Raw genomic sequence first — 144,179 nt, forward strand, 5'->3', positions numbered from 1 at the left:
AGCAGGAGACGCTCAACCTGGAAATCAGTGACCTGAAATCCTAGCTCTGCTCCAACAAGGCCCTCCATGATTTGAAGGTTGAGTCTCTTAACCAAGAGCTAAAAGAGGCCAAAGCGTCCTACCTTAAAATCACACAGGAGCCAAAAGAACAAAATTCCACTGATGCAAATGAATTGCAAACATCTGAGCCTCTGAAAGAAAAAGTAACTGGAGAACAGATGAAGATGGAAAAAGAGGACTCGCTGCCATCCACTGCAATGTCTCTGCAGGAGCCTCTGAAAGAAAAAGACACCAGGCAACAAGAAAAAGAAGAAAAAGAGGAGCCGCCTGCATTGTCTGTGCAGGAATCTTTGCAAAGTCTACGAGACAAACAGAAAATGCTCACTGTGAAGGTGGCTGAACTCGAAACTGAGGTTAAGAGCCTGCCAGAGATTCCGCCAAGTAAGAAGAAGAAGAAGAAGAAGAAGAAGCGGAACTGGCTGCTTCGGCTTTTCAACTAATCGGTCTCAACATCATGTTGATGTTTCCGGAGGAGGGACACTACTTTTTCCTCACTTGAACTTACTTTGTGTTCCTCCACCTCGGTTCCATCTTAATCCTCTCCTCTCCCCCATCTCCCTCTCTTTAACTCCTAACACCTCTCCCATATCGCTCCCCTCTCTCCTTCTCTCTCTCTCTTTTTCAGCCTCACCCCCCAACCAGTCCCGGCAGTTAACTGCTTCCTCTTTAGCCTGGTTCTGCCATAGGTTTCTTCCTTTAAAGGGAGTTTCTCCTATCCCAGAGGAGATTGTTAGGGTTTTCTCTCCTCTATCTCTTTCCTCCTTTCCATCCCCCTTTTACCTATTTTTTCTTCTTCTTTACCCCTTTCTTTACAACCACCATTTCCTCCATCATCTCCCTAACCTGAACACAGGTTAAGCAGATGGGGTGGAACAATAAATAAAATTGGCTACATTTTACATGTGACAGATCGGTGTCTTCATTCAAGAAAAAGTTGTCTTAAGTATAAAAAGAAGAAATGGGTAATAGCTGCATGTGTGTTTGTGTGTGTGCATAATCTGTAAAAAAAAAACCCAATTCTTTGATCTTCGGGCTGAAGGAAGAACAACACTCTGTGTTTAATGCTCAATCAACTATCACTTTAATCAATACAATTTTCTTTATTCCATACAACACTTTGAGCATTACAAACGTCCGGACGGGACACAAACTCTTTATAGCCTCGGCCCCCACAAAAGTCACAAACATTCACATTCTTCAGGCTTCCTGTTTTTTCTCCTCCTGTGTGAAATGAGGCAGTATGTTCTTTTCTCTTTACAATCAGAAAAGCAAGGCCATGATTCTATGCAAACAGTATTTCTTTATAAATCAGCAATACAAGGTATCATAAAACATAAAACAGTGTAATTCATTCGCAATAATAAATCAGCAGTATAGTGTAATACAAATCAGTGTGCTAATTTCACAACTTCTAAATCAGAAGTATAATGCAAGATGCTTGGAGAAGGGAGATCCAAGAGGACATAGATGAAAATGACTGGAACCAGGCTTGCTTAAAATCACAAAAACAAACAATAAACACACGCTTTAAACTACTGCAATATAAATGGCTCATGAGAACCTATATAACACCTGTCAAGCTTCATCATATGTCCGATGATTTTCCAGACATCTGTACTAAATGTTTAGTTGAAAAAGAAACTCTTCTTCATTGTCTGGAATGTCCTAAAATCCAGGAATTTTGGAAAGACATGATCAAATGTCTGTCTGAAGTGTTTAAGGTAAAAATCCCTTTAAAAGGTCAACTCTGTGTACTTGGAATATACCCAAGGGAATTTAAGCAATCGGAAAAAAGAAAATTACTGGACTATGGATTACTTCAAGCCAGAAGAGCCATTGCGCTATGTTGGAAGAGTATGGATGCTCCCTCCATGGGACTCTGGAAGAAGGAAATTGCAGACTTTCTAGGCCAGGAAAGACTAACATATATTGCCAAGGGCAAACAATGGGACTTTGTGAATATGTGGAAGCCATATATGGATATTTTAGGGAGTGGAGGTGAAGGACGTTTATGAAAAAGAAGGAAAAGAAGAAGGGAAGGAAGGGAGAATCTTGTTTATCCTAATTCCTTGTATTTTTGTATTACTGTGAAAACTATGCCAATTTCTACATTTGAATATGATGTAGGCAGGTTTGATGTATGGATGGGTGTGTGAATGTGAGGGTGTTCAAATATTTGTTTGTAAATGGCCTGCATTTGTATAGCGCTTTTCTAGTCCATAGGACCCCAAAGCGCTTTACACTACATTCAGTCATTCACCCATTCACACACACATTCACACACTGGCAATGGCAAGCTACATTGTAGCCACAGCCACCCTGGGGCGCACTGACAGAGGCTAATACAGACCCTGTATTGTATAACAGAAAATTTCAGTAAAAATATATTGGGGGGGGGGGGGAAGAAGTATAATGCAACATAAAACAGGGTAATGACTCTACAACACAGAGATCAACAACCACTGTCTCTCAAAACTAGGTGCCTGCTGATCCCTCTCTATCCCCAGCCTCCCTATTTCAAGTCCTTGCTGCCCACTTCTTCACACTCTGTGTTCTCCTTGAAGGAATTCAATAAAAAAAAGAAGAGAAACAAAAACAAAACAAAAACTTTATTTCTCTCCCTTCCCAGGTCAGGAATCAGGATGAGGAAGAAATTAGGCCAGATCAGTGCAGGTTTCCGCACTGCTCACATAAATAAATATATATATGTATTATATATATATATATATAAAAAAAAAACACCCAGCGCGCCCCTGCGGGCGGTTTATCCTTCAAGCTCGGGTCCTCTACCAGAGGCCTGGGAGCTTGAGGGTCCTGCGCAGTATCTTAGCTGTTCCCAGGACTGCGCTCTTCTGGACAGAGATCTCCGATGTTGTTCCCGGGATCTGCTGGAGCCACTCGCCTAGCTTGGGAGTCACCGCACCTAGTGCTCCGATTACCACGGGGACCACCGTTACCTTCACCCTCCACATCCTCTCGAGCTCTTCTCTGAGCCCTTGGTATTTCTCCAGCTTCTCGTGTTCCTTCTTCCTGATATTGCTGTCATTCGGAACCGCTACATCGATCACTACGGCCGTCTTCTTCTGTTTGTCTACCACCACTATGTCCGGTTGGTTAGCCACCACCATTTTGTCCGTCTGTATCTGGAAGTCCCACAGGATCTTAGCTCGGTCATTCTCCACCACCCTTGGGGGCATCTCCCATTTTGACCTCGGGACTTCTAGGTTATACTCGGCACAGATGTTCCTGTACACTATGCCACTTGGTTATGGCGTTCCATGTATGCCTTGCCTGCTAGCATCTTGCACCCTGCTGTTATGTGCTGGATTGTCTCTGGGGCATCTTTACACAGCCTGCACCTGGGGTCTTGCCTGGTGTGATAGACCCCAGCCTCTATGGATCTTGTACTCAGAGCTTGTTCTTGTGCTGCCATGATTAGTGCCTCTGTGCTGTCTTTCAGTCCAGCTTTGTCCAGCCACTGGTAGGATTTCTGGATATCAGCCACCTCCTCTATCTGCCGGTGGTACATACCGTGCAGGGGCCTGTCCTTCCATGATGGTTCCTCGTCTCCCTCCTCTTTCTTGGGTTTCTGCTGCCTGAGGTATTCACTGAGCACTCGGTCAGTTGGGGCCATCTTCCCAATGTATTCTTGGATGTTCCTTGTCTCATCCTGGACTGTGGTGCTGACACTCACCAGTCCCCGGCCCCCTTCCTTCCGCTTAGCGTACAGCCTCAGGGTGCTGGACTTGGGGTGAAACCCTCCATGCATGGTAAGGAGCTTTCTTGTCTTTATGTCAGTGGCTTCTATCTCCTCCTTTGGCCAGCCTATTACCCCAGCAGGGTACCTGATCACGGGCAGGGCGTACGTGTTGATGGCCCGGATCTTGTTCTTACCATTCAGCTGACTCCTCAGGACTTGCCTGACCCTCTGCAGGTACTTGGTGGTTGCAGCCTTTCTAGCGGCCTCTTCATGGTTCCCATTTGCCTGCGGGATCCCCAGGTACTTGTAACTGTCCTCTATGTCTGCAATGTTGCCTTCTGGTAGTTCAATCCCCTCAGTTCTGACTACCTTCCCTCTCTTTGTTACCATCCGACTACACTTCTCCAGTCCGAACGACATTCCAATGTCATTGCTGTATAGCCTGGTAGTGTGGATCAGTGAATCGATGTCTCGTTCACTCTTGGCATACAGCTTGATGTCATCCATGTACAGGAGGTGGCTGACAACTGCTCCGTTCCGTAGTCGGTATCCGTAGCCAGTCTTGTTAATGATCTCACTGAGGGGGTTCAGGCCTATGCAGAACAGCAGTGGGGACAGAGCATCTCCTTGGTAGATCCCGCACTTGATGGTAACTTGTGCTATGGGCTTGGAGTTGGCCTCTAGTGTTGTACGCCACATCCCCATTGAGTTCCTGATGAAGGCTCTTAGGGTCCCATTGATCTTGTACAATTCTAGGCATTCCAGTATCCAGCTGTGGGGCATAGAGTCATAGGCCTTCTTGTAATCAATCCAGGCAGTGCACAGGTTGGTCAGTCTGGTCTTGCAGTCTCGGCTGATTGTTCTGTCTACCAGTAGCTGGTGTTTTGCACCTCTGGTATTCTTGCCAATTCCTTTCTGTGTCCCGCTCATGTATTGACCCATGTGCCTGTTCATCTTAGCCGATATGATGCCTGACAGGAGCTTCCATGTAGTACTGAGGCAGGTTATTGGTCGGTAGTTGGAGGGGACCGGTCCCTTCTTGGGGTCCTTGGGGATCAGGACCGTCCGGCCTTCAGTTAGCCATTCCGGGTGTCTCTCGTTAACTAGCAGCTGGTTCATTTGTGCTGCCAGACGCTCGTGGAGTGCAGTCAGCTTCTTCAGCCAGTAGGCGTGAACCATGTCGGGCCCTGGTGCTGTCCAACTCTTCATACTGGAGACCCTTTCTTGGATGTCTGCCACTGTGATGGTTACTGGACCCTGTTCAGGGAGGTCGCTGTGGTCTGCCCTCAGATCCTCTAGCCACTGAGCATTGCCGTTATGGGTTGCATCCTTCTCCCATATGCTCTTCCAGTATTGCTCCGTCTCCAGCCTTGGTGGTGCTGTTCTCTTATTGTTCCCTTGCCACTGAGAGTACACCTTTGCTGGTTCTGTGGAGAACAGCTGGTTTATTCTCCTGCCTTCTATCTCTCTGGTGTACCTCCTCAAGCGGCTGGCCAAGGCTGTGAGTCTTTGCTTGGCAGTTTCCAAGGCCTCAGGTATGGACAGCTTGCTGTATTTCTTAGGCACCTTATTTGTCGCACCTTTCTGCAACTCCGTTAGTTGGCTAACCTCCCTCCGTGCTACTTTGATCTTGCCCTCTAGCCTCCTTCTCCATGGAGGGTACTGCCCCTTGTGGCTGTTCAATCATCTCACTGATCACTGCTGCCGTATTGTAGATCAGCTTGTTAGTGTCGGTAATCGTGGTTGTAGGTATTGCCCGTAGTGCTGCATTAACATCATCTAGCAGACCTTCTGAGGGTACTTCACGTAATCTTGGTAACCGGCTACGGGGGATCCAGGTTTCAAGCTTGGCCATGATCCTATTTTTCAGGTCAGCTCCTCTCGCACTCAACGATCCTTCTCCTATCGCACTTGGGGCTATGTACCCAATCTCGGGTGGGGGTGATGATATCTCCCCCCTGACCTGGCGTCCTGACTCCTCCTTGCCGTAGCATTTGTGTTGTACCTCGTCAATCTCTAGCTGTGAGAGCAGTCCCTTCTTTCGAATGTTGGAACACTGAGCTACTAGTTGTTTCGCCGTCATTGTGGATGTTGGGTATCGAAGAATCCATAGGTCCCTCATCCTATTCATGTAGCCCCTTCCGCCGGGGTTACTTGCGTAGTAGCATTCCAACAACGCCCTGTTTTCGTCCCTTGCCCACCGATGCCTTCTTGTTCCAGTAGCCCACTTTTCGTCAGGGTGCCCTGGTTCCTCAACACCTGACGCGGACCTTGTTGATCCGGGCGACGTCCGAGCCGGCATGCCTTCATATTTATCTGTCTCGCTCATGTCTGCGGTAGGCTTGCTTAGCATAGGGGGTCTAGCCTTAGGACCCTTACTGGATACAGACGCCCCAGGCAGGAATCGAACTTGCGATCCTCTGTTCCAAAGGCGTGTAGTTTAACCACTACGCTATCCAGCTGCTATTTATATATATATATATATATATATATATAAAGATGCAACATATGAATTCAGCTAACTGCAATAATTTCATGAGTAAAGCTGCTGAGATGATTTAATTGCACTTTTAGTAAGTGTTGAACTTTCTTTGCAATTTCTGTTTTTAGAATCAATAGCCCACATTCTGATTTATTTATTATTATTTTTGCAAGTTGCTGATTTCACACAGATCCACTGCTGAAATGTGCCTTTGAGTTTTTCATCATTTAACAAGAACAGTCTCAGGCAATAATTAGGCTTAATGTATGCGACAGTACATAAATGCAAGCGACAGCACAAAATGACATTCATGTATCTAAATCCAACCCGTTCTCACTCCCGACGCGTAAAATACTGACGATTTGTCACGTCCCTTAACTTCCCATGCTGACGGTAAAGCTACCCTTCCACGTTTCTATGAGACGCTGTGGGTTGTCAATTCATTCCAATATGAACCCGCTCATGGCGATAGGAGATGCTTCGAGCAGAGGCTCCAGCCATCCATTTACTCCAATAATAACCCCGTCAACGCGAAACATGACGCTGTGAAGTACAATCTAACTGGAGAACCGGGTACCCTCTCCCCCGACGTGTTTTTCTCCCTAATTTAAAGCTTTCTTTTAATGACATCGTTAACATTTCTCAACAAAAACATGAAAGTATCACTGATAATTCAACAATAAAATCGCTTCATGTTGTGGCCATCACACAGTGTTTTCCAAAGTGATTCACAATCTGAAAGTGCGCAGATTTAACGTACATAATCCTTTGTTAGGTTTATTATTTTTATTTCATAGTTTTATTCACCACTCCTGTTAGTTTTGGATGCGCTCAGCTCTAACCAATCAGACGCAACATGTGTAAGCAAAGGATGATGGGAGAACAGAGAGACCCATTTATATGTCGTGTCCAAATTCATGGGCTGCATCCTCCTGAGGATGTAGACCGATTACGTCACAGCGACGCGCCGAAGGCTGTCTCCTCCGAATGCAGCCGACAAATGCGTCCTCCTTTTCCCCGAATTTGAAGGATGGGTCGGGTGTGTCCTTCGTGGCCTACCATATCCCAGAATTCATAGCGCGGCCCAGCCAGATGTCGTGTCCAAATTCATGGGCTGCATCCTCCTGAGGACCCAGCCTTCGCGGTCTACGTGGGCCGGGTCCTCAGAAGGTCGGGTAGGCCGGAAGGCTGAGGAAATTGGACGGTCTAGCCTTCTGATTAGCGTCACCGCTGTCTCGGTGGAGTTTAATAAACTCGGCCGTCTGCTCCTTGCTGTCTAAAATATAACCAGACACTGGCGTAAATTCTCGACCGTCTCACACTTCTGTTTAATAAGTTTTCTGTTTGATGTTTAGTCAGCTGTGTAAAAACCAAGGAGGAACCCACCCCGGGGATTAATAAAGTTTTATTTTATCTAATGTAATAATTTTAAACTCAGCCAAACCGATTTACTCACGAACAAACAAAACACTGAAAAAAGCCCAACAATAACATTTTTAGGTTGTCTAAGTGACTTATATATTACGTTTAACCCGAGTAACGAAAGTTAGTAACGGCCGCCACTGTTGGAAACTGGAGTTTGGCTGGGCTGCGCTATGAATTCTGGGATATGGTAGGCCATGAAGGACACACCTGACCCATCCTTCAAATTCGGGGAAAAGGAGGACGCATTTGTCGGCTGCATTCGGAGGAGTCTACGAATTTGGACAGCCTTCGGCGCGTCGCTGTGAAGTAATCGGTCTACAAATGCGGCCTCAGGAGGAAACTCCAGTTTCCAATAATGACGGCCGCTACTAAGTTTTAAAATTACTCTTACTAATCTTTCTGGTTCACAAAATAAACTTTTAACATATTTTCATCAAACATCAAATAGCTGCTCGGTTTATCAAGATATCGCATATTTGCAAAAGTGCTTCGACGTTTTCGGAGACGTCTGCTACCCACCAGCTCGACAGCTAGCCGGGAGCTCGAGGGTCACTGAAGCCGCCGAGAACGGCACAACTCCCGGTACATCATTTTCAGATCACCGCGGACTTTTGCTTTGAGTTGACGTGACGGCGTAATGCATTGTTGGAGCGCGGCGCCATTTTCGGGGTCTATAAATCAAAACAAACACAGTGTTGGAACGACGACTACAAGAAAGATGCTTAAAAGCAGCTCAAAAGAGAATGGACTGTATTGCGTTCAGAGGCGAAGCAGCGGTACTTGCAGAAATAGCGTGCATTGGAAATGTGGACCCGTATGACATACGGCCGTGGAGTAGAAACCCCGAACACCTAGCGCTATTGACGTAGCCTGACATATTTTCGTACCTTGTCTGTGGAGTCAGCGCGTACAAGTTGTCATTCAAACAAAGGCAAGTCAGCTCGGGTACTGCGAGTGAAATGCGTTTGATTTCCCTCCAAACATTCAGATTAGTGCAGCATAAATTCATTCATGAGGGGAAATTACAGTGAGAACATGTGGAGGCTGTTAGAGAGATAACAGTGAGTTCAGTGCATTGATGTGACATTGCCTGAAGGATTTAGTTATTCTTTATGGTTAAAGAAATTGCAATAATTTATTCAGATTTATTATAAATAATTCTAATTATACATCTTGCTTCAATATTTGTATCTTGTGTCACTACCAATACATTTTATTTTAATTGTATATGTAACCCAACCAGTGCAGGGGCCTCCCTACACCCCGGACTCTGCGTTGTGTAAGTTTGTGTTGGATTGGGGTGCACAGTAGAGAGAGCAGTCGGACACAGGCGTTCAATTTGTGGCTCGGACCGTGCCGTTTATTCAGATGCTGGGGCAAACACCACTCCAACTCTGCTGCTGGCCCTTTTCAAATCACAGTAAACACTGAACCAAGATGGCGCCCGCGCGAACGAGAAATCTGAACTACGGTGTCCTGCAGAGGACAAATAGTCAAAATTGCTTAGATCTACCATACATATGCAGCTCAACAGTGACACCTTGTGACTTATTCCAGTCACTGCCTTACATATACATTGATTAATGACCTGCAGAATCTCCTTATCATATTAAGTGATTCATAATGGTCACTTTATGCTTTCTCCATTTTGAAAGTGAAGACATCCTTGCATTACATACTTTAGGTTTATTTTCTGCAGGCAGGTTTCTGAGAGAGAACAGGCAGATTTACACTATAACATGCAGCGTTCTATAGATGGATGCATAATAAAATGAAAAATTACATGTATGTACATTTATGATAAAGTAGATAAAACACATTTGTGTCGGCCTTGGCTCATTAGTTCTTGTCTTTAAATGAAGTTTGTGTGTGTTTCAGGTGCTGCACTCTCAAAGACTGAATGAACCAGCATTGCAGCCATGGGTCACTGTGAGCATCACAGGGAAGGTTGAAGCCGCCCACTGCAGCTGCATGGCCGGAGTCGCAGAGACCTGCACCCACGTCGCTGCTCTTCTGTTTAATGTAGAAGCAACAGTGTTGATCTGTGGCACAAGGACTGTTACAGATGAACCTGCATACTGGGTTTTGCTGGGTAATATGACCAAGATACAGCCAGAGGTTGGCCATAAGACAGACTTCTCCTCTTCAGCTGCCCAAAAAAAGGCTCTTGATCAAAACATAAACAGACCATCTGTAGTGACAGGTAAAAGGAGCCGTCCTCAAAAAAGAAACCTCCCACCTGCTACTGTGGAGGAGTTGTCACTGCTATAATGCCATCATGTTTTATCTATAGGGGTCTAGATTTATGCCTGTAGTGCACTGCCGTGTAAATAATTTGCATTTACTGAATATGTACTGACTGAGTCCCACTGTTCAAAAGTTGAATAAAGAAACAAACTAATTTTTGCCTCTTTTTTATTTTATTAAAACCACTTTATAGAACATCACATCAGTAACAGTGTAGAATCCATGTCATTTATAGTTTACAAATGACAAAATGTTTACACCAAATCATGACAGTGTTTACATGATATCACCCACTACTAACATTACTTATTTACTGTATCTTTTGGGGGAAAAAATACAGCTATTTATACAGCAAAAGACTTAAGAATATTTAACAGGAGCAAGTTTAATTTTTCCCTGGTGTTACTACCACACTGTTCAACAAACCTTCACCATCTTATCCAGAAGGGTCACCTCTTCACCCTCACATGGAAGAAGTAATCTGATTGGCATGGTGGTTTGTTTGAAGCAGGTCCCTTGTGTAGCGCTGGAACTCAGCCACGATTTCATCCATTTCATAGGCTGGTTTTCTGCAATAATGCCAAATAATTAGCAACTCTAGAAATAGAAGGTAGTTCTGCAAAATCACTCAGTAGGATGTTTGTTCTAATTTGCTATGACCTCGGAGTGCATCGAACATGAAACTAATAGGCTATAAAGAGTGATATGAACTAGAGCAGGGAGATATGGCCAAAAATATTTATCACGATATATATTTGAAAATTTGCGATAACGATATAACTGACGATATAATTGATGCGAGACAAAATACAACTCCACAACTTTACTAGCGCAAAAAAACACCATCCATTTATTTTCACTTAAGCAAGAAGCTGGTTTTATGGGGGAGGCTAGTGGATGAACAGAGGTTGGTGAGTCTAAGGCTGGCGGATCTACGGGCAGAGCTAAAGATGGTGACAACGCTGCAGCCTGGGCTAGTAAAGCTGGTGCCTGAGCAGGGGACAGGTCAGCTAGCCTAACTAGGGATAGTCCTAGTGCATGAAAGGCAGGATCAGGAGGTGGATGAAGTGGTGGAGTGACAGGTGGAGAGGCTAGCTCTTCCGAGCCTCTAGCGAGGTCAGGCTGGGTTCCGGCTGCCCTCAGCCTGGGCGCTGGGACAGGCACGGGAGGTGGCTGGACACCAGTCACCCCCACCCGAGAAACAGGAACAGGTGTGGAGACAGACTGGGTCACAGCTGCTCTCGTCCTGGGAGCTGGCACAGGTTGGGGTGTTACACGGACAGGCTGAGCCTTAGCTGCCTTCACCTGAGAAGGTGAAACAGGTGAAGGGGAAGGCCGAATCTGGGCCACCGTGCTGGCAGGAAATGGCTGAGCGATGGGTGAGGAAATAATGAGGGAATGGGAGAAACTATCAGGTTTAGCGGGGATAATGCCTTTAGCAGTGGCTTGTGATGGTGGAATAGTCTCTTTGGAGGCAGGATGGTGAGTATTAATTGGGTAGTCCAGAATATAATCATAGTACACAGTCTTTGGCTTAGGTGGATGGTGAACAGTCTCTGGATTATGGCGAGGTGAAAGAAAAAAGTCAGTTTCGCTCACCACCGGATGCTGCTGCTCCGAACAGGAAACGTGGTGGCGGCGTGAACCTCGCCTACTCTTAGATGTAGTAGCAGGCGCGGCGAGCGACAGAGCCTCCATCGAGGCGAGATGGGAGGCAGATTTGCGGCGCCCTGGCGACGTGGAAAGTGCGATGAATGGGGCAGGCGGTGGGTGAGCGAGGAGCGGAGTGGCGAGAGAGGGAGCGGCCGAAGCGTGGCGAGAGACACCCACTCTCTGAGGCGAATACTCCGGTGCAGGTGAGGCAGCAGATGGGAAAACGCCATTTGAACTGAAGAAGCTTCTCGGATGAGAGGTGAAACGTCTTCAATAACTTAAAGAAGTCCAGACGCTTTTCTTTGCAAGCTCGTTTGAATAATCTGACTAATGACACAAGCTGACATTAATGTAGATGGGCTCAGCAGGTAACACAGCCCTTTGTGTGGTATAGATGGCTTCAGAGAAAGGACAGGCCCTGGTGTGCTTTAGATGGCTTAGTCAGAAGCACAGGCCTTGGTGAAATGTACATGGCCTCATCCGGCAGCATGGGCCCTGGTGTAACGTTGGTGGCCTCCGTCAGCAGGACAGACCCTGGTGTCGTGAAGATGGCCTCACCCAGCAGCACAGACCCTGGTGAGGCTCTGTTTACTATTTGCTGGAAGCCCAGGTCCTGGTGTAATTAAAATGGCCTCAGCAAGCAGGAAAGTCCCTGGTGTAATGTAGATAACCTCAACCAGGAGCACAGACAGTGGTTAGCTTTAGATGACTTCATCCAGCAGCACAGGCCCTGGTTAAATGTGGATGGCCTCATCCAGCGTGCAGTAAAGGCTCTGGTGTGGTGTAGATTGCCTCAGCCAGCAGCCCAGGTCCTGGTGTACTGAAGATGGCCTAAGCATGCAGCACAAGCCCCCTTGTAAAGTAGCCCCCATCACTGGCTGGTGATGTTGCTGACATCACCAGCCAGTGTGGAGGAGAGGAGGCTTGACGACATCACCAGCCAGGGCAGAGGAGAGTGGTTTCCTGACATCAGGGTAAAGGAAAATTCGCTTGCTGAACTCATCAGCCAGGCCAGAACCGAAATCACCAGCCAGGGCAGAGGAGAGTAAATTACTGACATCACAAGCCACGACAGAGGAGAGTTGATGGCTTACATCTCTAACCAGGGCAGAGAGGAGGAGGCCTGCTGACATCACCAAATAGGGCAGAAGAGAGTGGCTTGCTGACCAGTCAGGAGGAACTGAAAACATCAGAAAGGGCAGAGGAAAGTGGCTTGCTTACATTACCTGTGAGACTAGCGCTGAAATCACCGGCTAAACATGCCTCTACTGCTCTGATTGCGTAGGGGCTCAGAGAAAACTATAGATGGTAACAGATGACTAATATGTGACATCGTCTACCAGCATCACTTTGCAGTCATCCTATAGACTACCATTTTAGTAGCTTAGAGACATTCCCTCGTACCACCATTCTGCAATTCAGTTCAGTTTAGTTCAGTTCAATTTTATTTCTATTTCGCCATATCACTACCGCAGTTGCCTCGAGACTCTTTATTTTGTAAGGTAAAGACTACAACAATCTGCAGGCTCCTCTTTACTTCACATTCCACCTCTATAGGACTACGAACGTGTGTAAATGTTGGATAGATAGCACTTACTTAGAAAAAAACATTTTTAAAAAGTGCTTGGGCAGATTGTATAAAGTGCTTTGTGAAGAGAAAAGGGTTTACAAGAGCCAGTACATTAATCACCTGAGTGCACAGTGAATCTACCTCCGGTGCTCCTGGCCTTACTTCTCTTCAACCTGGCTTCATCCACATACATTATATCTACCTTCCTTCTCTCCTTCATATCAACCAGCTCTCATAGTCTCCACTTTTAAAATCCCTAGTCTCACCTCCAAAGTCCATGTCTCATTGCTTCTGAACCACCTTTCCCTTCTTTGTTTTATTTTGGCGAGCAGTAGCACAGTTTCCTCCAGGACATTTTTGGCCAGCAGCACTGGAGGGCAGCCATTGTTAACCCATGCCCTGAACTATCTGCTATGGACATGTCATTCTAGATAATTCATGTTTAATATAGCAAAGATTTTATGCCAGATACTCTTCCTGATGCAACACCCGTGGCTTGGTTAAATGTGAATCAGAAATTGCATACACCTAATGATAATCAAATGTGCATCACAAATACTAAAAATCTGCTCATTCGAGTTTCAAGCAAATATTTATCCAAGCCTTTTTATGTTTTATAATCAAAACCACACGCAGGTGTGCTTGTTTGAAACTATTTACTCACACTCATAGTAGCATTGTGTGGGCCACACCTTATTTTGCCTGCAGTCCTTTAAATGCAGTACACTGACTAGCACAGTGTTTGTATGTCTTAGGTTGTATGAACTTAGAACTAAGTAACCGTATTGTTTGTTTATCCAGTTTATATTCTCGCTAAGAAAAAGTGAAACTGGAAATATGTTTCTGAGGATCTCTCATCGGACTGCTTTTTAATTTATAGTGGGATGCAACCAAGTTACTTTGAAACATATTTCAGCAGTTGACTCTGATTTGTACGGATATGAATTTCCTAAAGCTGTCAGGTAAGAGACATTGCTTTCCAAATACATGTTTATTAGATATGTTGGACTTTAAGATTTTTGTTTTTGAAATATGCAGTTTCACTTGAAGAGTTTGTCATGTTAGCTGCAGAGATATACACTCTGTTCAGAAAGTATTTTTAGTGAAAATACCATGTGTAGCTGTCATATACATATGTCTCTCTCTCTCTCTCTCTCTCTATATATATATATATATATATATATATATGTATATATATATATATATATACATATGTGTGTATATATATATATGTATATATATATATATATGTATTAGGGGTGCAACAATACACAAAATTCATGTTTCAGTTCGGTTCGATACTTTGGTGTCACGGTTTGATATTCTTTCAATACAAAAAAAAGTTCATGCCATTTATTAAAATTATAAATATATATTTTAACTCAGAAGTACAGTTTTTAAATTTAATGTTGCTGAAACAACAAAATAATAAATCTAAGATCGAGGAATCACTCATCTTTGGAAAAGAGAGTTTATTACAGAGAAATGTCTCTTTCCAAAATAAAAGCTATACTATCCGCTTCTTCTGGGCTATATTCTCAGCAGCATATTAAACATATCAGGTCCCCACAAGGAGAATCCTGTGCTAACGGCTGTCTAAATGACTCGGGTAAAGTTTGTAACATGCGTGCTTGTTGTTTTTGTCTGCTTCCACTTGTCTTTGCACCAGGATGATGTCGGAGTAAATGTGCAGTCATATTCGTTGTGTTCCCACTAGTGCTGTCATCGTTAATCTCGTTAAAATGACATTAATGCCATAACGCGGCAAATCTCCGTTAACGAGTTACCGCGGATCGCCCCGTGTGTGGGGCTGGACGGCGTCAACACGTTAACGAGCTAACTGCGCTAACGCACTAGTTCCCACCAATTGAGCATTGCGTGGCACATCCAACATACTGTTTTACTTTTGTCCATGATGCGCTTACCTTCAGGGTCATACTTCACATGAAAACCAAAATAGTTCCAAACGCCAGATCTGAATGAGGGTGGGGGAGGTTCAGTTTCGGGTAGCGTTGAGGCAGTAGCCATGTTGCAACGAGCTTAGCTTCTGTCTTGCTAGCTTGCGCTGCGCTCAGTGGATCTGCGCTCAACGGTGCAGCCTAGGCGGAGTAGTCGAACGCAGATCCACTGAGCGCTCAACACAAAATTTTGTATTGTTCGATACATATATGTACCGAACCGAAAGCACTGTATCGAACGGTTCAATATCGATACGAGTATTGTTGCACCCCTAATAAATATATATATATATCTATATCTACACACACACACACACACACACACACACACACACACACACACACACACACACACACACACACACAGTTTCAGTCAGTTATAAGGAAAGTCCTCCAGGGATCATCTTCCATATTGTGATTTCAGACAGGGACTTTGGTGAAACAGCTAGCACGGACAAACCAAAGCGGAGCTCAGAATTTAGTGAAAGAAAACTGGCACCAGCTGACTTCAGTGGCATCTACAGCAATGGTGAGAACACAGATTCGTACAGGTCTGGTTTTTATCATCACAGGAAGAGCAAGTGAAGATTCCAGTTAGCAACATTTTAATAAATAAATGATGGGTGGTGCTGTCACTTGGTGTTGGCTCTCTCTGCTGTACAGTCTCATTTACTCTTTCTGTTACATCTCACAGTGGTGTAGCCCATTTAATAAAAATGTTTAGATAATGTCCTATTACACAAATCTGGCCAAATTTATTAAATCCCCTGCAAAATAATTGTCCATGGTTGAGACCAGAAGGCAGAGTTGCAGTCTTACACGCCTCTCTGCAGCTTCTCTCCTCCTGTTATACTCCCAAAACCCCATTCCTATAAAGACTGTGTTTGACCACTTAAAAACAAACCAAATATCATCAAACGTTTATTTCAACATTAAAGAAATAACAAAGAAAGTAGAATATGATTTAATAATTCATCAATATATTGATTTATTCTGCCTTACAGAAACCTGGTTACAGCAGAAGGATTATATTATTTGACATGAATCAACACCCCAAGTCATACTAACTGTTAGAATCCTCGAAGCGCAGGCAGAGGAGGAAAAGTGTAAACAACTTTATTAATCAATCATAAAGACCCAGACATATGGAGAGAAATTTACCTCAAAAGTGTTATGAATTCATACAATATGAACATAAACAAAGATTTATCAATCTGTACTGTGATTTGTGTGTAATTTTTGAGGACTCGCATATGCATGCTCAAATCCACGCACAAATACACAGATATGTGACAACGTGTTTGACCACAACTATAATAAATAGTGATCATTTACACACAAATGATTAAGTTCTGCTTTACTTCAGGAGGCCCAGATACCCCAGGTTTACACTGGGACAGGAACACGGCCTACATTTGTGTATCTGTGTGAAGTTGACAGTGTGATATTTCTCTCAAAACCCCACATGGACATTCAATGTGATCTGTGTGTTCTGTGAAGTTTTTATTTATCATTCACCTGGTCCTTATACAGAGTTTCTGTCTAATTTCTCAAACTTATATTGTACTGATGTAGTGGATTCAGTGATTTAGTACATCTATGTAGATACTGAAAATGACATCCTCAACATGGCATTTAATCTATTACTACTCAACTGGCTCTCTTAAAATGTTAAAGAACCCACTTACTACTTTAATCATACTCTGGATCTTATTCTCACATATGGCATAGAAAGTGAACATTTCTAAGTATTTACTGAAACCCCGTTTTGTCTGATGATTTCTTTGGTTTTCATTGGAAGGTTGGTGGTTTGATCTTTGGCTGGTGCAGTCATCATGCCAAATATCCTTGGGCAATATACTAACCCAAGTTGCATCCACCAAAGTGTGAATGTGTGTTAATGTTAGATAGAAAACACTTAAAAGCATAGAAAAATGTGTTTGAATGAATAGGTGAGTGAGGCCAGTTATGTAAAGCAAATTGTGTAAAGTAGGTAAAATACTCGATTTAACACAGTGCAGAGCAGCTACCTGAACACTGCTCGGACAGAGGCCAATTATCTTTTTTAACAGTATTAGATCTTCACATCATACAACTCTGGATACTGTGGCTCCTCTGATAAAGAAAGCATCAATTCAGATGCTTTCTTCCCTGGTAAAACTCTCAAATGCACATGCAGTCTGTTAGTAAGATGGCACCAGTGGGGATGGCTGCCATCACTCGATGTTCTCCTCAGTTTTGCATTTTTCTCGTGTAGCGCTATTTTTTTAGCATGCAATGCACTGGTCACCTATGACAGATACTCTTTTAGATGTCCTCAAATATTCACAATCAGGAACCACACCAATTGACTGTACGTGGGTATGGAAAAACCGCCGGAGGAAAGGGTTGAAAAGACCTCGAGTCCTGGTCAAACTGAGGAACAGACAACACCGTTCCCCACTTCCCAGCATTCTTCTAGCTAATGCCAAGCTAGACGAACTACGTCCTGTTAAGGACTGTAATGTCTTTCATTTTACAGAGACATGGGTGGATCCCATTGACCATTGTTCCAATGGACCTTTCTGTTCTTTCAATAACCGTTAGGACTGTACAAAGTTGGGTAAGTGCAGGGGAATTGATGTGTGCATAAAACAGTGGTGTGTGGATGTACAAGCAGTTTCATAAGGGTTCTCTCCTGATCATGAACACCTCGTCTCACCGTTTTATCTGCCCAGAGAGTTTACAGCGGTGTTCTGCACCACTGCTTGCATTGCCCCTCCACACCATGATACCATGCTGCTGACGTAGTGGCAGATGTCTTCACAGACATCTTTAACCTCTCCCTGCTGGTGTCTGTAGTCCCCTCATGCTTCAAGAATAACATTATCATCCCTGTTCTGAAGAAACCCAGTGTGAGCTCCCTCAATCATGATTGCCCAGTAGCACTCACCTCCATGGTTATAAGCATACAGTCAAAGCTCATATCACATATTCACTGCCTGCTACCCTTGACCCTTTTTAGGTTGCCTACAGGCCAGATAGATCCACAGATTATACAACAGTGCTGGCTCTGCACACCATTTCCTACCTGGACCATAAGAACAGTGGACTCATCTCTGTGCTTGTCCTGCTAGACCTCAGCGCAGCGTTCGATACTGTCGACCATAATATCCTATTAGAGCGATTAGAACATGCTGTAGGTATTACAGGTACTGCACTGCAGTGGTTTGTATCATATCTATCTAATAGACTCCAGTTTGTGCATGTAAATGGAGAGTCCTCTTCACACACTAAGATTAATGGTTGGACCAGTTCTGTTTAATGCTCGTTTTGCACTAGAGGTGTCAAACTAATTTTACATCACAGGCCACATACTGCCCACTTTGATCTTTAGTGGCCTGAACCAGTGAAACTCCTCTTTCTGTCAGTGTAAAGAAGTTACATTTGAACTGTTTTTCTGCATAATAAAAAAAAAGTTGCTGTGACAAAGAAGAAATCTGTCAGCAAGACTTTGAACTTCAATAAATAAATCTGTAAAATTACAGAAAAGTTTCTGGTAGCTCATTGCCCAGACTGCCCTTTTCTTAACTGTAGTCATAAAAAAAGGAAATTTCTATAATAGTAAGTGAAACCTTTCTGCCATTTCATTGTTTATGGCTTAGTTACTTAGTGTTTTATGAACGGCCATAAGGGAGGTTTTTATCATTAGGAAAAGCTGTAAAACTTGTAAAAATACAGTCAAAAGTCCAAAGTTTCTGTTGGTGCTTATTTGTGGTGAGCAGCAGATCAAACAAGTTAACAATTATAAACGGCTTCAAACACACATTCAGGCCTGTGAGACTCATTTAGACACTCAGACAATGAGCCATGGCTCAGTCTGAAACCTGAAGCCTTTTGTCCTCCACGGTGGAAAATGGCTGAAGATAAAAATGGGTATCACTTTAGCCAGCTCCTAATTTGATAAATTCTGCACTTAGGTTTGCAGTCTCCAACGTCATTGAAATTCGTTTCTTTACTTTTTCCCAACACGCTTCCATTTAAATCTGACTCCCCCGTCTCTCTGTGTAGCTGTCTTCAAAATGTCTGCCCCCCTTTCTTTTACATAATGGTATGATCCCATCTATATTTGTATTGGCCACATGGTGTGCCCATCAAAATAAAGTCCGGCTCCTGTCTGCATGAATATGGCTCCCAAATACCAATAAAAATCATATTTTGCATGTGTTGGGTTGTATGGAAGCCCCAAACGCAATTTCATTGTTCTTGACAATGACAATAAAATAAATACTATATAATTGTGGAAATTTTTCCATTTAAATAAAGCCTGCAGACGAGCGGTGAGCGGTAGCTAACATTCTTTGATCCAAACACACAAAGAACAGACAACCAAGCTTGATGAAGTCCCTGCATGACCGCGGGACAGACGGTCAGCAGAGTCTCACTGAGCCCAGCGTGGCTCTCAGTTAAATACCTTCTCCAGGAACAAAAGGCAGCACACAGCTGTTTCACACCTTAAGGTTCACACTCCCTTGCTACCTACCAGAGTCCTCAAAGAGACAAAAGACTGGTCCTCTGGAGTTCCTGTTTCCCCCAACATCCTTACTACACCCCCTACCATTTGTCTTACGTATGAGTGTCAGACATGTTAAAATCCAGTGGCACCAAGGCATTACAATAACATGATTAATACATAAGTGAAAGAAATTCCTATACAATCGGTTGGTTACAAGTATAGCGCTTCAACATGCAACAAGAAGAAATGGGAGTGAGACAAAATATTTTCTGAGCATGTAATTTATTGAAAACAACATTTATACTTAAACTACAGCTTTTTGTTTATGATTTGTTGTTCAGTTATTAACTCATGTGCTGTAACAGTCTACGCTACCTTCGACTGCACCGGCTACAGGGCCTGTCTAGCTACAGATATTTCAAGGGCACGCAGCTGGGTCTCCAATTCAGTGATCCTGGCCTCCAGAGCTGCCATCTTGTCTCAGAGTGATGCTAAAAAAATATTTTGTGCATTTATTATGTCTAAGCTGGAAGATTGTAATTCATTATCAGCATGTCCTAGTAACTCCCTGAAAAAAGTCTTCAATTTAACCAAACTGCTTCAGCGAGAGTACTGACAGGGACTAGAAGGAGGAAGCATATATTATTTCCATATTAACTTTACAAGGTATTGAATAATCAAACCCCATATCGCCCTAATAGAGCACTTGCTTTTTAGACAGCTGGTTTACTTGTTGTTCCTAGGATATTTAAAAGTGTAATGGGAGGCAGATCCTCCGGCTTTCAAGCCCCACTTCTGTGGAATCAGTTCCTAATTTGGATTCGTGAGACAGACACCCTCTCTACTTTAAGATTAGGATTAAAAACTTTCCTTTTTCAGGCGGCCCTGAGCCAGCACTTAGTTATGCTGGGATAGGCCTAATATACTGGGGGCTTCCCACAACTTGTCCACAAAGATGGACTGTTGTTGTGATTGGGAATTATATAAATAAAATTGAATTAAACTGAATTTAATTGATGTCTGACTATTTTGTATAGAATATTTAATCAATTTCTTTTTCTAATGACCCACATTCCATTAACCAAGACTTTTCATACCTATAGTGGTGCTAAGGCATCACATTGTTTGATTGGAAACACTGGCTTTGGTGCATGCTTCATCTTACAAGTAACAAATAGTATTTAGGCACCTGACATTTATGAAAGGATTGTGTGTGTGTGTGTGTGTGTGTGTGTGTGTGTGTGTGTGTGTATGACTGTGTGTGTGTGTGTGCGTATGACTGTGTGTGTGTGTGTGTGTGTGTCTGTGCGCAGACCTGCTCCCAGCTTCAGGCGGTGAGGAGATGACCAGAGGATTTCTGCAGGAACTGGTTGGCATCTTGTTGGGTTTTATATGCAAGTCCAATCAGAGGAGCTCTAAGGTACTGTTTCTATTATTACTTTAAACAGTTGTACTTTGATCAAAGTAGCTTTCTCTGTACGTGATTCAGAATACAGCAGTACCCCTATTCACAAGTGCTTGCCAGATCAGGCACATGATTAATTTGCCAAACTTTTTTTTGTTTCTTTTGTCAAATACTCTTCCTGGTGCAACCCTAAAGGGATTGTGTCTTCTCCTGGAATACAACTCGTGATCTTTCCCTTGATAGACTAATATGTAAACTAGGGCCGAACAGTTTTAGAAATGATCTAATTATGATTTCAATTCAATTCATGATATTCTTCAAATTAAGCTTCAGCACAAAATTCACAATGTACAGTAAGATTTACAAACAAGATTTACAAACATCACAGAAGATGACATCATACCATCAGAGCATTAAAAGCTATTAATATGATGTAAGGATGAAAACTAAAGGTAAGAAGTGCTTTCAAATGTATTTATTAACAAGAAACATGCATGTGCATTCTTACTCTACATTTTTCAGCTCTGTTACTACTTTTTCTTTACACTCTGCATATAGCTGTGGGATGGCAACCTGGCTGAAGTAGATGCGGGAGGGTATCACATATCTTCTGTCCAACATGCAAAGGAGGTTTTTAAATCTGTATTTAGTGACCGTGTTAACAAACACCATGTCCCTGACAATGTAATATGTTATGGCATTTGTTATGGCCTGATATCTTTTGCTGCTCTCATCAAACAGAGTTCAGCTGTCAAAAGATGCAGTAATTATAGACTGTTTGCTACAATGAACCTGAGCGCCACTTTCACTAGACTTTTCAGCAGACTTTTTTGTCATGCACTCCTCATGCAAATGCCTGTGGTGATTTTTCAAGTGTCAGTATAAGTTGGTTATGTTTCCGCTACATGTTGCAACTTTAATGCAACAGGTGTTGCACAGTACCTGTTTCTGGTGCACATCTGCAGCCTCAAACGCGCAATACTCCCAAATGACCAACATCCTGGTTTTTGAGAGGCCAAACGGACTGTAACTTAAAAAAAACACCAGCAATAAGAAAAACGCTGAAAAAGCACACAGAACACAATGGAAATGGGAAAAATTACAACAGAAATAAGAAAAAACTGATTTCCAAAAGCACAAGGGAAGTGTTTCTGGGAGATAATAACCTGATGGACCTGTTCCAGGAACCCAAAACATGATAGGTGTGTTTTATCATGATTCATATAATACTGATGACCAAAATATGCTAAGAATTGCGATGGGAGACACTTAAGAGAAGTGGAGGATCTATCGGTTTTGTGAGGAAAGAAAAGATGAGAGGTAAGTGTGTTAGCCTAACTATTAGCCTAAAAATCTGTCATTAGTATTATATGAATCATTATAAAGCACACCTACCGTGTTTTGGGTTCCTGCAACTGGTCCGCCGGGTTATTGTCTCCCAGAAACACTTCCCTTGTGCTTTTGGAAATCTGTTTTTTCCTATTCCTATTTCCGTTGTCGTTTTTCCTATTTCCATTGTGTTCTGTGTGCTTTTGCAGCGTTTTTCTTATTGCTGGTGTTTTCTTAAGTTGCAGTCCGTTTGGCCTCTCAGGGCCACCGTAGAAATCTCCTAACTGCGCTTCTGGTTCGGCTGAAGCCATCATCACATGTTCAGATTTCAAAGCGTAAGGGGCCAGCTAGTTTTGATTGGTTAGCGTGACCTGTCCAGTAGCATGCCACTTCTGATTGGTGAGCTTGGCAGGATGGTAGAGAGATGACATGTGTGTGTTAAAAAAAAAACATAAAAAACCTACAGATCCTGGGTCAGTTAGGAGTGCTACAAAAAACGCAGCTTTGGTGATCACGTGATAACTTTGTCTGAAATCGCAATTTTGATCAGAAAACGATAAATCGTTCAGCCTTAGTGTAAACCATTAGTGTCCTAATATTCTTCTTAGTAGTGTAATGCCAGTCTGGAGTCCACTGTGACAACTTTCCAGCAGTGTGTTTGACTGTAAAACATGGACTTTCTGTTTTGCACACTCCTGTTGTCACCAAGTCTGTGAGGAGGTGGAGTCAGGAAGCCAGCAAGGCTCTGCATAACTCCTGACTGGGACACGCTCTGTGATCCAAATGGTGAATATGTCAACAGCATCACAGACTGCATAATTAACCTATATGCATTTCTGTGGGGATCTTCCCAACTAGAACTGTACACTGTTTTCCCAGTAACAAGCACTGGATCAACATTACTTAATTGCCTTTTTCTCACCATTTTTGTAGCAACACACTACAACTACACTACACACTACAACAAACCTGTAGGAATTAGTAGAACCAGCTTTCAAGGCTTAATCAACCTCCACTACTGCAGAACAGCTTTAAATTGTTGACTCACGTTGTTTTCACTGAAAAAGGCCTTTTTGTATAATTCTGAAATGTACATTCTTTTTTGGTTTTGGGTAACCTTACCTTTTTTTTAAACCTCTGGCAGTTCATCACTTACCTTTGTACCATTTCAAGCTATTCATTGGACTTGAACGACTTGAATTGCAATAAATAACTCAAAAAATTGGGGTGTTCTAAAAACCTTTGGCCAGTAGTGTATATACAGTAGTTTTACAGGTTATTCTGTGTTTATAGAATTACTTTAATATCTAAAAAACTAAAATAATAGTCATTAATTTCAAATTACTTTGTCTATTTGTAATATATGTAAAGCACATGTATGCTGTTAATCCTGTTTTTCACTTTTCACTTCTACCTACTGGCAAAAAATGTAATTCTTAATAAAATGATAGAGGAATGAGTCCCCATATTAAAATCCCAGCGAAACTGACATGATTGAAAATGTTTTTATGTATGTGTAGGATTTAAAATGTGTATGATTTTAAAATGTAAAAAATAGTATCTACCATGTAGGTGCTGGACTTCCATCATCCTCATCAGCTAAAGGAGGGACTGGAGGGCTTCAGTCTTGACCTGCCAGTACAACCAGAAACTCTGGAGCAGTTACTAGTGGACTGTAGAGACACCCTCAAATATGGTGTTAGTACAGGTATGGGAAGTACTAAAATATGTTTATTGTGTCAGGTCTGAGTTCTTACCTACAGATGTGTGTTTCTTTTGCAACTTAAAAAACAAAGAAGTTCTGTTCCACTCAACAATGGAGGATTTGTCTCTATGCAAATTACGTTACCTGGATCACTTGAGATTCAGATGTGCTCAGTGTGCCATGCAATCTGCTGAAGTGCTTCTGCAGGTCCTTGTTATTAATACTTAATTGTTTATGTATTTATTTTGAAAAATATAATTGGTTTTTAGCACACTAAACAGCAGTGAATAAGCCTAGTTTTGTCCAAGTGCTCCAGCGAATGTAGAACCAAGTCAGGTTTTGAGTCACAATGTAGAACCATAACTTCTTTATGCAGTCTACATTTTCCTAATGAACCTTGGCTGCAAATATTTGCTTTCCCCACTGATTAGTACAAAGAACCTTTTCTAAAACATTTGATGGCAGGAAGTGCGTTGGAAAATATATTACTTGTACTTTCTGACCTTGTTCTCTGTCATTTGTGGAAAATGCAAGGAACAATTTGTTTTTCAGTGTCTTATGGAGTAGTTTGTGGCATAGCAGCATTATAAATTAACCACAAGCTAAAAGAAAAAACATTTATAAAAAAAACTTTCATATTTTCCAACACTGCCCTTACCTTTAATATCTCAGCTGCCATCACTTTATCAGTGTAAACAGAAGGAGTAATAAAATACTTAATAATATTCACCACTGATGCTGCTTCTATGGCTAAGGAAAATTTCACCATGAGATTTCCTCTTCCAATCAGCACCGTTATCCTCAGTCCTGTGTATGATAGTGACATTGAGTTTTTAAGATCTCACCAGACTAGACTGAAAATGTTTTTGCTTGATTGAAACTCTCTTTATTAGCGAAGCATTCCTGGTCCAAGTTCTCCCGTGTTTTTCGTATACAGCAGATAAAGTAATTATTGAGCATGTCACAAGTTTTCTAAGAAAATATATTCCCACTGCCTCGAAATTCTGACCAGATGTGGGTAACGAGCCAGGGGGGCAGGTTCGTCAACAACAAAGTCGTCAATCCTAAATTTGAAATCCAGGTTCAATTTTTCTTCTAATGGAGATGATATGTTTTAACTGAAGAGACTTGCAAGGAGACATGAGTGGAGAAGGTCCAGTAAAAGAAAATTGTGTCTGTAACCCTTGGATCAAAAATGGTCCCTAGGTGAATGGCAAACAAGCATATGGGAATCCCGAGGACACCACTACACCACTCTAATCAACCTTATGCATTTTATCTATGCTGTCTAAAAAATTGCCACTGCATTATTCATCGGGAAACTGAATTTACTTTACCCAACCCACTCACCAAGAGCCAAACATTTAAAAGTCAGAGGCACCTTCGTGGGATGCTGGCAAGTCAGCCACTCCAAACCCAATGCACTCAAGCACACATGCACGCACGCGCACACCCAAGCACAGCTGCCGAAATACTGTAAAATGATGCATGCACCAAAGTTACTCTTTTTATGCCAGTGTTTCCAAACAAACAATCTGATGCCTTAAGAGCACCACTATAGGTATAAAAAGTATTGGTTAACAGAATGTGGGTTGTTAGAAAGAAATTGATTAAATATTCTTTAGACAATAGTCAGACATCAAATACATTCAGTTTCATTCAGTTTTATTTATATAGCCCCAAATCACAACAACACTTGCCTCAAGGTGCGTTATACTGTAAGGTGAAGAGCCTAAAAGAATACAGGGAAAACCTCAACAATCATGTGACCCCTCTGAGCACGTCCTTTGGTGACAGTGGGAAGGAAAAAACCCTTTTAACCGGAACTGCTGGTGGAACAAGGCTTCCCTGTTACAGGGAATAATGAAGGACATTTCTGTTACTGTACATCTTTAATCACATTCTTTGTTGTCTTTATTTTATTGGAGATGTATAAATGCACACAAGAAATGTCAAACCTTAGTAGTAAAGTATTATGTATTATTTTATAACACACACACACATGCACTCATAAGCATAAAAACACATATATAAACCCCAAACAGAAAAAACCCACACTATAAAACTATATATACACTAATTCTTCTTTACTTATGTTTTTCAGGTCATCCACGTTTTTTCAATCAGCTCTCTTCAGGTTTGGATGTGATTGGTGTGGCTGGCGAGTGGTTGACCTCAACAGCCAACACGAACATGTAAGATCTCAAAAAAGTCACATTATACAAAAGTTATACATTGATTTGCATGTCATTGAGAAAAAATATTGAGGGAAATAAGTATTTGATCTCCAATCAAAACATTACTTAGTACTTGGTGGAGAAACCCTTGTTGGGAAGCACAGTAGAATACATCTCAGAAAATCCTTTAGGCTTCTTGGCTGCCTAATGGACAGATTTTCTATCCGGTCGTTAAGTCTGACGTCACTAGCCGTGTCGGGGCCTAAACTCCGCTGCAGGTCCATATATCAAACGATCACTATGGCATTACTGAGAGTTGAAAAACTGTCTAAAGTCTTTCATCTTTAATAAAATGATCAGCGTTCTGCTCTACCAGGTGTAACAATTGAGTTTAACATCCAGGCATCCATGAAAACGGAATTTATGACATTTAACGGAGTTAGAAGTTAGCAGGAAGTTAGCTCGCTAGCTTCCATCTAAATACAATATAGCATGTCCTGACTGCGGGGTTTTGGAAACAAATTCAAACGTACAGCTCTGTTATCACTTCCAGCATAAATGAAGACAGAAAACTAAACAGCAGTGACGTTTGTAGGGTTACTGAAGTTGAGCTACCTGGTATATAATGATGTGCTACGTGACCGCTAGCGACACAGCTATGTTAGCATAATATAAACAAGCTAACTTTTTTCCACTCGATAAAAGTTAACGTGAGTGTTCTAGGTGGTCAGGAACAAATGTAATCGCATAGCAGGATGCTGTAAAAGGACCAAACTTCAGCCAGGAGAACAACTGAGATAATCCATCCACAATACGAGGTTAGTCATTCATATACTGCTGCATGGGCTGGGCTGTAGTTACATCCTAAGGTTTTAAAAACTGAGCTTAAATAAATGATTAGCGGTAATAAAAGCTGAGGGAGGTCAACAGTGATCACTGACTGTTTTACTAATAATACTAAGAATAATACTAAGTGCAATAATCCTTTCAGTCATCGCTGTATTTTTACTCAGTTGTATATAGTATTTGTATTCTATTTTTATCTTATTGTATATTTATTTTATTTTATTCTACTGTATATAGTATTTTATTTTATTCTATTCTGTACAGTTGTGTACTGTATTTATTCTTATTGTATTCTAATTTTTGCCTCATAACTTTTGCACTGTCCACTTCCTGCTGTGACAAAACAAATTTCCCACGTGTGGGACTAATAAAGGTTTTCTTATCTTATCTTTTAGGGGCTTTTGGAGATTAAATAGAAGAAAATACAAAACATTAAACATGTTAACAACACAAAAGCCATATTAAACGCAGACTACTTTAGGCCCGGAAGTAGGATTCGTCGCGTCATCACTTAACGACCGGATAGAACTAAGGTGTGTTGTGCGAGTGTTTTAGTGTGAGTGGGTTTATCTATTGCTTTGTTCTTGTACAACGCTTTGGGAAAACTTTTTAAAGTTTTTAAATGTGCTATATAAATAAATTGGATTTGGATTTGGAACTTGTTAAATGTAGAAAGCTGTCTATAAAATCAGTTTGTTCCATTCCAACCTGGGCAATTCTAAAAAATTGTGAAGGAACATCAGTGACAAGCTTATAAACCTGCACAAGGCTGGAATTTGTTATAAGACCATCAGTGAAAAGCTTGGTGAGAAGGTGGAAATGGAGGAAATATAAAATTACCTTTGACCTTTGCTTGTTAATGATCTGAAGGCAGCTGGAACCACGCTCACCAAGAACACTATTGGTGACACACTAAGCTGTAATGGATTGAAATCTTGCTGCAACTGCAAGGTCCTCCTGCTCTTGAATAATCAAGACCCTTCTTATCTTAAAGACCTCATAGTGCGACGAATCCTACTTCCGGGTCTAAAGTAGTCTGCGTTTAATATGGCTTTTGTGTTGTTAACATGTTTAATGTTATGTATTTTCTTCTATTTGATCTCAAAAAGCTCCTAAAACAGTCAGTGATCACTGTTGACCTCCCTCGGCTTTTATTACCGCTAATCATTTATTTAAGCTCAGTTTTTAAAACCTTAGGATGTAACTACAGCCCAGCCCATGCAGCAGTATATGAACGACTAACCTCGTATTGTGGATGGATTATCTCAGTTGTTCTCCTGGCTGAAGTTTGGTCCTTTTACAGCATCCTGCCATGCGATTACATTTGTTCCTGACCACCGAGAACACTCACGGTAACTTTTATCCAGTGGAAAAAAAGTTAGCTTGTTTATATTATGCTAACATAGCTGTGTCGCTAGCGGTCACGTAGCACATCATTATATACCAGCTAGCCCAACTTCAGTAACCCTACAAACGTCACTGCTGTTTAGTTTTCTGTCTTCATTTATGCTGGAAGTGATAACAGAGCTGTACGTTTTAATTTGTTTCCAAAACCCCGCAGTCAGGACATGCTATATTGTATTTAGATGGAAGCTAGCGAGCTAACTCCCTGCTAACTTCTAACTCCGTTAAATGTCATAAATTCCGTTTTCATGGATGCCTGAATGTTAAACTCAATTGTTACACCTGGTAGAGCAGAACGCTGATCATTTTATTAAAGATGAAAGACTTTAGACAGTTTTTCAACTCTCAGTAATGCCATAGTGATCGTTTGATATATGGACCTGCAGCGGAGTTTAGGCCCAGACACGGCTAGTGACGTCAGACTGAACAACCGGATAGGAGCCAGAGCCTCCAGCTTTCAGGCCCCTCCTCTGTGATTTTAATTTTTAATTCATTAAATAAATATGGACAATCATTTCAACCAGGAAAAAGAACTGTTTAAAGAAATAATTGAAATTACCATTACACCGATGCCGATGAGTGTGTGTAAACCAGGGGTAGGCAACCTTTCTGATGACGAGTGCCATTTAGAATTTCTTCAGAAGTCAGTGTGCCATATGATTGCATTAGCAATCAATTTTAGAACGCTCTATATTAACAGTTACAAACTATATAGAAAAACTTTATAGAATTATATTTGTTCACAGATGTTGGCAGCTATCAGCGAATAGTTATCAGCTATTTTGAAACAAAAAAGACTTTTTATCCATAACAGCAAATGAACTGTACAACAGAAAATGCAAATGCTATTTACGGTCTCCTCACAACAATAATATGAAAAATAAACTGGGCCAATATGGCATGGTTGTTAATACAGAGACACACATGTTAATGTGATCTCTGGTCTCCCACTCAGAGACACAGGTCTCCGAGTGTCCAGCATTCAGAGGCTACCTGAGGACTCATGTGAGAGAAAATCTGCTCACACAGATATGTAGAGCCAAATACTGTCAATAAGGCCTCTGCAATGTTCTGAAGACAGTAAACTTTGTCAGGTAGTGATGTCCAGCAGGTGAAAATGCAGCTCCATGAACACACACAGCTATGGATTCCAGCTGCATGCTTCAATGTTATATGTATGATTTCTATACATTTTACGTCAGATAAAAACTTTGGTTGTAAGCTTCAGATAATTATTTAATAAAAGCGAGACATTTTAAATGAGAATAAGAAAGTGTTTCTTTGTGCCCCCCTTTTCCTGTTAATGCCCTACATGGACCCCTGGCAAAACTTTGCTAGGCCCGCCCCTGCACAGTTACCAGCTGTCAGCTGCTTAGAAAAGGATCCTGGTGTTATTTGTCTCTCAGAAACAGTTCATAACTTCAACTCATCCATGTCACCTAAAAGGTAAACCTGTTTCTCCATCACCTGTTCAGCTCTGATGATTCAGTAAGGACATCTCCTGGTTTCATCTTCATGTTTCCCTCTCACCACATATCCAAACCGACATCATGACCAGCAGCTTTACAGCTGTGGCTCCAGCAAACATCAGCTGATACTAGAAATTAATATTAAATAAATTCTAACAACAGCTGATCAAGCTTAAACGTGCTGCTGTTGTTTAGCGCGACATCCACTGGTTTCCTCTTTCTGGCACAAAGTGGGCGATAAACAAAGAAGAGAGAAAAGCCGATCAGCTGATCATTGATCAGTTTCATGATTAAAGTAGCAACAGGAGAGAGAGGGGGAGAGAATGAGAGAAGAAGAGGAAGCTGTGCAGCATAAACACAGAGTAACTCCAGCTTTGTGTCTTTTTCCATTCTAGCTGAAGTTCGGGACAAACTGTTCTTTTTCAGCTCAACATGAAACGCGTAATATTTTCGCTCAATACGAGACGATTCCGTCTTTTTACGGGACGGTTGGCAACTCTACTAGCTGACCTTATGAATAAAATAAATTTCACTATCAGTAACATCATAGCACCCACCCAGCTGTATAGAAACTCCGTCATGCTAGCTAGCACGCAGCACGAGTTATTGTAACTGACTGTAAAAAGTCAGCACAACGAAAATAAACTCCACCTAAACTTGGTTTATATCTGACCCAGATAGACTGCAGGTCATAACTTCTTACCTGAAGTTCAGTTCACCTGACACTCGGACCTGCAGCTGCCTCGGGGCTCTCCTCCTGCCTCCCCTTTCTCTCATCCACCTGCTGGCCTCCACCACTTGCTAATGTTACTGAATCTGAGGAAGCACCGCCATAGCCACCACCAAACAACTGAGTTATTTTTACACACTGACCAGCATCTGGCCAATCCACCACCTTTCATTGTTTATACCGTTACAAAGAAAAAAAAAAGTCACCGGGCCACCGAGCAAATGCCCAGTATGCCCGATGGCCAGTCCAGCTATGGTCGTGCCATCAGTTAACCCTTCGCGTGCCAGCTGTGGCATGCGTGCCTAGGGTTGCCGACCCCTGGTGTAAACTTACATATTAATGTATGTATAGTCCAAAAAAATGGATGAACACTTTGAAAATGCATACTCTTGCCACAGAAGGCATATGAGGCATTGTTGTGCACCATGAGGAACCCAGGACCCACTGCACCAGCGTAGGCTCTGACAATCCAAGGATTTCTTTCTGATACCTAATGGCAGTCAGGGTGCTGTTGTATTCATGTATCCACCTTGAGGAATCACCAGTAAAACACTTCTTTCTTCAATTATTATTTATTAAGACATAGACATAGAATGATTAAATATTATCATGTGCATGAATCTCTTTTGTTCAGAAAACCACAGGCTGTAAACCAGTTAGCGGAGTTCACAGAGTTTTATATGAGAATGTGCAACTATCTAAAACTGGCTGGGAGATGCTGCTTGTTTTACAGGCTTTATTTGTAATAGAATTACATTTCTATGTAATTCTAGAATGTACATTTCTTTACCAGGTTCACATATGAAGTTTCGCCTGTTTTCCTCCTCATTGAGGAGGCTCTGCTGAAAAAAATGCGAAGCATTGTGGGGTGGGCTGATGATGAGGGTGACGGACTCTTCTGTCCAGGTAAAAAAAAGATATGACAAAAATCTGCTTCAAGTAGTTAAAAGTAAACACCTTTAGATATGGATAACTGACTAATTAAAAAAAAAACCTGAACCTTTGACCTCTATGAATGATAAAGCTATTTTTTTTATATATTATGGTCATTTTATGCACTAAGGGGAATTTTTACTGCCATGGATTTTGTCAAAATGCATGCACACCATGATTTACACTCTTTACAAATCAGTACAAAATTGATTTGACTTTGAGTTTAGATTGAGTAAATTGAGTTTAGAGTATCAGTAGTTAAAGAAAGGTATACAATGGACTAACTTTCTACTTGCATTCTATTTTCTATAGGAGGCACGATATCCAATCTGTACAGCATCCTCTTGGCCAGGTATCACTTCTACCCAGAGGTGAAGACCAGAGGGATGGGAGCTCTGCCTCGGCTGGCCATGTTCACGTCAGAACATGTAATCATAACTCGCACACTCTTTCAATCTATGGGCGTAAGCCCTGCAGCTCCACATGAAAGTGGCATTATTTTGACTTCTTGCATTGTTTCTGGTCTAACATGTCTGATGTACATTTTTGTGTTTAATAAGACCTTCAAAAGAAGTTACAGTACTTCAGTCCAATTACAATCCAAGTTTCAAGCCACCCCCACCCCCCATTTCTTTGTATTTTGCTAGGAAAGTTGTAAATAGGTTCAGTGAAGCATGTGCAAACATAAAGGGAAATATATATGTAAAATGATATAAGAAAAACCAGAGTTTCTACAATTCTAAAAACTAAAAAAGAATATCACTATTTTTTACGAGTACCTTTATTCTTCAGCACAGCCTGAACAGGAAGGCATTCTTCAGATGTCTTTAAGTAGTCTTCAGAAATCCATTCAAAGGTCTACTTTTAATATTCTCCATCTTTTGTTCTGTTCTCTGTCAAGATGATCCCAAACTGCTTCAAAAATAAGATCAGGGTTATTGGGAAGCCTGCTCATCACTGATAGTCTTCCCATTGTGTGTTTCCAGATATGCTGTTATCATTTGAGATTATTGTTATGTTAAACATGCAGACTGGCTGTCAAGAAGGTGGCTTCTTGGTTCATCTGCTGAACTAGGTGCCCTGTTTGGGCTTGAATGGTACATATGCCAGCATCAAGTAGTGTGATGAACTAACTAAAACTTTGAAAAACTCTCAGAAAGCTGAGCTGCTCAAGATGAGCTCTTTTAAGAATTTCAGGAAAGTTTGGTTCTTTGGAAGCAAAGTGAAAATACATAACTAGGCCAATGAAAAAGAAGGGTGGCACTGGCTCAAAACCTTTGCACTGTGCTGTTTATGGTTGGCTGTTTTTGTCAGTGCAATATCCTAAAATGGCTTGTGTGCAGCACGAGTGAAACACAATTACAGAATAATAAATATAAACGAGCACCTGCAAATGCCTTAATGGAATCACTATGAGCACTTCTTTCAGTTGAATCAAAGGGTTAAGTCTTTTTCTTGATATTGAAGTGAGACAAATACAGATGAAAGGCTTTCTCTCCTTCTATTCAGAGTCATTATTCAATAAAGAAATCTGCAGCTGTGCTGGGCATAGGCACTGAGAATGTGGTTGTGGTGAAATGTGATGAAAGGTGAGTAAGGTGCATGCTAACCACACCTGACATTAACCCGGCCTAATCAAACATGTTTGCTCACCTGTCCCAGTTTGTCTGTATTCATTTATGTTTTGCTAAAATTGTTCCAATAGGAGAAGATATTTGATATTATGTTTCATAGATATTAAAAAACAAAAGACAATAAAAATATTTTTATAGTGATGTGTGTCATACATTATATTACATAATTTCCTCTGATTCTGATCCACTATATTACAATATATTGCATATATTTGGCATAAATAGATTTGATTTTCATGTGTTATAGATTAATGAAAGGGAATAGCACATTTCTATTTACTGAACATGTATACACTTTTTGTTTAAGAGGGAAAATTATTCCTGCAGCACTTGAGACTTCCATTGCCACAGCTAAAGAAAAGGTATGAATGAAAGGTTTTTTAAAAAATACATCAGTAAAAACAATCCTTGTCAGTACAAATCCCTGCCTCTCTCTAGGGTTTGGTTCCTTTCTATGTGAACGCCACAGCAGGAACTACTGTGTATGGAGCCTTTGATCCCCTTAATGCCATTGCAGACATCTGCGACACACACACACTCTGGATGCACGTTGATGTAAGTGCTCTCTACACCTCTCCCTGCTTTCACACAGAGGACATTATTTACAGTGTAACCTTTGACCTACACCAAAATGTTTTCCTAAAATCAAATGGATTACAGTGCGCATACTTGCTTTCTGTTTTCAGTATCATGTTTGGACTATGTAAATAATTTATGCACCTACTTCAGGAGTAATACAATATACACTCAAACCAGTCTCTCTTTGTGCATAATTGCATATTATTACATTTGAGTTGAGTCTTTCATGCACCAGTTTTATTTTCCGTTTTGTGTGTTTGAGAAAAGAGAATCTGAAATCTAAAATCAGGAAGTACAGATTGCCGAGTGTTGTGTGCACACCACTAGCATCATGCAAATAAATTTGATGTTGTGCAAGTTTTCAAATTACTGCTACTTATAACATTTAAAGTACTTTTTGAGACAGTTTAATTAAATTTTATTTACATAGCCCCAATTCACAACAACATTTATCTGATAAAGCATCCAAATGCGACTTAGAGTCATATTTGACTCATATTCATCTTGCCATAACCAATTTTGTAAGGAAGACTGAATCAATATGTTGATCATTTACTAACAAGGACCTAATATTTGGTAGTCCACAGTCCTGTAATTTACTCTTCCTGCTCCCAAATCTAAATAGTCAATTTTTAAGGGGTGTGTAATAAATTCTAGAAACACATTTGTAGAAACATAGATGGTCTATCTAAAGTGCCTGTGTTCTTTGATTCTGTCCCTCCAGGCAGCTTGGGGTGGAGGCCTGCTGATGTCAGACAGACACAGAATGAAATTGGAGGGCATTGAACGGTAACTATCCAAATATTCCCAGTCAGTTCACACAGCATATTTCCACTGGAACAGCACTATTAAGAGCCAACAAGCAATTTGAGAGCCAGCTCAACAATAAAGCAAAGCAAGGTTTCAAATGACACTGAACATAATGATTAGTTGAACTGAAAAGAAAATAACATACCCACCATCCAGCTTGACCACAGGAAGCATTTATGTTATATTGCATCGTGTTAGTACAGAACGTTTAAAGTGCATCATTTTTTTTATTATCTAACACACAATGAAACCCCTCCTTTATTAAATGTCCTGCCAGATGGAAAAGCCATCTGTGTTTATCACTGAGCCTCTCTTTGAGGCCCTCCCAAAATTTAATTGAAGGTAAACTCAGTGTGTGTGCATTGCACAAACTGAGAAAAGAAATTTACTGGTAAAGGTAATGTTGTGTATCTAATGTCAAACTTCAAAATAAAAAAAAGATATTAGCAGATTCAACAAGCTTGTGACAATTTACATCCTATTGCAAGATCTTCTTCATATGTTTTTCACATGTATCCACAAGCAAACACATCTTTTCCAATGCCTCCCAGGGCCAGGGGTGAAAGGGAGAACATCTGGTTTAATTGGCTGTACCACCAAATCTGTTATTTAAATATAGACATGTGTGGTATCCATAGAAACGTCAGAATCTCTGTGCAGGAAGTGTACTTCGATACCAGTTTACAAAATATCTTTATTTTCTCTCTCTATTGTAAGGTCGACCCACTATTCTGCCTTTTTTGTTTGCTTATTACACACCAGTCTACCGTTGTGTATAGTATTTTTGGCCACTTGTTTTCTTTTTCCCCCAAAAAATGACCTCTGACAAGAAAGCCTAATTTTTGCTATTGAATACCAGATTGCTTCACCGCAGCAGCATTGATCTTTGCACAGGTAATGTCCATATGTTGATTCATTGTTTTCTTCAGTTTTTGATCTACAGTAGCATATTTTCAAGGGAGCTATATGCTATAAAAAGACCAGGCCAAGAAAAATTCCTATATATTTTTCTGTTTTATCCAGTGGCATCTGCTCTGATGCGCACACCTCTGGTTAAGTCTCACAAGTACCAAGATGGTTTTGGCACCAAGATGGTTTACACACAGTTTGTAATTGAAGAGAACTAGTCAATTATTTTTGGGCAGTTGCAGCTGTGGGGAAAAGATCTCAGAAGAAAAAACAACAACAAACAAACAAAAACAACATCAAATTACAGTAACAACAACCTTGAGTAGAGGCCTATTCCAAGAGACATTCACAACACAAACACAAACTCTAAGTTGATTAACTCATAGATCGGCAACTCTGAGATTTCTGTTCCAGAAGACCTGATCAGAACTCAGTCAACTCATTGAATTAGTTCACTGAGTTTGTCCATGCAGAGCACATGTGCGAATACACAAAGAAAGCCATCATCAGTGGAGCTCACATACCATGGGTATGGGACAAATAAGCCATTCTAAATGGATCCAGAACAGATCTGGATTGGATGATGGAATGAAATGACAGAGTTGAATTAGAGTCAGCTTAGCCTCATCCAGAATCGATTTTAGATCTGTCCTGTTGTGCAAGTGGACCCAGACACAGACCCAGTTTGCTGATCCATTATGGAGTCTGATACGTTCGGGTAGTTCTGGTCCTGAGTTACTGGTACCTGGGTAGATTCACTGAAACTGCTTTACGTTACCTCATTTACTGGTTAAGTTAACCATTTTTCTGGAACAGAAAACCAGTTGTTAGTTTAACCTGCTTGGAATACAGCTCAGGTTGGTTGGGCCACTAAGTCCTGATCAAGAATGCACACCTCCACCTGCTGCATAGTACATGGGAACAGACATGACGGAGAGGAAAAATAAAAATATGAATATGATATGAACCATACACATTGCAGTATAATACTAAAAATTACTACCCTTGTGAGTTTTATATCTACCACAACTATGTGCCGCATATTTTTGTTTTCTTTTGTGTTTGTTTTTTGTTTCATTTTCAGAGCATGTTCAGTGACATGGAATCCACACAAGATGATGGGTGTCCCTCTGCAGTGCTCTGCCATACTGGTCAAGAAAAGAGTAAGAGATTTGCTTTAATCTGGAGTCAAGACTGCTATTGTCAGTCTGTATTTTCCTCTGTTTACCACTTTAATGAAGCAGATGTGTGGGCTTCAGTTTTTCTGAGACAGTTTGATTAATTGCTATAAAATGTTGTTAGAACATTAAGAAATAGGTATGTTTGTGGTGTTTTATACAATTTTTAGTTTTTTGTTAACTACTGTAGTAAGTAGCATATTGTAAATAATTTTTGAAACTATTTGAAAACTGTTTCAAAATAAATTATGCATCAGATTAAGTACACACACATGATTTATGTGCATGGTTATGTAAAATTAGGTGTCCACTTTCCGTTTTTGAGCTTTTGACGATTTTTCCCTAACCTTAAAATTTGAGGAGGTTCAAAACTTTGAGTTTTTGCTGCAACACTATACTTGTCTTGTTAATTGTCTTATAACAAGTGCACATGACATGGGCTATAATATATTGGATTGTGACTCAAGAACAAAGAACCGCTCTGCTGTTAATATCTTTGAGCCTACAGGGGCCTATTAGATTTCTAACCCTGCCCACCTAGAATGCCGAGTATATTCCTAAACTTTGAATAACATGGCGAATTCCCTGGTCCTCCAGGCAGGTCAAAAATCTGGCCACTTGTAGACTGAAAAATTGTTTCAGTAGATGTAGGTACATTTGATAACAGGTGCAGCTCAGGTTCACAGTAAAACAGAGCTACACTAGAGCATAAACTCAGCTTCAGGACCAATATCTCTTCCTTTGTGTATAAGGAGGAACAGAAATACACTGCCAGAGTCCCACAAAATGACTTCCAGCAGGCTTTTTATGCATGTTTCTAAACAAACTGTCAGACTTCACGAGGGTGTGGGCCCAAAAACTTGGGCAGTACACTAAGGAAAACAATGGTTGAGGATGTTTGGGCAAGACCAAAATCATTGTGACTGTGTGCAATCAACTTGCAATCTCTTCATCCATGCTCAATCATACAGGAAATTACTAAAAAGTTGATTCTGTTCATCTGGAAGTTGCATTTTCAGTGGGAGAAATTTTATTTTTTTTATCCAAGAGAGCACTTAATGCACAGCTAACTGCAGTTTTTCCTAACCTTATAAATAGTACATTTGTACAGAGAGTGCAGAATTATTAGGCAAATGAGTATTTTGTCCACATCATCCTCTTCATGCATGTCGTCTTGCTCCAAGCTGTATAGGCTCGAAAGCCTACTACCAATTAAGCATATTAGGTGATGTGCATCTCTGTAATGAGAAGGGGTGTGGTCTAATGACATCAACACCCTATATCAGGTGTGCATAATTATTAGGCAACGTCCTTTCCTTTGGCAAAATGGGTCAAAAGAAGGACTTGACAGGCTCAGAAAAGTCAAAAATAGTGAGATATCTTGCAGAGGGATGCAGCAGTCTCCAAATTGCAAAGCTTCTGAAGCGTGATCATCGAACAATCAAGCGTTTCATTCAAAATAGTCAACAGGGTCGCAAGAAGCGTGTGGAAAAACCAAGGCGCAAAATAACTGCCCATGAACTGAGAAAAGTCAAGCGTGCAGCTGCCAAGATGCCACTTGCCACCAGTTTGGCCATATTTCAGAGCTGCAACATCACTGGAGTGCCCAAAAGCACAAGGTGTGCAATACTCAGAGACATGGCCAAGGTAAGAAAGGCTGAAAGACGACCACCACTGAACAAGACACACAAGCTGAAACGTCAAGACTGGGCCAAGAAATATCTCAAGACTGGTTTTTCTAAGGTTTCATGGACTGATGAAATGAGAGTGAGTCTTGATGGGCCAGATGGATGGGCCCGTGGCTGGATTGGTAAAGGGCAGAGAGCTCCAGTCCGACTCAGACGCCAGCAAGGTGGAGGTGGGGTACTGGTTTGGGCTGGTATCATCAAAGATGAGCTTGTGGGGCCTTTTCGGGTTGAGGATGGAGTCAAGCTCAACTCCCAGTCCTACTGCCAGTTCCTGGAAGACACCTTCTTCAAGCAGTGGTACAGGAAGAAGTCTGCATCCTTCAAGAAAAACATGATTTCCATGCAGGACAATGCTCCATCACACGCGTCCAAGTACTCCACAGCGTGGCTGGCAAGAAAGGGTATAAAAGAAGAAAAACTAATGACATGGCCACCTTGTTCACCTGATCTGAACCCCATTGAGAACCTGTGGTCCATCATCAAATGTGAGATTTACAAGGAGGGAAAACAGTACACCTCTCTGAACAGTGTCTGGGAGGCTGTGGTTGCTGCTGCACACAATGTTGATGGTGAACAGATCAAAACACTGACAGAATCCATGGATGGCAGGCTTTTGAGTGTCCTTGCAAAGAAAGGTGGCTATATTGGTCGCTGATTTGTTTTTGTTTTGTTTTTGAATGTCAGAAATGTGTATTTGTGAATGTGGAGATGTTATATTGGTTTCACTGGTAAAAATAAATAATTGAAATGGGTATATATTTGTTTTTGTTAAGTTGCCTAATAATTATGCACAGTAATAGTCACCTGCACACACAGACATCCCCCTAAAATAGCTAAAACTAAAAACAAACTAAAAACTACTTCCAAAAACATTCAGCTTTGATATTAATGAGTTTTTTGGGTTCATTGAGAACATGGTTGTTGTTCAATAATAAAATTATTCCTCAAAAATACAACTTGCCTAATAATTCTGCACTCCCTGTATTCCTTACTGTTGGGGTGAAGGGAGCACCATGTATCGCAAAGGCCAAAGTCACTCATATACTCCTTTGATTATATTTGCGGACTGCCAATTACGCTGAGTTCCTGTTGTGTTGAGCCTATCCATTTCTTCATTTAGTCCAAGGCTGAGGTCGCCTCCAAGAACCAGTGTGGCATCTAAGTGTTCAGAGAGTGCTCTGAAAAAACCGTGAAAGAATGAGGGATCATCAACATTTGGACCATATACACTTGCAATACATAGCTTTTTATCACGTATAGATAGTTTAATGATTAAGAATCTGCCCTCTGGATCTATAACTGTATCGAGTACTGTGAAATTAATATTTTTATGTATTAAAATTGCTGCTCCCCTTTGTCTAGAATTATAACAAGCTGAGAACACGTTAGGAAACTCAAGTGTTTTAAGTTCTTTTAAACCTCTAAGAGGTCTGTGGGTCTCTTGTAAAAGGACAACATCTGCCTGTAGTTTTTTAAATATTTTTAACCTCTTTTCTCTGGAGCCAGCTCCATTTAGATTCCATGTAACATACCTTAGCGCGCCCATAGATGTCTGTGTATAACTAGGGGTGTGTCGCTTAGACAGGTGGAGAGAATACATCACTTGTTCGTAAATAAAGAGAAGAAGAGAGAGAAAGAATGTGTGGCGAGATGCTCCCTGAGTCTGACTATGTGTGTGCATATTTACTAATATGAGTAGGCTTGGCTTAAGTGTGTGTATCCTATACGACTGTGTGCGCTGTCTGACTGATGTAAATGTGCTGCTGTTGAGCGCATGATTGTGCATGATCGTGCTGTGCGTATGTGTCAAAATAAAGGATGTTGTTTGTGGATGTGTGTGGAAGTGTGGAAGCAGGTGATCGAAGCAGTGAAAGAAATTAAGAAAGAAACCAAGGACAAGGGTGAGCAGCATAAAAACAAGAGGGGGAAAAAACGAGAAAAAAAAATTCTGCTATGATATCACACTTAAGATGCAATTTGATATTGGTAAGTTAAACAGATGTTAATGCAAGTTTGTGTGAGTGGATAGGAGAAGAGTGTAGCGGATTCTTATCTGGTGTGAAGTTAATACACAGGATCTCTTTGGGGAACTGGTCGTTTACGCTGAAGTCCGTTCTTTTTAATTCCCTGCCGCGACTTTTCACCTGTTCCTTTTGTTTGAAGTGGCTGAATTTGGCCACAATAGGACGTGGTCTCCCGGCCGCTGACCGCATGGGGCCGATGCGATGCACTCCATCAAATACAATATTCTTTACGGTGTCCTCTGGCAGCTTCAGGTGGGTTTTGATTAAGCTTTTTACTGTAGTCTCCGAGTCTTCTCCAGCAGCTTCTGGAATACCAGAAAATACCAGATTATCACGCATGCTACGAGCTTGTAGATCAATAACTGTTTCTTTTATTTTTTTTATTTTCTCTATTTGGCTGAGTAACATTGTCTGTGAGACATTTCACCGACTCCCTTAGCGTTGCATTTTCAGCAGCGAGCGTTTCCACCTGCTGCTGGCTGAACTCCAGGGATTCTCGCAAGGATTTAAATTCTCGGTGAAGAATCTCCACCAAGGACAGCCTCGCATCGAAACTGGACAATCGTTGGTCGATTGACTCCAGTATGTCGGCAATATCTTTGCCGGTTGGGGATGTTGTGCCGGGGGAATCTGGCGGGTGACATCTTTTCGACGACGGCATCTCAGATTTGGCCAGGGAAGATGCACTCTGCGCCTTCTTCATTACGAGATCCTGGAAGCACTGATCAATGTAATCTTGGAGAGCCTCTAAACTCCAGGGTGTTGGAGATGATTTAGACAAATGTTGTTAGTTATAAGACAATTGATAAGTGTATTTGGTAAAACTGAAACTTAAATGAATTTGTTCAGATCTAAACTACCATTCGCTTTAATTTTCCGCCAAAATCTCCGGCGTCTGACGTCAGTTACAACATGAGTCGCTTACCTTGCCCGTCACTTCCGTCACTTACCTGCCCACATTGGCTCTTGGCTGTTGTTTAGCGCGACCTCCGCTGGTTTCCTCTTTCTGGCGCAAAGTGGGCAATAAACAAGCAAGAGAGAAAAGCAGATCAGTTTCATGATTGAAGTAGCAACAGGTAGCTAATAATGGTCAGCTCCCCAAATTACAGTTTATTTAATAATTAAACTGTGTTTACAAACATACCCATACCCTAAACTCTAAATAGAAAATGCAAACAAAAGCTATCACAAACTGTACTTTTTTTATTTACACAAATACAATAACCTTAAATATTTAACAGTAATAACAATATATCACACCTCAAATTGGTAGTCAAGATTCTAAATCACTGAGCAAAGGCCAGGAAATGTACCAATATATTTTGATTTCATGGCCATCTAAAGAAATGAATAAGTAAATTCAAGCAAGCAATAACACCTCTGAAAAACAGGTAGCCAGTGATAATTAGTGTTACTAGCCTCCTGGACAAATGACTAGTTTCCAAGACAAAGCTGCCACTAATGCTAAAAATGGTAAATGGCCTGTATTTGTATAGCGCTTTACTAGTCCCTAAGGACCCCAAAGCACTTTACACATCCAGTCATCCACACACTGGTGATGGCAGCTACATTGTAGCCACAGCCACCCTGGGGCGCACTGACAGAGGCGAGGCTGCTGGACACTGGCGCCACCGGGCCCTCTGACCACCACCAGTAGGCAACAGGTGAAGTGTCTTGCCCAAAGACACAACGACCGAGACTGTCCAAGCCGGGGCTCGAACCGGCAATCTTCCATTTACAAGGCGAACTTCCAACTCTTGAGCCACGATCACCCTGTAAACCAGACAAAGGCCTAGTGCAGGCTAATGCCAGTTGCCTATTCAAACAAAAAATGTGATGAATGCAGTCTAACTGTATGCAAATGCAATTTATAGGAAACATAGCTCAGAGCTGAGACCTTAGCAAGCTTCTGGTAGGCAGGCAGGTAGTCAGGATGTAGTGGCCCATCTGTGTAGTTTCCGCTTTAGTTTGTATGAATGATTTCTGCCTCTTTCATCTTCAGGGTCTCTTACAGGAGTGTAATAAGTTGGGGGCCCAGTACCTTTTTCAGACGGACAAACCATACGATGTGAGCTATGACACTGGAGATAAAAGCATCCAGTGTGGCCGACACGTTGATGTGTTTAAACTCTGGCTGATGTGGAAGGCAAAGGTATATTTTAAAGTACAACTAAAACCGCAATGTTGGTGTGGGTGTGTGTGCGATAGTGTCAGTAACATAACCTCTCTAACATAACCTTTAAGTATAAGCATATCAAACATTTAGTAAACAAGAGTAAAATTATTGAAATACAATAGAATATCGTGAATTATTTTTTGTAGTAATTTGTTTTTTGCAAATGGTTTCAATTCCCTCCCTAAACAAAACCAGGTTATGAGATGTCTTTATGCCCTTTTAACAATAACTATTTGTCTCTCTCACTATGTCCACTATTTAATATGTGAGGGCTCAGACGGCTTTGGATCTCAAGTCAACAAATGTCTGGAGAATGCTGAGTATCTCTATGATCAGCTGCAGAAAAGGACAGAATTTGAACTAGTCTTCAAAAACAAAGTGAGTGTGCTCTTCACAGATATTTTTCCAGAAATATTGATTCTTTGATAGTACTATATGCCAAACCAATTTTCTGTTCAGTTTGCACTGCAACATGACCTTATGTTGGAGACTGGGTGTACGTGGTACATGGCCATTTAAAATGATGAATGTTTCTTCTATGTAAGTTGAGTTCAGATATTATATTAGAGGTGACAAAGAAGGTTGGACTAAACCTCCACTTTATAACAGTATCTACTGTTACTTTAGCAAAATACTTTTCCTGTCCAGAACACATCATACCAAAAATGCTGGAATGATCGCGAATTCAACATCAAATTTAAAATAATCCTAATGTTGTGTTTGCACAGTATCATGGTTGCCAAACCACTCCATGTCTACAGGTGAAAGATTAATTTCACATCACTCAGAGATCAGAGATCCCACACAACAGGTACCAGATGGTCCTGGAAAAGTTTGTGGCGGGGCTCTCCAAGGGGACAGCATGGTGGGTTTGATGCCACCAGCCAGCAAGCTTGGAGGCAGCCATTACACTGATGGAGGACAACCTCGCTGGGCGGCCAGAGAGGGCGAGGGTCACGGCCAGCCGGTCCCTGCTCTGAGGACGATGCCACACCTCCTTGTGTTGTGGTTCTTGTGTCGCGGTTCCTCACCCCACGGATAAAAAGGAGGGACGCGAGAAAACTCAGAGATCCGCGTACAATTATGCTTCTATACCACCTCCTTTTTGAGTTACATGACGTTTTGTAACACCAAAAAACTGCGTTTTTCACCTCTCACCGCGATCTAATTCTGACTGCTCATGACTCTGTTTTCTAGGCCCCCACTCCCATTCCAGGTGGTGCAATTGGTAATGACACGGGTCTGCAGCCCAAAGGTCATGGGTTCAATTCCACCTTGTTTAACATTTTTTTTCACTATAAATTAATACACTATCACAGTCCTGTAATTACAAGTACACAGCCTGATGAAGCAGACAGAAGCAGCACCTCTGATTGGTGGACTGAAATTGAGCACAAATCTCAGCCTCTTCTGCTGTTTTTATCAGAATTTTCAGATTTTTCACCTTTTTTCAGTTACGTGAGAACCAGTTTGGCTCAATGAGTGGCTGAAAAATTTCAGCCTCTTCTGCTCTTTCAGAAGAATTTTAGCTTTTTCACCTCTTTTAAGCACAATTTTAGCTCTTTAACTTGTTTCTAGCATACAGTTCTGCTTCTTCACCTCTTTTCACAACAATTCAGCTTCTTGGGCCCCCTGCATATTTTTTCTCTCGTCATATCTTTTGTTGGGACAAGAACTGCTTTGGCTCAGTGAGATGAGCAGCAGCTGTGAGATCTGTTGGTGCAGGTTTGAATCCTACTTGTGGCTGTTAGCACACTTCTGCTCTGCTTGAATGCACTCTGCTTTACACTTCAACTGTTTAAACTCTTTTGCATGCAAATTTCAGCTTTATCACCTTTTTTTGCAGAATTTTCAGTTTTTCACTACTTTTCAGCACAATCCATCTTCTTCAGCCTTTTTAACACAAATTTTAGCTTCTTTTCAGCAGAATCGTTTGTTTCGTGGTGTCGCAAAATAAACTGTTTACGGCAATATTTTTTCATCGTTTTGATGGTCACTGTAGTGGCTATATTAATTTCTTAAAGTTCTCTCTTTCTCTTATATTTTATATAACCACACTACGGACGGACAAGCGCCTGTTTTTATGTGTTGTGGTTAGCAACAACGACGGTAACAGCATCGCGTGTCCGCTTGTTTATGTTCCACATAAACCTTTCACAATAAAGCTCAAGATCCTGTTGAGACTTTTCAAAATAAACGGAATCACGTGAAAGAGCAGAGTATTTACGGATGAGAAGTAAAAACGAGCCGCCAGGTGCTAAAAAATAAACCTTAGACTCAAACGTTAGAACAGGCTGTTCCCCGCAGCACGCCGTGTAATAAATACTCACAAAGAAAACGGCGGCTGTTACAACTTATGTCTAAAAATGTATCGTTTCATGCATCGGTTAATCCAGCTACATGACACACAGCTGGAAACACTTCCCGCAAGACGAGCTTCCCGAGATTCACAGAATCTACAGAAAATGTTACATTTATGTGATTTATATCGTTATCGGACGATAGAATTCTTATATCGGGATATGAGATTTTGGTCATATCACACAGCCCTACGTGAGAACCAGTTTGGCTCAATGAGTAGCTGAAAACTTTCAGCCTCTTCTGCTCTTTCAGAAGAATTTCAGCTTTTTCACCTCTTTTCAGCACAATTTTCAGGTTTCTTATCTTTTTTTTTCTGAACGTTCAGCATTTTTTTTACCTCTTTTTAGCACCATTTAGCTTCTTCTTTACAGTGAACATTTTTTCTCTCATTATATCTTTGTTTGAGACCAGAGCTGGTTTGGCTCAATGGGAAGAGCAACCGCTGTAAGATCTAGTGGCACAGGTTCGAATCGAACATGTGACATTTGCTGCACATCTTCCGTACTTGCATGCACTCTGCTTTATTGACACTGCATAGTGTACCCTTTCACATACAGCCATCTTCAGCGAGCACTTCAGCTTCTAAATCTCATTTCAGCACATAATTCTGTTTTATCAGTTGTTTTGCTGAATAGGACCACATTATCAGTGTGATCACCAGTTTTGCTTGCCAGGCTGAGCCATGTTTTAGCTCAGTGAGATGAGCAGCCGTTCTCGGAGCAGGAGGCCCGGGTTCGATTCCCGCTTATGACAAAAAAAATTTCAGTTAACAGTTCAACCGTTTACACTCTTCTCCACTCAAATTTCAGCTTTATCACTTCTTTTTAGCAGAATTTTCACTTTTTCACTACTTTTCAGCACAAATTCTAGCTTCTTCAGCTGTTTTTAGCACAAACTTCAGCTTCTTTACCTCTTTTCAGCAGAAATTCTGCTGATTCACGTCTTTTCAGCAGAATTTTTTACCTTGTTGGTCTGTTTTCAGCGGAATTTTCAGTTTCTTCATCTATTTTCAGCAGAATGTTCAGCTTTTTCACCTGTTTTCAGCACAAAACTCAGCCTCTTCTGCTCTTTTCAGCAGAATTTTCAGTTTCTTTACCTCTTTTCTGCACAATTTTCTGTTTCTTCATCTATTTTCATCAGAAAGTTCAAAAATTTCACCTCTTTTCAGTGGAATTTTCAGCTTTTTCACCTGTTATCAGCACAAATCTCAACCTCTTCTGCCCTTTTCAATAGAATTTTTAGCATCTTCACCTCTTTTTCAGGACAATTTTCAGTTTCATCTCTTTTTAGTCACCTGAGAACCAATTTGGCTCAGTGAGATGAGCAGCCGCCTTAAGACCATATAGCGCAGGTTGAAATCCTACCTCTGGCTCTGGCTGCACATCTTCCCTGCTTTCTTGACACTCTTCAGTGTAGTCTTTCAAATAAAGGAGTTTTCAGCAGAGTTCAGCTTCTACGCAGTGTTTTGAGCAGATAGTTCTCCTTCGGCTTTTTTCAGATTCCACTACACGGCATTCACACTGCATTTTCGCAGGAAATGCAGCTTTTTCTAGTTTTTGTTTGTTTGTTTGTTTGTTTTTTACAGCGCATCATGTTCTGCGTCCTGATTGGCTATAGATTGTCAATCAATCTTGTGCCGTGTATCTTGTACAGTACAGAATGCGTTCAGCTTGTCAAATTTACATAAATCTTCGATCGCTAGCAGTGTGACTGAAGTGCTGTAAATTTGTAGGTTTTCTCCACAACAAACACAACAATGTCGATGAAACGTTTTGCACCGTCAAAGGCAGCCGCGGGTGCCTTTGGCTTCACTCTATAATACTGGACTTATTTTTCTACGAAGGTTTGGACTGTGAGAGTGTTTAAACATGAAAACAAAAGTGTGAAAACGTTCATGCTTGTCTGAGAAAAGTTTATAAAGTTTGTAGTGAGGACTTTTACAGCCTTAAAACATCTATAATAATTGTAAAAAAAAAGAAAAAAAAAAAGAAAAAACATAAAATAAAGTTGATTTCACCTATCGCGGGTTATTTTTAGAACGTAACTCCCGCGATAAACGGGGGACCACTGTATTGCTTAATGTTCAAGATGTGTTAAAAAGAAAAAACAAACAAAAAAGACTCATAACAGCAAGTGTGAGTGTGTGCATTGGGATTCTAGCAATTATAACAAAATACAGACATTTAAACCTGTCAACAAACTGCTGCTCAGTGTGCCGTAAACATGTAACTGCAAACATTACCACCGGATGGGTGGATGGATAATTGACCAACCAGAAACAGCTCTTTAATATTGCTTTTGCTAATTACCTTATGAAAACTAGTGCAGTGTGCTTTAATTTTGTACGGTAAATAAAGAAATGTATCAAACTAAAATTAAAAAGAATTTAAAGAAAATTGTGCAAGAAATATTTCAGCAGTGACAAATTGTTGGCTGGTTAGCTGAACGGTGATAACAACAAAACATAAAAATTAAGCACACCTAGCACGCAGCAGCACAGATTGTTTAGAGACAAATGTGTGACATGGACAGAATTCCACAGTGCTCTGTAATGCGGCAGTAATAAGCAAAGTGACAACCCATCTGAACCTGAACCAGGTCTAACTTACATGTAACCAGGAACTGTTGTAGGACATACATGTTTTGGTTTGTTTGTTTTACCTTTAACTAGTTTAACTAGTATCTAACTAGTTAGATATTATTTGTTTTTTTTCTTCTCTTTTTCTCTTTACTTTATTTAGCTCTTTGGTTTCTCATCTTTTGAAATGAACAAACATGGTCTGTCCCTTTTCCTCCTTCAAACAGCCAGAGCACAGTAATGTGTGTTTCTGGTACATCCCTCCCAGTCTGAGAAGCTTGCCACCTGGACCTGACAGAGATAGAAGACTCCATCAGGTCAGTGCACATCATTACAGTGGTTAAGTTCTGGTTAAGCTTTGTGTTATTGTTGTAGTAGATATTTCTTGGTTTATTTCTTTGATTATTTTCTTATTTTTATCCTTAGGTTTCTGAGTTAGCTTTGGTACCTTTTAAAAGTAAGGCTATTATTATTAGTGACTGTTATGATTAGGCGGTTGTCGTCTTTGTGTTAGATATTTGTGTCATGTTACTTCCTGTGTTATTTTGATAACGATTTGTCTTTTTAGTCTGCATCTGGGACCTCTTCTGTCTCAGTTTCTTCATGTGTTCATACTACCAATGATGATCTTTAATATATTTCTCTGCAGGTTGCTCCTCGGATCAAAGGCAGGATGATGGAAAAGGGCTCTGCTCTGATTGGCTATCAACCGTTGGGAACCAAAGTCAATTTCTTCAGGTGTGTGTTTTCCAATCCTGCCACTCAACAAGAGGACATCGACTTTCTGCTGGATGAGATTTGCCAGCTGGGTGCTGACCTTTAAAATGTTTAAGTTAACAGGTTTTTGATATTTATACAAGCATAAAGTAATTTTAGTTTTCCATTAGCCTACATAATATGCATTGAAGTAAAGCCTGATGATAGTGTAGAAGCTTAAGGAAACTTTCTTGATTTATATTCCAGCTTTCCACAGATTTAATAATTCAGTATTGACTGTTATTGTCATTTTCTACTATGGATTTTTTTTGTCTAATCAACAGGCCCTTTAACTTTCAGAAACCATCTGAAATAACCAAATGATCAAATGATCTTCATTGTTCTCAACATTTTTTATGTATTGTTATGATGTGTAAGAAACAATAGTGGAAGATGTGTTCTGTCGAGAGAGGCAGTCCCCTGGCTTACCTCTCATTACATCTGAGACAGCGTAAAAGGACAACATTCAGGACTTGACATTTATATTAAAAATTATACGGAGTGCATAAGAATAGTCTATCTACATGTGGTTTTGTTATCTTAAATAAATCATCTTTATTCTTAATCAAAGACATGAATTAAAATATAAGTCTGATAAATCCGGGGTGGCTGTAACTCAGGTGGCAGAGCAGGTCAGCCACTAACCAGAAGGTTGGTGGTTCGATCCCAGGTTCCAGTTTGCATGCCAAATATCCTTGGGCAAGATACTAACCCCTTGTTGTTTTCTGATGCATCCATCGGAGTGTGAATGCATATGAATGTTAGATAGAGCACTTAAGAGCTTAGAAGAAGTGCTTGTGTGATTGGGTGAATGAATTAGTTGTATGAAGCGTGTAGAAAAGCGTTATATAAGAACCAGTCCATTTACCATTAATGAGTTGAGTAATGAAAACGTTTCTAATTTGTGGATTTTGTATGCATAGATGTGATCCGGTTTCAACAGACAGATTAGTCTCTGTGTGTGTCTGTGTTGCCAGCCCATCATTATACATAATTCTGAAAAAGAGAAAGAACGTCTGGCTATGAACGGCATGTCTTATTAAAAGAAATTGCATTATTTTGTGATTGACAAACAGCGTTTGAAGAGAAAATGTTTTCCTATATATGTGAATTAAAAGCAGTTATGTTTAAATGAATGTTCATGTGAGAATGAGCTAACGATAAATTAAGTAAGATTGCATAATTAATGTAACATGAAGCATATTCATATGTGACTGAGTGTTCATATGTAGTGCAGCTTTCTATGTTAAGAATAACACAGAAAATAAGAAAATGTAATAAATTGATTTTAAAGTTAAAGATTTCAAACTTTAACTGTGTTAAATCAAGTATGTGTTAACGTTAGAGAGAGGATGATAAGGTGTGGCTGGACGTTGGGTGATTAAATGTTAACAATGGTGATTGGATGTCACCGTGGGTGAGACCAGATGTCATCTCATAAGATGCAACATACAGTAAGAAAGGGAGGAGAAAGGATGACCGGGTATAAAAGTGTTGTGCAGAAGAGATAAGTTGTTCTTCCCTTTGTCTTCTGTGGGATGAGCAGTACAGAAGATTGGATCTCAGAAATTCACAGTTGGATAACCCAACAGAGATATGAGAGGGATGTACCACTGCCCCAACTTTTAAATTGGTTTTGTATTGCTCCGCTTTTTCTATGCTTACTTTTGTGTTGTTAGATTATAAAATCAAGAGGATTTCCACTAAGCATGGAGCACTAGATAAGCACATCCTCAGGCTTGGTGTTCTCTCTCCAACCTTTCTCCTCACAAAGATCAGAACAAAGCGAGCATTAGCTCAGAGTAGGTTAATTGAATAAACATAAGTGATTTGATTCTCTTTTTATCATTATTTGATTCTGCTTTCCTTTGCTCCTGCTAAATTCATTTAATAAAACATGCAATTAAAAAGTCTCAATTGTGGACATTCCCTTTTTCGCCCTTTGTGAAAAAGGAAAGGTAGAAATCTGAGTATTAATCTACATTAGTACAAATAGCTCTTACACATTACCCCAGCCTTTAAAAGTAACAGACCCTTGGAGCTTAGTTTAGCAAGCCGCTAAGCTAAGCCCAGTTATAGTTCAAGAGCACTGACCTACTAGTTGGGGACCTGCTGTTAACGAGTGTGGCTGGTAGGACCAGGCCTGCAAGTCTAATGAAAGTTCCTGTGTTGTTGTTTTTTTTATATAAATATATATATATTTATATATACCAGGGAAGGCAGGGTGGACACCTGGGGGCTTTGAGGCAGTTAGTACTGGGTGAATCCCTTCACCCATCAACTCCATCTAAGCCCTGTATTGGCTATTGGTAAGACCCACATGATCAAAGATTCAGATTAGTTAGACAGAGAGCTGATCCACACTTCCTGTGCAGGGGTGCTGGGGTCCCCCAGATCAATACTTCACTGGTTTAAATAGCATGACTACTGATGCATGAAATACACGTCCTAGGTAACACACCTCCTGCTGGAAGAAGGCACACTTGGCCTGCTTTACCTTGAGACCCTCTTTATGCAGCCTCCCCAGCACTACCTCCAACCTTTCCATGTGCTGCTTATCATGGATGTTTTAAAATAACCGGCACACACACCTCGTGAGCAAAGTGAAGTGAATTTAATAAACACATTGCAACGTGGAGAGAAACACTGTAGCCAAACTCCAGGGTGCTCTCTGACGATGGCCGCCTCCCTCACATCTTCTATACACACACAGACACTTTCAAACAAAGAAAATTCCACAACACATCACGTGAGTCTATACCTTCAGCTCAGCTCATCCTGGGAACCTTCTCTTCAGAGACAGAGAACTATGACCTTGTTTTCTGCTTAGCTGTCACCTAGAAATTTACATCCCTGATAAGCAGAAGGAGTCCCACTACCTGCTTAACATCTCCCATGAACTTACAATGGCCCCACTGTTTATGTGTATGTGAGTGATAGAGTATAAGACCAATTTGTGGTGCTATTCTACATGCATACAACTGGTGACAATATGAGTCTACAATTACTAAAGTGATATGGTTAAAATATGTGATCAATATATCAGAAAAGAAATCTTCCACCACATGCTCAACAGTAGAAGAGAAGACCACAATGTCATCCAGATATAGGAGCAGTGACTGACACAGACAGGTCTGCTGCATCAGGAGCATCACTAAGGCCAAAAGGCATGCGTGTCCATTCAAAGAGACAAAAAACAGTTTTTGGATGATCTACCTCAGCAACTGGAACCTGGTTGTAACCACTAGCCAAATCCAATGTGGAAGACCAACATGCGCCTGTAAGAATATCTAAAGACTCCTCAATAGGGCTTTGGAGCGTGGTGTCGCGCCCCCTCCCGCCATGACAGTAGGCCAAACAAAGCACACGGAAGCGTCAGCTATGGTTCGTACGTGCTGTGTTGTCGGTTGCAACGTTAGATCACACGATAGGGAAGGCAAGAAGCTGGAAAATGGGCTCTCTTTTCATTGTTTCCCCTCCTGGAGGCAACGGGAGGGATCTCATGTATCCGATATTACTAAACGTCAGGCTTGGATCGCAGCGGTCCTACGAGCAGATATCGACTTCTCTGCCATCCCCATTTTTTTGTTGGTTTGCTCGCAGCATTTTCTTTCCGGTGAGTTCTAAATAAATTCATATCTCGCTTAATAGGGTTTTAGTGTTATTTTGAATGCACTGAGGTCATAGATCATTAGATAAAACATCCTAATGTGCGATGCTGCAGAACCACGTCATGTTGACAGAGTAGCTTATTATTTGGCATTATTGCAGGCAAACCAGCATATGAAATATGAAACAGAAAAGAAAAGTATGTTTATCTTTTTTTATTCAAGATCTATTCACATGTACTTAGCAAGTGCATACACATGAAATGCAAACTATTTACATGGCAACGCACAGCTGGCAACCTCTGGCTGTATCTTGGTCATATGGTCAACATACTCACAACGTGGAGGCTTAAAAACGGCCAAATCTTGTACCCAACAGTTTGTGAATTAGATGTGCGCCTCCAGGAATTTATAATTTCGAAAATGATTCGCCGTGTATGCGCTGACTCCACAGACAAGGTACATGAAGATATCGGGATAGGACAACTACCGCCGTCTGGGTTTCCACTCCACTGCCTTTTTTCACACGGGTCCACATTACCGATGCACGCTATTTTTTCCAAGTACCGTCTCTTGGCGTCTGGGCGCAATCAGTCGCGATACAGCCCTTTTGATTTTAAGTAGAGATGGACCGATCCGATATTACGTATCAGTATCGGTCTGATACTGACGTAAATTTCTGGATCGGATATCGGAGAAAAATAAAAAAATGTAATCCGATCCATTAAATATCAAAAAAGCACCTCACAAAACTTGCAACATGGCGTACCTCGGCTCATAACCGTAGCACGTTGCAGCAGTACGTGTCACGTGATAGAGCGGCTGTGTGTATTTGTAGCCTCGCTAGCCTTTGCTAGTGCAATCATATGGCACACTGACTTCTGAGGAAATTTTAAATGGCACTCGCCATCAGAAAGGTTGCCTACCCCTGCCATAGAGCTTGTTCTCAAGAAGGTGTAGGGGATGTACCACCTCACTTCCGGTGACTACTTGGCGGGTGCCTGTTGCTCAGTCAGGCCTGTTCCGGGGCAAAGGGGCCAGCGGCTCGGTTCACTCTGGCACAGCTGGCTGCCGGCAGAGCCGGCGGGCGCCCCCTCTGGCTTCTGCTGCGTGGCTACTGGGTGACCCCTCATCTGGGGCTCTCCTCAGCTCTTCCCATGAGGGTGGCACGATGCCCCTCCGGTGGTCCTCCTTGGGCTCTCGCACTCTGGGGCCTCTGGATGTCTGGGGCCTGGATCTCCTCCATGCCTGCTTCATGCCCTGGGAGACGGGGCTATGGCTCTCTACACCCTCTAGCAGACCGTTACATGGGGAAACCTTTTGAATACAAGCGCGCTGATTCACACAGGTGTTCACTGTTCATAGACATAAACTACACCTTTATTGGCTGCTATTTCCAAGCACATTGTGTGCTGTCGGTCCTCCTTGCTGCACAACAACATTGAATGTTTAGTATTTACTGCTGTTTACACTTAGCTAGATTAACGTGATGGTGTCGTGTTTAGTATGTTGCTTTGTTTGTTTTGCTGGTTTTCTCTTTTTCTCTCAACAGGTGATCCAGGAGATTTTTTTCCCTCTCTTTTTAAGTTTCCTTTCTCACTGTCCCTCTTCACTCCTGTTTTTCTTTACCTTCATCTGTCTTTCTATGTTTCCTATCCCTCAGTCATGTCTGTCCCATCTGTAACAACTGAAAATAAAATAAACAATAACAACAAAGGTTGATCAAATGGACCAATATGGCAAGACCGTGATGATCCATTTGGCAAAGTAAATCCATTGGGTATCCTTGTTGGTCTTCAGACAACAATTCTGATGGCTAAAGAACCAAATGGGACAGAAGAAAAGAAAAAAAAGGGGTGTAGGAGTTGCCTGACATGGGACAAATTTTCATGGATAGACTTGGAGAAAATCAGGATGTCATCCAAATAAACAAAGAAAATTATTAAGGAAGGCCCAGAGGAAGATCTAAAGACATGGAGGGAGAGTCCAAGTTAACAGAAGGGGAGGCCGATTTCAAACAATGGTGATGACACCAGATAATCCAGCCAAGGTTACCGTTTTTGCTCAAGTCTGTGTTTGGGTTATGGAGGCTTAACCAGGGGTGACCAAGAACCAGAGGAGTGCAAGGTGTCTTTAAAGAGTATCAAAAAAATCTACTTAAAAGTCTGCTACACTCCTGTAACCTTGTTTCGACGTAAAATGTCTATGAACAGCCAGATCAGGGTTCATGCCCTTAAACACTTTTGAATTTGGTGATCAAATTATCAAAAGATTTGGGTCAGTCTTTAACCTTGACACCATATCAGCTCCAGAGCAACTCCACAAAGTAATTTTTGGACTGTCTAATTCATAGATTTTAGTTTACTGCCAGAACACTTGGAAACTAAGATAAACACCGCATTTCTTTCTCAAATCCTCTGTAGGACTGGTGATGTTGTCAAAGGCTTCTCTAGAGGCTGCTGTGGTTCTAGTTGGGGGGGGGGGGGGGGGGGGGGGTGACGCTATCTTTTGGTTCTGATCCAGATGACTTTATCATACCTTTTAATTCCACAAGCCAATGAATGATTGCGATTTAACTGGATTAAGATTTAACGTATTAAACAACTATAGATATGATGGATCTTGAATAAAACACTGTATAAAGGAGATCTTTATACAAAGGTCTATAGTTTTGTTTTCTGTAGTGACTGTTTAAATACTTTATATATTTTCCTCTTACTGTTGCTAGCGGCTCCATGAACAAAGCAAAGAGGAGGACATCCTTGCTTGGCCCCACTGAGAAGTGGGAAAATTTGTGAAAGTAAATGAGGGTAACTAGGTTTTGGTTAAGTTTATAGTGCCAATTAATAAATTGGTGTTAAAAGTAATTTCCAATTAACCCTAACATTTAATGATTGCATCAAGTGTGAATTCCAATTCTGGAGGGGGGGGAGGAAAAAAAAAAAAAAAAAAAAAAAGTTCTCACCTTTCTAAGCACCCAATTTCACCGCTGTGAAATTATCACCGACTTGGGGTGAATGTTGTTAAGTAACCATTGTCATTTACCTGAAGAACTGGTTAAGTTTGCTATACCAGTCAGAAACCTGTGCATCCAAAGTAATGTCTGACAAGCAAGATGGCGTAAAACAAAAAACAAAACACTTAAATCATGTTTAATACAAGGCTTTTATTGAAAAGTAAGAAACTTTTTAATGACTCAATTTAAATTAAAAACAAAAACCAAGTGTTGACTTGTGTGAAGTGTGGTCACTGTCAGTACCGTGGGTACCTTCCACTCCCACCTGAAGGAGGAATAACCAATGCAAACTTCAGTAAGATGTGAAATTGTGGTAAACTGACACAAAACACTTTTCTACTTCTTTTCTTATGCAAAGATGCTTTGTTTTCATTCAAGCACCCCTTTCTTTTTCTAAAGACTTAACCTTCACAATTTCATAAAGTACTTTTATCTATGCCTAAATACTTTCCAACATTCACAACCATGCCGAGGATACTTGGACATGCAGACCAGAGGATCTGGGGATCAAACCATCAACTTCCCGACCTGGTCTACTAACCAGGTCCAACCTTTGTTAGCTTCCAAGATCAGATGCCATCAGCCCACCATTAAGGATATCAAGTTAATGATCTTGTGATATAGAACTGTAGTGAAACGTTATTTTATACACAATATTTACCTCAGTTTGAGTTGTGGAGTTACTGCATAATTATTGATAATGTTACTTGATCAGCTAAACAAACCAAAATGACCAATTGGTACTCAATTTTAAAATCAGATCTGCCCCATGTGAGCACAATTTTCCATCCAATGACAAGCCAGGATCATTTAGTGACTCACCTTTCAACTTCCCAGGTCTGCTTCCGTATCCATTGCAGTCTTCCTGCTGGCCGTTATGCTTTTCTGTCAACAAAGAAGTAGTGTTGTCTCTAACTTAATACGAATGACTGGTCCTACATGGCCACTCTTTCATTCAATGGCCCAGATGCATTCGGCTGCAATTTTTCATCAGGTTATTAAAGTACAGTGCGTCAGTTCTAGGTACAGTATACAACAGTGCATTCCCAAATTAAGGAGTCTCGTCTGGCCGTCAAATATATAAATCAAAGACTTGAAGCTAAGGCCATCTGAGAATAAAGTTAGCCTTGCACGTGTGCAGCAAACTTGCTCACCATGGGCATGAAGCTACGCAAGTCACTGTAGGACTGAACAAGTTTGCACTAGAAAAATGTGACAGCAAAGATACAGCGAGTCTTTTTTGGGCAGGCCTTCAGATGACCCATGATTATTTTAATGTGACGCTTGCATCTCATTACCTGGACCTCTGTTTCGCCACTGACCATTCCTCTTTGAATTTTTCTGATTGCAGAATACTTCAGCTTTTCCATCATTTGCCTTTTTCCAGTCTATGGAGATAAATTACAATTAGAGCACTATACCCGCATGAAAGGAAAAAACAATTTAAAAACTAAATAAATCAGACCACCTGGATATTTATGAGGTTTTCTGTTTGATCCCACGCCTCCCTTTAACTCCTCACATAAACACTTTAGACCCTGTAGTTCAGTACACTGGATTGCACAGTCTACTAAATTTCCCTTTGATGGTGTCACTTGAGCCGTCTTCTGGTCAGTTGTTGGCACGCCCAGTTCCACATTTCTCATTTGACCATCTACTTTTTGTGCGCCAGTCGCCACCTCCATTTGTGTGTCATTTTGGAGAGTCATTTGGGAAGTGGATGAGACTTTGTCCTCTGCTGCAGAGTTAATGGGGCAGGTTTCCTTTCTCTCAACTGAGCTTTTCTCCTCTTGCTCATATATAAGAGTTCCCTGGTTTGGGCTTTGGTTAGCCTCAGGATTTGAAGACCCATGGTCATTCATCTCTTCATCACTGGAGGCAGTTAAAATTGTACCCTGCGGGGTAGTAAGTGAAGTTAAAGGATACTTTTCTGAAGGAACTGTGCTTTGGCTTTCTTCAGTTCCTTTTGTTTCAGAGACTTCAGTTTCACACACCATGTCTGGGGTCGTTGGAGGACTTTGCTTCTTAGCTGGGGTACTAAAAGTAAGAACACTTTCTGACACCAGAACAGAGTCCGGAGAAGAAAATCTTGAAGATTGCCTTCTTTCTTTAGCAAATGTACCAATTAGGTCATCTTTTTTGGTTAACCATTTACCATTGTCAGCCCTCTCCATCTCTACAATGACTTCAGGTTCAAATACACCATTCTGCTGTAGCCACTCCTTAGTAGGAATGAAAGGAGCTAGAGACTCCACAGACCAAACTGATTCATTAATATTTCTATTCATCTGACATCTACTTAAAAATGCGTGCTTTGGAGTGGTCTCTGTAGACTCTTCATGCGTCTCACTGCCATTTTCTGTCCCCTCGCGGAGTGCATTTAGTGCCTGCAGAATTTCATCTCCATTAGACAGGCAAGGTCTAACAAGTAGTTCCACAGAATCTGCATCTCTTGTTGACAGTGAAAAGGGTTCTAAAAGAGAAGGAAGTTTGAGGATCTTAAAGATCATTTCACTGTCCTTAGAACTTGAAATAACTTCGGTATCGACATCATCAGCACTGCTAACCACCACTGCATAATTCTTTGGCTTACTTGGACTTTGATAAAAAGCCTTTTCATGCTCCACTTCATTTTCATAACATGGAATCTCAAGATTATTTTGAAAGAGTGTCTCAGCTGCCATTGTCATCGTTTTCTGTGATGCATCACCTCCCCAGCTTAGAATGTCAGGAACAGAGACGCGCCTCTCTTTGACTTCATCCTCTTTTTGAGAAAAGCTACATACTGGCCCCATGCTATCCTGAGAACTCACTGACCACATGTTGCAATGTGCATTTCTGCAAGGAGGGATAAGAGAGGACTCCTGAACAGCACCATCCTTACATCCCTGCATTTCTTGAGTTGCCCTTCTAGATGACTGAACAGTCATCCCTGTAGGATGCACCATGTGACAGTCCTGTATGACTCTGTTTGTGCCAGCCCCTTTGACCTGTTCTTTTGCCTCAGTACTGGCCAACATATAGGTCTCGACCTCAGCTGAGCCTTGTTTTTGGGAACCAGAGCTTAAGGATGAAGGAGAATTTGAGGCAGTTGCACATCCAGAGTCTGAGCTGAGAATTGGGCATCCCTCATCATAGCCACCTCCACCTCTGTGTATGGGTTCCGTCTGGACCTCAGAATTCACAGTTTCTCTAACAGGGGTAGTATGAGGCAGGCGAATTCTGCGAGTCTGGTTTAAATTTTGAAACGATCCACAAGGAGCATGACTGTGGACTTGGGGATGAAGCAGGCGTCTATAGTCGACTGGTTGTACCTGAGGGTGTGGTACAATGTAAGCTGGAGACTCCAGGTAAGAGGGAGGGGGAAGTGGGGGCATGACCATACCATATCCTTAAAAAGAAAAAATGAGTGAAGGTGATCATTTTGGAATAATATACAGACAGTACCACCTTACAGTTTAATTACTCTACAAGATATAAACATGTTACTGCTCTGTATGTGATGATAGGAGCTGCAGAGCCATTTCACACATGTTAGAAAGACTGAATCTTGCATGCATACATGTAGAGCGCACAAGGGGTACAGTATGGGCTCCAATTGTGGTCATAAATAATTTGTACTTTTAAATCAAATGCGCATTTGTGAACTGAGTTTTGTAACCTTGTAAACCAAAATATCTGAAAATTTTATGTTTGTGCATCTGTAGATGAGAATATTTGTGTGTGTAAAAATATTTACATAAGTTAAATTTTTTCGTTAAGGTCTAGTTGCACACACAAAGCAAAAAGAAAAATACATGTAAAACTCTGCGCTCAGATTCCCTGGCTGTTTGTTACTCAGCTTACACATACAAAACTTGACCAGATTCCTTTCAGCTGATTGCGATTGACATGACATTGACCAAATTTAACAAGCCAATCAGAGAACAGATGGGTTTGGCTGTTGGAGAGGTGCTTTACTGAGCTTCAGGTCCTGGAAGAATAAATGCCCTTTTACTACTAATGTGCGATACCACCGATTTCCTTTCCGATCCCAAGTAAAATTCAGGGTGGTATCGATGATACTGATCCGATACACTGTACAAAAACTTAATGTTTCATGATACAATATGTAATTGTATCATGAAATTGTAATAATATAGCTTCATAATGATTACAGGACATCAGACTACTTGTTCTTATTGCTTAATAATGCAGAATTATCATATAGAAAAAAAAATCTGAACTTGTGCGCTATTTGAGCATGTTGCCTGCCTGCAGGACTAAAGGACTCCGCGAGAGAAGTCTGTCTCTAGTAGCACCTGTCCCGCTCCTCCTCAACATAATCATTCTGTGATATGATTTACCGTGAGGTGTTTGACGAGGTTAGTGGTGTTGTCACAACACCTCACTGTCCTGCCACATGTATCGCAAACCGAGTCTTGGCTGTTTGTGGAGGTAAAATACGTCCACACATGACTCCGTTTACGCTCAGCCATTGTTGTGAGTGCGCACGCCAGGTAGTGATGTGCCAATCATGACCCAATCGTTCAATACCGCCCCCTGGCTCACAGCTCAGTGGACATTTAGATGAAAATATATATATTTGACACATTTGAGGAAAATACTAATAAAATAAAAGTAAAATAAATGTTCCCTTTAGAAATCTTAAATTTTTTTTGCTCTATAAAAATAGTTGTTTTTCAATCACTCATCTTAGCAGTAGGATTTACATGAAAAGAGAAACATTAAGTTTGAGTGAAAATGTACATTTTTTGCACTCTCTGGGCAACTGACTCAGTGACTCAAACCCGATTCATTTTGGTGAGCGACTCATTCAAACTCGATTCAGTAATAAGAATAATATACTATACTTGGCCACTAAGGCCAGGGGCTGCGACACATTTCTACAGCCGTATTTTGCATATGACTATGAAAGGCAGAAAAGGAAGTAGTTCCTTCCAATTTGGACGATCCGAATGATCGTTTCTTTCCACTGTGTTCCTGTTAATGAAAAACTGCAAATTTATCCCAAAGTACTAAAATATCGATATTTTAATATGAGAATCGATTCTAGAACAAATTACTGGTATCAGAAGAATCGATGTTTCAGTATCGATCCGCACACCACTACCTTTTACATGCCAACCCAGCATTTTCAGTTTTGTGGAAAAAGAGTCTTCACTAGTGGGGATAGTTACAAAGCTTTCTTCGTTATGAATTAGCGATAAACAAATTCTGGATACTTGGCGCTTGTTTAGCATTAGCAGGACATGCTGCATCCGCTGTGAAAGGACCTTCATGCTGCGCACACTGACTCACAGCAGTGGTCCCGGGTCAGCCCTGACTTTGTGTTAGACTAATCCTAAAGTACAAATGGTATTTCTAGCCACTGATATAACAAAACTTTACCCTTTCAACAGCTACTGAAAGGCTTGTATGACCCCTATGGGATATTTACAAAGACATCCTCCAGGTTCAAAATGAAGAACAAGATTTGTTCTTGTAACTTTAAACTAGCACGCAAGTGAAGGGACTTTAGCGCAGAGTTTTACACGTAGTTTTTTTGCTTTGCATGTGCAACCAGACCCCCCCCCACACACACACAAATTCTCATCTACAGATACGCAAACATAAAATGCAGATATTTTGGTTTACAAGGTTACAAAACCCAGTTCACAAATACGCATTTGATTTACAAGTACAAATGATTTATGACCACAATTTGAGTCCATAGGCACAGCACCAATTTAACATATTTATAAACTAATGAAAATTCTCAACTTACCCATGCCTAGGAAGCCTGGAAAGGGATTATAAGGCAAGGGCATGGGCCACTGGTATTGGAGGAATGGGGGTAGCGGTGGAGCATGAACATAAAAGAGAGGTCTAGGAAAGACAGGGTGTTGAGGATGAGATGGTCCAGGATCTTGGCTGGTGCTGTGTAGTCCTGGATCTTGCTGTGCAGAGTTTGCAACGTCAGCGTTTGCAACGTCAGCGTTAACTTGAACGTGTGGGTTCGCTCCACTTGGCCCTTCAGGAGCCAGAGGAGGCGTGTTAACCGCTGCTGCCATGTTCAGTCAACCTACATGGAAGGGGTGTCAGTTATGAATCTATGTTGTATTAATAGGAACAGTTTAAAAAAAATTTTAAAAAAGGAAAAGACATTTACTACCTGTAAGACAAATCTTAGAGACATTACACACAGGGAATGAAGGTCATTATTCTTCATTCAGCATATGCCATACAGAAACATGACCACATACAAGGAGAGAGTAAATGACCTGGTTTGGAAAGAGAGAAACCTGCGCTGTGGTCTTCAGCCATCATCTCTCAACCCAGTGGGATCTATGACAGATTTGATACAGCCCAAATCCTTACTATGGGACCAAATTTTCATTTAGTTTGAAGCTGTGTGTTTGTAACTCAAAAAACCTGTACACCATTGTCAATTTAACATTTCTGCAAGGAGCAGCATCAGGTTTAAGTGTTCAGAATGTTAACAGTTTAAGAAATACATTAAGTTGGCTTGACAGTAGTGTTCATACATCAGCTGATTTCTTGAAAAGAAAAAAAAAAGTGGGCTATAGTGTAAGATTTAGGACCCACCATGGGATGATCAATGAAATGGAACACATTTGCAAAGATAAACAGCATTTTCTATCCAAGCCTAATTAAGAGAATAAATGAGTCAGAAACAGAAAACCAAAAGGACTGAACCTTGAAACCAGCAGATGGAAAAAGCTCATCAGTCATTGTGATACTAGCACCATTCAAAATCCTGCTTTGATACATTTTAAAAAATATATAATAAAATATACATATATATTTATCAATTTTACCTTGTCAAGGACCTGAATGGTTAACTGACAGAGCAAACACAAATGAAATAGAAGTGGGGATGAACACCTGATCTTAAGTAGCTCCTGATTAGACACATGTGTCTACTGTGTGCTGATTTGGAGTTTGCAGCAGGTCTCTAACACTAAGATGTCTTGTTAGACTGACATCTAAACACTAGATGGAGCCAAACTTCAGACAAATGATGAATCTAATGAGGCTGTTCTGGCAGATATATAGATTTCAGTCTTCTATAAAACATTTGCTACAATTACATCTGCATACTTTTTTGCACTGAAGTATCAGAAAACTAACCTGTGCTCATATAAGCCATTTCATCATACACTAACTTGGTGGCAAAAGCCCAAAGTATGATACTGGGACATCGGTTGCACACAGTCCAAAAGTAGCCACCAAAGTGATATTCTACCCCTTAAAATGATAAAGAAACTATAAATATTGACATGCCAGGAAATCTATTTAAACACTCTTCTGCCATGTTAAGGATCCCATATGTGTTGGATTATGTAATTTTAGATTTTAACCCTTCTTTGTCCTTAACACAGGATTACCACTGCCCCAGAAAATATCCTCTAATGCTGTCCACAGAAGATAAACTCTGAAAAGGTCCATATCTGATCTCAGCAGACATTTACAGAACAATCAAGCTATCTTGTGAGGTTTCTTTTGCTGTTTTATCAGTGTCAATATTGGTACTTCAAACACAAGGAGAAGGAAAAAGCTTGTACTGTCAATGTGACCTTTGAGAAGGTGCATAAGCCAAGACCCCAAGCACATGGACTAGGGCAGAAAAGATTTGTTTAATACTAAATATCTATGATATCTACTTTACTTTCAAAATAGATTCCTATAAGTGATGCACGGATCATTGGTGGTTTAATGTAACATTTCAAACAGAATGTACATCACGTCAGAAAACTGCAAACACAATGACCATCTTTATATATATATATATATATATATATATATATATATATATATATATATATATATATATATATATATATACATACATAGACATACAACACATCATAACCTATTTGCTTTTTTTCAGTCTTATCCCAAGAAACACAAATGCCCAGCGCAACAATAATATTATTTATTATTTGAATACGGAGCAGGATTACTGGCTGTGTAGATGTAAACACAAAAACATCAAATGTGCCTGAGTTCATAAGAATTTCTTGCAGGGTGCCACTGTTCTCACTTTATAAACGTGCCTAGAGTAGTATGTTGATAAAACTCTCATCTTAGAACACCCAGCAGATAAGCAGAGAAGCAGATTATGGATCAGCCTAACTTGCCTCCTGACACCTGATATCAATGTCATAATAGCAAATGGAACTACAAATGCCCTTAAAGACTGTTTTCACAAAAAGCTGCAGAGCTGCAGAGAGGAGGATACAGCATGCATTAATACAGATTCCAGTAACACTTTATAACATGACCTGCAAATAAGGCAACAGTTCTTACGCACATTCTGCAGGCAGCGAGTCAGGTTTTTGCAGGAGACAATGAAACAATCACACTGTAAGACCCACCATTAAGGCTCAACAAGTACAACGTACTTTCTGGAATGCGAGGCGTATTATGGAGTCACCTGCAAGATCTGTGAAACAATGAAACAACTACACTGTTGGACCCACAACTAAGACAAAAGTAGCCTGTAAATTCCATGTAATTTTGTGTAACAATTGAGGTTTTTGAAGGAAGCAATAAAATAATTACACTGTAAGACCACAGGTACCTGTAATTACAGGTAGTTGCTTTTGTACACCAAACAATAGAATAATTGCACTGTAAGTAAAATTAAGTACAGCAACAGTAGTTTTATGTACTGGGTTATTTCATGGTAAATTTCCAGAAAATCAAACAATATTTTCCATCTTACATCTTAAGTACCCTGTACTTTCCAGGGCGCGGGCCATATTATGGAGTGACTTATCCTTGCCTAACATCCAGGTATTTTATATCAAAGGACACTAAGAAAGGATTTCCTGCACCAAATCCAGCCAACACTGTAGCCTGCATTGCAATTAGGCATGAAATCTAGGCAACTGGCTAAAAAGAGAGCTGGAAAGGATTTACAGGTCACTATTATGGGGGTGATCGTGGCTCAAGAGTTGGGAGTTCGCCTTGTAAACGCAAGGTTGCCGGTTCGAGCCCCGGCTTGGACAGTCTCGGTCGTTGTGTCCTTGGGCAAGACACTTCACCTGTTACCTATTGGTGGGGACACAGTTACTATAGATCATCAAAGCTATGGCATTAAGGAAACAAAGCTGTAAAAAACTTACAGTGTTAGATATAAGTCTAGTTTTTTTTAATTTTTTTTTTAATTTTTTGGTTTATTTTTTTATTTTTTTCCCCCTTTAAGTCTAGTTTTTACATTAATTTTGTAATGCAGCTTCTAAAATTATTGCAGTTTCATATCACTTGCATGTGTATCCCTTGTAAGAAAGAACATTTAAATGACTGATCAGGGCATGGTTGTGCTGATATACTTGGATTTTACCACAGTCTCCTTTAGGGTTACTGAGAATGGTCCAAAAAAGAGAAGCTATCCAGTGAGCAGCAGTTCTCTGTGTGAAAATACCTTGTTGATGTGGATCTTTCTAGCAGGAAAAGGCATTGCCAAATCTAGAATCTTAAATAATCGCAAACTGATTCTTAAAACATGAAAATAAGTTCACTGTATTTTGCAGCTGAGGCTGTGTTACCTTTTTTCTGCGGAATTTGCATGTTATCAGCATATGCTGCCATCAGAATTTTGGCCTCAAGCGCTGTAAAATACATTGACCGCGCCTTCTTTCCCTCCGTCTCCATGGTGACTCGCTTAATCTGTGCTCCACTAATCAGGGCTTTATGTATCCTCGTGCGCGCGCTTAACTTGGGGTTAAAGCAACTCCGCGTTGACTGAACTAATTGTTATCAGCCTTTCTGAAACCGAATATTCCGAGTTGGACAGTTCGGGGTTACTCAACCCTGAGTATCGTTTTTCACTCTGAGTTTTCTAAACCGGCTTCCTGAAACAGGGCCCTGCAGTGTGAACGTAGCCTTAGAGCCTCAGTAGCATCAGGTGTCCATTTCCTGACTGTAACTTTAGTATCACAGTGTCTCAGCAGACAGGATTTGTAATAAGAGAGAAACATAATTGAAGTCTGCTGATATTGTGAATATGGATGTTTAGTCTTTATCCAGTTTCAGTGGGTGGTGCTTGTGTGTACTGTAACTGTTTTCAGTAAAAGGCAGCAAGGAAGGCTGTTTTATTTGATGCTGGCTAGGAGGCGGGCTGGTTCTGACCAGCCTCCCTTGCTAGCAAGTAAAACCGGTTAAAGCTGTTCGTTGTTTGTTCTTGAATGTAAAAATTGGAAATTGTGCACTGCTACAGAGGATTGTTGATCAGTAAAATCTAGAGCTGTAACCACTTCAAAATATTGACCTCAAGTCATACTTCATAGATCAGGAAATAGATGTACACTACCAGTGAAAGGTTTGGACACACCGTCTCATTTAATATTTTTTCTTTATTTTTATTGCTTTCTACATTGTAGAAACATACTGAAGACATCAAATATATGAAGCAGGATATATGGAATTATGTAGCAAAGAGAAAAACAAAAGAAATTCCTTCACAGGCAACCTACATTCAGGTGACCACCGGTCTGCCTTGTCAGGGTTCATTTGTGGAATTTCTTGCCTTGTAAATGGGGTTGTATGGGCTCAAATTGTGGTCATAAATATTTTGTACTTGTAAATCAGGATTTGTATGCGTAAAAAGAATTTGTGTGTGCGTAAAAAAGATTTGTATGTGGACTTAGCCAAAAAATACGTGTGAAACTCTGCGCTCAAGTTTCAAGTTACAAGTATGAATTTTGACCCTATTTTTCTTCCTTTCATCTGATTGGTCAATGTCATGTCAATCACAAATTTAACAATCCAGTCAGAGAACAGATGGGTTTGGCTATTATGTCCACACACAATAGCCAAACCCATCTGCTTGCGGCACAGGGAGGAGAGGGCAGGGCGGCGGGAAGCAGCATCTAATAACCAACTCGCAAAATAAAACAAAATGAAAACAAACCAACAAACACGAAAACACCAGACATCATGATACAGACTTATAATTTGCACCGATGTTTTTTCGAAATTCTATACGCGAAAAGTGAGCGCGAGAGCCCTCGGTGCGCCTGTGTAACATAGTTAAATAGAGTCGAAGTTAAATCCCGCTAAATGGGACATTGGCACCACCTACTGTTGAAAAAGTCACCCTGCAACATTCACAAAGGGCAAGGGATTCTGGGTAATCCTCAGAATAATGGAGGATTCCTGCAAGGTAAGGAATGTGCAAATGTCGGGGGGAAGAAAAATCATATCGCAGGTTGTTAAAGTAATACAGTCTGACCCGATTATTTTTGTTGTTTATACATCATTTGTTGCGGGTCATTTCTCCAGTCTTTATGTAGAATTGAGTGCATGTTTAGGTGAGATTTCTTTATTGGGAAGAGAGGAAACAAAATGGGAGCATAGCTAACTCTGTTGTTGCTTTCCCGTTTAGATTTTGTGCTGATTGCCCACGACATTAAAAGGAGAGCATTCTAACCATTGCCTTTTTGTTGTGAATGCAGACCAGAGAAGACACTACACAGAGGTCACACCTGCTCGCTGCTGAAGTCAAAGTAAACTTCATTGTCATCTCCGCTACATACGGTCCAGTATATAGAGAGACGAGACGATGAGGCTCCAGTTACAGCAGTGCAAGTAAACAAACAATATATATAAGAAGAGTAAGAAAATAAATATACACTTTAGGACTCGTGGTAAAGGGATCAATAACAATTTAAAATATATAATTTACAGTTTGATGATTTAAAGTCTCACACACAACCCGTCGAAAGGGGAGGGGCTGCTTCCAAGTAGAGCACATTTCATTCATAATGTTGTAAATTATGTATTCATGATTTGAATCCTGGGTTGTGCGAAATCCCAGAAATACACCTTAGACAAAGTGAATCTGTGAACTAAGGTGTAGGTCTGTTAGGTTATGTTGTGGTGATCCTCGGGTTGGGGGATTTGTGTTCATACTGGAGTGCAAAATTAAAACCAATGGAAGATGGACAAGAAAAGTTCAAAGCCGTCAGGTGCTCAGCTTAGAAAAAATAGAAAAGAAGAGGAGCAGAAACGAGCAAAAGATGCAGGTAAGCAGATGTGTGATTGGATCATGGCAGGTCATCCTGAACCAATCAGAATCAGAATACTTTATTAATCCCTAAGGAAATAATGTGGGTTACAGTTGCTCCAAGAAGAAATGGTAAAAATAGTAACAGTAACAGACTAAACTCCAAACATTACATTATGTTACAGATTTTAATATTAATTAGTCTTTGTCAGTTGTTGATTTGTCCTGTTCTCATTGTTTGACGAATTATGATGGCTGTTTGGTAGCCGTTTGCATACAATGCATACTCTCTCTCTCTTCGTGTGTGTTTGTGCTTCTCTGGTGAATTTCAACAGTTTTATGTTAATGTACAATCTTTAATATGTTTTATGTCTGTGTGTGTGTGTGTGTGTGTGTGTGTGGGGGGGGGGGGGGGGGGGGCAGAGGGAGTGTTATCCTGGGGCGCCGAACAGGCTAGGACCGCCACTGCATGTTAGGGTTTGAGTCTGATAACTATGTTTTGAGAAATGTTGCTCATTCTGTACCTAGAGCCTGGAGTCACTAGATAAAAATGGAGCCTCACCCACGCAGCCAACCCTAAACAAGATTATACACGTGCAGCATGTGGACAGAAAACCAAGACATGATGACACTATGGATTAGCAGACTGAAAGTAGGAGACCTAAGAGCTTGCAATAAACATTTGAAAGATCAAAAAAGGCACACAGAAATAGTCTTCCCTTCAGATTAGGTCATAACGCACACAGTTAATTAGTACTTATCTTAATCAATAGGCATACAAATGTGATTCTAAATACTTTGGTAATTATTTACTTAGACTTTTTAAATCACACTGCTAACCATTACTAGCTCCGAAATAACTGGTTTGTACTTGACATAATAATTTAGAAATAGTTAATCCAACATTTATAAAGTATGAAAGTGTTATTATTAACCATGTTATATATGAGCTTTTTAATGCCCCCTGTTTTAAATGTTACCCAAAAAGTCAAAATGTTTGCATTTATAAATGTTGATAAACTCGTTTCCTGGTGAGCCAACACCTTTAAATTGTATGTTTCTTAATATGTAATGGCAAAACTCGAATCGATAAAGGTGATCACTAATTGGCTCTCTGGACCAAAATGGCTGTTTAATAATAAAATTAAATAATCAAATTTGTTTTGAAAACGCAACAGATCTGCTCTAATGTAAAGTATTTCTGGAGTGGTTGATTTGCGTAATGTGGTCTAAAAAATACGACAATTTTATTCTTTAAGAAGAAAACAAAAAATACAGACCTACAGCAAATATTTACGGTGTTTCAGTTTTTCCACATTTTTTTATGTTCCAGCCTGATTCCAAAATGACTTTTCATGTCACAGTTCTACATAAAATACCCCACAATGCTATGTGGAAAAAATGCTTGAAAGTTTTGCAAATCAAAACTGAGCTCAGGGGCATTATGTCAGATGTTCTCCAAGTTGACCGAAAAACCATACAGCCTCTTATTACACTTAACCAGGGTCTTCAACATCTTTAACAAGGATTTCTTTACACAAGTATCATAAACAGAATTTCATTAAAACAAAAACAAGCAAACAGAAAAAATGAAAAAATCTCATTTTAACACTTTTTATTTATTTTCAAATAGAGAATATTTACAGCAGTCCACCCTCACTACCTCTGCTCCTTGCATCACTGTTGCACCTGTCTGCATTGTGTCTTGCTTCTACTGACTTTCATCCCTCTTGTCTCTCCTGAGTTAATCTGTCAGGGTCTCCATCACCACTGGAAGAAAGAAGGGGCTCAGAGCTGATTACCAGTATACACACACCTCTTCTATGTCTTGCTGTCATTTCAGTTCAATTCAGGTTTATTTATGTAGCACAACTTCAGAACCACAGTCATCAAGGCACTGTGTACTGTAAGTACAGTATTGGAGAAATCTCTTGGAAGCACACAAGCAAGCAAGCACTTTGCAATAGTGAGAAGGAAAATCTCCCCTTTAACAAAAAGAAACTTCTGGCAGAACCAGAAGGAGATAATGGGATCTGCCACAAGTGATTGGTAGGTGAAGGGAAAAAAGAGAGCACAGAAAGACCAGACAAACACACGTTATAGGCGAGATAAGACAATCAGCTCTTTTGAAGGTGGGTGGTGCAACTGCTGCGGTGGTCCTCCTTGGGTTCTTGTGCTCTAGGGGGCCTCTGGATGTCTGGAGCCTGGATCTCCTCCATGCCTGCTTCATGTCCTGGGGGGCTATTAGACACTTACATGGAGAAACTTTATGAATACAAGTGCATCACACGAACAGGTGTATGCACAAGTGTTCACACAGGTGAATAAAACAAGTACTCAAACACACACGGAGTTAACGGACAGCTAAAGATCAGTGAGCAGTGTATGGCTTCATGCTGCTTCATGCTGAGAAAGAGCTCTACAGATGTTTGCTTTGAGAGTGTTGATGGAGAAGTATAGAGAAGGTAAGAAGGAGCCTCACTGTGATGCTGTGCATCTAGATGGAACTGCTACTGCATGAGGAAGTCATGGGTGGCAGTGAAATATACAAGGATGGTGCAGGACATGCACGGGGACAGAAGTACTCATGTAATGCACTCCCCATGTGTTTATATACCACTACAGCACAATGTACGTTTCTGCCATGTTGGATTATAACCTACAAGGATTTGGCTGGTTTCCTGCTGGATTATATCGACACAGAACAGAGATAAGTGCATCGGTGTACCTGCTTTCCTCACTCTCACTCTTCTCCAGATTAGTATTAGAAATCAGCATTAACTACGAGGAGATTAATTGGATAAGTGGCGATCGTGGCTCAAGAGTTGGCAGTTTGTCTTGTAATCGGAAGGTTGCTGGTTCGAGCCCCGGCCCGGACAGTCTCAATCGTTGTGTCCTTGGGCAAGACACTTCACCTACCGCCTACTGGTGTTGGCCAGAGGGGCCGATGGCGCGAAATGGCAGCCTTGCTTCTGTCAGTCTGCCCCAGGGCAGCTGTGCCTACAACTGTAGCTGCCTCCACCAGTGTATGAATGACTAGTGGAATTGTAAAGTGCTTCGAGGGTCTCGAAAAGTGCTATATAAATACAATCCATTATTATTATAAGAACGATTACAGTGATTACTATGTGATTATTATTATTTGATTTAGATTTTGCTTTGGTCCTGCTAATTTGGTTTAATAAAATATCCTGCATTCAAAACGTCTAAATTGTAGACATTCTGTTTTCATGCTTTGTGAAACAAAAAAGTTAAAAGCCTGTCTATTGTTATAATATCACTCCAGGGGTCCTTAAAGCTTACTCTAGCCTTGAAAATGAACAGATCCTTGGGGCTATTTTCCAGGCCATTAAATTTTAATGTGGCAGAAGGATTGTACTTGACCTGCAAGGACAGCCAGGCAACAGTGCCTTTAGAGGGAGCAGGATGGACATTTGGAGAACTTCAAAAAAGCAGTTAACACTGAGCGAGTCTCCTCTCTGGCTGCATCTAAGCTCTGCATAGCCTTGTGGGTGATAAGACAGGATAAACTTGGACTTTTTAAACTGAGAGCCTATTCCAAACTTTCCTGTATTGGGGGTATCTCAAGTCAAGTCAGGTCAAGTAGCTTTTATTGTTATTTCAACCATGTACAGTGGTACAGTACAGAGTGAAACGAGACAGCGTTCCTCTGAGACCCTGGTGCTGCATATGACATATCACAGACAAACACAGGACTACGTAAAGTGCAATGTTCCAACATTGCAAAAAAACAAGACAAGACAGTGCAGCAATAGACAGAACAGGACGGTACAGACACAAGACAGTGCAATGGAAATGTGCAAAATACTGTGCAAAAAGGACCTTGGTGTCTGAAGGCGTGCGTGCGTGCGTGTGTGTGTGTGTGTGTGTGTGTGTGTGTGAGAGTGTGTGTGTGTGTGTGTGTGTGTGTGTGTGTGTGTCATCCCAGTCACTGAGTGTTTAGGAGTCTGACAGCTTGGGGGAAGAAACTGTTCTGCAGTCTGGCAGTGAGGGCCCGGATGCTCTGGTACCTCTTTCCAGAAGGTAGCAGGGTGAAGAGTGTGTGTGAGGGGTGTGTGGGTCCTCCACAATCCTGGTGGCTTTGCAGATGGAGCGGGTGCTATAAGTGTCAATGATGGAGGGAAGAGAGGCTCCAATTATCTTCTCAACTGCTCTCACTATCCGTTGTAGGGTATTGCGATCCGATACGGTGCAGTTATCATACCAGACAGTGATTCAGCTGTTCAGGGCACTCTCAATAGTCCCTCTGTAGAACGTGGTGAGAATGGATGGAGGGAGATGGGCTTTTCTCAGATTTCGCAGGAAGTAGAGACACTGTTGGAACTTCTTAGTTATGGAGCTGGTGTTGAGAGACCAGGAGAGGTTCTCCGCCAGGTGGGCACCAAGGAATCTGGTGCTCCTGGAGACCTCCACAGAGGATCCATTGATGCTAAGTGGACAGTGATCTCTCTGTGCTCTCCTGAAGTCAAAAATCATCTCTTTTGTTTTGTCCACATTCAGAGACAGGTTGGTGACTCTGTTGCAACCTCCTCTCTGTATGTATCTGGTCTAATCTGGATAAATGGTAAATGATAAATGGCCTGTATTTGTATAGCGCTTTACTTAGTCCCTATGGACCCCAAAGTGCTTTACACTACATTCAGTCATCCACCCATTCACACACACATTCACACACCAGTGTTGGCAAGCTACATGTAGCCACAGCTGCCCTGGGGCGCACTGACAGAAGTGAATCTAGATGAGAAAAACTTCAAAGAAAACTAATCTGCTTTGAAGGATACAAGGAATCCTCATTCTTTTATGTAACTACCCAGAGCTCATGACTATAGGGTAAGTAAGTAATATAGGAATGTAGACTGACTGGTAATGGTCAATGGTAACTTTATTTTCCCCAATGGGAAATTGATTTGCAGACACACACCAAACAACACATATACAAAAAAGCAACAAAAAAAATGTAGAACAGGCCCAAGTTTCATTAGTAGCATCAACAAAGTGCAACGTGCAGTAGTGATGGCAACAACGCTTATGGTTTAGTGTTATTAAGCATGATAATAGCAGCAGGTATAAAAGACATTCTTTGTCTCTTGGTCTTCACTGCAAGCACTTTATACCAGCAACGTGAGGGAAGCAGCTGAAAATTATTAAAGAGAGGATTGTCTGAACATAACATGAAAGAGGCTGCCTTCCTCAGCACCTGCCTGTTATAAAAGTCCACAAGCTGGACCTCCCTGAAATCTGACCAGCCATTTTATCAGATCAGAAACTTTATTGTCATTGTCATGAGAACAACGAAATTAAGAATGGTCCCCGATCATTGCATCATCCCTAGCAATATCAAAATATAAATAAAACAATAAAATTCAATAAATAAAATAGATAGAATACTTAAAATACTAATAAGATATAACAGTAAAACATTCACATACATTCCCACACACGTGCTTCAGACCGTGCATAGATTAACACAAGAGTGGCGTGATGGACATTTTTTTGTAGTATTCAGATGTGTTATTGCAGTTGGATAACAGCTGTGTTTGAGTCTATTAGTCCTTGCTCTGATTGCCCTGCCTGAGGGCAACAGTTCGAACAGGGAGTGGCCAGGATGTGAGGTGTCTTTTATGATGTTTTGGGCCTTTTTAAAACAGTGGGCGTTGTGTAGAACTTCCAGTGTGGGGAGAGGGCAGCCAGTGATCTTTTGGGCGGTGTTAATGATCCCTTGGAGTGCTTTCCTCTGAGCCCCTGTGCAGCTAGTGTACCAGATGCATATGCAGTAAGTTAGAACACTCTCAATGGTGGCTCTGTAGAAGGACACCAGCAGTCTCTGTGTGATGTTATTCCTCCTGAGAATTCTCAGGAAGTACAGTCTCTGTTGGGCCTTTTTCAGCAGCTCGGAGGTGTTCACACTCCAGGAAAGGTTCTCCTCTATATTGACTCCCAGGAAGCGGAAGCTTGCCACCCTTTCTACACAGTCCCCATTTATGAATAGTGGTTGGATCTCTGCCTTTTTCCTTCTGAAATCTATTATGAGTTCTTTGGTTTTTGAATTGTTGAGGAGGAGGTTATTGGCCTTACACCATGACGTCAGCTGCTCCACCTCGTCTCTGTACGTAGACTCGTCTCCCTTGGAAATGAGCCCCACCACTGTGGTGTCATCTGCAAATTTCACAAAGATGTTGCTGTGGTGGCGAGGAGTGCAGTCGTGTGTGTAGAGAGAGTAGAGCAGTGGACTGAGCACACAGCCCTGGGGTGAGCCAGTGCTGAGACTCAGGGCTGAGGATGTGTGATGGCCAACTCTGACTCTCTGTCTACGGCCCGAGAGGAAGCTATTGATCCACATGCAGGTGCTGTATGGAAGCCCCAGGTCTTGTAGCTTGGCCACCAGTTTGTGTGGAAGGATGGTGTTAAAAGCTGAGCAGTAATCCACGAAGAGCATCCGCACATAGCTACCATGCTCTTCCAGGTGAGTTAATGCAGCATGGAGTGCTGTGGCTACAGCGTCTTCCGTGGATCGGTTTGCTCTGTAGGCAAACTGGTGTGGATCCAGGCTGCGGGGCAGGGCTGCTGTGATGTGTCTGCGGACCAGCTTCTCAAAGCATTTCATTACCACTGGGGTGAGTGCCACCGGTCTGTAGTCATTCAGGCCGGTGATGTGGGGCTTCTTAGGCAAGGGGACTATGGTGGAGGACTTCAGGCAGAGTGGGACAGTCGCCTGTGCGAGGGATTTGTTGAAAATCCTGGTGAAGATCCCAGCCAGCTGTCCTGCACAATCCCTCAATATTCGACCTGGCACACCATCAGGACCCGCCGCCTTCCTCGGGTTAACAGCCTGCAGCATGCGCCTCACCTCGTGCTCTTCCAGGGTGAGGGTGGTGCTGCTATGGGTGGCGTGTTGCTGCTGTGGCTCCAATACCTCCGGTACCCTGGTCTCAAAGCGGGCGAAGAAGATATTCAGCTCCTCTAACCAGGTTACAAAGTCTGATCGTATTGGTCAAAGACAAATTACAATACTCTCTTAGCAAAACCAGTGCATTACTAAAATTATGATTATCATCAATTCTCAAGTAAAATCTCTTCAGCTCATTAGCCAACTGACATTCTGAGCTAAAACCAGGGAGACTTATTACATGAGAGTGACCAGTCATGTGTTTCATGCCTGCCCAGGCAACCCGGAAGTCATAGCTTCTCCATCTCAACTTCTACCTTATGCTTGCATTTTATTTTGGCTTTTTTATTTGGGATCTGATCGCCTTCCTAATTTTCTTCACCTCAGATTCACTTTAGAGATATTCCCTTCAAAGGGCCTCCTTCAGGTGGTGCTGTCACTTGGTGTTGTTGTTGCTGTTGGTGTTTGCTCTCTCTGCGGTAGAGTATCCCTTCCTTTTCCAACACACAGTGGTGTTTTTGAATAGATTATTTCCATAGCAATTAAATTAAAATTTTTTAGATAACTTCTGTTTTCATAGTATAATCTTCACGCGCTTCATCCGAAGCACACTCTCTGTGTACTCACTCCCTAATTCAGTGCCAAAGTATTCATTCACTGTGTCTTTACTGTTTCGCTAGCTTAGCTTAGCTCATAGCTGACTCGCTAGCAGCATGGCCTCCTCACCTGTCCCTCCTGCACTTTCCTGCTCATTGTGTCAGATGTTTAGTTACTCCTTTAGCAGTAATGATACTTGTAACAAATGTAGCATATTTGCAGCTCTGGAGGCCAGGATTACTGAATTGGAGACTCAGCTTCGCACCCTTGATAGGCCCGTAGCTAGCCAGGCCCCTGTAGCTGGTGCAGCCGAAGATAGCATAGGCCCCGCTAGCTGTCCCCCGGCAGACCCCAAGCAGTTGGGGAAGGAGGGCAGCTGGGTGACGGTGAGGAGGAAGCATAGTCTTAAACAGAAGCCCCCATCGGCAACCATAGTCAATTGTCTTCCAGGGGCCAGAGCAGGCGACACTGAGAGAAATTTAAAACTGCTGGCTAAGGATAAACATCAATTCATTAAAATTTTAATTCACGTCAGCAGTAATGACACCCGAAGAACCAGGCTCAGGGAGGTTACGTCCGATTGACGTAACCTCCCTGAGCCTGGTTCTGCCGGAGGTTTCTTCCTGTTAAAAGGGAGTTTTTCCTTCCCACTGTCGCCAAAGTGCTTGCTCATAGGGGGTCATATGATTGTTAGGTTTTTCTCTGTATACCTTACAATATAAAGTGACTTGAGGCGACTGTTGTTGTGATTTGGCGCTATATAAATAAAACTGAATTGAATTGAATTAAAAGCTTTCTTCCTTTCATAAATCAGCCTCATAAGAGCTGATTTATTATTAGAGAAAAAAAATGCACAACTTGAAGGAAGGAAGAATCATATCTCTACAAAAGGAGATATAGTTGCAGACAATGTCCGTCAGTTCATTCATGTTTCTGGATGACTCCACAAACACCAACCAGTCAGTACAGTCAAAGCATCCCTGTAGAGGCGTTGTTACTCCAAACCTTTATGTGGTGTTTCCTCACCATCTCGCTCCTCAGCACAAACTGGCGGGAGATGCACCGTGTTGTGGTCAGAGGATCCGAGGGCGGGGCCTGCCACAGATGTTTGCGCACCTTTTATGAAACCATAACATAGATCCAGACTTTTATTGAAGTGTGTTCACATGTTGATAGAAACTGCCCAATGTCTTCTTCAAATTACAGTGATTAAAGTCCCCCAGAATAATATTAGGGGCCTCAGGAGAGAGAGATCGGAGTGAGTACACAACGTTGGAGATGGTGTCAGCCGCAATCTTTGGGTTCGCTTTATGATGGACACAACAGTGACACTGGTCTGCGGGAATTCCCTCGGCAGGTATGGCCTCATAGACATGGAGAGAACCTCAATGTCCGGCAGACACACCTGTTCACGGACAATAAAGTTTTTACACCATTTCTGATTAATGTATAAACACACCCCTCCTCTGTAAGATTTCCGAGTAACTCCGGAAATCAGCAGCTTTGCATTTATGCTCAGCTTTTTCATCGTCACAACAGATTGGAACTGCCCCAATCCATTATTCAATCTCAAGCTCTGCTCTGATGATTGTGGTTACAAGTGGTAGAAATGAGCTCTTCTGAAGGGTGGCTGGTGTTTCTCTTAGACAAAGCGTGACAAGTTCAGTGATTTGGGACAGAATGCTACTCCTGCACATTGAAACGAGCCAGATGAAGTCATACAGGGAGCTGTTAGGATGCTTCATGGGAAATTCCAGGGAGAGATGTTCCAGGCCCTGTTGTAGACCCAGAACATGCTGGAGAGATTGGTGAGATTACGTTTCCTGGCTAGGAAAGGCTTGGTATTGTCCTGAATGAGCTGCAGGAGGTGGCCGGGGAGGGAGAAGCCTGAGCTACTCCACTCAGCCTGCTTCCTAAGCAATCCAGACCCAAATAAGGAGGACAAAATGGACGCATGGATTTTGATATCTTGACAAAATATTTGACAAAAATGATGCAATTATTGCCTGTCTTTTTCAGATATATGGAAGATTAACAAAGTCAGAAGGATTCATTGTCTATTGATTTTGAATGTGATAGAAAATTATGTGCTAATCCTTGATCCTTCACTGATAATTTACTAAAGAAGTAAAAACTAAACCTGCTAAATGATGCAAGTGAGAAGATCACTTTTATTCTTTAACAAGAGATTTTAAGATAAGTCTTCCTCTGGAAACCAAGCATATATAAAATGAACTGTAGTAAATCCAGTTAATTCCCAAAAGAAGAACAAATATTGCTGTGAAATAAGACAATAATACATATGTTTTTGAAATTGTTGCACTTTTCCATTTATTAAGTGAAAGAGTCTCACAGGCATTTACACGTGTAATGTGACTATAAGCAGTTAAACCTGTTTTACTATAGATACACCCTAAAACAATTGATATGAAAAACAAAACTTACATTGCTCTGGTCTCTCATAAATACCTGCTATTTATTTAAGCTTAGTTAAATGGAGAATAAGTTAAAGGCACTGAAAAAAAGAGTAAAAAGGAACAGTGCTCATAGCCATAAAATGATGCCACTTTCTTTCCAATTTGTCTTAAAGACAGCAGTTAAGGCACTGTGGTGACCAGTAAACAAACAAACAAACAAACCAAAAAAAGAAAGAATGGAAAAATAGCCTTCAAGACCGTGGTTAAGGCACTGTGGTGACCGGTACACAAACAAACCAAAAAAAGGAAGAAAAGAAAATTAAATGACACAAATAAAATGTATTGTAGTGCCACTGAGAAGATAAGCCATATCCACAGGAATGCACATGGCCTTTGGTTGTACTATTGGTTAAAGCTAGATTAGACAGTCCTTAACAACAGACTTACTTCTGTCATTGTACCATAATGGGGGGGTCAAAAGTCAAATCTACTTACGTAAAAGCACTACCTGATAGGTGGTGGCTCCAACTGCTGTATAGTGTGTAAAATGATGAGTACGACTACAGAAGAATGTCATATCCAAGTTCAGTAACTTCCTGTTTTTGCTGACCGGTTTACTGACCAGAGGCAGAATTAGCCATCGGTAAGCCTTTGACAATCTGAGCAGCTGTCTGCAGCACAAATCACAACACAATCAATTCATAGAAAGCTTCAAAATGTTGATAAAGGCAAAGTTTAAGCACGAGGAAAGATTTAGAAGACTTTAAGAAGAACATTAAGCAGACTTTTGCTTCATAAACAGGAAACTGTTCATGAAAAGATCATTTGTGCTTTATATGACAAATTAAAAGCAAACCTAGTCTACAGTGTCTTTTTGATGAAATTGATAACAACAACTATATATTATTGTTTAGATATTAGATATTATTGTTTACTGACACTTACTTATAAATAATAATTCACTTTGGAAAGAGTTTGTTGTTGTTGTTTTAAAAATGCAGATACTGCAAAAAAAATCTATTTAATCTAATCTAACTAGAAGTCCTACATCATTGTTATTGGCTGTTACAATTTTCCATGTGATTTCAACAGAGCAACAATAAAGTAAGTAAAGCCTGCACACAGGGAACAGGAATGTTCACCAAAAGAAGAAGAAAAGAGTAAGAGGATCTGACAAGGAAGAAGGGCTTATTTGAAGGATGCACGGACCAGGCGGCCCTTGAGAGGCTGTGGAGGGCGGTAGTTGTCCACCATGTAGCATGGAGCTTCTCCATCTCCGGTGAAGAGGAGGCTGCGAAACTTGGCCATCTAATGAGGAAGGAAAGTGACAAAGGGAGAGTAATAAAAGATCATGTTTCCATGGACTTCTGCAGAATTTTGGAGTTGCATTAGTACAATTTCTAGCAATCATCACCAAGCAGATTAGATTAGGAGATTACAAGTGAGAGGTGAATGTATACTCTGTAGTATCACCAAGGGCTGGTTATATTGATAACTTACAAAATTACAAAGTCAGTGTTGCAATGTAACCAGTTACTGTATCTAGTAAGCAAGTACACTACCTTTCAAAAAGTACTACATGATGTACATTACTTTTTAAATTTTTATAGGTGAACAAAACCATTTCACCGTAATGTTCCCACACAGACATATTTAACAAACAGCTATTTCAAATTGTAATCATCATCTAAGCCTTATTTAAAATGAAAGAAAGACGTTTGCAGTTGAGTATCATATAAAACAGCCTATTTTACATGTACGCTCACAGTGCACTTCTACCCAACAGTAATACATGCATAAGCAAATAATAAACCTTTTAATGAAATAATGTTTCATCCACCTCACATCCATTGAAGTGTCATTAATTACTGTTACATGCAAGTGGTTGGTATGTGGGAGAGGCCCATCCAATAAAAGTTTCCTCTTTAGCATTCCCTTATCATGTCAAATGGCTTTTTGGTCCAATTTGATGAAGGCATTGGTTTAACCAAACGGAAGCTAAAAGGACTTTTCTTCATACACTTTTCTGAGAACATTCACACCACTGTTTCACAGGATTCCCAGGACAGGATTAGTTGAACATCAGTGTGCTAGGACTACAATGTGGAATGAAAGATGTTAAACAATTAAATTACTAAGACAACATGGAATAATCTCACTGCAGTGTATGTGTGTGTGTGTGAGAGAGAAAGAAAGATAAATGCCGAAAGCAGTAAAATTGCTAAAATAACTATTTCACTGGGAGTGAAATAGTTATTTTAGCCTTTAGCTAGCTGGTGATCTTGAATTTACTTTAGCAGGCCAAAGTTTCCCTTTATCTGTCACTAAATACATGTTGCACTGTGTTTCAGTGTTGCTGCACTGATTTCTACTTTGTGGAAAATAACTATATCTATATATACACTCAACAAAAATATAAACGCAACACCTTTGTTACTGCTCCCATTTCCCATGGGATGGACGTAGAGACCTAAAATTCATTCCAGATACACAATATAACCATCCCTCCCAAACAGCGGTCACAAATCAGTCCAAATGTGTGGTAGTGGGCACATCTGCTATATTGAGATAATCCATCCCACCTCACAGGTGTGCCACATCAGGATGCTGATCTGACATCATGAGTAGTGCACAGGTGTACCTCAGACTGCCCACAACAAAAGGCCACCCTGGAATGTGCAGTTTTGTCTCACAGCAAAATGCCACAGATGCCACAAGCAATGAGGGAGCGTGCAATTGGCATGCTGACAGCAGGAATGTCAACCAGATCTGTCGCCCGTGCATTGAATGTTCATTTCTCAACCATAAGCCGTCTCCACAGGCGTTTCAGAGAATATGGCAGCACATCCAACCGGCCTCACAACCGCAGACCTCGTGTAACCACACCAGCCCAGGACCTCCACATCCAGCAGGTTCACCTCCAAGATCGTCTGAGACCAGCCACCCAGACAGCTGCTGGAACAATTGGTTTGCACAACCAAACAATTTCTGCACAAACTGTCAGAAACCGTCTCAGGGACGCTCAACTGCATGCCCGTCGTCCTCATCGGGGTCTTGACCTGACTCCAGCTCGTCGCCGTAACAGACTTGTGTGGGCAAATGCTCACATTCGATGGCGTCTGGCACGTTGGAGAGGTGTGCGCTTCACGGATGAATCATGGTTCACATTGTTCAGGGCAGATGGCAGCTGAGAATGTCCCAGTTCTTGCATGGCCAGCATACTCACCGGACATGTCACCCATTGAGCATGTTCGGGATGTGCTTGACCGGCGTATACGACAGCGTGTACCAGTTCCCACGAATATCCAACAACCTCGCACAGCCATTGAAGTGGAGTGGACCAACATTCCACAGGCCACAATTGACAATCTGATAGACTCCATGCGACGATGTGTTGCACTGCATGAGGCAAATGGTGGTCACACCAGATACTGACCGGTTCTGGGTCCCCAGACCCCCAATAGCACAAAAAACTGCACATTCCAGGGTGGCCTTTTGTTGTGGGCAGTCTGAGGTACACCTGTGCACTACTCATGATGTCAGATCAGCATCCTGATGTGGCACACCTGTGAGGTGGGATGGATTATCTCAATATAGCAGATGTGCCCACTACCACACATTTGGACTGATTTGTGACCACTGTTTGGGAGGGATGGTTATATTGTGTATCTGGAATGAATTTTAGGTCTCTACGTCCATCCCATGGGGAATGGGAGCAAAAACAAAAGTGTTGCGTTTATATTTTTGTTGAGTGTATGTGTGTCTTATAAATGTATGAGCACATTTAATGTTAGTGGAGAACGCTTATTGCCACCTCTGTGTGAGTTTTGTGTCACACGAGGGTTACATTCATGAGTGCAAACTGCGCCCTGGAGATACAGGCAGTCAGTGTAATCTAAGTGAAACACCAGTTACTTAAGGTTTAGACCCACCCTACTAAGTCTGATATGGCTTCTGTAACTACACTCTTGACAGTGATAATGTTTGGATCAACATTCTGGCCCCCCAAACCATGCACAACCACTAAATGAAATGTATAGTCATACAAACGTGTGTACAATTATACTGTAAAAAACAGAGTAACGGGTAAACAGCCTGTTCTCTTTAATCAACAACAATGAAATTGTGTTGATTTCATGAGTCTATGAAGCTTAATACTTTCCTTTCACTTTCCTATTTGATGTGAAAATCTTTCAGCATTCTCAGCTGACAAAATGACTAAAAAGCATGTACACATTCGTGCACATGTACTAAAGTGTATATTTTCTTTGGACTAATACACTCACACTCTGACATTCTACCTAAACCCTTATAACACTGTCGCCAAGGGCTTGCTCGTTGAGGTTATATTATTGTTGGGATTTTCTTGGTATTATTGTAGGGTTATTGTAGGGTCTTACAATATAAAGAACCTTGGGTGACTGTTGTTGTGATATAGTGCTATATAAATAAAATTGAATTGAATCAAATAGTTATAACTACACATTGCCTATGTGTGTGAAAGGGATGGGGTTGGGGGCCAAGATAAGTACTTGTGCAGGGCTGACGCTGATTGGCTCCTTAAGTACAATCCAGGTGACACTCTCCAGGAGGGGAGGAGTTGTCAAAGAGCCCTCATAGGTCCAATAATCCGGGGAACCAGGAAGAAGAGTCCTTGGATCAAAGTTAGCAAAGGTTGTCTGCTTTCCCTGTAGGCATGAGGGAAGAGAAAATGGAAGAAAGGAAATACCAAAAGAAAAACCATGATAGTGGCATCATTAGTTTCCAACGCCTTTAAACTGCTCTGCACAAACAGTACGAGCACATTTGTTTTCAGCAAACCTGTATTTTACCAATTCTGAGACAGCTGATTTTACCTTGTTCTTGATGGCATCCAAAGCATCCAGAACTTTCTGAAGGCGGGGGTTGGCAGCACCAATCTGGAACACAATGTGAAGATAACAAACTTTTATATTTAACATTTTTTGTTTTTACATTATTCATTTTGAACTTTTTAGCCTCTGACGGTTCACCTTTAGAAATACCCCCACTACAGCAAGTCCATCAGGCTTTTCAGCTGCCTCTCCAAAACTGGGGTACTTAGTGTTCCAGTGCACCAAGTGAAGCTAACAGGAAAATCAAACAAAGTTGAAATATTAAAGCACAAAGCTGAAGAAAGTAAAGTAACAACTAAATAGTTGTTTACACAACAGACCCACAAGTTGCATATTGTGTGCAACTGTTTTTAATCCTATGCAGTGTCAAGATCTTTTTACCTCACAGGGGAACTTGATGCCATTGAGAGTGTGCTCAGAGCCTCTGTTGTCACTTCCTCCCCAGTGGAAATGAAACTGCCTCAGGCGGTAGACTCCAGAAATAGGACCCCCAGTCAAGGCTAGTAATAACAGAACATCATAATCATTGGGGCCACAGTCAGGAAAGGACAGATGTTGCATGTGTTGATCTTTGCTATTCAGCATTGAAAAAGCAAAAGACCCAGGATTTTCAGAGTCTGACCTGTATGAGGATAACACAGGATTTTAAGTCTTTTCTGGTTCTCAATTTTTTTGAACTTTTTGAACTGAGTAGAATGACTTAATTCTGTGTTTACTTTTACTTTTGTAATGACATGCAGTACACTGGATAAAAGGTGAACAGTAAAAGTACTAGTATAGTATAGTATAACAGGGTGGGGTACTGTAGATGTCTGTTGACCTGCAGATAATGAAATAGAGCTGATTATGATTAACTGCATGCTGACATCATCACGCTTATCTACTACAGTACATACAGCAGGGGTGGCTGCATAAACAAGACAGATAAAGCTAACTAATGCTAGGATCAACTGTAAATGTACACAATGTAGTGATGGGTCGTTCGCGAACGAAATGGCTCTTAGAGCCGGCTCTTTGACATGAACGACGCGAGCCGGCTCCTTATCGCGAGCCGTCACGTGGTTTTTTTTTTTTTTTCTTTCTCTCAGCCTCTCTCTCGCACTTTTTTTCCGTTTCACTCTGCACGCGAGCCTTGTGCTTTACGCTGGGCAGAGGGGGGAGGGGCGGTAGTTACACTCAGTAGCACAGGAACAGAGCAGGAGAGAGAGAGAGAGAGGCAGGGACAACAACATTAGAAAGGTATAGTAATCATCCACAACTATTTTCAGTTGCAGATGATAAAGGATTGAGAAAGTTTATTCATGCAGGTTCATATGACAGAGAATATGCATGTTCTTTTAGTTTTCATATTATAATTTATATTTAATTGTGTTGTGGTTTGCAGTGTTTTGTGTTCTTTTCACTTTAAATTTGTGAAAGGAAAAAGCTGAAAATGTAAATAGTTAAAACTTGAAATGTGAATAGTTGATTTTTATATTATATGATTTATTTATTACATTTTATGTGGAGTGAATAAATAAAAGTATATTTACGGTGGCCCCTAGAGACAAAGCACATACAAACTTCAAATCACGTACGAACTCTGAAGCATGTACAAACTCCAAAACACGTAAAAACACGTACAAACTCCAAAACACGTAAAAACACGTACAAACTCCGAAGCACGTAAAAACTCAGAAGCACATAAAAACTCAGAAGCATATAAAAACTCAGAAGCATATAAAAACTCAAAACACGTACAAAAGACAACAGAAGTGCTCCAGGATGCTGGGCGCAGTGTTGAGCCTTTGTTATCTTGTGGCTACACAAGCCAGCAAGTACCAACGACCGGATTTGGTGTGTGGTAATAACAGGTAAATGAACTTTTTTTAAATTATTTGAATATATATATGAGTGCCTGTGTATAAATACACAAACAATACACACATGCTTTCAATTGTGTAATTTAAGTGATCTAGTAGCTCTGCTTTGGAAGTTCAGTTCATGCTAGAAATGTGTTTTGGAGTTTGTACGTGTTTTGTCTCTAGGGGCCACCGCATATATTTATATATAAACATATATAAATAAAACCACTTGTTTTTATGTTAGTAATTCCTTTTGTGCATAATTTTATATTATTGTTAATAATAAATTAATTAAAGCAACAAAACAACCTGAAGAGCCGGTTCGGAGCCGAAAGAGCCGGCTCTTTTTAGTGAGCCGAACCGAAAGAGCCGGATCTCTAAAAAGAGCCGGAAATCCCATCACTAACACAATGACATACACTTTAGAATTTTTTAATCAAAGAGTCACATTTTCTGACCCTCTTCTACACAACTGCAATATAATGAATATTATATACTCATTACACTTTTGTCCATAAGGCTTTATAACTGTACAAAACATTAAGAAGATTGCATTGGACATCTAGACATTTATTTGATGATTTAGCCACACCTTACAAGACATAAATAACTAGATGAATATCTTTTTTGTGGCTCTGTACTTACTGGAGCTGTCTGTGTCATCCACAAAGTCCACCTGGAAGGAGTGCCCATTGTTCAGAATGCCCTTGGTGTTTGAGGGGTCGTAGCTGATTTTCAGAGCCTTCAGAGATGGGTCATAATGAGCTTCTTTAGGGATTATGTTAATGGGAGACTGCCTGTTCCCATCAGCTATGGGGAAATCTGCAGCCCATGTGTCAGGTCCTGCAAATACATGCATGTGTTAACATCACACATACGTTCCACATATGACTCTCCATGCTATACATAAGTATACTGAGAATTTTAAAATGCACCATTTCTATTGGTTTTTAAAACTGAAGTTAAATGTAAATATACGATGTTTACGACTAAGAAATGTAGAACTTATATTTAATTTCTCATTTCTGTTTATCAAGTACAAGGTCTCAAGGTTAAGGTGCTCACATCCTTTATGAGAGAGTTGAAAAATTAACACGTTTAAACGATCATACTGCTACTGACCTAAATGAGAACCTTGATGTTGAAGTTGTTTAGTTAATAAAAGCAGCAGTACCACAATACATACGATACAAATGACTTTCAAAGTATCTGAGTTCTTTCCAAGGTAAATGCTAACAGTATGAACACAGTAAGTACTGGAAATCTATTACACTTGGCACATAAATTGCTAGATAATACCTCACATGTAAGTTAGATACAGAAACTTTCATACAATTTCTAATGAAAGGTTGTAATAGTCAAGTCTATTTATAATCCATAAATTGTAGTTTTAAAAGCCATTCTATCGAAATAAGTCTCTTCCAAAATGTCCTCAGCTCTAAATCTCAACTGTACAAAATATGTATATATACATATATATATATATATATATATATATATATATATATATACACACACACACACACAACATTTTCCCATTTTATTCCTGTCTATAACATCCAGGTATTATAGGCAGTGAAAATATATTCTATAAATATATAATTAAATAAATATATTACTAAATAAAACATAACAGCCCGTTTTTATTTGAACATAAAATTACAGAAAACGTGTCCCAGAGAAACAGTTATCTTAACTAATAAAACTAACAACTAACTTATCAAAACAAACCAAATTACATATTTATTTTTATTTAAAAAACTGTAATAAAATCCATTCATTAAAATACAATTATGGTTTTAATGTTTAATCATAAAGGAATAAATAAATAAGAACGCTTAGCTTCTGTAAACGATCAGGGTCTCTGTAGGTCTGCTCCTACCCCAGGCTTAGCCGCAGTGGTGTATTGTTTAAGCAATGAAATTATTATAGAAAATGGACAAATTGTTGTTAGTAATATATGCCACTGTCTACACAACTATATAGAAAACGGAGTTGAGTGGGGCAACATCCTCTCCTACAGCAAACCCGGTAGGATGCTCTAAGATCCTCACCGTTGGTCGGTTCGTATCCCCATCCATGAGACATGGCTGCTCCAACTGTAAGCTACCCTGGTACTGATTAATCCACGTCAGTCTGCCGGACGACAAAAAGGCGAAGGGTGATCTGTAATTACCACTCGCTGCGTTGCTTTATATACGCCGTGTCAGTCCTCACCCCGGTGGGTTTGGCTTGCCGCTTCTTAAGAGAGAACAGGGCAGCCATTCAGAGATGTGATGGTGGCGTCCTTTACTAGCCCAGTCCTCCTGCTCGCCTCTCCTCCCCCCTGCTTTCCTCACGATATGCGGGGTCTCACTTTTGAAACGACGTGATGGCGATTTTTCAGCCCGCTCTCTCTTCCACTGGCAGAGAAGGATTAGTACCTGATGCGCGCACATCCTCCACACATGTATCTCTTCTAGCACCCGGCAGCGTGCCGATGCTGTCTTTCGGTGCTTCCAGCGGATCTGATATTGTGAAGCCTCTTGCCAGCTCTTGTTGGTGTAGCTTTGTGCACGGGATGTTCATGCCTTTGCACGCTCAGAGGAGCTTAGTTGTGGAGTGGAGGCTTCAGCCCCGCAGTTAAACCGTTAAACACAAGCACACTTTCCTACCAAAATAGCCCTAGTTTTCAATATCCTAAGCGAAACAGGTCAAAACGCAAATAAATAATATAATACACGTTAAACCCTAATACTCAAAGTAGTTAAATACATTGTGTAAACGTAATTTCCCCTAAAAATCTATAACTTCAATATTTTGAGTTTCTCTTTTTTCAGTGTGAGTTAATTGAAGCAATTGAAGTTATTTTGCTGAATAAGTACCAGTTAAAAATATTTCTGGTTTAGATATCTGACAGCAAACATAAAATATTTTTTAATTTTTAACATAAAGATCGAGTTCATTTTGATTTTGACATTGGACAATACAACAGAACTGCTTTGATTGGTAACTTGAAGGGTCTTAGATTTTTATTATTCTTTATATATTATAGATAGTGCTTGCCTTGCTTTCTTGTTGCCTGTATGGTGGGTGAAACTGACCCAATTTCAAATGGCAGCACACCTGAGCAGGCAGGGCTCTGGTGTATAAAACGCCCATAAACTAGCTCTGCCAGAACCTCTTGGGTTTCTTCTCTGCTTATTTTTCATGGACGCTGCTTAGCTGATAAAGCATTTCAGTTTCGTTTTTAGCACATGCTCTCTCAAATACCCTCTGTGAATTCAGACATCATGTGTTGATATGCTGACAGTCGTTCAAGCTAGGTGTCTTTATTTTATTTAACTGAAATATTGTAAAATATCAGGGGTGGCTGGAGCTCAGGTGGTAGAGCAGGTCGCCTACTAACCGGAAGGTTGGTGGTTCGATTCTAGTCTGCTCCAGTGTGCATGCCAAGTATCCTTGGACAAGATATTAATCCCAGGTTGCCCTTTGATGCATCCATTGGAGTGTGAAAGAATGTATGGTTGTTAGTTAGCACTAAATGGGTGTGATTGGGTGAATGAACAAATTGTGTAGAGTGCTCAGGTAGAGTAGAAAAGTGCTATAAGAACCAGTCCAATGGCCTCCAAACTCTATATGTGTTCTTGTTCTTTTTTTATCACATACTTTGAGCCTGGTTGTGACAAATGGAGACTCGTCTGCACAATTATCTTGTTCTCAAGTTTTTTTATGCTTAATTAAAAGCTTGGTGTGCTATTTTGTAAGCCTTCAGTGTTACATTTGTGTACACTAAATTGGCTAGTCGTATCTTTGGGTTTGCCTTTAGAGAAAGTCCGAGTTATTAGTCACAGTTTGGTCATTTGTGGTTGACTGATATTCTGGGGACTATATCTGCTGAGTATTAGCTTCAGGAGGCCTTTGGAGAAAAGCAAACTTTGCCACATTAACTTGTTAAAACCAAATCAATGAACTTCAGAATTTTGAGTTGTTTCTTGGGTTATTTGCCTATTGACAAACATATTGAGCTGATCTATAGAAGTTTTCCATCTTGCTTTGGGGACACACCTTCTAAAATGACTTGGATTGAACATATTTTGATGCGAGTAATGCAAAACTGATCCGGCAAAGATTTTAGTCTCTGAGGAAAAGAAAAAAATTAATCTTAAAGTTCAGTATATGGTAGGAAAATAACATTGCAGTGATGTCTTCATCAAGCTGGACTTCCCCTTGTCTATTGATCAAAAAATCAAAGTTGCCACAGTGTTTTACAGATTGGAGAAAGCACAGTGACTATATGGAACTAACTATATGTGGGGTAAAGGATACTAATCCTTTACCCCACATTGGAGACTGTATTGGCCAAGCTGGTGCAGTGTGAGCAAGTTTAAATGAATCTTTCACCTCAAAATATTACACACAATAGCCTACCCTATGGTAACAACAGTTTAAAATGAATCCAATTGAATTAAAAATGAAAAACAAAAGTATAACGTGTATATACATATTCACAGTTTTTGCTTAATACTTTGTTGAAGCACCTTTGACACTAATTACTACGGTGGCCCCTAGAGACAAAGCACGTACAAACTCCAAAACACTTGCAAACTCCAAAACACATGCAAACTAAAAAACACATGCAAATTCCAAAACACGTACAAACTCCAAAACACTTGCAAACTCCAAAACACATGCAAATTCCAAAACACATGCAAACTAAAAAACACATGCAAATTCCAAAACACGTACAAACTCAAAAACACTTGCAAACTCAAAAACACATGCAAATTCCAAAACACAACGGAAGTCCTCCAGGACGCTAGGGGCAGTGTTGAGCCTTTGTTACCTAGTAACTACACAAGCCAGGAAGTACCAATGACCGGATTAGGAGTTTGCAGCCTTTTTTTTTTTTTTTTTTTTTTTTTAACTTCATTTATCACATTTTAGACATACAGTCAAGTAAGGGGGTTTGCAGCCTTAAAGGCCGCATTTTAAGGCTGATTACGTCACAGCGACAAGAGAAGGCTTTCCCAATTCAAAGGCTGCTCTACATGCGGCCCTCAAATACGTCCTTAATTTCCCTGAATTTTAAGGATGGGTCGGTGTAGCCTTCATGGCCCAACATATCTCAGACTTCATAGTGCGGTGGTGGTGTGGATAATTTTGCCGAAAAAAAACGGTGGAAGCGGAGCGGAGGAAGAGTAAACTTTCAGAAGTAAGTACTGAATATTATGTCACTTATTAATGCGCAAATATTTTTTAATGAAGAACATTAAACCATTATTGTTGGCCACATGTCAGGAAAGTTATGTGACATTAGCGATGTCTATACTTTCAGAATTAACTTGGTTTTAAAGCCTTTACTTTAAAAAATATATATATAGTAGGGGTGCAACGATATTCGTATCGATATTGAACCGTTCGATACAGTGCTTTCGGTTCGGTACGCATATGTATCGAACAATACAAAATTGGTAATTTATTTTATCAACTTTCCTTCTGACGATGCTGTCTGTGTTGAGCGCTCAGTGAATCTGCGTTCGACTACTCCGCCTAGGCTGCACTGTCGAGCGCAGATCCACTGAGCGCTCAACACAGACAGCATAGTCAGAAGGAAGAGCGCAGGGCAAGCTAGCAAGACAGAAGTTAAGCTCTCCTTGCAACATGGACCTCCCCCACCCTCATTCAGATCTGGCGTTTGGAATTATTTTGGTTTTCATGTGACGTATGACCCTGAAGGTAAGCGAGTCATGGACTAAAGTAAAACAGTATGTTGGATGTGCCATGCAATGCTCAATTACATGGGTGGGAACTAGTGTGTTAGCGCAGTTAGCTCGTTAATGTGTTGGCCGTCTAGCCCCATGCACGGGGCGATCGGCGGTAGCTCGTTAACGGAGATTTGCCGTGTTGTGGCGTTAAGGTTATTTCAACGAGATTAACCTGAAAGCACTAGTGGGAACACAACGAATATGACTGCACATTTACGCCGACATCATCCTAGTGCAAAGACAAAAACAACAAGCATGCTACTAACTTTAGCCGAGTCATTTAGACAGCTGTTAGCACATGATTCTCCTTATATGTTTAATATGCTGCTGAGAATATAGCCCAGAAGAAGCGGATAGTATAGCTTGTATTTTGGAAAGAGACATTTCTCTGTAATAAACTCTTTTCCAAAGATGAGTGATTCCTCAATCAGATACAGGGCTCGCAAAATCGCTAGCCCGACGTCCTGGGGCTAGCGATTTTTTTCAGACGGGCTACCAAAATCTATCTCTGCCCTGCCCGTCGGGCTATTGTAGGAAGGAAAAATATATGTCAATGCTTTTTTTCAGAATCAGAATCAGAAAGGGTTTTATTGCCAAATGTTGAGCAGGTTTACAACATTAGGAAATTGCTGCGGTGCTTCAGTGCAAACATGCTGTCATAAATTGCGCTTAAATAGACATGAAAAAATAAAAGTAAGAATAAGAATTAAAAGTGCTACGTAGAAAGATATATGCATGAGATATACATGAGATATATACATGAGAATAAGAATTAAAAGTGCTACGTAGAAAGATATATACATGAGTGCAGGTGGTGATCAGTGCCAAACATGAAATGATGCAGTGACACAGCGTAGGGTCATGTGTTAGTGGCGGGGACAGTCATGTGGTTATTGTTCATGTGTCCAACAGCAGAGGGGAAGAAACTGTTCTTATGGCGAGAGGTTCTGGTGCGAATGGACCGGAGCCTCCTGCCTGAGGGGAGCAGGTCAAACAGACTGTGTCCAGGGTGAGAAGGGTCAGCTGAGATCCGAGCTGCACGCCTCAGTGTCCTGGAGGTGTACAGGTCCTGCAGAGATGGGAGTCTACAGCCAATCACCTTCTCAGCAGAGCGCACAACACGCTGCAGTCTCTGTTTGTCCCTGATAGTGGCTCCAGCGTACCACACGGTGATGGAGGAGGTGAGGATGGACTCGATGATTGCGGTGTAGAATTGCATCATCGTCCGTGTTGGCAGGTTGAATTTCTTCAGCTGCCTCAGGAAGTACATCCTCTGCTGGGCTTTCTTGATGACGGAGGTGATGGTGGGCTCCCACTTCAGGTCCTGAGCGATGGTGGTACCCAGGAAGCGGAATGAGTCCACAGAAGTGATGGGGGTGTCAGTCAGGATGATGGGGGGGAGTGGGGCTGTGTGCTTCCTGAAGTCCACAATAATCTCCACTGTCTTCTGGGCATTCAGCACCAGGTTGTTGTGGCTGCACCAAGACACCAGACGTTCAACCTCCCTCCTGTAGGCAGACTCATCCCCGTCCGAGATGAGCCCAATAACGGTGGTGTCATCTGCAAACTTGATTAGCTTGACAGACTGGTGGGTGGAGGTGCAGCAGTTGGTGTACAGGGAGAAGAGCAGAGGAGAAAGAACACAGCCCTGAGGGGAGCCGGTGCTGATGGTCCGGGAGTCCGAGACATTCTTTCCCAGCCTCACATGCGGCTTCCTGTCCGTCAGGAAGTCAGTGATCCACCGGCAGATGGGATCAGGCACATTCATCTGGGAAAGCTTGCCTCGGAGATGGTCTGGAAGGATGGTGTTGAAGGCAGAGCTGAAGTCCACAAACAGGATCCTGGCGTAGGTTCCTGGGGAGTCCAGATGCATTCTTTCAGAAATGTAGCTGGGTAATTATGTCATTGGCATCGGTGAGCCACTGTCAATATGTGACATATTGAAATCGCGTTTGAATTTGCGCTTGTTTTTTGCTTTCACTTTGCAAATGTCCAGGTGCCTTCTTTTGGCGCACCGGCTGGTCACGACCGGCGGGGGAAAAGTCACTCGGGTCAGAACATGGGGTGCCACCATCATCCCACTTCTGACACCAATGTGGCGAGCTCAGACAACGAGGAGACGGAGGTATCGTTTGGTCTTGCTTCCCGTGAGCTAGCCAGGGAGCACAGCCATTTATTGACATCTGCAGAAGAACACTGCCGCTAGCTAACTGCTCAGCGCGGCAACCGCACAGCAACAACAACAACACACAGGGCGCCCTCTGACCCCGGAAGGACACACCGTCGCAGCGAGAGGGCGTCACTCGTCACTATGACAACATAAACAAAACATAACTGTACAAACAGAACCCCGAACAGCCCTGACCCGCTACAATATGCTGCTGAGAATATAGCCCAGAAGAAGCGTATAGTATAGCTTTTATTTTGGAAAGAGCCATTTCTCTGTAATAAACTCTCTTTTCCAAAGATGAGTGATTCCTCAATCAGATTTATTTTTTTAATTACTTTTGTTTCAGCAACATTAAATTTAAAAACTGTACTTTTGAGTTAAAATATATATTTATAATTTTAATAAATGACAAATTAAAAAGGCATGAACATTTTTTTTGTATCGAAAAAAATATCAAACCGTGACACCAAAGTATCGAACCGAACCGAACCGTGAATTTTGTGTATCGTTGCACCCCTAATATATAGGCGACCTTAATCTTACAGAGATTGTGATGATTTTGTGGATAATTCAATTCAATTCAATTTTATTTATATAGCGCCAAATCACAACAAAAGTCGCCTCAAGGCGCTTCATAGATACAGAGAAAAACCCAACAATCATATGACCCCCTATGAGCAAGCACTTTGGCGACAGTGGGAAGGAAAAACTCCCTTTTAACAGGAAGAAACCTCCGGCAGAACCAGGCTCAGGGAGGGGCGGGGCCATCTGCTGCGACCGGTTGGGGTGAGAGAAGGAAGACAGGCTAAGTCAGTCATATATCCACAAACACAACAGGCTGAAAGTCAGTGATTCTGCTCGGTTTGCAGTCCTGAACATCGCGGCACAAGCAGGATTCACTGCACTGTTAATGTTAGCTGTGTTATATTGCTGCCTCTGTTCGGTGGTGTCGAGCCAAACGGACTTTAACGTGTGTTTGAACGAGCTGACGGTTCACTCGTTAAGCTGAAAGAAAGATGCTTTAATCACAGGAGTCACACATGTGTCCACTGCACCATCTGGGAACTCTTCTTGTTTAGCACTCGTAATGACACAAACACTAAATCCTCCTTCTCTGGTGCTGTTTTGTAGCAGTGTGTACACCTGAGACTGTCACCTGTCTGTCTGTCCTGCACTCTCTCTCTGTTTCTTTCTCTCTGATTGTGGAATAAAAGTATGAACATGTGTTTATAAGTTACACTTGTGTTTGAATCCTGCAGCTTATCACACATTTGATTTCCATGTGTGACGACTGCAAGTGTCCAGAGTGAGGACAGACTGAGGGACCCACTGCTGCACATCATCTGTGAGGCTTTGCAGCCCTGATGATCCACCAGGACAAACTCAGCAGTGTGTGAGGAAGAGGAGGAGGAAGAGCCAGCAGCAGCTGACAGATGGAGAGAATAGACAGACTGTTTGTGAAGGACTGCTAGGAAAGTTTAACATACCTGTCTGTGCTGAATCAGTCTTATTAGGTAATGTTCAAATAATGTGATCATCCCAGTGTTTCCAGTGTGGGAGAAAGTACTCAGGGCCTTCAAGTTACACACTATGAAAGGCAGCAACAAGGTTAATGTTCAGAAACCTAAAGTATGTATCAGCAGCAGAATGGAGCTAAAAATAAATGTTTGTTTCAGTTCTATGAAGCTTTGAGTATTTTGGATCAGTAGCACTGCTGTGTTTGTTGCATCATATTGCTGTAATTGTTTATATGCTTTATATATTCTGAGGTAAGTTGATCTATAGTGTTACATCATATTCTATAAGGATGTTATGTGTTTGTATACTTTCTGCCCAGTTTGACCCATTTAGCAGAAGCCAGCCTGTTTAAGGCTCTGATATCTATTCTGTAGAGCTGGGCGATAGAACGATAACGATATGTATCGCGATATAACTTTTACTCGATAGAGAAATTAAGCTATCGCGATAGACCTCGCCGCTCTTGTCCTCAAAAAAAAAGAAAGAAAAAAAAAAAAGGTCAGCCAATCCAAATTAAGTAGCGCAGAGCCGAACCAATCACAGCCGCAGCGTCACGTCGCGTGACTTGTTACGTACAGCACAAGTGCCAAGCCGCACGTGTGTTTGTTTGGGAAGCAGCCAGCGGGTAATGGAGGAAATGAGTGTGCCGACTAGAAAAATCAACCGAGCGTGACCGAAGAGAAAACAGATGATGGTTCCAACGCCGGAGAGATTGTCGAACGGAAGAGCCATAGAAGTTCCGTAGTGTGAAGGTATTTCGGCTATTTCAAGTCTGACAAAAACAGAGTAGCGTGCACTGTAAATTGTGCCGAAAGCAAGTCTGGAAATACAATAAAGCGGTGCATGCGTCACACTGTGCGCCACGTTATTGTTTCGGTGAAATGAATTTCTACAATACCGTTACTGTTAATTCTACTCTCTGCAGTGTTTAAATGCTTACATATACACACAGTTACTGTCCGTCCACACATACGACTCGGTTCTGCTTCTATGCCCCAGCTTTGTTTACTTTTTCCCACCGAGGCTTCTAGACTTCTGATTAGCCAACATTTCGGCACGGTTAGGAATCTAGCGCCACCTGCTGCTTTGGCATGTTCATAGCAGCGTTTTCCTTCATTTCTGCCTTTATGTGTGGACGGGATTATTTTTTAAAACGAAAACGGAAAATCTCCGTTTTCAAAAATACCCGTGTACGTGTGGACGTAGCCTCAGTCTCTGACTGGAAGCGCTAATTCGTCATTCGGCTTTTGTCAGACTAAAGTAACTGTTACAACTGTTTGAAAAGCTCAGCTATACAACAAGGAGAGATTGAGAATTTCCTTTTAGTTCTCAGTTTATTTGATATTGACAAAAGTTAGTCAGTTTTGTCTGTTCTTCTGTAAGACAAACTAAGATTTATTTTTAGAATTAATATTTTGTTTCTAAGTGGAATTGACAATTTAGTCTGTTTCGTTTGTTCTGTTTTGAAACTTAAACGCTTTAGCGGCTGCCTTTTGTGTAGTTTGCAATATTTGCCTTTATTTATCTGAAAAAGTCTCATGTTCCTTAAGTACATCTACCCTGTTGAACTTAATATGGGAAATAAATATTTAAATAAAAACAAGCTGCTGATTATTTCACATTTTACTTGTGAGCAACGGCACATTTAAATCTTACAAATATAGTTATTTGGCTTATATCGTGATAGATATCGTTATCGCCTGAAATGAAAAAAACATATCGTGATATGAAAAAATCTCATATCACCCAGCTCTACTATTCTGTATGACTTAAAGCAGTTATGACATGGTCTGATTTTCTCACCCAATAAAGGAATATTTCATATATCAGTCTACTCTTCATTTTATCAGAAACAGTTATCACAGCTTGTACATTTTCTTTTAATAAATATATGTAAGCAATGAGCCAAATTTAGTAATGCCAACATACTGAAGGAACAACATTTGTCTCTTATATATGATACACCTATATATGCACTGTCAAAGATACTTGTCTTTGAGTGAAGATTTAAGGTGATAAGACATGTAAATAACTGCAACTTGAATCTGTACTGAAGCTCAGTATTTAACACAGAGTTCATGTTCACTGCTGTAATAGCTAACAATGACTAATATAATAACCATAATATTGGCCATATTATATTTACATTACCAAAGTGATATGACTTTAGTCTCATAAACAACATCAGCTAATTCTTCTTTACTAATTAATCTTGAAATAACTGTTCAGTACAGAAATGAAGCCCAAAAATCATGTTTTACTGTCCTGTGGTCTCAGCCTCAGATACTTATCAAGTCACACAAAGCTCTTGTAGAAACAAACAAACAAATGAACAAAATATGTTCTCCTTCATTTCTGTCAAACAAAGTTGTATGACACGTTTCCAGCGGTTAGTATCATGGTTGCTAGGCAACCTGGGAAGCGCGACGGAGACTAGACCGTCCCATACAGACAAACTTGCCGTTTATTTTGCAAATCGAGCTCAACACTGCCCCTAGCGTCCTGGAGCACTTCCGTTTTGTTTTGGAGTTTGCAAGTGTTTTGGAGTTTGTACGTGTTTTGGAGTTTGCAAGTGTTTTGGAGTTTGTACGTGCTTTGTCTCTAGGGGCCACCGTAAATTACAGCCTTAAGTCTTTAAGTATAATGAAACAAAGCTTGGCACTCCTATTTTTGCACAGTTTCTCACATTGATGATCTTAGCTGTAGCATGGCCTCTGACTTTATATCTATTACACGCTCTTTTAATTTTATTCAGCATGTCTCTGAACCCACTCACTTTAAAAGCCACACCTTGGCCCTTGTGTTTTCTCTTGGCTCATGGATCTCATGATCCATGAGCAGTTCATAAATCAGGATTTTGCTCAGAGGTTTTTTGATTTGCTTGAGCCAAATTTGATGAGGGGTTACAATGATGCTGATGTTGCTACACAGTGTTTTAACAATCACTGTTTGGAGTTAATAAAAAAAAAAAAAAAAGCTCATCCATGGATAAATGATGCCATATGGAAAGTTCGGTAGGAAAGTAGAACACCTTTGGCAATTCAATTCAATTGAGTTTTATTTGTACCAAATAAATAGCCGCCAATATATAAAATAGCCTCAATTTAGTTTATATTTTCTCCATTTCGGTAATGAAGCTGAGTTTGAGGTTTTTTTGCCTCCATGAGTCTGCGTTTTGGTCCTATCCTGCCTGCTTCACACAGCCATCCTCGACAGAAGATCACAAACATGATGGACCCAGCAGACATCCCAGAGGAGTTAAGTGAGGAGCTTGAGAGGCTCCCGAGAGTCGTCTCTTCGCATCATTGGGTCTATAGACTCAAAGACTGTGTCCGTTGGCTTGGCGGCTATGGACGCTATAATCTGGAGGGAACCTCCTGCAGTTTCTGCGACTCGTGAAGGCGTTGGACCTCCTGGTTCCCCTGAAACAGGGGCTCCATGCCCAGGGATTAGCTCAGGCCATAAGGACCTCCTCAGCCACGCAGTCTCCGATGCAGCAGCCACGTCAGCAGCAACCCGGTAAGCCAGCATCACATCCTCAGCGTTGGGGTCCAGAGCAGATTAAGATCGGCACCCTGAGGCTCCTCCCAGTGCGAGATTCACCAGCCTCACTTTTGCCTTCCAGCTCTCCAGTCATCATTGTGCGACAGCAGCGGGCCTGCTCTTCCTTGCCATGTTGAGATTATTATTCCCCATTGGGGAACGAATTATAGCTATGTCCAGTAGAGGTGGTTAACAATAGGAACGGGACTCCATGTAGTATGGCCAAATCTGCCGTATTTAAAGATTCTCTGGGGTCTGAGACAATTAAAAATAACATATTAATTTCTTGGAGCTTGGAGTAGCCTTTTTGGCCAGGGTGAAGGGAGTATCTGCCATCAAACAAGACAGCCGCATGTAACTATGATGATGTTTGCTAGTTCACCTTACATGCATTAATGTAATAACGTGGTTAGCCTACTCAACGTAAATTACACACGAACAACATTAAGCTACTCACGCAGAGAAGAACGGCTGCTGCTGCATCATCATCCGTCATCATTTCTGCTACACTGGCAGGGCTAGGGGCCAGGACTCTCCTCTTCCTGTTTTTGGGGATGTTGCTAACTCCGGGTCCGATAACAGGCACCACACCCGCAGTAGACGTGCTCGGTGTGAGGTCTCGCAGCAAGCTCTCAAATACAGCGCATTTCTTGGCTTTTAAAAAAAAACGGTATGCGTCGCCAGGTGTTTCATCGGATTTAAGGTGTTACCTCCTTTGACAGTATCACAGTATCAGCTTAAAGCACTTGTTGCTGCTGAGTTTGCATTTTTGCTGTGAAGTACAGCCAGACTTTTGACCGCTTCGCCTTGGGCATTTTTAATCTGTAGCTCTATTCTAAAAGAACGTACGTACCTGGGCCCGCCTACTATCCTCGGAAACGTAAAATGATTGGCTAGAAGTGTATCACAGCTCAGGAAAAAAAAGCACCGAAATAAAGCACCGAAATGTGCGCTGCTTTTCGGTCTGGTTACTACCGTTTATGTCAGAACTGGTGCCATCATGGCACCGGACACCGGTACCCATCCCTATTCAGAAGTCATTCGTCATGTCAAATGACCAGCAGATAAAGTCTTAGGTTGGTAAGGCAAGGCAAGTTTATTTATACAGGGAGTGCAGAATTATTAGGCAAGTTGTATTTTTGAGGAATAATTTTATTATTGAACAACAACCATGTTCTCAATGAACCCAAAAAACTCATTAATATCAAAGCTGAATGTTTTTGGAAGTAGTTTTTAGTTTGTTTTTAGTTTTAGCTATTTTAGGGGGATGTCTGTGTGTGCAGGTGACTATTACTGTGCATAATTATTAGGCAACTTAACAAAAACAAATATATACCCATTTCAATTATTTATTTTTACCAGTGAAACCAATATAACATCTCCACATTCACAAATATACATTTCTGACATTCAAAAACAAAACAAAAACAAATCAGCGACCAATATAGCCACCTTTCTTTGCAAGGACACTCAAAAGCCTGCCATCCATGGATTCTGTCAGTGTTTTGATCTGTTCAACATCAACATTGCGTGCAGCAGCAACCACAGCCTCCCAGACACTGTTCAGAGAGGTGTACTGTTTTCCCTCCTTGTAAATCTCACATTTGATGATGGACCACAGGTTCTCAATGGGGTTCAGATCAGGTGAACAAGGAGGCCATGTCATTAGTTTTTCTTCTTTTATACCCTTTCTTGCCAGCCACGCTGTGGAGTACTTGGACGCGTGTGATGGAGCATTGTCCTGCATGAAAATCATGTTTTTCTTGAAGGATGCAGACTTCTTCCTGTACCACTGCTTGAAGAAGGTGTCTTCCAGAAACTGGCAGTAGGACTGGGAGTTGAGCTTGACTCCATCCTCAACCCGAAAAGGCCCCACAAGCTCATCTTTGATGATACCAGCCCAAACCAGTACTCCACCTCCACCTTGCTGGCGTCTGAGTCGGACTGGAGCTCTCTGCCCTTTACCAATCCAGCCACGGGCCCATCCATCTGGCCCATCAAGACTCACTCTCATTTCATCAGTCCATAAAACCTTAGAAAAACCAGTCTTGAGATATTTCTTGGCCCAGTCTTGACGTTTCAGCTTGTGTGTCTTGTTCAGTGGTGGTCGTCTTTCAGCCTTTCTTACCTTGGCCATGTCTCTGAGTATTGCACACCTTGTGCTTTTGGGCACTCCAGTGATGTTGCAGCTCTGAAATATGGCCAAACTGGTGGCAAGTGGCATCTTGGCAGCTGCACGCTTGACTTTTCTTAGTTCATGGGCAGTTATTTTGCGCCTTGGTTTTTCCACACGCTTCTTGCGACCCTGTTGACTATTTTGAATGAAACGCTTGATTGTTCGATGATCACGCTTCAGAAGCTTTGCAGTTTTGAGACTGCTGCATCCCTCTGCAAGATATCTCACTATTTTTGCCTTTCTGTGCCTGTCAAGTCCTTCTTTTGACCCATTTTGCCAAAGGAAAGGACGTTGCCTAATAATTATGCACACCTGATATAGGGTGTTGATGTCATTAGACCACACCCCTTCTCATTACAGAGATGCACATCACCTAATATGCTTAATTGGTAGTAGGCTTTTGGGCCTATACAGCTTGGAGTAAGACAACATGCATGAAGAGGATGATGTGGACAAAATACTCATTTGCCTAATAATTCTGCACTCCCTGTATAGCACAATTCAACAACAAGGTGATTCAAAGTGCTTTACAGAGACATTAAAAAACAAAAACAATAAAAAGCAAGATTTAAAATTGATTAAAAAAACAGTAGATAAAATCAGTAGTTAAATGTAAGTTTTGAAATTTAAGCTTAAAGTGTGGATTTGGTGCTTTATTCAAATGCAGCTGAGAACAGGTGAGTCTTCAACCTGGATGTAAATAAACTGAGTGTTTCAGCTGATCTGAGGCTTTCTGGGAATTTGTTCCAGATATAAGGAGCATAAAAGCTGAATGCAGCTTCTCCGTGTCTGGTTCTGACTCTGGGAACTGATAAAAAACCGGGTTCAGATGACCTGAGGGATCTGGAAGGTTCATACTGGGTCAGGAGGTACATTTAGTATCATTATTACATCCATACAATATTGATTGTAAATAAGGTTAGCACGTTGTTAAAGCAGGCCATACAAAAGGCGTCATACGTTTTGGCTCGATGGCGAACCTTTGGCTGCTCTGGTGGGGGGTTTATGGGGGACAAAAAGGGACTGGGCCGGGGAGTAGATCTGAGGGAGAAAGGGAGGGGGAGGAGGGTGATGACCTGTCAGGGGTTTGGGGGACTGGGGAAGGTCGTGGTCCCTGGTCCTGGTCGTTGTTGTTGTTGAGAGAGGTGGAGACAAATAGGGACCCCTCTTCTTGCCTCAGATGTCTCACCTTTCTGAAGCTCATCCCAGGTGGGGGCAGATGAGGCTCCTCCTCAAGGTTTCTGCTGGGCTTTGTCTGTTCTTGGAGTACTGTTTGTTCCTCTTTATGAGATAACTCCTCATTTATCTCAGCCTTGGCACCAAGCACAGATGGATGACGTATGGAATAAAACAAGTTGGAGGAAAACAGTTTCACCCCTGACTTGTTAAAATTAAATCCATTTGCTTTAAACAGATGCCTGCATTCCCAAAAAATATTAAAATTGTTGATAAAATGCACTGAGTGGTCAGTACATGCTGATATAAGCCATTTATTCAGTGCAAACAACCTCGTCTCCTCCTCTGACGGGCGGTACAGGTCCACTGATGAATACAGCTGCATTAAGAGAGTTTACAGTATTTAATAATCCAGTAAAGTCCCGTTTCAGAACCTCCGTCTAATAAATGTATTATCTGTATAAGAAAAAGCATCATGTAAACAAATAACCTAACAGTAACTGTTATGCTTATTGTAGCTGTTAGCTAAAAATATGATCGATTGTTTCCAATAGAATTCCAAAATTGTCATCCTGTACCCTCTCAGAGCCCCGTATGCTTGCAGAGACCCCTACAGTAGGGAAATATGCAAAAGAATGTCCAAAACCATTGTATTTCAGGTTTATTTATGTCTTACGCAGCATCCCAACTCTTTAGCTAACTTAATAACTTTAGCTAGCTAAGTGAATAGTTGGTGACTAGTTAGTCTTATTCATTAGTGCAGCATTACTGGCCAAATCTGGCAGGACCAGGCAGACCCAGGGTTCTCGGGGCTGGCGGAGTACTTCCGCCTGTTGGTGCCTGGGTTTGCAGACCTGACCAACCCCAAGGGCCGTCTCACTTCCTTTTTGGTCTTGGGGCGCAGGCAGGATGCGATCGCTGCTGTTTTCTCTGCCCACCCCACAAGTGGTACCCCAGATACTGTACCTCCCTCCATCCAACTGCACACTCACTGTGCATCATTGCTAACTAGCTAGCAACAAGCCTCTAATACAGTATAGTAATGACTAATAGCAAACAAATTAACAACAGAGTGATGTTAGATGTTGTAGAACTATAAGATGATTAGCAGTGTTTCTTTTTCATAATAGCATTGTACTGTTGCACCCAATGTGACCCAGTGTCCTATATTGAGATTCACAGCCAGCTAAACTCTCTCTTGCATCACTTCCTCCAAGGAACAGGCACGTGTTGTATTTGGACAGGATTTAATGCAAAAAAGTGTGAAACTGAAATGATACAGAATACAGAAATGTCACATAAACATTAGCTTGGGTTGAACTTAAGTGGACATATAAAACACATCAAAAGTTTCCAAATCACTTCAATAATGTCATATACCCTCTCTTAAAGGTAAACACAATTAAGAAACTTACTCATATTGCCACTCAAAGGGATTTAACGGAGTGGATGGCTTTGGATCAGAGGAAAACACGCCATGTCTTGCTTCACTCATGAGCAAACACTTCCTATCACACTTCTTTTAGTGACTAATTGGCTCAACATAGCAAACTGTGCAAACCTGCGCCCCCTATAGGCCTGGAGAAATAACATACAAACAGTTCCAGTACACTCCCCGCCTGGCATTATTTTAAGATTGCCACTAGACCCTATTTACACATGAGACCAATCTCTCAGAAGAAGGATACAGTCCGAAATGGGTCTACAGAATGTCTTTGCAATCTTGTCGCGTGTCACCTTCACTTCCATCTTTCTGACAACTCCATCTCTGCTTGGAAGTGTCTTCACGATGACACCCATAGGCCACTCATTTCTTTTTAGTTGCTTGTCCTTCAGAAGAACAACGTCTCCTTCCTTCAAGTTTGGTTTGCTGCGCTGCCATTTCTGACGACCTTGGAGCATGTGGAGGTACTCCCTCTGCCACCTGGCCCAGAATGTGTTGGCAAGGGCTTGAACTCTCTTCCACTGCCGTGTATATATGTCGGCCTTGGTGAATTCCCCAGGTGGAGTTGGAATCGGATCGAACTTCTGGGTGAGCAGAGCTGAGGGGGTCAGGATTAAGGGAGCGTCTGGATCCGAGGAAACGGGTACAAGTGGCCTTGCGTTGATAATAGCCGTGACTTCCGCCATTAACGTTGTCAGGACCTCGTGAGTTAGAGTAGGGTTTCCTGCTTGTAGGAGCATTGAGTCCAGGATGCGTCGTGAGATGCCTATCATACGCTCCCAGGCGCCACCCATGTGAGATGAGTGAGGAGCATTAAACACCCAGGAACACCTCTGCTTGCGTAGGTAGTCATCCACACTTGTATCACCAGGTTTTGGGGAATGCAACTTTAGGTCCTTGGAGGCACCAATGAAATTGGTTCCGCAATCTGACCTCAACTGTTTGGCAGGGCCTCTGATCGCAAAGAACCTGCGAAGAGCATTGATGAAACTGGAAGAGCTGAGAGTTTCAATCACTTCAATATGAACAGCCCGTGTAGACATGCAAGTGAACAAGACTGCCCATCTCTTACTGTTTGCATGACCACCTTTGGTGCGGCGTGTTGAAACCTCCCACGGTCCAAATACATCGAGGCCAACATAAGAGAATGGGGGGTCCGTCTGAAGGCGTTCGGCAGGTAAGTTAGACATGATTTGCTGCTCTGTTCTACCTCGAAGCTTTCTGCAGGTGACACATTTGTGGATTACACTGCTGATAGACCTCTTAGAACCAACCACCCATAAGCCACTTGCTCTCACAGCCCCCTCAGTGAAGTGTCTTCCTTGGTGCTGGGTGGCTTCATGGTGATGTCGAATGAGCAGTGTTGCAATGTGATGCTTCCCTGGTATCAGAAGAGGGTTAGCCTGATGACTCGGCAAGCCAGACTCTGCAAGTCGACCTCCTACTCGCAATAAGTTTTTGCCATCGACGATGGGATGAAGTTTGTGAAGAGCACTGTTGCGAGGTAAGTCTCGTTTCGCCATGATGCATTTTATTTCTTCTGCATAGGCTTCACGCTGGACACACCTGATGATTGTGTGCTCTGCTTCATATAACGCTTCATCTGTGAGACTAGCCTTACAAAGATGCCAGCCGCTACAGGAACCACCATCTTTAGACTTGAAACTGTGGGAGATGTGGCGAAGGTAGGCCACCGCTTGGACAAGGGAAGTCCATTTTGAGAATCTTTCAAAGCGTGATGAACCCAAGGCACCTGGAGCAGTTGTGGTCACAAGCACATTGACGTTACGTCGAATTTCAATGTCCGACTCTGGATCGACGAGTTCAAATGGACCCTTTTCTGGGGAGAGAGTCTCGTGATTGAGAAGAAATGCTGGGCCGTACAACCATGAAGTACCAGAGAGTTTGTCTGCTGGTACAGACCGAGAGCCATGATCAGCAGGATTGTGCTCTGATGGGACGTATCTCCATTGATCTGGTAGGGAAGACTGCTTGATTCTCTGTACACGATTGTTCACATATACATGGAATCTTCTGTTTTGATTGTTAATGTATCCTAACACCACTTTACTGTCAGTGTAGAATGTTGTCTTGTCAATCTTTACGTTTAGTTCTACTGTGAGAAGCTCTGACATCTCCACAGCAAGCACTGCAGCGCACAGCTCTAATCGAGGAATGGTCGGTTCTGGTACAGGAGCTAGTTTGGCCTTACCCATAACGAATCCGACCTCACTGTGCCTATCTTCATGTGTGACCTTCAGGTAAGCTACCGCAGCGATGGCTTTCACTGAAGCGTCTGAGAAAACACAAAGTTCGATGAATGTGGCTTGTGAGATGGAGAACGTGACGTAGGGGCGGGGAATGTGCAGGTTTGTGAGACTTCGTAGCGAGTCATGCCACCTTCTCCAGCCGTCGTACATGTCTTGGGGTAAGGAACTGTCCCACTCAAGGTTGCCGCTGGAGAGCTCTCTGAGAAGAAGTCTGCCTTTGATGGTTACAGGTGCAAGCAAACCAAGAGGGTCAAACAAGCTGTTCACTGTTGAGAGTACGACCCGGCGAGTGAAGGGTTTTTGCTCTTGTGGAACGTGGAATGTGAACGTGTCTGTTGTGGGGTTCCAACTTACCCCCAAGCTGCGCTGGACTGGAAGCTCATCTGTTGTTAAATCGAGATCTTTGATATCTTTGGCCCTATCCTCAGGGGGGAATGCACTCACCACTTCCACTTTATTGGAAGCAATCTTGTGGAGACGTAGATTTGAGAGGGCAAGCATTTTCTGAGTTCTCTGTAGGACATCAACAGCCTCAGCTGCAGTTGGGAAAGACTTTAATGCGTCATCGACATAGAAGTTGTGCTCTACGAAGTCTCGGGCATCAGTTCCATACTCGCTTTCTGCTTCCCTTGCTGCCAGTCTCAGCCCGTAAATTGCCACTGCAGGGGAAGGACTGTTACCAAAGACATGCACCCTCATTCTGTAGTCTACTACGTCTTTGCCAAGGTCGTTGTCTTTGTACCAAAGAAAGCGAAGGTAGTCTCTGTGGTCTTCTTGGACCACAAAGCAGTAGAACATTTGTTCAATGTCAGCTGTGACTGCGACTGGTTCTTTCCTGAAGCGAAGCAGCACACCCAAAAGTGTGTTGTTCAGGTCCGGGCCAGAAAGCAGCACCTCATTGAGGCACACTCCATCAAACTGTGCACTCGAATCAAACACAACGCGTATCTTCCCTGGCTTTTGGGGATGGTACACACCAAAAATGGGGAGATACCAGTTCTCTTTGTCTCTATTGGGAGGTGGTGCGAGCTCTGCATGTTGGTTATCTAGCATTTTCTGCATGAATTCCACAAAATGTGTTTTCATTTCTGGTTTCTTGTCGAGCGTACGTCGTAACGACATCAGCCGTTGGTAGGCGTAGGACCGGTTATCCAGGAGTTTGCGTCTGGGGGTTCGGAACGGGAGTGGTGCAACCCAGCTGTTTGTATTGTCCTTGAAGAAGCCTGCCATCTTTTTCAAAAAGATTACATCTTCAGCTGAATGAGCAAGGTGGTTGTCGTTGCTGGTGTGACAAAACACAGAGTCTCCCAAATTCTCAGCCGTGGGCTTTTGGTGTGAGAGAGCAGATGGCGGTTGACTGGAGATGGCTTTGGTTTGGCTCAGACTGAAGTCCTCCTTTACACTAAGGTGACTGTCGCAGGGAGTGAGATAGCTTGGGCGCCCATTGTCCAATACATAGGTTTTCAGAACATTCACTTTACTTGGCTTGTGGGCATTACCAAGACACACATCGCCAATGATAACCCAGCCCAGGTCAAGCTTCTGTGCAAATGGGTCATTATCTCTGCCATTGATTTGCTCCCTCACTTTATGAACTCTCAGAAGGTTGCGTCCTATCAGCAACAGAATGTCTGCACTTGGGTCGAGAGGTGGTATTTGAGCAGCTATTGCTTTCAGGTGCGGGTGGTGTAAAGCAGCTTCTGCAGTTGGCACCTCTTCCCTGTTGTTGGGGATGGCATTGCACTCAATGAGCGCGGGGAGAGGGAAACTCATTTTTCCATCTAATGACTCAACCATGTAGCCACATGCTCTTCTACCAGTCGTGTGTGTTACACCACTACAAGTTTTCAGCATGTATGGTTCAGGTGTGGTTTGTATGTTAAATATGTCAAAAAACTCTGTCTTTGCAAGTGACTGGTTACTTTGATCGTCAATTATTGCACACATCCTTCTGGCGTTGTCTCGCTGACCCTTGGGATAGACTTGCACTAAGCAAACCTTAGAACAGGATCTCCCTGTGATTTTATTTCCACATACCTCTGTGCATGTGGCAGTAACATCCGGGTCTTGTGGATTTGCTTGCTCCCCGCCGTGCACTTCAGGAGATGAAGGAGGTCTGAGCATTTGCAGTGTTGGGGCAGGATGAAGAGCTGCCAGGTGTTTCTCACTATTGCACTCTTCACACTTAATCATGACTGTACAGTCTTTGGCTTGGTGGCCGGTGGAAGCAAGGCAGCGGTAACAAATGCTATTGTCTCTGAGGAACCTCTTCCTCTGCTCAAGCAGCATAGCTCTAAAGCCCCTGCATCTTTTGAGTGGGTGGGGTTTGTGATGTATGGGGCACTGTCTTTCAATGTCTTCGTCTGCTTTTTTTACCTTTGATCCCTCTGATGATATGTCCATCTTGTGCACTGTAACCGATGACCTTTGGTTGTGGTTACTTAACGGTTTTTCTTTTCTGTAGCTGGACATGTGGTTGGCATAGGAAAGAGTCGTGTTGAAAGGTGTGGTAAAGCTTGGATCATTCCTTGCTTTTGCTTGACGTTTCACAAATTCGACAAAGAATGAGAATGGTGGGAAGCTAACATTGTGGTCTTCTTTAAACTTTGACCCTACCATTGTCCACTTCTCTTGAAGATGGAAGGGCAGCTTCTCCACAATTGGATGTACTCCCCTAGCTGTGTCGAGGTAACTTAAACCAGGCAAATAACCATCTAGCTTTGCAGCTTGGAGTTCACACAGCAGATCTGATAGGTCGCGAAGCTTGTGTGGTTCTTTACTGGAGAGCTTTGGAAAGTCTCGTATTCGGGCAAACAGGGAGTTTTCTATTGCTTCTGGTGAGCCGTAACATTCCTCTAGTCTCAACCATATCATGTTCAGACCGGCAGGTGGATGCTTTATGTTGACTGCTTTTAATCTCTTGGCGTGTTCAGAAGACTCTGGGCCTAACCACTTAATGAGTAGGTTGATTTCTTCAGTGGCTGTTAGACCAAGGTCCCTAACAGTGCTCTGGAATGTGGCTTTCCAACTAAGGTAATTTTCTGGCTTGTCGTCAAATTTAGACAGCCCTCCAGTTATTAGCTGACTCTTGGCTAAGAATCTGGCGAGGTCGCTTGCTATGGTGTCTGCATTATCATTTGAGCTTAATCCGTGCTGCAGTTGTAATGCATCGTGGAGAGTCTGTGGACTTACATCTCTTTGTAGTCGTCTCTCTGCCCCATCTTGTGGCATGAATGAGTACTGCACTGGCTCTTGTTTGGGACAAAGAGGTGTGTACATTACTGGTTGTTTGGATTGTTCATTCTGATATTTACTGTCATCATGGTGAGATGTAATGTCTGGAACCAGGTCAGTGTGGCTGTGTTTATTTATGTATTCACTCACTTTTTGCTCTGGGGTTACTTGTAGGGGTGACAATGGCCACTCTTCCCCTGATTCAGCTTTGTCAAATTGAGCTGCTGCTGACTCCATTACCTCTGCTTTAGCCAAGGCTGCATCTGCTTCCTTTTGGAGGTTGATTACATCCAGAGTTGCTTCTAGACGGGCCTTTTCTACTTTAATGTTCATCTCCTTCTCAGCGTAAGCTAATCTGGCTTTTGCTGCTTGAGCTTCTGCTTGTGCCCGCGCTGCTGCCATACTGGCTCGGGTTGATGCTGACGACCTGCTTGAACATGCTGCAGATGATCTAACAGTCAGTTTTCCTGAAGACTTTGAGGACCTTCTTGAGCGAGTGGACCTTGCTTCCTCGTCGTTTTGACCTTCAGCCTCTGATTTCTCCATGTTAGAGTAGAACTGTCACTCGACGTCCCTCGCAGAGCGCTATGATTTCACTGTACTGTTGCACCCAATGTGACCCAGTGTCCTATATTGAGATTCACAGCCAGCTAAACTCTCTCTTGCATCACTTCCTCCAAGGAACAGGCACGTGTTGTATTTGGACAGGATTTAATGCAAAAAAGTGTGAAACTGAAATGATACAGAATACAGAAATGTCACATAAACATTAGCTTGGGTTGAACTTAAGTGGACATATAAAACACATCAAAAGTTTCCAAATCACTTCAATAATGTCATATACCCTCTCTTAAAGGTAAACACAATTAAGAAACTTACTCATATTGCCACTCAAAGAGATTTAACGGAGTGGATGGCTTTGGATCAGAGGAAAACACGCCATGTCTTGCTTCACTCATGAGCAAACACTTCCTATCACACTTCTTTTAGTGACTAATTGGCTCAACATAGCAAACTGTGCAAACCTGCGCCCCCTATAGGCCTGGAGAAATAACATACAAACAGTTCCAGTACAAGCATAATTTAACGAGTCGTCAGATGAAGTAAACCCATCTGCAGATAAAATGGAGTGTAAATAAAAGTGTAGGGGGGCATGTTCGTGGACATGTCCAGCAGGTTTGTGGGCAGGAGCGTGACACAGCCAGTCCACCTCAAGTCACTACTGCAGAAACTGCCTCTAAAATTATAACATGGCAGCTCCCACAAGCAAGAAATTTTAGGCTTCCTTTTTTGTACAATAGGAGCCAGGTGCAGCCAGGTCGTCCGTCTTTTCTACAGTCATTGGTCCTTGCTAAGAGCGAAAATTATGCATAATGCAGCTGTTTTCATCCAGGATGCAGTTTCCACTATACCACTGTGCTTTTGTCCTCTTGTGCAAAAAAGTGAAAAATAAAGCTATGTCCATATCCATGCTGTAGACTGTGCCACTATTATCCACACAAACTGAATTCAGCTAACTGTAGAGCAAGTGCGACTGGAAGCGATAAGCGGGTTCCAGACAAGCAGAGTAACAATTCCAAGGAATTTGATTATTGGGAACTGGTTCTCTACAAGAACGATTCCCATCCCTAACGATGTTAGAATTAACACGTTTTAGGAGAACCTGCCCTATTTAGCTTACCTCTTTCAGGTATATTTATTAATTGTTTTATTCTTTTGGTTTGTTTTTAGAAAAATAAATATGTTTTGTAAAATTCAGTCTATGACTCTTGTGATTTTTGTTCTATCCTTTATATGATGCAGGAAAGACACACAGATACTTTTCTGAGACAAGGCTTATGGAGCAAATACTGCAAATACCTCAGAAAGCCCCATCTGATTCTGCATAAGGACAGCAGACTCCAGAGCATGAAGTATAACTCTTTCACAAACATTAAACATCTCGAACAAATGAGTATCTGCATAGAAACCATTTACAAATCATAATCAAACATTCACATGTACACTGTTGTACACAAGCAGATGGAACAATTGAATTTAAGATGAGTTAGGAAATATAATATTGGACATTTTTATCCCATCTTACATATATAACATGACTGAACACAGACAACAGTGCTGCTGTAGGTAAATTAAACCGTTCTATTGCATGCCATAACATGTGATAAACTTGGTTAATAGTAAAAATTAATTAGATGTTGATTATGCAGTTACGCAATATTTCTTTAAAGTTTATTGACTATGAGTTTAATTCAAAACGCTTAAGGTTACTTGGCAAAGGTGTCTTTGTGTCATTAGCATTCATCACATAAGTTAGCACTGGTGGTGTTGATTTACATGTTAATATGTGTTTACTGTGCTAGTGTTACTTTTTTTCCTGTGTTTTTCCATTGCCAGTATAACCTGATGTTTTATATGGAAATGATGAAATAATTTGTGCCCACATCCATTTAAGGGCTAAAAATGAAGCCAAAACCAAGCTTGTCTGCGTTTAAGATTTCACCAACATGTGAATATCGCCAGCAGACTATAAACAATTATAGCTCACCATTAGCGGTTTTGGCAAAGAAAGACAGACAACCATTTAGTTTATCACTTAAAAGAGCAGGTGAACAACTTCATTTAAATTGGTTATATGTCTGTGTGTTTACAGTAATGAACAAGAGCTCCATTGCATTATACTCAATACATGAAAATGATATACCTCACGCATAATTTTTGTGTACCTCCAAATTTATACATAAAGACATTTCTATGATAAACTGATACAGCAAAATGAGAAATTGCTGCATATAGTTTAGTAGAAGGCTGGAAATGGAGTCTCTGCTCAAAATTACATTGAATAAAAACCTTATCAACACACTAAGATTCCTGTTTTCCTTTATCTTAACCCTCAATTCTCCAAGTCCCTTTTCCCCCGGAGTTAAGTTTGTTGCAGTAACAAAATTGCACTTCCTTTCTGTTTCAAAATAAAATACACTTGATTGTATTTACATAAATGTATGCTGTATCAGTATCAGAAAAAGACTCAAATATTTTGGACTGATTTTGAATTATTGATTGCAGTAGTCACTGTTGGTGTCACATGGTTGCCAAAGGCTAGATATGCTGTTTAGGGCATTTACACGTTAAAAAAAAGCAGATCTGCATTAGGTATATATGAAACAGTTCGAACACATGTCTGCCTGGAGGCTCGTATATAACGACACCTCTGTCAAAGGATGACCTGAGGATAGTACAAATTCCAGAAAGACCCCAGTCTAATTTTGGTAGGTAAGCCATATTAATTCATTAAAACTTGCTGTAACCCGCCGGTCTTCCGGTGTCATTCTGGCTGCCTGTTGGTAATTTATCGTTTGCGGACGGCTGTCTTGCGCCACCCGTGCCCCCACATCCACGCTCACGCAAAAACGCACATCCAAGCGAGTCACACACATACACACACATTCCACCGGTGACTCTGTAGTCATCGCTTTGCTTCCAGATACCGACGTGCTTTTGGATTTAGCAGCCGGTGCGTCCTTTCAGCGATGGTGTAAGGAGCTGCCAGAGGTAAGATGTGCTTTAATTGATAGATTCAGGTTGGAGCGCGTGACAGGATACAACAGTTTATCAATACATCCGCTACCTGTTTTGGAATGAGTCACACCGGTAACAGAACGATACCCGGTGATACCTTTAGACGCGCTTCGTAATGTGACAGCTGTCATTAACAGCCGTATGCTTCACATTTATTTTGCCCTGAGCTGCAGCGGCGTTAATGGAAGATCCAGCGGCAGCCCTGAGAACGTGCCAGGCTCGCGCGTGGGAATGTATGCTGCTGTCGCCTTTCAAATTGTCGGCTGATTTGAGGTGGTATTGCTCTGTTCTTAAGCTGTCAAATCCTTAACATATTTTGACGAAAATCTTCGATGTGTTCAGCAGAAATCGGTTAAATGTCTCCACGCAACGCGTCATCAATATCAGTGCAAGTCAAAGTTTGTGGATGTGATCGGCGCCGAGCCGCTAGCAAAGAAAATAGTGCTGACAAGAAGCCAGTGGAGCTAAAGAGAAGGTGTGTCGAAATTTGAAGGATTTCCCCAAAGAGATTGTGAATAATAAGCTAGGGTATTGCGGGGGGGCTGTGGGCTTCAAAAGACACATAACGAATGACTGGACATGTAATGTGGCTTTCGCTCCGTGCCAGTCAGACATAACTGATGAAGGAATACCTCGATGCTGTTGGACTGGATGTGCCTGTGCAGACCGCACTGGCACAGCTGGATGGAGGTTTTTGTGGAGAAAAGCAGTCAAGGTTACGTTGGCCGAAAATGAGCTTATCTCGACATTAAATGCAAAGGTTGATGAGATGTCAGACGTGCTGTATGTTGCAGTCTCATGCGGGGATGTACGCACTGTATCTTCCGCTCCAGTGAGGAGTTGTGAGCTCAGAGGAGCTATGTCAGTTGTCGCCTGTGGCTGAGGATGAGAGGACATGCAGATCCAGCATGTTTCTAATTCAAGAAGACCAACTGGTAGGCTAATGATAACAGTGTGGGCAGTGTGAGTGTCAGCTCTGAAAGGATTATTTTATCGTGATTATTCTCCCACACAATGTGGAAATCTCAGTTATGCAGTACAGTCATTTCTTACAGAAGTGACTTAGACAAAACATCAGACACAAAATTTAGTTTACCCTCTCTCTATTTATACATTCAGCATAAGAAGAAAGCGTTGATATTCCACACAATAACACATTGTAAATGCATAATTATCTGATAGGGAGGGTGGAAGCAGCATTTGCTATTCATTGGCATTATTAACAAGAATCCTGTGACAGTGTTTGTAATTGTGTAATGATTTCAGTTCAAGGCGTTTTTGCAAAACTCAACACAGTATGAGGATGTGCTCCAGCTTTATGCCATTGTACATTAAACGTTAGGGTTTTATAGCGTCCAAGTCCATTAGAAAGGTTGATTTTGCACCAGAATAAAAAGCATTTCTTTTAAACATAGAGTAGCTGCAGTGGTTAGCAGTGTTGCCTCACAGGAAGATGGTTCCTGGTTCAAATCTCCTGGGGGGGGTTGCTTTTCAGGTATTCCAGCTTCCTCCCACAGTTAAAAGATGTGTGTGCTTGGACAATATTTTCTTTATCAACTTCATTAGTTTAATCACATCTTGAGCCTTTAAAAATAATAATATACAAAGTGAAGACTGCTCTTTTTTAAGTTAAAACACATGTAAATGCATATTTATTGGCTGTCCCCGATCTTGTTCTCTTGACCGGTTGTCAACATATTGAAGCTAAAGAAACTGAACTTTAACACTAAAAGATGCCCTCTGCTACCCTTCGTGATTAACTATTACTCTGAGAGCCAGATGTCACCAGCACCAAGACAAATACAAGCAAGTCCTGTTACTAAGCAGCCATGTTGAAATACATCTTTGCTCATATTTGGAAGCAACATCTGAATTAACTTTTATTTCAGTGGTCAAGGAGACATAAAAACTGCATATACAGAACATCCAGCAAAATATGATCGATGCTTTCGTTTTAGAATTCTAATCTCAATTCAGATTTCTTTGAGTGACATGCCACTCTGATAACATCTCTGCTGCTACCCAGGACCTGCTCCTCTAGCAGTGGCTTGGATACACTTGGCCCTGTAACAGACATAACGGTCCACAGCATTCAATGGACACACATGCAGAAGTTGCAGTAAGCTGCAGGACCTGCAGAGAGATATTTTATTTCAAGTAAACATGAAAATAATCAGGCAGACATTACGAACACATTTACATATAAATACATATTAGCCACCTAGCTTAATCATTTCTGGCATAGAAGGACCCTGAAATGTACGTCATACCTTCCTTGCACAATAGTAACTTCTTAGCTTTAAATAAATGATCTCCCCTGTTGGTACTGCAACTTCTGTGTGTGAGTACATTTCACGCTTTGGAGAGGCAAAGTGTGAAATGGACACAGTGGACTGGCGCGTCTGACATGACATGCTTTGCTGTGATATTGTGTTGAAACTGTACCAATGTTGAATAACGTGGAATGTCATGCAGGCCATCTACTAATCAGAAGTTTAGTGTTTGGATCCCAGTCTGCATGCCGACATGCAAACCCCCCCACATAGTAAGGAGGTCTGGCCCGGATGTGGTATCAAGCCGGCACTGCTGGCTGACTTCTGACATGATAAGACGTATGCCATCCAGATATGGGCTAGGCCTGGCATAGATGGCACTGTTTATGTGATGGCATGCCACATCTGGCTTGATTGTGCTTTGGTTTATGTGGCCCAGGCTCATAGAAAACAGGTCTGGCCCGGATCCAGCATCAAGCTGGCACTTCTGATTGGCTGGTGTCATGGCAGGGTGTCTGTCAACCAGATGTGGGCCAGGTCTGGCAATGATATTTATGTTCCTATTTTCCTATTTTAGGTAGAAGACCAAAATGCCATGTTGCAATACTATACTGCTATGGTAGCCAACGTTTCTAATGCAGGTTTGACAGGTTTGTGAGTGTACACTTTATCCAAAACCTAGTGAGGGTTTACTCATGTGTACCACTGGTTGGCTGTAGCTCAGGAGGTAGAGCAGGTCACCCACTGATCGAAAGGTTAGTGGTTTGATCCCTGGGTCCTCTAGTCTGCGTGAATGTGTGTGAATGTAGTTAGGAAGCACTCAGTTTAGAGAAAGTGTGTGAATGTGGCATGTTGAATAGAGCACTTGGAGTAATCTGGGAGACTAGAAAAGCGCTATATAAGAGTCAGTCAATTCACTGTCTGAACAGAGTTTTTTCACGTTACTTTTGCACTGTTTTGCATGTTCTGGCGCATGTTGTTATTACATGGCTTGATTAAGGTACACATTAGACTGACATCTGATGCCAGAGCTGAAACTGTTCTGGGCCAGCACAGGGCCAGCAGTGTGTCTGCAACTGGCCCATGGGTGCACAAAACTTACATAGGCCCACATACCGCAAAGAATGACGGCCCTTTGGTGGCCCACATTTGGTTTGCCAGATGTGGCCCACACATGGACCAGCACAGGACCACCAGTGTGCCTGCAACTGGCCTTGTGCTGGCCCATGTGTGGGCCACATCTGGCAAACCAAATGTGGGCCACCAAAGGGCCGTCATTCTTTGCGATATGTGGGCCATGTGTAAGCACATTGTGTGGGCCAGATCCAGGCCATACCAATTTTGCTATGTGGGCCAGGTTTATCTCTGACGTGTCTGCTAGAGTATGAATTTGTATGAATGTGTTTAAATTGGTGAATGAGGCATACGAAGCATGTGTGCTCAGGTAGAGTAGAAAAGTGCTTTACAAGAACCAGTCCATTTACCATTTAATTTGATATTAAAGATATTTCTCTATATAAAATGGCAAGATAACTTGAGCAACCTATCATGTAGATTTACTGTCAAAATCTAACATACTTCACACAAATTCACATTTAAGCTTTACATTTCCAGTTTATCGGCAGGTCTTGCTTTAAAAATAACCTCTCATCTTCCTCTCCTGTCTTCTCTTACTCATTTTTTTCTCCATCTCTAAGAGTGAAGTTATCACACATGGCAAAACCCCCCTCAAAAAACAGAAAACCAAAAAACAAATGACTCAAATGATTCTTTTAAGTGCCATGATCACAGTTGAAATCTGCATGCATGACTGCATGACAGTCATGCAAGCCAACGGGGCCTTGTGCTGACTTAAGTGCCTCCATGATCGAAACTCAGGCTACATCTATGGGGTGGCTGTAACTCAGGAGGTAGAGCAGGTCATCTACTGATTGGAAGGTTGGGTGGTTCCCAGTATTCAAGTAGCCAAGTGTCCTTGGGCAAGATACTAACTCCATTGGAGTATGAATGTGTGTGAATATTAGCTTAAGAGAACAAAGTGCTTGGGTGAATGCAGCATGTATAGAGTGCTCCAGGAGAGTAGAAAAGCGCTATAAGAATCAGTCCATTGGCAGCTAGAGCTCGAACAATAAAGGAATTCTAAGACTGTTATCTATGCACAATATTTTGTGATTAAAAATTATATAAATTGGTCTAAATCTTTTCAGACAAATGGAAAACAAGCAAAGTGTGTTTTCGGGTAGTATGATTTAAACATTGTTTACTGTTAAAGGTCAAGGAATACCTGTTGCCAACAGGGCTGTTGAAGAATGCCTTCTGGTGCACATCATTAATCTCAAAACATCACACAGAAACAAAATTGTGTGATGAGTAGTTTGAAAGAAAAACCCCATATTCATTTGTGTTTTGGAGATGAACTAAAACTTTTGTTTTTGGACAGGGATGGTGACAGAAAATCTTTTTCCAGTTCCCGCTAACCTAACTCACTCAGCTGTGTTTGTGGATGCAGTCAACAAATCACAGTGACACATTACATTGCAGTGTCCTTAAGCTCTTACTGCTGCGTATTAAGAGCTTAAAAATAGCTAAAATTAACAGTCTTTCTTGTGTTGATCACCTGCGAGCATTGTGCATTGACCAGTCACACAAATGCAAGACAAGTTGCTGTGGGGAGAAATCAAATACATACTGCTGTCATAAACTATAATATGCTAGCTGAGATTGACGCTGTATTCTCTTAATCTATCCTTGCTCTGGACACATGATCTGTTTTGTAAAGAATGATTTACAGTGTGGATTCTTACTAATGCAGGTTTGATTTGGGTCTGGTGAACTCAAAGCTCACGGTCAGAATCTGTCACACAGGGTAAAGTGGAAGAAGCACAGCCTTGAAATTCTTTTTCTTATATAGTCATCATCCTTTTTTCCCCTCTTGCACTCTCTGCGCCTCTCTCTTTCCCACTAATGCACAAATGGACGTAAATGTCAGAATCATTTGGTCTAACCATGTTTTTGGTCATCATTTCAAAGTCCTAGCCTGTTCCCATGTTATTTGGTATGTCTCTCATATTTATCCTTGCAGTCAATGCAGCACTCATTCGACACAATGTGTTAGAGGCAGTAAAGTGTGTAGTAATGCAGAACTTTTTCTGAGCATTATCAAGCTTCTCTGTTTTTTCCAAGTACTTCCTGTGACTCACGTTCAGATTCATTTCTCTTTTCTGTGACTGTTAAAGAAACCTCAGATGAAGTTTGGATGTTCAGTGGCCAGTTTAATAAGTAAAAGAAAAGAAATGTGATACAACACTGTAGCAAAGCTGACAAAGAGTTAGAGATCAGTTGAGACTGCTCAAAGAAGTTTCACACTCAAAAATGACCCCATGTTATTTGACTGTTATTTAAAGCCTATAGTGTATATAGTTCTGTGTTACATCTTTAGTCTTAGTTCAGTTCATTACCACAAAATCTTCTCTTCATTTTGGAATTCAATTCAATTCAATTCAATTCAATTTTATTTATATAGCGCCAAATCACAACAAAAGTCGCCTCAAGGCGCTTCATAGATACAGAGAAAAACCCAACAATCATATAACCCCCTATGAGCAAGCACTTTGGCGACAGTGGGAAGGAAAAACTCCCTTTTAACAGGAAGAAACCTCCGGCAGAACCAGGCTCAGGGAGGGGCGGGGCCATCTGCTGCGACCGGTTGGGGTGAGAGAAGGAAGACAGGCTAAACACATGCTGTGGAAGAGAGACAGAGGTTAATAACAGATATGATTCAATGCAGAGAGGTCTATTAACACATAGTAAGTGAGAAAGGTGACTGGAAAGGAAAAACTCAATGCATCATGGGAATCCCCCGGCAGCCTACGTCTATTGCAGCATAACTAAGGGAGGATTCAGGGTCACCTGGTCCAGCCCTAACTATATGCTTTAGCAAAAAGGAAAGTTTGAAGCCTAATCTTGAAAGTAGAGATAGTGTCTGTCTCCCGAATCCAAACTGGAAGCTGGTTCCACAGAAGAGGGGCCTGAAAACTGAAGGCTCTGCCTCCCATTCTACTTTTAAATACTCTAGGAACAACAAGTAGGCCTGCAGAGCGAGAGCGAAGTGCTCTAATGGGGTGATATGGTACTACAAGGTCATTAAGATAAGATGGGGCCTGATTATTTAAGACCTTGTATGTGAGGAGCAGGATTTTGAATTCAATTCTGGATTTAACAGGAAACCAATGAAGGGAAGCCAAAACAGGAGAAATCTGCTCTCTCTTTCTAGTCCCTGTCAGGACTCTTGCTGCAGCATTTTGGATTAGCTGAAGGCTTTTCAGGGAGTTTTTTGGACATCCTGATAATAATGAATTACAGTAGTCCAGCCTGGAAGTAATAAATGCATGAACTAGTTTTTCAGCGTCACTCTGAGACAGGATATTTCTAACTTTAGAGATGTTGCGCAAATGGAAGAAAGCAGTCTTACATATTTGTTTAATATGTGCGTTGAAGGACATGTCCTGGTCAAACATGACTCCAAGGTTCCTCACAGTGTTACTGGAGGCCAAGGTAATGCCATCCAGAGTAAGAATCTGGTTAGATACCATATTTCTAAGATTTTCAGGGCCGAGTACAATAACCTCAGTTTGATCTGAATTAAGAAGCAGAAAGTTAGCGGCCATCCAGGTCTTTATGTCTTTAAGACATTCCTGCAGTTTAACTCATTGGTGTGTGTTATCTGGCTTCATGGACAGATAGAGCTGGGTGTCATCTGCATAGCAGTGAAAATGTATGCTATGTCTTCTGATGATGCTGCCTAAGGGAAGCATGTATAATGTAAACAGAATTGGTCCTAGCACTGAACCCTGTGGAACTCCATAATTAACCTCAGTGTGTGAAGAGGACTCTCCATTTACATGCACAAACTGGAGTCTATTAGATAGATATGATACAAACCACTGCAGCACAGTACCTGTAATACCTACAGCATGTTCTAATCGCTCTAATAGGATATTATGGTCGACAGTATCGAACGCTGCACTGAGGTCTAGCAGGACAAGCACAGAGATGAGTCCACTGTCAGAGGCCATAAGAAGATCATTTGTAACCTTCACTAAAGCTGTTTCTGTGCTGTGATGAGCTCTGAAACCTGACTGAAACTCTTCAAATAAACCATTCCTCTGCAGATGATCTCTTAGCTATTTGACAACTACTCTTTCAAGGATGTTTGATATAAAGGAAGGTTGGAGATTGGCCTATAATTAGCTAAGACTGCTGGGTCTAGAGATGCTTTTTGAGTAAAGGTTTAACTACAGCCAGCTTGAAGGCCTGTGGTACATAGCCGATCATTAGAGATAGGTTGATCATATTTAAGATCGAAGAATTAATTAATGGCAGGACTTCTTTGAGCAGTTTTGTAGGAATGGGGTCTAAAAGACACGTTGATGGTTTGGAGGAAGTAATTATTGAAGTTAACTCAGAAAGATCAATTAGAGAAAAAGAGTCTAACTTAACATCAATGGTACTAAGAGTAGCTGTAGATAATATTACATCTGTGGGATGATTATTGGTAATTTATTCTCTAATGATAAAAATTTTATTTGTGAAGAAGTTCATGAAGTCATTACTAGTTAATGTTAAAGGGATGGTTGGCTCAAAAGAGCTCTGACTTTTTGTCAGCCTGGCTACAGTGCTGAAGAGAAACCTGGGGTTGTTCTTATTTTCTTCAATCAGTGAATTTAGGGCCAATAGAACTCGTTTCCATTAAAATATATCACACCTCGTCCTCTAGGGTCAAAATTGGCCCCATGTGGTTTAATTGTTATTTAGAGAATAGAAAGGTGATACTTCACCCAATTCTGTTACACTTCCAATTACAGCTTGTTCAGACACATTAACACAATTTCTTTATGCCATCTGAAATTTGCCAATAAGACCTCATTCACATGACCTTTTTTGAGTAAAAATAAATAAAATCATCAAGTATTCTTATTATAGTTAACAATCAGAGTGACTTGTTTTGATAGATCATCACAGACTGATATAAGTAGATGTTGAGATAGGATGCTGGTTTTAAACCACTTCAATTTTTTTTAACGGCTGCACATTATCACACCTGTTGTCCTCCTGGGTTAAAAATGACCCCGTCTGGTTTCGCTTTGTATAAGGCATAAAGTATTATCACCCACCTCTGTGTTTCAATTTTTTGTTCAACTTTATTCCAGCTTGTTACCTGACTTATGAGATGTATGCATTGCATTTTTGGCACATTTTTGATGTTTTGAGATCACTCTGGCGAGGGCAGAATTTGCACCCTCTGCTTTTGGGTGATGAGCCAGGAGGGGCAGCTAGGCAAGGAAGGACTGGTTCTCCATAACCAGTCTGGCTGCTGCTGGTGTGCGGGGAATAGCCTGTCAAGTCAAACTTTATTATAACAAATCACAGTGCAAATACAGTAGTTCAAATTCTGAGATCACTATAGAAAGAAGGGCAAAAGAAATGTAGCTTAATGTCGCTTGATGTGAGGTATCACCAGTTGTTGCCCAAGCTCCTCCATGAACAGTCTCCTTTGTATACCTGAATGTTATACAGAGGATTGTTGCAAATTATGCAACAATCCTCAGAACGGTGAAGAGCCAGTCCATTGTTCTGCGACCGGAACAAAAATTTTTTTTTTTCTCCTGTACATCCCAAAAGGTTGATTCTGTTCATCTGGACGAAGCGTTTTCAGTGGGAAAAACCTTTCGTCAATCATCCAGGTGACTTCTTCAGTCTCAGCTGACTGCAGGTTTCCCCAATCTTATAAACAGTACATTTGCATAATGACTGAAACCAGCCCACTGAATGAACAATGGGCTGGGAGGTCAGTTCCTGGATCATTAATATGCAAACTGTCATGGCCACTGATCAATGGCCATGAGTAGGGATGGGTATTGATAAGATTTTAACGATTCGATTCCTTATCGATTCTCTTATCGATTCTTTTTTTAAAAAAAGGAGAACACTAAAGTAGATTAGCTTAGAACTGTGTTTTATATCTTCTCTTTGAACAAGATAGAAATTTAGGAGTAACATGGCCTTACAAACCCAACAGTGAGATCTTAAGAGATCCAGCCTATGGCTCTTCAATGGGGTGTCACAGGGTCCCCAGGAAAAAAAAAATGTATATGTAAAATAATAAAATAAATATTCTCCTGTAGCAATAACAAAGTTTAACATAAATTATTCTGTAGCAATTACACAAGAATATCCAGTAATGTCCTGCCTACAATTAAACACATTCACTTACCAAAGTGAAATCGGGGGCATCTGCTGTGGCAAATGGGTGCAAGCCTTTGACCACAAACTTAGACACTGCTGGGTGACATTCGTCTATCCTGGCCTGAAAGGAGACGCTACCGGTAGACTGCAGCGAGAACTGGCAGCATCTGAGCCAGACTCTGTCTCTCTCATCATGGTTATCTAAATGCAACGCACAGTAATAGCAGGTTTTGTAATAAGGTAAATCGCGCTAACATAATATGCAATGCTAATTGATTAGTTACCTGCAGTATTAACGGGAGAGGACGTGGAAACGCTACCGCTGCTGCTGGGTTGAGCTTCGCTAGTCCGGAGCGGATCAAAAACACGACATTCGTTGAAAGCAATCGCGTGGTTTTTTGAGCTTTTGCATATTCGTAGTGTTTCCTCCCTTTGATGAAATCTCTACTTTGCAAGTATTGCAAGTTGCCCTGTTGTCATCCTTTCTCATAAAGTGTAACCAAACTTTTGAGCGTTTGTGCCGCTCAGGCGCCGTGTTTCCTACTGGGTAAAAGACGCTACTCAACGTGATGACGTCATTCGGGGCGACTGGACTCAATAAGGGAATCGTTTTTAAAAGTGGCAAACGATTCCAAGGAATTGAAACAGTGGGAACCGGTTCTCAACAAGAACCGGTTTTCGATACCCATCCCTATCCATGAGTACCATTTACAGAGAGTTGGGGAATGGCTGCAATCACAGCATTGTAAGATGGCGAAAGATGTACCCTTAGGCCCCCTCCTCGATTCAGAGATGGTCTTTCCCTTTTCACGTAAATGGCCTCCTTGACTCCGCCCTCAAACCAGCGTTCCTCCCTGTCTATCATTGAAAGAGTGTCCACTGGCCTGTAGGTGTGAATAGACTGTAGAGTCCTGGCCTGACGAGGTGGCTCTTCTGTGTTATGCCATCCTCTTCGCCAGAGGTTGTTTGGTTTCCACGATGTATAAATCATGGCAGTCCTCCTGGCACGTAACAGCGTACAGTATATTACTCTGTTTGTGTCGGGGGACCCGATCCTTGGGTGGACCAGTTTTTTGGCGCAGCGTGTTTTGGGGTTTGAAAGCCACAGAGATGCGATGTTTAGAAAAAATGTGTCTCAACTGTTCGGATACTCCTGACATATACGGGATCACTACAGGTTTTCGCTTAGGTGGCGGTTGTCCTTCTCTCCTGGATCGGCTGGACCTTTCTTTAGGCGCCTTCCCAGCTTTGACAAAAGTCCAGCTGGGATAACCACATTTACTCAGGGCCTTCTTGGTGTTCTTCTGCCTCCCTGGCCGCTGTGTCTGTGGGGATGGTGTTCGCTCTGTGTTGTAGCGTCCTAATGACACCCAGTTTATGCTCCAGTGGATGATGAGAGTCAAACCTTAAATACTGATCCGTATGCGTAGGTTTACGGTACACGTCAGCTTTTTGCACATTTGCACAGCCCATTGTTCATTCAGTGGTGCTAGTTTCAGTCATTGTGCAAATGCCCTGTTTATAAGGTTGCAAACCTGCAGTCAGCTGAGACTGAAGAAGTCACTGGATGAGTGACGAAAGGTTCCTCCCAGTGATGAACAGAATCAACCTGGGTTTTACTCACCTGGATGATCGAACATGCATCAAGACTTCCTCCTTTACAGTTTCCACGTACAATGGTTAAAATGGCTTTATTGTAACCATCGAGTATAGGTTGCCATGGAAATATTAAGCTATCTGCATGTAATTCACTGTGAGTTTTTTTTTTTCTCACACGGTGCGAATTCATAATAAATCCTCCCCCGCACCCGAAAAACTTTCTACCCGGCACACTGCGGCGAGCATGCTTGTTTAAATGCGACCAAATATGGCAACAGCCTGAAATTCCTGCTGTGAAATTATTCCACCAGATGAAAAGTCATCCATTGCAAAATGAAGAATGTTTTAAACTCTGCATGTCGGTGTCTCCCCACACACTAAAGAAAACGTTAAATAAACCAGCTGTGATACCTGTGACTGTTCTTGGTCAGTCGTATTTTTTGTCACTGTCTAGGCTTTTGTTTCTGCAATTTGAGTTCATCACATTTTTTATTTTATAATTTTATAAACAAGAAAATGTTGAATAGTTGATTTGAATGAGTATACCAGTGCTATTTTAGCCACTATATGTTTGAAAATAACATTTGTTTTTGGACATGATTTAACATCTGAAGCACCACTGGGCTTTCTGAGCTTCCTGCTCCAAAATGAATAAAGTATTCCTCTGCAATTACAAACTCTGTGTAAACAATATTGGTATCAAAATAAAGCTAACACTTTCATCAGAGTGTAAATATTACAGCAGATGTTAAGTGACTGAGGCTGGAACATAGAAATGCTTTAACATTTTTTTCTTTGCCTAATTTAATTTCGGATTTTATTGCATATACCCACTTTGAAAATATGCATCAGAAGACAATAAACTCCAGAAAACCAGGAATGAACATGGATATTATTTGTGCAAAGACTGATGCTGCTGAAATGAAACAGTGAAAAATGAGGTTTTAAAAACAGAGCTTTAAAATGTTCTGCCAATGAACAGTGATAATAAAAACCGAGAGGGGCCGACAGTGATCACTGACTTTTCTTTTTAGGGGCTTATTCAGATTAAGTAGAACAAGATACAAAGCATTAAAACATGTTAAAAACACAACAGCATTAATAAACGCAGAGTAGGTTGGAGCCACAAGCAGGGTTCATATGTCATCACTTAACAACTAGATTGTGTCCAGTAAAGGAGCTACAGCGGCTATTGGCGAGAGAAACAGAGAAAAATAGCATGTGCAAGTTTCCATGTTATTGTTTTTCGAATTTGAAATATATTTGTAGTCTTCTTTTGCAGCTGGAATTTTGGTCGGGTATGACGAAACTTGCAGTCTTGTAATCGGTGCGATCTCTGCTTTTAGACAATGTGGCGTTTGCTTGGTTAAATGAAGCTGAGTGAGTTCATGGCTTGGTTGTTTGTGTTTAGGCATATTTTGTGAAATTATGCAACTGCTCTTTTAATTGTTTGTTGTTTTCACTGTGTTTGGTTGGTTGTTTTGTAGAAAAGGTTTATATGAGCTTTTAGTGGAGATTCAGAGGTTTCTGTGGATAACACGCATGCCAAAAGACTTGACTTCACGGAGTCGATCCGTGAAGTCAAGCTCAATCAAAAGTTCAATCTAAACTACAGCTCACCCCCTGATATGTCGGGGAATACATACATTACCAGTCAAAAGTTTTAGAACACCTTCATTTTTCCAATTATTTATTGCAGTTCAAGTCGTTCAAGTCCAATGAATAGCTTGAAATGGTACAAAGGTAAGGTGTGAACTGCCAGAGGTTAAAAAAGAAAGGTAAGGTTACCCAAAACTGAAAGATAATGTAGATTTCAGAATAACTATACCAGAAAGCCTTTGGCCACAAAAAGGAAGGAAAGGCAAGTACAAGGTGTAAAAGTTTCTGATCCGGGAACCTGTGCAAAGATCGTTAACAGCTGCAGCTGATAGTTGCTGACAGCAAATCAACACACGGGTAGCGAGAGCTGTCGGCCTCACATCGCTGTGGCTGCTGTAGAGGTCTCCTGAGTCACGTGACTCCACTACAGCCTGAGCTTCTCATTGTGCCTTTCTGCCATCACAGACATCCTATGATGGAGACTGCAGGCTGATAGAGACCAATTTGTGCCTTGTGACATGGGCTTTACTTTCAAAAACACCTGTCAGTCTGGGCTTAACTCCACGACTCCACAGGACCCTGGGTCTCCTAACGTGCCCCCCGACAAATAGTCTTTTTATTGGGCTATTTAAAATTGATGAAAATCCTTGTGAAATATGACGTCGATAAGTTAATTTTACAATATTTCCCCAAAAGAGTCCATTTAAGTACTTGTCATATAGACTATAATTTAAGCCAGTTCAGTGAAAAAAGGGCCTCACACTACAGCAGCGTTCTCAAATAGTGGGGCGGTGCGATGTCAGGCGGGGTGCGCGTAACCCGGTGGAACATGCTTTTTTGCCATACTAGAATAAAGTGTAATTGCACATCCACCACAGTAGGTGGCAGTGTTTTTTGCACCAAGAATAGAAGAATAGTAAACAAACCATCAAGCAAAAAGGAAAGATATTTAACAGTGAAGAAAAGAAAGGCAGAGATAATGAGACAAATGAGAAAAGGAACTATGACGAAGCATATGTAGAGCTTGGCTTCACTGTGACTACAGTGCGAGACGAGGAAAGACCGCGGTGTCAAAAAATGTTTAAAGTTTGAATAAGGATTTAGGTTTTTTCTTTTTTATTTCAGGCAAATTGATGCAAATTGGAGCATATCTCAGTTGGGGCAGGGATAGCTCAGTAGTTAAAGTTGTTGCCCCATGATCACAAAGTCAGGGGTTCGAATCCACTGAACGGCTACCCTTAAGTACCCCTGAGCAAGATACCATCCCCACATACTGCACCCCGGGCGCTGCACTGGTGGCTGCCCACTGCTTCACTGGGTGAATGGGTTAAATGCAGAGGAATACCCATATGGAAAAGAAATAGTAAAAACTTATAAAAGACTTGCATAAGATGTGGCTTACTTCATATAGTGAATCATATAAGGCTTATATGATTTACTCATGAAAGTGGCCACTTTCATATATTGTTTTAGTAAGTATCCAAAACGTACAAGTTTCACACAAGACAGATACAAACTTTATAAGATTTATATATCTTTTCCATATGAGTAATTTCCCTACGGGGACTAACACATATACATTATTAAATGTAGTAGCAGTTTAGAGAGTTGCAGTACTACATGCACTTCAAATCTTTACTGTTACAGACTAAAAAACAATGTTAATAAAGTTATTCTTTGTTTTAAGCTGATCCAAATTTCTTTCTCTCTCTTTTTTTTATGTTTATAAGGATACAATGTTATACGGAGATGTAGTTATAATAACAATTTTATAAACAAATGATACTATTTGTAGTCACGGGGGAGAGTGGTGGGCGTTTTCCTCTTCCTAAGAGGGGGCATAACAGAAAATAATTGAGAAGCACTGCACTACAGTGAGCTGGAAGGCAGAATTTGTCCTGGGTCACTGTGTCGCATTACTGGTGCCTAGGCATGGAACTAAGCACTTTCAGCCACCAATTAGTCTGTGTTGCATTATTTGACAGAAACCTATACATACATACATCTTTGGAGAAGGTTAAAAAAAGCACAAGTGTTGTACAATAGTAAAACAGAAACAGTTAAACAGTTGCATTTAAAATCTAAAAAGTTGTAGAGTCACCCTTTTGAACTAAAATAATTAGTACATGTACAAACTAGTACATTTTTGTCAAGGTTAGGCAAGAAGGACCCAAACGGAGGACTCACAGGTGCTGTGGAAATTCAAAACAGAAGCATAAAACACACAAGGGAACAAACATGGGTATTACAAACAGACAACCTGACAAAGTCTGAAGAGAGATAAAGGTTACATATATAAACAAATACAAATAGTTAGCAAATAAAACAGGAAGTAACAAATCACAGAAACATTTAACACAGAGAGGACATACATGAATGTATGACAAGGGGAACACGGAATGAAACACAAGGAGGGGAACATGGGAACAGAAAAGGGAGATGAAATATAACGACACAACTAAGGCTACGGTCCACATGTACACACAGCTGTTTCTGTGGCTTTGGGCCTTCCGTCCACTTGTAAATGAGAATTTTAAAAAGATGATTTTCGAAAACTGTGTTTTTGTGTTTATGTGTGGACGAGGAAAACCGAGATTTCAAAGCCTTTTTTGACATCATGCTGTGCGCCACCTTATTGTTTACATGAGATGAATTTCTACAATGGCAGATAGAAACAAAATACTGTTACTGTCAATCTACTGTCTGCACTTTTTCACGTTTTCTTGTGTTTTATATTCCAGTGTGATATTGAGGAATAATTCCACTGTCTGTCCATATTAGGACTCATTTCTGCTTCCATGCACCATCTTTGTTTACCTTTTCCCTCCCAGGCTTCTAGATTTCTGATTGGTCAACATTCCTACACAGTATGGATTATATCGCCACCTGTTGCTTTGGCATGTTCTTAATAGCGTTTCACTTTGTTTTTTGCGTTTACATGTGAATGGTTTTTTTTTTTTAAACAAAAACGGAAAATTTCAGAAAAATACCCGTGCACACGTGGACGTAGTCTAAGACACACCGAGGGCGAGGGAGTGATATGCACAGAAACGTAAACACGGACGAACAGACATGGAGACAAAGACAAAGGCACAAAAGGGACCTAATAGACAAGAGAACATGAACCAGAATTTACCAATAAAATCAGTTACAGTAAAAGGGCTAAATTCAATAATAAATTTTAGAAACTAAATCATTACTGCTCAAGGAACCAGAAAAACGCAGTTAACTCAAGGAGCTGGGTCCAATGACAAGTTCTATTTAAGAAACCGAACCATTGAATTTTGTTTCTGGTGTCCTTGTTTAAAAGTGTTTGTTTGTAGGTTTCTCCTTTTCTTGTAAAACTGAAAAACAACAAACATATTTGGGCAAAAGTGATTCATGGTGTCAGAGAGAATTCCTGTGGGTAGTTTAGAGCGCTTGGTTTTGGTGTGCTGCCTAGACGACACATGTCATGTGAACACAATGAGTGGCTTGACACTTAAAATGTGATGCAACATGTTCTATCTGAATGGCTTGTTACTCATCCTCTGTTATTTCTACTCAATGTGCAATGTTCATTGTCCTCAGTAGATTTAATAATAATGTTTCTTTTTGTTCTTCCAATGTGTCACGTTTGGCTGATTTTATGCATGGCTGCCATCTATTGTGGAAATTTGGAATACTGAAAATGCATTTTCAGAGTTTAACAGTTAATGAGCCACAGACCTAAATTTACTTTCAGTGAGTTATTCACTGGGATTTTATTTAAAAGAAATTCCTGTTGTTGCTGGTTTCTGCTTCCACATTCAGCAAAAACCAAAACCATTTTGTTCTGCTGTTTAAGAAATAATAAAGGTTCACCTATACCAGCGGTGTCCAAGTCCAGGCCTCAAGGGCCGGTGTCCTGCAGGTTTAACCACTTAAGCCCCACGCCCTGGGTACCGGGGGCAAAAAGACGTAGCATCGTTACTGTGATCCTATTGGCTCAAACGATTAAAATGAGGTGTCAATCATGCAAATTGACCAAAAGAAACCAAAGTTACGGCCCCTCAGAGTTTAAAGGGCCAGAGGCCAATTAAACACATGGCAGAAAAGGGCCATTGCCATGTAAATATGTGGTTAATTCTTCAATTCTCTTTGAGGCCTGGAATTGGACAACCCGACCTATACAGTTGCTTATTCTTGAGCACTCGGACTAATATGTTGGGTAATGTTCTTTAGTGTTTCCAATCTGTACATCGGTCATTTGTTGACTTTATGCACCTTTAAGGAGGAAAGAAAATTACATGCATTGACACCATGGGGAAAAAGAACACATGCTTAATCATATTTTCTTCTTTTGGCTGCTCCCTTTAAGGATCACCAAAGTGGATCATCTTCCATCTTCCTCCATATCACCTTATCTCTAGCATCCTTTGACTACATACATTCCTCAGAGGAAGCTGCCTGCTTAAGCATAAACATATATCTTCTTTTGTTTTTTTGTTTCTACATCAGTACATCAAATCTGCTTGTTTACTGACCAGCTCGTACTACATGATCAGGAGATGACCAATCAAAATTGGCACGCAGGTACATTTTGTGGTTTCTTATCTTCATTGGGTATTATGACATTCAAAAAGAAACCATTTGTAGTGTCTTATAAAAGGAATACTTCATTTTAATTTTAGTGCAGGACATGTATGAGGACAGAGAGACAGTGGTGAGATGTGTGGTAGGAGTGGGGATGGATTTTCCCTGCTCTGAGCCCCTTGTTGTTTGCAGTGCTGATGGACAGGCTGACAGGTGATGTCAGGCTGGAGTCTCTGTAGACTACGATGTTCGCATATGACACTGTGATCTATTGTGAGAGTAGGGAGGAGCTGAAGGAGAGTCTGGAGAGGCGGAGGCATGCTCTGGAGGGAACAGGAATGTAAGAAGCAAGTGTATGAATGAGAGGGAGACAGGTGTGACAGTGCTGGGAGTGAGGGTGGACGAGTTTAAACACCTCAGGTCAGCCACCCAAAACAACAAACAGTGGACAAGCAAGGTGAAGAAGAGAGTGCATGGAAGGGTGGAGGTGTTGAAGATGAGTTATTTGGGGTTATTGTGACAGAAGGATAGCAGCAAAAGTGAAAGGGGGGACTTATAAGATTATAGTGAGACCATCTATAATGTATGGTTTGAAGATGGTGGCACTGACAAAAAAGACAGGAGGCAGCTGAAGCTGTTGATTGGGAGGGAGCTGAATAAACAGGATTAGAGTACATCAGAGGGACAGGTTAGGTTTGACAAAATGTTAGAGAGGCACGGCTGAGATGGTTTGAACATGTGCAGGGAGGGAGAGTGGAGGATGAAGCTCGAGCTGCCAGGGAGGAGGGTAGGAGGAAGACCTCAGAGAGGATGGATGAAGTGAAGGAGGACACATGCCGAGGGTTAGTGTGACAGAAGAGGGTGCTAGGGTTAGGGTGAGATGGACACAGATGATGTAGTATAACTACAATGACTACTTGGCCATCGATTTTCCAGCTGTCTGTGCCTATGTCTGCAACGGAGTATAATCCAGGCTTAACAATAGGATTTGTAGAGCTTAACGTTTTGCTCTAGTTTCAGCTGAATGAGTGCATACAGCTTTTTAAATAAAGCTGAGTTGAGTTAAAAGTAGTAAAAAGTTGCAACAGCGATAATAATGGTCACAATGATATTCATAAAAATTACAGAAGAATAGATAGTTTCCAGCATTGTTCTTTGTGGGTTTTTCTCATTTTTCAAGCCATTCTCCTACTATCCTATTTTATTCAGTAATCTTTACTGCGTAATTGGCTGTGGTGGCTGCTGCAGGACAAACAGGTCTGGGTGCTCTTTATCTGTAGTGAGTTTAGTCTGTCTGCTGTTGACCTCTGCTGGTATCCACGTCTGTTTACTGGAGAAGGCTGTTAAAAATTTGGGATATCTCAGGCCCTCCAAGGTATGGAGGCCTATCTCCCCCCACCACTCCCCCTGCCGGTGGCAGATGCCCTCAGACATCGGTGCATTGGTGGTTCTTTGTGTCCGGGGATGGGCGTCCAGGTACACACCGGCTCACTCCTGGTGGCTGCTTGTCGGGGCCTGGAGCCTGGGGCTCGCTCGGGCCACTTCGGAGGTGGGGTGCCCCCGGCCTCTCGGCCTGGGGCTCGGTCACTCAGGCACAGCTGGCTGCCGGCGGAGCTCACGGGCGCGTCACTGCAACCCCCCCTGGCTTCTGCTCCGCGGCTGCTGAGTGAACCCTCATCTGGGACTCTCCTCAGCTCTTTCTGGGACAGTGGCGCGGCTGCCCCTCTGTTGGTCTTCCTTGGTCTACTTTGCTCTTGGGGCCTCTGGATGTCTGGAGTTTTGATCTCCTCCATACCTGCTTCATGCCCTGGAGGACGGGGCTGTGGCCCCCCCACACCCTCTAGCAGATCATTACATGAAGGAACCTTTTAAAAACAAGCGCGTCCATGCTCACAGGTGTACACACGGGTGCTCAAACACACAAACTACACCCTTTTTGGCTCCTACCTCAAAGCACACTGTGCGCTGTCGATCCTACACAATAATGTTTAATATTTAGTATTTACAGTTATTCCCATAGATCATCGTAATGATGTTGTTTATTATATTACTCTCTTTTTCTTTGCTTGTCTTCTCTTTTTTCTTTCTCAACAGGTGATCCAGGTGATTGATAGATGTATTTTTTGTCTGTTTGTTTTGTTGTTTTTTGCCCTTTATCACCGTCCCTCTTCCCCGCTCTTTTTCTTTCCCTCTTTCTTTCTCCCTTTTCTTTTCCCCAGTCAAGTCTATCCCGTGTTCAGCAAATGAAAATAAAATAAATAATAAAAGCAAAGGTGAATCAAATAGACCATTACGGCGAGGCTGGGATGGTCCATTTGGTAAAGTAAATCTGTTGGGCATCTTTCTTTGCCCTTAGACAACAATTCTGATGGCTAAAGATCCAAACGGGACAGGCAAAAAAACCCAAAAAACATTGTGGAGCTGTATTTTGTCTTGCATTTTTTGTCAGTTATATCATTATCGCAAATGTTCATATATCGTATTCCTATATATCATGATAAATATTTTTGCCCATATCGCCCTGCTCTATTGTGGATGGATTATCTCAGTTGTTCTCCTGACTGAAGTTTGGTCCGTTTACAGCATCCTGCAATGCGATTGCATTTCTCCCTAACCATCAGGAACCCTCACGTTAACTTTTATCGAGTGAAAAAAAGTTAGCGTTCATCCTCCAGCTTCACTGTGTTTATGTTATGCTAAAAAAGTCACTACTGTTTAGTTTTCTGTCTTCATTTATGCTGGAAGTGATAGCAGAGCTGTACGTTTTAATTTGTTTCAGAAATCTCTCAGACAGAACATGGTATATCATGTGTAGGTGGAAACTAGCGAGCTAACTTCCTGCTAACTTCTAACTCCGTTAAATTGAATAAATTTTGTTTTCATGGATGTCTGGACGCTGATCATTTTATTAAAGATGAAAGAATTTAGACAGTTTTTAACTCTCAGTGATGCCACAGTGTTCGTGTTAGTGTTTATATCAGTCTGTGTTTGTTCATCTCCTGTGTCTCACCAGTCAGCCTCCTTTTCAAGTCCTTGCCTGTCTCCTGTTTCCTGTTTTATTTTGATAGTCCCTGGCTGTGTCCAAATTCAGGGGCAGCATGTTTCGGAGGCCGCATTTGTAGGCAATTACATCACAGCGACGCGACAAAGGCTGTCCAAATATCTGCTCTTTTATCAAGACATCACATATTTGCAAAAGAGTTCTGATGTTTTCGGAGTTGCCTGTTGCCCTACTAGGTCGATAGCTGACCGGGAGGTCGAGGCTCACTAGAACTGTTTAACTGAGTTTTCAGTGATGAGTGTGTTATCAGTTGAAGTCAGCAACACCCCACCCCCATTATAAACAGTGTGTCTAGGGCACTAATTTCTCATCCACAGTTACCTGAGAATTTAACAGAATCTCACTGAGGTAAACTTTTCCATGGCCTCACATAAATTATCCCATGAGGTTTTGCTAGAGCTACTGCCTGGGCAACATTCCACTTGGCCTGCCAGCACTCATCAGCTGCTTCTGAAGACCCACAGGTTAACCATCTCTCATAGGACTCCTTCTTCAGCTTTGGCTCGTTTTACCTCCAGTGTCCACTCTCTAGTATTTGGATTATCACCAAACAGGCACCAACCACCCTGTAGCCGCAGCTCCTTGCAGCAGCCTTGGCAATTGAGATGCAGAACATAGTCCATTTGGACTCACTGTACCCAGCCTACTTTGGAATGTCGTTGAAGTTTTGCCAGTGATGGGAGTTGAAAATCTCATGGACCCGGGCTTCTCCACAGCATTCCCAACACACCCTCACAATACATTTAGGTGTGCCAGGTCTGTCTGGCATCCTCCCCTATCATCTGATACATCTCACCACTATGTGGTGATCAGTTGACAGCTTAGTTCCTGTCTTCACCTGAGTGTTCAGAAGATACATCCAGAACTCACCATATATCCGATGATACGATTACAAAATCAATCATCAACCTGCAACCTAGGTTGTCCTTGTGCCACATGCACTTTTGGACATCCTTATGTTCGAGTCTGTCGTTCGTTGTGGGAAAACTGCTATTTGCCCAGAAGTCCAATAACAGAACACCAGATAAGGCAGGACGTTCCTCCCAAGTATGCCCCCTTCACAAAAAACAATAAGGACCCCAACCCCAAGGCGCATGGAAACAACCCTCTCGTCCACTGGCCTAAACCTCAAAACACAGCCATGTGCAGCCTGAAACTGAGGAGATATAAAAATACCCAACAGGGCCCGCAATCTCTCACCAAGGACAACTCCAAACTGAAACAAAGTACAGCCCCTCTCCAAGACACTGGTTCAAGAACCCAAGCTGTGCATTGAGGTGAGCCTGGCTATCTCTAGCTGGTATTTCTCAACCTCACAAATTAGTTCAGACTCCTTTCCCACCAGAGAGGTGACGTTCCATGTCCCAACAGCCAGCCTTGATAACTGGGGATCAGTCTGCCAGGGCCTCCACACTAGACTGCTACCTGACACACAATGGACCTGACCCCTTTAGTGCCTCCTGCGAGTTGTGGGCCTGCAGACATTTTTTCCCTAAAAGTAGTGGCTTTGAGATGTCTGTGAGAGTAGTTTGCACAGGGTGGCAAACTGGTAGTGTTGGTAGTGTTCTGTAAAGTCTTAGTCGAATGCAATTACTTAATTAACTAATGTGTGCGTGTGTGTGTGTATTGTATGTGTAGTGTAAACAATGAGCTAATCCTACTTCAAATCCTATAATGGGAAGGTGACTGCTAGAGCAATTTTACTCATGTTGTGCAGACCTTTTTATCTTTACCTGGTTACTTAGTGGAACATCTCTTACTTGTACCATATCTAAGTCAATAAACGTTTGAGATGAAAGCTTGTATTGAAAGTTTGCGTAAGGGTTAGCGCTAGGCAAGTAGAGTTACTGTGTAGAAAATGAATGCAAGTCAGTGTTATGTTCTTTGAAATCATAGATACGCTCATGTTGTGAGAGACAGAGGATTCCCTACTAGTCAGATAATATCTGTGCTGCACAAAGACCATGTAGTAGAGAGGAATATTCCATCTGAAGAGCAGTCTATAACAGGCGCTCACATTGTGTGTGCACAGTAATCTCACTGAATATTTACAAACACTTCCACCACCTTCATGAACTAATGGAAATAGCATACATGTTCCTCTAACCGATATACATGTATGTGAATAAACAAGAAAATTATTTTTACGAAAGTGAAGTATCACACTATTTGTGTGGAAATGAGCTCCACTGCACCAGAGAGAAGTGACTGTCCCACAGGGAGGGCTGAGCCAGCAGGAGACAGAAGATGGAGTGAGGTTCAAGTTTTTCCTCAGGGATACATTCTGAGGGCTTTGTGTGTGGGTATGTGTGTGCGCAGCATTCAGTTAAAACAGCTTTAGTAGTTCCTGATTATTTTGAAGTGCAGTAGCTCACTTCTCTAAAACAATGAATCCCATACTGGGTGGGATGATTAGTGACCAAAATGATCAGGGTTATCTCTGAAAATGTCAAGTGTTCATGCACCAATTCAAATAATTTTTATTGAATGAAAGAAAATTGACATCTAAATTGTACTCACACAGATATGTATGATAGGGTTTTGCATTCTGTTTAATAACTAGTGTGTATGATACTAGGTTTTGTACGTAAAACAACACACACGTTTATCAGTGTTGCAGTAACTTACAGTATATTCAATGGCATCATGCACAATTTCATGAATAAGTTTTTAGAATACATAATAAGGAGTCTTCCATGTAGTCTACGGTTTTTCTCTGGCTGAACACTTAAAACCAAATCAACAACAGCTATTTCTTTTAATGACTCACGTATTTTGATTGGATGGCAAGCAGTATTTACAATACATTGACACCATGAGATCCCTACATGATGTACTGAGGAAAAAATAAATAAAGTAGTGGGTGATGGTTGGAAAGTGATTTTCTTTCTTTATATTCTGCAGACAGGGTGACCATGTTTGATCAAGACTCCCTCAGTACTCTTATATAATCCACACTTCAGACTTTGTCCTCTGACAGGGAGGCTGAAAATAAAACTCCAGTGTGCAACAGTAATGGAGTAAACTATCAGAACTAAAATGGCCAAACAAAACCAGGAAAAGGTTATGCTAATTTCTTAGTTGATGAGAAGTTGTTGGGAACATTTATTGGGCCTCCTTTCCAAGCACTGCATTAAAAAAAAACAATCTGTGCATAAATTATGCATACAAACAATCTGGGATTTATCAATATTTGCTTACTCAAACCTAATGATGAAGGCCTGGCTTTTTTAGAAAATGTACTCAGTGCTCCTACCTCTACTAATGTTGTTGATGTTATTATTATTTTTTATTTCTTTTTGGTCACTATTTAGTTTTCCAAAAGCCTGAAAGTCGAATATACACAGAATTGCAGTTAAATACATGACAATAATATTTCATTACCTGTCATCACTTACAATCTAATTTCTTGGCACTATCCCACAGATAATGGAAAAGCTGGATGCTTTTAATAACTGCTGTGAGATTTGTGAGATCATGTGCTCCCTGTGTACCTGTGTTCTTATGACCCTATGGGTTTTCCTCTTCCAATGTCATTAGCACTTTCTCCATGTATGTAGGTACTTAGAAAAATGAGGGCATAACTGTATGCAGATTGCAGATAGGAATCTGAGATGGTGCACAGCTTTGCTAAACTAGAAAGACCATCATGAGAAAATTTTGTCACTGCTCAGTGACAAAAATACTTATGAGCCCCTGAAAAGAGACCCAGGAAGTGGTTTTCTGTGTGTTATTGTAGGTTCTTTACCTTACAGTACAGTGTTTTGAGGCAACTTTTGTTGTAATTTGGTGCTATAGAAAGAAAATTAAATTGAGTTGGGCTCTGCCTCTTAGTTCCAGTGAAAGGAATTCTCAATGCTTCAGCATACCAGCATATTTTGGACAATTACATGCTCCCAACTTTGTGGGAACAGTTTGGGGATGCCCCCTTCCTGTTTCAACAAGACTGACCCATGCACAAAACAAGGTCCATGGAGTGAACAACTTGACTGGCCTGCACAGAATCATGACCTCAACATGATAGGACACCTTTGGGGTCAATTAGAGCCATGTCTCCTTGTCCAACACAAGTACATTTCTGGAAGAATGTTAAAAGATTTTCGTAAACACCAGTTTTTGGCAAGTTACTTTGAAAAATTAATTAATTATAGTTACTAGTTACTTCTTCAAAAAAGTAACTGAGTTAGTAACTGAGTTACAAGATTCTAAAAGTAATTAATTACTTTAAAAATAACTATTGCGTTACTTTTAAAAAATGTTTAACCATGTGGTCCAGGGTATAATTGGCCTTTTGATGTTTCCTCTACATTTTACCTTTAAAAACGATTTACTTTGCCTTGTTTGGTATCATCCTTTTCAGCACAACCTCACGTGTCTGAATTTACAGTTATGTTTTCATTTTGACATACTGTATTAACACAATTGATTTAAAATCAGACAAAAACCATACAATCCGAGTACATAAAGTTACATTTTTTACTGTAACAACCACAAACATGTTAACAAAATAGAGCAGGGCGATATGGCCAAAAATATTTATCATGATATATATTTGAAAATTTGCAACATTAAACTGCAGTGTGCCAAATAAAAAAGCCAAATACGTATTTTTCGGTCCATAAGGTGCTCGGGATTATAAGGCACATTAAACAAAACAAAGCAGTCAGATAAATCAAACTTTATTCAACTCATACGTCTTGCTTCCTCCATTTCTGTATCATTGATTCATTAATGCTGTATTCTATTACAGCTGCTCTATTCCCATGTTGTTGCAGTATATTAATGACTAACCTCATATTGTGGATGGATTATCTCAGATTCTCCAGACTGAAGTTTGGTCTGTTTACAACATCCTGCCATGTGATTGTATTTGTCCCTAACCATCAGGAACCCTCACGTTAACTTTTATCGAGTGGAAAAGTGTTAGCGTTCACCCTGCAGCTTCACTGTTTATGTTATGCTAACATAGCTGTGTCGCTAGCAATCTCGTAGCACATCATTATATGCCAGCTAGCCCAACTTCAGTAACCCTACAAATGTCACTGCTGTTTAGTTTTCTGTCTTCATTTACCTTGGAAGTGCTAGCGGAGCTGTACGTTTGAATTTTTTCAGAAATTTCTCAGTCAGAACATGCTATGTTATGCTTAGGTAGCTAGCGAAACTAGCGAGCTAACTTCTGCTAACTTCCTGCTAACTTCTAACTCCGTTAAATGCAACAAATTCTGTTTTCATGGATGCCTGGATGTTAAACTTAATTGTTACACCTGGTAAAGCAGCAATGCTGATCATTTTTATTAAAGGTGAAAGAATTTAGACAGTTTTTAACTCTCAGTGATGCCGCAGTGTTTGTTTGACTTTGGGACCTGAAATGGATGGAGTTTTGGACCCAGATTACTCCCAGATATACGAGCACCTTAGTCCGACAAATATGGTAATAACGACGGCCCGCTTGCATGTTCTACAAAAAAATGTCTTTTGGTGGGTATTTGACGGACAAACACCAAACCAGTTCCACATCACTGAAGTTGCACCATTTTTACAAACCAATTCTGGTTCATCCGTTTCACTCATCGATGCGCTTTCCCCCTTCTCATTCTTCGTTGCCGCCATACTTTTTCGGCCATGTGCGTATGAAAACAAAGGCACTGCGCATGCGTGTTTTACCCATATTCTATCGTGATATATAATTTTCTTATTGTTGCCTAACATTATCCTGGTATTACCGTGAACAGTATAATATGGCCCAGCCCTACAACAAAGTTATTTGCAGCCATTTACCTTTTACTCTTTTTTTATAACCATTTCAAACTGTTTACTTAACATTCAGGTGTTTTGCGTTTAATAAGATGTCACACAAGGGCGTAGATTTGGCATGGACGGAGGGGACATGTCCCCACCAATATCCAGCGATTATTGAATTGTCCCCACCAATAATTTGATCTCTTCAAGTAAAGAAAAACAACCCGATAGAAAGAAAAAAACGATCTGTCAGCGTCTCATTCAGCGAGCGGTGCAGAAAGAGTTAAATTTGTTCTCTACTGGAGTCCAATGTCATGTGACAAATATGACCAATGTGATTGGCTGTGCCTTTCAGGGAGCTCTGTTTAGTTTCAGCAGCGGCAAACCTGCGCTGAGAGGAGGATGGCAGCGCAAAGGAAGAACCTGGATATAAGAAAGTATTTTTCAAAGAAACCTGTAAGTCACTTAAAGTCAAGTGTGTCCGTCACAATAACGTTACAGGCTATGCTAGGACATACATGCCAACACTCCCGATTTTCCCGGGGAATCCCGAATTTCAGCGCCCCTCCCGAAAATCTCCCGTGGCGACCATTCTCCCCAATTTTTCCCGATTTTCCACCCGGACAACAAAACTGAAAACCATATCCCAGACTGGCCCAGCCAATTCCAGTTTCCAACGATGGCTACCATTACTGCAGCTACTTAGTTTTAATATTACTCTTATTACTCTTTCTGGGTTGCAAAATAAACTTTTAACACATTTTCAGGCGAGAATGTAGCTGTGTAAACGTCAAATAACTTAAACATGTTATTGTTTGGCCTTTTTCTGTATTTTATTTGTTGGTGAGTAAATCGTTTTGGCTGAGATTAAAGTTATTCGATTAAATTAGATTAAATAAAACTTTATTAATCCCTCGGGAGGATTCCTCTGGGGTTCTCACACAGCTGAATAAACTGCTGTGTGAAAACAGCACTTTATTCGACCATCTACGCCAGCGTCCGGTTATATTTTAGACAGCAAGGAGCAGACGGCAGGTGACGTAATTCTGAAGGCTAGACTAGTCCGATTTCACCGTTTTTTCACAGTCATTTCCGGTCTACCCGGCTTTTGGAGTACCGGCCCACTTAGACCACAAAGGGCGGATCCTCAGGTGGACGCAGCTTCTGAATTTGGACACCCGCGGCCTGTTTCCGGTCGGACAATAATAACGGTGACATTTAACTTATTTTATCCGATAAATAAACACTGTAAGATTCAAGTTTTTTGTATATATATGTACATGTCATTTCAGCTAACGAGAGGAGCAGGCATGTGTTTGTTGTGTGGGGCATGTAGTCCATGTTTGTTGCTGTAGTTCATGTTTAGAATAAAACATCCCAGCTCACTGATCTGATAGAGGGCAGTAGTGCCTAAAATGTTGCATAATGTTGCTGAGAGATCTTTTACTTTGTGGTAATCTTAGATGAGTAGTTTTATGGACAAAACCCACCAGGTCATTCAGTGTTGCCTTAGTGCTAATGTGTCAGAGATGTTGGTGTAACTGAAGTAATGATGTTAAGTCCTTAAAGTCATATTCTTTTATTGTCATGACTGTATTTGAAGCTATTTTTATTTTTGTATGATACCTGATTTATATGGAATATGGCTGAAGTCTAAAATACTTAGTCAGTCATTGGTTTAATAGTAATTTAACATTATATAATTCACATATAAAACTATGAATTGTAATTTTAAATGGTTTAAAAGCAGGTAGAATAGCATATGTAGGCAAGTATAGTTCTACTTTTATCAAGAAGCAAAAACAAAAAGGAAAAAATAAGAAACGGGACCGGGTTCGATGGTTGAATCATCCATCCCCACCAATGCCACAACCAAATCTACACCCTTGATGTCACACAAATTATTTGTCCCACTCCAAAAAAACATTTTCTGTCCACTATAAAGGAGAACATCACAGCCTGATACCTGCAGGTCTGACAGCAGGTGTATCACTGCTCCTGTTTTCATTCAGCATTTTTTTGACACACAACACAAAACTATCCACAACACTACACACTAACTACACAAGACACCACATTAACTACACACTCTAAACATGCTAAACATCTCAAAACTCGATGTCGCTGTCTTTTTCTGCAGTCTTTCTTTCTCTCTCTCTCTCTCTCTCGCTCTCTCGCCGTCACTCCTAAAACTTCCCCCTTTCCCTAAACAACCAAATGTCATGTTGCGATATCATTTTTTCATTGGTCAACATGGTACATTTTTCCACCAACACAAAAGGCCTGTTTTTTGTTTTGTTTTTTGGTCATAAGCAGAGAGTGCTTGCTAGCGCTGTACTTAGACAGTAAATGTGACAAAACTATTCAGGAAAAAACACTGCGTATATATTGTTTATCATGACTCTGGTTTTACGTGGCCTATCAGCACAATTTAAAAGCTGGTATATCTCACCAGTTGCTTTGTTTTTTTTGTTGCTTTGTCCTCTTGAAGTGGTCATGTGATTGGCGTACCACGACTACTTTAGTGTTCCTCAGTCAAACAGCAGCACTCATGCAATGTTTTGCCCCCGAGCTCCAGGGGTTGTGCCAAAAACAGTGTTGCCAACTCCTCAGTAAGGAAAATCGCTACTGGATGTCCTAAAAGTCGCTAGAAGTCGCTAAATGAAGTCATCACCTAATTTGCATAATTGGTAATGCTTATGTTATTGTAACCGACGCTGTAGGAGAGAGAAATAACATCGTGGAAGAGACACAAAGTGAGTAAAAAACACCCTAAATGCATTTAGAATATATTTATAACTACAAATTAAATTTCTTCTAGCAATTATGTTTTTTTAATGTCACAATTCCAACCCCTCGCCTTTATTCGGGCTTGCGATCAACAAAATTGACCCAAAATAGGCACTCTGGCATAGTGGCATAGTATGTGTGTGCGTGCTTTTAAGTAGTTTTAAGCCTTGTCATCCACAAAAAGTAACAGTAAAAGAAAAACTGACTGCATTACAGTCAGTGCAGGAGCAACGGCTTCGCTCATGCGCGATTTATTTGCAGTTTGGATGCATAGGTGGAAACATCTCCTGTTCTGACAGCAGCTGGAGGCGACTGCTACGTGAGGACTATCCGCAGCCTGTGAGCGCTTTGCACGGGTGAGGTGCCCACGGCAGAACCCGCTGCTTGTTGAAAGTGAAAGCAATACATGCTTTCACGTCAAAAAGCCGTCATAAGTCTTCAATAAATGGTAAATGGCCTGCATTTGTATAGCGCTTTACTTAGTCCCTAAGGACCCCAAAGCGCTTTTCACTACATTCAGTCATTCACCCATTCACACACAATAACACCAACAAAAGTCACCAGATTTGTCGCTAGTCACTTTTTTCTAAAAAGTGACTTTTTTCTAAAAAGTCACTTTTTAGAAAAAAAGTCACTTTTTAGAAAAAAAGTCGCTAAGGGGATCTGAAAACTCACTAAATATAGTGACTTTGTTGATAAGTTGGCAACACTGGCCAAAAAGTGATCGTCTGCCAGAAACTGATATAAGATGCGGTAAGCTGAACACAGCTTCAATCGTCTGTTTGTTGAAAAATAGTAACGCGACCACATTTTCTTGTCAGTAACGTTGTAATGATAGAAATAGTAATTAGTTAGATTACTCGTAACTGAAAAAAGTAATGCCGTTACTTGTAACGCTGTTATTCCCATCACTGGTAAACACACACCTCAACCTTCACAGAAGAGTTAAAGCTGTCAGAGCTGCAAACAGTGGTTGACATCATATTAAACCCTGTGGACTAAGAATGGGATGTCACTCAAGTTCACATGCCTGTGATGGCAGATATTGAACACTATGTTGAAAATTTCGAGTACATTATGACTGTAATATAGCAACTGCAAAAATAAATCCACACTCAAAATATCCCTGGGATTCAAGAAATGTGCACACAGGAATATTTTGTTAACAAAGGTTGCATATGTTACTGAATCAGGCTCTCAGGCCCCTATTTGCAATCTACATACAGTTATGCCCCAATTTTTCTATGTAAGTAACTACATACATGCAAACAGAGAAAATGCTGATGATTGTTGGAACATGTTGGAGGGAAGCCCATAGGGCTATAAGAATAACACTGGTAGACAAGGAGCATATGGTCTCACTAATCTCACAGCAGTTTGGGATTGGAAATGTAGATCCCAATCACTTTCACTTTGTTATAATACCACTAACAGCTGATATGTAATAATTTAACGACTGGACTGGACAGGACCTATCACTGTACTATGCTGGAAATTACTGAGCTCCTGAGAGCAACCCATTACTTCACAAATGTTTGTAGAAACTGTCTACATGCCTAGGTGCTTGATTTTATACACCTGTGGCCATGGAAGTGATTAGAACACCTGAATTCAACGAACTGGATGGGTGAGTGAAAGCAAATAGTGTACAATCCATATTATTTCACAATGATAAGTTCAATAAGTTTAAGCATCAACATCACGACTAGCTCTTTCGGTACACTGCTCAGCATGTCAGGTTTAATTTCGGCAGTAATCTGTGAAACAGGTTTTCCAACTATGGTGATGAGATTTAACTATGGCGAAAGAAAGAGTACTGGTAACATAGGAAGACAGACTCCTGCTTGGTCTTTGTCAGGATGCTGAAGAAATGTTAATTTCTTGAGCAGGAGTCAGAACGCTGACAGCATGGGAAGATTTTGCCCTCTCAGCACACAGCATACAAACACCTCCCAGAGGACATGTTGGATTGACGGTAAACTCTCTGGAACACTGAGAAACACATCGGAATGTCACAGTTTCTTACAGTATGTAACAATACAAAATCTGTTGCATTCAGAAACCTTCTAGCATTTTTTGTGATAGGAAATTGAAGAAGACCTGAACATTTATCCCTGGAAAGAATAGTTTTCACAGTTTACCACGTGTACGTCCTGAAGATTGTCTGTCTGCTTGCATTGTAACACATTTGGCTCTGCATGACTGCTGTGTGGTCAGATAATGAGAGCAAGGAGTTTCAAAAGGAATGGCTACAACACAGACTGTTAGCTTTGTTCCCTCTAATTTTTTATGTGTCTGAGCAAACACACAAACTCCCTGAGCGGTCCCTCGGTGACCGCTGTGAGCAACATCAGACGTGAGCACCATGGTCACGCCAGCATCGCATCCATCCAAGTTACACGGTTAATTAAAAGAACCAAATTACAGCATTTACATTACTGTTAGAATACTTTTAATTAAGTGCTTTGTCCCACTTACAGTAAAAATGACAACAATCTTGTTCATAACCTCTGTAAAATGTTAACACTATTGGAAGTATAAATATTTAATTTTAACTATGGCAAAACATGAACTGCCAACCAAACAAAGCCAACTATAAACTCCAATTTTGAAAACACACTTGACATTTTATTATAAAGCTCTGACTTGTATTATGAGTATTAGCCAGTGTGCGAAGCTCCTGGTACTGGGTGAGACTGTCATACTGTGGTCTGGGAAAGAGTCTTGTAACTCTTTGTCTGCAATGTACAGTAGTAGAAATGTATTTAATGACAGTATTTAATGATCAATTTAATGAAAATTATAAATACGCTAGATGAGCACAAATCTGATTGAGAACCTATATTTCAACTTATTTTTCCTGTGTGTCCTTTTCCCATCTCTAATGCTTGTTCACTCCTCATCTGCCACACCGTTTTGCTAGCTAAAATACGGATGGCGGCGAATAAGGATGATGACTAGCATAAGGACGTTGATTAGCTGCATAAAAGCGTTTGTGAATCGCATCATTGGCTGGAACAGCCAGTCACCGGTCACTCACTGGCTCACATTGCAAAATAGCACAGAACGTGTTTATTTTATTTTCAATTCATGTTGGACTTTTTTTTTTGTGTGCAGCGCAGATTGTCTGTGTGCGGAGACCCCGTCAGCAGTCTGCACACGTGCAGCTTAGAGGGAACAGTGCTGTTAGCTGCATGAGCGCAGGTTGGATAATTTGAGCAAGTGAGCTTTTGATCCTATTTAAAACATATGTCTACAAATAAAGGTGTGAAACTCAGACAAAACTACATAAGTCACTACCTCATTTCTAAACAAGAATATAATCTGATATAAAAGTCTTTTGTTAAAAAAAGCAAACCTTTGTCTGACACTGTAGCAATCTGAACTATTGTCTGCAATCAAAACGCACAGGATGGGAAAGAGAAGGATGAAGTAAAGAGAAGTTGGGAAGAGACTCAACAGAAGGAAAGGGAAGGAAAAACGGAGGAGAAGAGAGAAAAGACTATAAAAATCAGTTTGATCACCTGCTGAAAAAAAACAAGCAAAAAGAGAACAACACAGTAGGGAAACCACAGCAACGACCAGCATAAGCATTAGTAAAAGTAATATAATAAATATTGAATTTTACTAAGCCTAACCCTAACCCTAAACAGGCACACAGACACAAACATTACTTCCCAACCTCATGCACACATATACAAGTAATGAAATGAACGCATTACACATCCCCATGCATGCACCCACCCACAACCACAGGGATACACCAGCCTGAACCCCAAGCCCACCCTGGACCCACCCAAGAGCAGTGCAGCTACCAAGGTAATGTATGTCAACCGGCACATACCCTCCCCCACCCCTGCTCTATGCAGCCACCAAAAGAACACCACCCAAGTGCCACCAGAGTCCCGTCCAGGTCATGACCACAGCCCTCAGATTGAGACCCCCAAGAAACCCGTCCCTAGGGAATCCCCAATACCCCGAGCCTGTACCCACCCCCACATGAACTACAATAACAAAGGCGAGACAAAACCATGACCACCAAGCCCCCACTAGGTGATGGAGCCGATCAATGAAAGTGTGAGCAGTTGTTAGAAGATGTAAAACCCATCCTGACATCTGTTGACCTGTATAGTGCACTCTGTGTAGTATTTTATGTTGTGTTAATTGTAGACTGGGGTTTCTAATCCATTTAAAGGTTTTTAAGCATATCTGAGACCAGAATTGTTGGTCTAAGCCAGTGGTTCCCAAACTTTCTTTGCTGGCCCCCCCTTTGTTTTACAAGAAAAATGTTCGCGCCCCCCGCGTGCACGCACACATCCTCCAACCGCACACGCCCATATTTTGCTCCACTGCGGTTTATTTCACACCTCAAACATTTAGTAAACAATTAAGCAAATAGAAGTAATCTGCAATAAATTACAGGTAGTAAGAAAATAAACTACTAACTCTGTTATGCTGGGTCCTCACCTACAGGGGTATTTGTGAAAACGCAGCTGTTTCGTCCACACGTAAACGGTGTTTCGAATCACCGAAAACTGAGATTTTTTAAAACTCCTTTTTTGCCTTTACGTGTGGACGAGGAATACAGAGTTCGTCACGCACCGTCAAAGGTATGTGCCTTTTTTCATGTCACGCTGTGCACCACATTATTGTTCACATGAGATGAATAGCAGAATGGCAGATAGAGACAAAATACTGTTAATCTGACTGTCTGCAGTTTTTACACACTTACATACATACAGTTACTGTCCCTCCATTTACAAAGGCAGAGGCGTCACGGTGTCATTATTTTACTGTAGTTGTTTTTTCCTGTGTAATAATATTCAACATTGATCTCAATACATTTTTCAAAAAATGCCTCTCTGTGCAAAATAGGTTCAAAAACATAAACAGCTGTAGGAT

General features: G+C 41.3%; 4 protein-coding genes across 4 annotated transcripts in view; 2 read left to right on the forward strand and 2 right to left on the reverse strand.

The window, feature by feature from the left end:
- The first annotated feature begins 14,023 nt into the window (after positions 1 to 14,023).
- gad3 (glutamate decarboxylase 3) lies at positions 14,024 to 49,286 on the forward strand. The gene is made up of 16 exons (XM_082514028.1): positions 14,024 to 14,099; positions 15,520 to 15,624; positions 20,904 to 21,010; positions 23,897 to 24,032; positions 26,134 to 26,224; positions 31,449 to 31,561; positions 31,901 to 32,016; positions 33,098 to 33,177; positions 33,530 to 33,584; positions 33,661 to 33,777; positions 34,526 to 34,590; positions 36,605 to 36,683; positions 42,413 to 42,562; positions 42,857 to 42,964; positions 47,753 to 47,842; positions 48,175 to 49,286. The coding sequence occupies exons 1-16, from the start codon at positions 14,078 to 14,080 to the stop codon at positions 48,346 to 48,348; spliced, it is 1,608 nt and encodes a 535-aa protein (XP_082370154.1). The 5' UTR covers positions 14,024 to 14,077; the 3' UTR covers positions 48,349 to 49,286.
- Positions 49,287 to 55,035: 5,749 nt separating this feature from the next.
- LOC309694173 (uncharacterized protein) lies at positions 55,036 to 61,814 on the reverse strand. The gene is made up of 7 exons (XM_082514018.1): positions 61,727 to 61,814; positions 60,673 to 60,969; positions 57,499 to 58,296; positions 56,374 to 57,378; positions 56,204 to 56,293; positions 55,728 to 55,790; positions 55,036 to 55,170 (listed from the first exon to the last, which is right to left on the reverse strand). The coding sequence occupies exons 2-7, from the start codon at positions 60,956 to 60,958 to the stop codon at positions 55,142 to 55,144; spliced, it is 2,271 nt and encodes a 756-aa protein (XP_082370144.1). The 5' UTR covers positions 60,959 to 60,969; positions 61,727 to 61,814; the 3' UTR covers positions 55,036 to 55,141.
- A 14,914-nt stretch (positions 61,815 to 76,728) lies between these two features.
- cahz (carbonic anhydrase) lies at positions 76,729 to 86,164 on the reverse strand. Its single transcript, XM_082514063.1, has 7 exons — positions 85,615 to 86,164; positions 84,206 to 84,403; positions 82,098 to 82,216; positions 81,855 to 81,947; positions 81,699 to 81,761; positions 81,375 to 81,530; positions 76,729 to 78,150 (listed from the first exon to the last, which is right to left on the reverse strand). The coding sequence occupies exons 1-7, from the start codon at positions 85,646 to 85,648 to the stop codon at positions 78,031 to 78,033; spliced, it is 783 nt and encodes a 260-aa protein (XP_082370189.1). The 5' UTR covers positions 85,649 to 86,164; the 3' UTR covers positions 76,729 to 78,030.
- A 24,046-nt stretch (positions 86,165 to 110,210) lies between these two features.
- The window catches only part of LOC309694163 (disks large-associated protein 1-like), a 160,339-nt gene continuing 126,370 nt past the window's right edge, over positions 110,211 to 144,179 (forward strand). Inside the window, exon 1 of the mRNA XM_082513995.1 lies at positions 110,211 to 110,390. The gene's annotated coding sequence lies outside the window, so the exon portion shown is untranslated. The remainder of the gene's footprint in view (positions 110,391 to 144,179) is intronic.

Source organism: Aulonocara stuartgranti, assembly GCF_965226115.1.
Source record: "Aulonocara stuartgranti genome assembly, chromosome: 18".
Classification (NCBI taxonomy): Eukaryota; Metazoa; Chordata; class Actinopteri; order Cichliformes; family Cichlidae; genus Aulonocara; species Aulonocara stuartgranti.

Coding starts and splice junctions, on each gene's coding strand:
- gad3 (XM_082514028.1), top strand. CDS start 14,078: ATGAATTTCCTAAAGCTGTCAG. Junction 24,033..26,133: donor CAAATATGGTGTTAGTACAG/GTATGGGAAGTA, acceptor TATGTTTTTCAG/GTCATCCACGTTTTTTCAAT. Junction 34,591..36,604: donor AAATTGGAGGGCATTGAACG/GTAACTATCCAA, acceptor TTTCATTTTCAG/AGCATGTTCAGTGACATGGA.
- LOC309694173 (XM_082514018.1), bottom strand. CDS start 60,958: ATGGCAGCAGCGGTTAACACGCCTCCTCTGGCTCCTGAAGGGCCAAGT. Junction 57,379..57,498: donor GGCTTTTTATCAAAGTCCAA/GTAAGCCAAAGA, acceptor CTTCTCTTTTAG/AACCCTTTTCACTGTCAACA. Junction 55,791..56,203: donor GTGGCGAAACAGAGGTCCAG/GTAATGAGATGC, acceptor CTTTGTTGACAG/AAAAGCATAACGGCCAGCAG.
- cahz (XM_082514063.1), bottom strand. CDS start 85,648: ATGTCTCATGGATGGGGATACGAACCGACCAACG. Junction 84,404..85,614: donor GGGATACGAACCGACCAACG/GTGAGGATCTTA, acceptor ATGTATTTGCAG/GACCTGACACATGGGCTGCA. Junction 81,531..81,698: donor TGGATGCCATCAAGAACAAG/GTAAAATCAGCT, acceptor TCATGCCTACAG/GGAAAGCAGACAACCTTTGC.